Here is a 144,179-nt window from a genome sequence, read left to right as displayed (position 1 = left end):
GCGGAGACGCGATATGGTCTTTGTCGAAGTGGCACACTGGTACCCGTGTGGATGCGATGACAAACAGTTGACGTGCGGCCCAAGGGAGCATGCTGGCAGTCGAAAGATGAGCGGAACTTGTCGAGAAATCATAGAAGGTGGGCGCGTTGAGAAACAGACAATATGTCGGCGATGGAGCTATGTAAAACATAGGGCGAAGTCGGCTCCTGCGCGGGGTTACAGGTCACTCCGGCGACCTCGTGAGTGGCGATGGGACCAGTTGGCATGTCAATAACGGCAGCAGGTTCGACACACTGGGCACGGCCAACGCATTCCCCACGAAGCAAAGTGAGAGGACAGGATAATCGGTTGGCGACGAGCAATCTGCTGACGCCGACATGAATGTCCAAAAGAGCGAAAGGCAGCGGGGAACATTTGCGACGAGCGAAAATTGCAAATGGCGTAAAAAGTGCGCTGGCATCAGTAACAATGTTGCAGGACACTGTGGCAAGGGCAGATGAGTGCGGTGGAATTGTAACGTCTTCGGCAACAAATACTTTATCTTCACGTTCATGAGTCTCAAGGAGTGTGGCATTACACAGCGTCTGAAATTACACTTCAGCACGAGAACAGTCGATGACCGCCTTATTGGCGGAAAGGAAGTCCCAGTCCAAAATAATATCATGGGAACAAGAACACAACACCAAAATTCGACGATGTAGGGGAGGCCGTTGATCACAACGCGAGCAGTACACGCAGCTGTAGGCGTGATGCGGTCTGCGCTGGCAGTACGAAGTGGCACGTTGGACAGTGGCGTCATTGCTTTTGTGAGCGAACGGCAAAGTTTGGCACTAATAACTGAAACCAGTGTCAACGAGGGCGAGTGCAGCGATGCCGTCCCCATATACGTCAATAACATTAGTCGGAGAAGGGAGGGGCCTTGGTCTGTTCGTGGGTGATGCAGTTCTTGCCTCGGGAACTGCGACGATTAGTTTTCCCGTTTCGGTGAAGAAGGACGACGGTGCATCAGCGAAAGCGACCGGCGTCGACGCGATGGCGGACGGCGGTCAACAAGAGGGCGGTAGTCCGAGTAGGAAGACATCTGGCCGGGGTTCTGAGACGCGGAGGATGACGGGTATGGGGAAACGTATGGTGCGGCATCGAAGCTACGGCGGTAGGACGTTGGGCGGCTACGTAAAATTCGTGCAACGTGGCCAGGTACACCACACGCAAAACAGATTGACCGGTTGTCAGGAGTGCGCCATTGTCTACTGCTGTACCGCGGCTGACCGAAGTGATAATAATAATATATGGGGTTTTACGTGCCAAAACCACTTTCTGATTATGAGGCACGCCGTAGTGGGGGACTCCGGAAATTTTGACCACCTGGGGTTCTTTAACGTGCACCTAAATCTAAGTACACGGGTGTTTTCGCATTTCGCCCCCATCGAAATGCGGCCGCCGTGGCCGGGATTCGATCCCGCGACCTCGTGCTCAGCAGCCTAACACCATAGCCACTGAGCAACCGCGGCGGGTGACCGAAGTGAGGAGCTGGACGTAGTGGCACGACCCATGAGGATGGCGCAAAGCTTGGAGGTGGTGGCCGCACGAGAGCCTCGGCATAGCAGAGTTGCAGTCGCCTCGGGAAAAGCAACTGGAGGCGGCACAGGCGGAGTCTCGCGGGAAGAAGGGAGAGCTGCGCACAGTTGCTCTTGGATGACCTGGCGAATGTTGGCCGGCAAAGGCGAAGGTGGTGGCGTGGCTGAGGACAGCAGCAAAAGCTGACGAGCGACCTCAGCATGGACGAACTCTTTTATCTGGCCAAGCAGGGAGTCCATCTCAGGAGCCGCGGTCATGCTCGCGAGGGTTTCATTGGACGTAGGGGGGCGCCGCGTGAGAATGCGCTGTCTGCAGAGCTCGTCGAAACTCTGGCAAAGCTCAATGACCTGCGAGACAGTGCCTGGGTTCTTGGAGAGGAGCATATGAAAGGCATCGTCGGAAATGCCCTTCATTATGTGACGTACCTTGTCTGCCTCCGCCATCGTCGGGCTGACACGCCAGCAGAGGTCGACGATGTCTTCTATGTAGCTGGCGAACGTTTCACCTGTTTGCTAGGATCGGCTTCGTAGGCGTTCTTCAGCGCAAAGTTTGCGCATGCCAGGGTGGCCGAAAACTTCGGCGATGCCGGTTTTGAAGCTAGCCCACGTGCGGAGATCGGCTTCGTTGTTTTTGAACCACAGCTTGGCCACGCCCGATAAATAGAAGTTCGCGTTGCCGAGCTGTAGGGGCTCGTCCCGTTTGTTGGTGTTGCTGGCGCGTTCATACGATTACAGCCAATCTTCAAAGTCTTTCTTATCGGTGCCGCTGAAGATCTCAGGATCCCGCTGACGCTGGGCACCTGACGCAGTTCGATGGCTGCAGAAACCGGTGGGGATGTCGGGCTGGGGTCGTCAGGCATGACGGATGGCAGATGTCTGCAGAATCCGCATAGCCTTCAACAGTAAGAAATGATTTTTCATTATTGAACTGCGAAGACTTAAATCTGTCATTTACTAGTGTCATGTGGAATTGCAAAAAGAACGTCACGCAGGCAGCTACATAAATATGTGTCTGGTCGTGCAAATGGTTCTTCGTTATATCTCAGGAGGTTGCAGTGCTATTTTGTAACAAGTAAAATTTCAGGAAGGAATGAAGTCAGCAGCAGACATCAGATTACCAGGACAATCTTCCCCAAAACTCAAATATGCCGTAAAACATGGGGCATTGGATTAAGAAATAAATATTGAGCACATAAGAACAACCTGAAACCTAAGCGGCTATTTCGAAGCGGTGCTCTTCGCTAGCGGTGTGACCGACGCCCCTCCCCGTGTTTTACGTACTGGAATAGCCGGCCGTTATAGGTGGGCGATGAGGGGCATAGAATTGAGCGGGAAGTATTGCTAGAACATCTCAGTCCTCAATGTGTTACGCAGTGCCCAAACGTATGATTTCAAAAGGTGACATCCTGTTTTTGAAATTATATATATATATATATATATATGTAAGAACAGCCAGCGTCTGACTGAAATGTCTCGATTAAAAAGAAACCCCGTTTTGTAACATCGGCCTATATCTGCCTGGCAATATAGAAGACCAATTCGAGGAGGCACTCCAGAACATAAACAATACTGACAGGTCCTCGAGACGCGCGCCTTCCAACCGAATATGTCAAAAAATTTTCATGCAAGTCTTCTTTATATATTTGCCCAAACGTGTCGCCGACACGTCATTGGACGTCATGTGAAACACGCACTTCTGCGCATTAAAGAAAATGGTTTCGCATGTAAATAAACAAAAAGCCGCATTTCTTTCAAATAAACGTTGTTGAAAGTCAGCGCTCGTGGTGACATATTCTCATCTCGTGTCCCTTCCACGTTTAGCGCTGTAAACACGAGGATGGAAAACCAACAAGCCCAAGCTGCTATTCTAGCGACGATGTACTGTACTTGCGGGATTGTTTATATAACGAGGAATTTCTTGCCAGGAAACTACTGAACAAGCAGTAACTTTCAGCGTACTCAAAACTGTCTGCCTAGTCATTCATAACAACCAGGGCGCGTAGCATGCTTCACAGTAGAATGCAAGTACGCGGTAACATCAGAGGAAGCTTTCGTGAAATTGCGTCCTAAATGTGTACAGCAACATAGACAACCTACGCTCAGAAAACGCTCTGCTCTACTTACGTAAAGTTCATTACACGAACCATAAGCTACAAGAATGCGCACAAGCGCCAACCTTGCTTACCTTTCAAGATGTAATCGGCGACCGCTCCTTCGTCTCACAGGTACCATGACGCCGATGTTTTTCTAGCGCAAACACTGCATAACTTCCGAGGAACTCCTGCTCCACGAAGCACAGAATTCAACAAATTCTTCCATACGCTGTGATTCCTTGCCCCTGTTAAAGATGACGTACCGTTTACTGAAAAGAAGCGAGGTTCAAAGCATCAGGCACTCTTTTTATTCTTTGCCGTTCACGTAGCCCCTGGCTACACAGGCTCCTGAGCACGGGCATCCTCCAAGAAGGAGGCGCTTCTTCTTCTTCGATCCGAGACTGTGCTGAGATTAATTCTACACACTCCCTGCCGCCAAATCACTCGTTCAGCTCGAGGAGGAGGAGGAAAGAACTTTATTGTGTGCCCTGCGAGTTGATGGGGAGGGCCAAAGGCCCCGCATAGGTGACGGCCAGGAGTTCGTGGGTGCTGGTGGCATACTCGGCCCGCTGGATGGCCCATAGTTGATCCTCGAGGGTGGGGCTGAGCAGCGCGGCTTCCCAGCCCGTGCGAAGGCTGCTGCTAGAGGCCGCGTTTTCTTTATCGTTATTTATCCCTCGGCATTCCCATAATATATGCTCCAGAGTGGCTCTGGATTCACATGTTTTGCATTTGTCCGTAGGATATACATCCGGATATATGATGTGCGAGAGCGCAGGATTCGGATACGTCCTAGTTTGTAACTGCCGCGATGCGACAGACTGCTTTTTTGTCAATTTTGCGTGAGGTCGCGGGAATATGCGCCTCTGTAAGCTCGAGCGAATAAAGTTTTTATATTGGTATGGGGGTGATACCTCCTTGCTGTTGTTGTGTCTTGCAAGAGCGGACATGGCCATCAACACCCTTGGAGACTTCAAGAACCCTTGCGAGTTTCCACATTTGTCGAGGTAATTTCTCGGCATGGATTATAGCGATATCACCTGTCTTTATTTCGTTGGAGAGTCTCCCATGTGAAAAGTGCGCTGATCGAAGTTGCAGCAGATATTATTTCGTCCACCTCTTCCAGAAGTTCTCAGTTAGGCCTTTTTCTGTAGGCGTGTCGTCGGACAGCTTCCGTGCACGTACAGTCCACCGACAAGTCGTTGCTGCTCTGTGGTGGCGTTATTAGTCTCCGTCCTATGATGAGGTCTGCTGGTGTTAATGCGCCAGGTTCTTCGCTGTCCGACTCAACGTAGGTGAGAGGCCTGGAGTTCACGACCACTTCCACTTCCGTGAGCACAGTCGTCAGCTCTTCAAAGTTAAGTCGAGCTTTTCCAGTGGAAGCTTCATCGTCCACCAGCCGCCCCGCCATGGTGCACTGGGAAGAATAAACTTCCACGTGATACTCTTCTGGCTCAAGTATGCTGTTACGGGCTCTTGGGAAAGCAACTTGAAAAGCTACTCTAAGTCTTTTGACGCCTTCCTATATGTTCTTCCGTCGTCTGAATAAATTACGCGAGGTAGGCGCCTTCGTGCTACAAAATGTCGTAAAGACATGAGGAATGCTTCTGAGGTTATACTGGAAACCAGTTCCAGCTGCACTGCTCGTGATGTGGCTCATGCGAAGAGCGCTATGTAACATTTTCATTAGCTTCCATGAATGTTCTTGCCTGGCAGATGGAATAGTGCTCTCGCAACTCTGACAGGGTGTCTCTCACGCTTCCGTGTAGTATTTCGCAGTGTACTCGCATTCTCAGTAATGCAGAAAAGTGATGATCGTGCGGGAGGATGACTGGGTGTTTTACCTCCTCAGATGCGTCAAGGTGCAGCAGGCGCCCGCCCACCCGGAGGATGCTGTCGGAATCCAAGAACGGGTTGAGGTCTTTGGTGCGAGAGGTTGTCTTTGCTGGTGTATCTGTTGGAATCGAACTTATAGCTTTGCTGAAGACTTGCTGCTGTACATGTCTCATCCAATATTTTTCTGCTTCATTGATCTCTTCTGCTACTGGAAAACCAGTGTGCGCTTTGTTTTCAAATCGGCAGCGTGTGATGAATCTGAATATCAATGCCGTGACCCTGAGCAGCATTTCGATTTTGCTGTAGCTGTCAATGTCGAGAATCAATGTCGACTGTCGCACTGGAGATCGCAACGTGAACGGCAGTCATTTCACAGATTATCCTATCGTCGGTGCTGAGACGTTGTGGGGGCTGTAGTGGTCATCTATCTTTTGACTGGCCTAGCCAGTGTGGTCCATGCAGCCATGTACGGTTATATAATAACTTATCCATTGAAACTTCACGTGTCAGCTAGCAGGTCAGCAGGATTCGCCTGTCCTGGACAATACTTTCACATATAAGGAGCGCTTTTTCCGCTGATCTCTTTCACTCTGTTCAACACAAATTGGTTCCACTTCATTGCGTCACCTTTTATTCAAGACAACGTAATTCTGGAATCCGAGCGCATTGTACAGTGGATCTCAAAGTCGGTGAGGGCACTTGAGACGTATTTAATTAGCCTTGCTCCGGTCAATGCTCCTAGAAGCTCCAGCCGTGGCAGTGTCGTTGTCTTGATAGGTGCCACACGTGCTTTTGTGATCAACAACTCGGGCCTCGCTGTGCAGCTCGGTACGATGTAGAGCGCTGCGCCGTGTGCGGAAGGGCTTGCGTCGCAAAATACGTGAGCCTGTAGCACTCGGGGTAATTCGGTTCCACTGCCAAGATAACGTGGTATGGAAATATTCTGCAAGACTGGTAGCTGGCCCACCCATTCATGCCATTCTTCTTACAGATCCTGAGGTAGCTGCTCATCCCAGCCGTTTCCACGTGTCCACGATTTCTGGAAGAAGATCTTGATGGCAATGGTGAACGGCGCAACAAATTCCATTGGGTCGAATATCCGTGAAGCAGCTTGAAGAACGAACCGCTTGGTATCATCATTTTCTTTCATAAATTCGAGAAGGCCCCTCAAAGATAAAGTGAAAGTATCCGTGTACGGATTCCATGTGTTTCCAAGTGCCTTCACACTTGTCGCGTGGAGGTCAGCCAGTTATTTGCCTGCTGACTGTTCCTCGTGCTCCAATGCGTTAATCAGACCATCTGAGTTAGTCGTCCATTTCCTTAGCGTCATTTCTGCCTCCTGCATAATCCCTTTGGCTTCGCGGCAGACTTGAAGCGCTTCTTCATCTGATTCTGCTCCAACAATCAAATCATCTACGTAGAATGACTCACTGAGAAGTTTCGCGGTACTGGCTTTGCTTGAAGGCATACTCTTTAGGTGATGGAGTATAGTTGCGGTCAGTAGCAAGGGGCTACATGTTGCTCCGTATGGCACTCGCGTCATCCTCCTCTCTTGAATCTCCTTTTCGGAGAAACGCAGTGCCTTTTTTTTTTCAATCCAGAGGAATCGAAAGGCATTGGTATCCTCCTCTGCGATTGAGATTTCAAAGAAAGCTTTCTCAATGTCGGCTAGCAGAGCTATACGGTGCGCTCTGAAGCGTAATAGTACTTTCACCAGATCCTGTTACAGGTTTTCACCCTTTCCGAGGCATTCATTTATAGAGAAGCACCCTTTGGTGTGCGAAGAAGCGGCGAAAACTATTCTGACTTTTGTGGTTAGTGCGTGCCCTCGGATCACTTCCCTGTGCAGCTTGTAATAAGCCTTTGTCGGATCCAGGGGTGTCCCTTCAACAATCTCCGCATGTCCAGCCCGCAGGTACTCCAGTATGGTGTTGTCATACGTCTCTAAATGTCCTTGCTTGCTCGACAGTCGGGAGATAAGTTTCCAAAGTCTTGTTATTGCGACTTGCTTGTTGTCCGAGAGCTCGACCTCTTGCTTCAAGGGCAACAAGATTTCGTATCTTCCGTCCCTAAGAGTGATGGTTCCTTCGAATTTCATCAATACTGGATTGAGCCTGCCCTCACTGTCAACGGCGTCTGATATTCCCACGCTCTCAAGTTCCCAAAATGAGCGGAGGAATTTGTCGCTCACTCGTACGCTCGTCTTCAGTATGGAGACCTTGATCCGCGAAGCTGTTATATCTGATGCCATGCAGTTAGTATTGCCTTGTAACATCCGCCCTAGCTTAGAGTTGACAGTAATCAGTGTATCATTGTTTTCGTATCGAGTGACTTCCCCCGTCATCACAGTCCACATTTGGTCGGAACCGATGAGAACGCTTATGCCTGCTTCCCCGACAACGAATTCATATAGTCGGTGATCAGCGATGTCCTTTCCAGACTTCTGAATTTCCGCGACGAACGGTGAACTGGTTGTACTTGCCTCGATATCTTGGCATATGTGTGGAATTTCTATCGCTTGCAAGGCGACTTCCATATATGAGAACTGGCTCCACAGAGGGAGTTGCACAACACGCCGCTTCTGCACTGCTCGATTCGACTTGCTTGCAAACGTATTGAGCACGATGATAATAGAGCCCACACATTGCAACTTCAGCTGTCGTGATAGCCGTTCTGTGACGAATGTGCGCTGACTGCCTCCGTCTATGACACCTCTGATATATCGACAGGTGGCGCCTGTTACTGCCCAAGCTCGGAACGTCTGCAGGAGGACGCTCGTCGGTGAACCATCGATGGTACGCCGGTCTTTCCCTAAAGGTGCACACACAGTCGTGTTTGTGCTTCGATTCCTTGTTGGTACTCTGGCAGTTGTTCTGCCGTGTTCCCGTGTCTTGCGCCTTACTTTCTGCGGATCACAGACACACTTTGCATGACGTCCCTGGCAGGCAGAACAGGCAACCTTCCGTCTACGATCACACGCCCTGTGACCTTTAGTTCGTGCATCGAAAGCACCTCATATCTCCTGATAAAATTTGCTTCTTTTGCGATAGTGGGAGATTAAGTGCGCAGTCTTCCGTGGAATGTTGACTCAACTTACAAAACACACAGTTCGCAGGTATTTTCATAGTGTTTTGTGGAGAACTGAAGACGCGGGTTTCGCGTCACGAAAATGGAGAGATTTCCTTGACTCATTGACCCTTCCTCGATTCGCAAACTGGCTTTTCTCTAAGCTCTCCAACTCGATGGACACGAAATTTAATAGGCGTTCCAGCTCCGTGATAGACCCTGCATTACTGCTATCATTTGTCGCCCGAATGGCACAAGACCGGTGGTACTGTACCACTATATCGTGTGGTAAAGCCCGCTGTAATAGGTCGCACAACATTGTGGAAAAGGACACCCTGCGCACCCCTGGGGTCTCCAAACCGCGGATGTTGATGACGATCTGGTCGTACAGCTTGCGAAGAGCTATCGAGTCACTTGAACGGACCGAAGGCAAAGTGCGAAGCCTAGAGAAGTACACCTGTTCGAGACTCGTTCTATCTCCGAAGCGTTTCTTCAGTATATCGATGGCGTCCTTGTAGAAAGCTTCTGTTGCAGGCAGCCGCACAATAGCTGAGGCTGCGTCGCCTCTTAGAAAGAACCTCAGGCAGGTAAACTTGTCCGTCACTGTGAGTCTTCCGTAGCGTTGAATCATCTGATGTAATTGTTCCCAAAAGTGGTTCGATCGGCACCAATCGCCAGCAAATGGGGCGAAGGTAAGCTTGGGTAGCAGACGCCCGCTGTACTGACTGTCGATGACGTGACAACACGGTCTCGCTTGCTAAGCAGCTCACTCATGACGCTGGTAGCGTTGTCCTCGTATTCCACAACGGCACTGTATTTTTGCTCAAACACTTCATCAACCATGTGGCTCTCTAGCTCCTCGTTGATCTTGTTCAGCTCATCGTTATTCATTTTGAGACGTCCATAAATAGTGTTGAGCTGATCTATGGTGGCTGTTTCTTCGCTGACAAGAGCTCTTGACTCGTTGGTAAGCCTGGTGTTCAGAGATCGTCTCGACGTCCGCTTCGATTGCAGCCTCTCCATGATGGTCAGTTCACTCGTAACCTTCCGTGGTCTCCGGTAGTAGATACCGGGTCTTCGGCTCCAAATGTTTAAGGTGGCGTACGGTTTACTGACAAGAAACGAGGTTCAAAGCATCAGGCATTCCTTTTATTCTTTGCCGTTCAGGTAGCCCCTGGCTGCACGTGCTCGTGAGCGCGGGCTTCATCCAGGAAGGAGGCGCTTCTTCTTCTTCGATCCGAGACTGTGCTGAGATTGATTCAACACCCCAATACCAGACTTTTCACGAGGGCGCGGGCAGGCAGCTGGGACGGGCCCTGTAGTAGGGCACGTTTGACACCGATGGGTCGCACAAAACAAAGGGCAAACTAATGCCGTTGCACTAGTCCGGAGGTTTTGCGACGTTTAATGCACACGATAAGGAACACATGGTCTCTTTATGCACTTCCAAAATACAATTCAGCTACCGCCTTACTCCAATGAGCACTCAGAACCTGCCAATGTGCTCCATGGACCAATGGATGGATGGATAGATGCTATAAGCATTCGCTTTAGAACGGGGCGGTGGGTTGCGCCACCAAGCCTTTCTTATTATATTGTTTAATGTCTTACCTATGTTTAAAAAGGAAAAAAGGAAAGGAAAAAAAAACACGATAAATTCCCATAACCAGTCTTTCTGAACCCCTATTGCAAACTTTCCTTTTGCACGTTTTCCCTGCACTGTAATTTCATCATTCTTCCAATCGCCGCTTACTAATCTCCACGGCGGACATGTATACTTTCCTCCTGTTCTCGCTGAACCCAAGGATTTCAAGGAGGCCAGATGTGCCTAAATCAACAGCTGGGCAGATGTCTTCACATTCTAATAAAACATGCTCCATCGTTTCCCTAGCCCTACCATAGCAAGCTCATGCTTCTTCCTGCTTATATCTCGCTTTATTGGTGCGTGTTCTAAGGCATCCGGATCTCACTTTGAGCTTCTCTTTGCGTTATAATAAATTGGTTTTTTTTTCCTGTTTTTGTTTTTCCCTCTCAAGTAGTTACTCATGGCAGGTTTCTTTTCCATTGTCGACACCCATGAGATTATCTCAGCCTACACGGCTTTCTGCTTGGCGTTCCTTGTTGCTGCATTGCTAACCTTACATGTCACACACTTGCTGGTAAGTTTGCTAGTTTTTTTCCTCCACAGTGAATCAATGTTTTTCCTGTATAAATAACTAAAAAGTCTCCCAGCCCAATTACTTTCTGCCATAGTCCTCTGTCGCTCTTCAGAATCAATTTTACTGTAAGCTTCTCTCACTTCGAAGCTTGTCAAGCCCATATCACCCTGCATAGCTTCATTTGTAGCCTTCCGGTGAGCACCCAATGTGAGGCGTCCCACTGACATTTGGTTGCCATCAAGTACTGATTGTACCCCTGATGTCAACCAGACAACCGCATTTCCAAATGCAAGTCCTTGAACTATAACGTCTTTCGACATACCCCGGAGCACCTAGTACCCATATATTGTATCCCCACAGCGCTCTGTGTTTCATTATGGCCATATTTCTCTTCTCCTACGCTTTCATTGTTTTTTACTTTCTTTCCATATATCTATTGCCTCCGTTTATCCATTAACGGAGGTCATTACATTCTTTCACCCGAGGTATTTCTTGGCCCTGTATTGCCACTGTCTGTTCGCTGTTTTCATTGAATACCATAACACCTGATTTTGAACGCTAAATTTCAAACCTAAGTTCGCGCCTTCCTGTCCACAGATATTAGCCAGACAATGCAAATCATTTTGCGTGTTAAAAAAATTTAATTATGGGGTTTTACGTGCCAAAACCACTTTCTGATTATGAGGCACGCCATAGTGGAGGACTCCGAAAATTTTGACCACCTGGGGTACTTTAACACCATAGCCACTGAGCAACCACGGCGGGTATTTTGCTTGTTAGACAGCAACACAATGTCGTCCGTATAAAATGGGCTTAGAAGCTGCTGCTTTATAACTGTACCCTTATGTTTGTCGTCATCATCATCATCATCAGCCTGGTTACGCCCAGTGCAGGGCAAAGGCCCCTCCCATACTTCTCCAACAACCCCGGTCATGTACTAATTGTGGCCATGTCGTCCCTTCAAACTTCTTAATCTCATCCGCGCACCTAACTCTCTGCCGCCCCCTGCTACGCTTCCCTTTCCTTGGAATTCAGTCCGTAACCCTTAATGACCATCGGTTATCTTCCCTCCTCATTACATGACCTGCCCATGCCCCATTTATTTTTCTTGATTTCAACACAGATGTCATTAACTCGCGTTTGTTCCCTCACCCAATCTGCTCTTTTCTTATCCCTTAACGTCACACCCATCATTCTTTCCCTAGCTCGTTGCGTCATCCTCAATTTAAATAGAACCCTTTTCGTAAGCTTCTGCCCCGCGGGTGAGTACTGGTAAGACACAGCTATTATACACTTTTCCCTTGAGGGATAATGCCAACCTGCAGTTCATGATCTGAGAACGCCTGCCAAACGCAACACAGCCCATTCTCATTCTTCTGGTTATTTCCGTCTCATGATCCGGATCAGCCGTCACTTCCTGCCCTAAGTAAATGTATTCCCTTACCACTTCCAGTGCCTCGCTACCTATTGTAAATTGCTGTTCTCTTCCGAGACTGTTAAACATTACTTTAGTTTTCTGCAGAATAATTTTTAGACCCACTCTTCTGCTTTGCCTCTCTAGGTCAGTGAGCATGCATTGCAATTGGTCCCCTGAGTTACTAAGGAAGGTGAATCAGCGAATCGCAAGTTACTAAGGGACTCTCCGTTAACTTTTATCCGCAATTCTTCCCAGTCCAGGTCTCTGAATACCTACTGTAAACACGCTGTGAATAGCATTGGAGAGATCTTATCTCCCTGGCTGACGCCCTTCTTTATTGGGATTTGGTTGCTTTCTTTATGGAGGACTACGGTGGCTGTGGAGCCGCTGTAGCTATCTTTCAGTATTTTTACATACGGCTCGTCTACACCCTGATTCCGTAATGCCTCCATGACTGCTGAGGTTTCGACTGAATCAAACGCTTTCTCGTAATCAATGAAAGCTACATATAAGGGTTGGTTATATTCCGCACATTTCTCTGTCACCTGATTGATAGTGTGAATATGGTCTATTGTTGAGTAGCCTTTACGGAATCCTGCCTGGTCCTTTGCTTGACAGAAGTCTAAGGTGTTCCTGATTCTATTTGCGATTAACTTAGTAAATAGTTTGTAGCCAACTGACAGTCAGCTGATCGGTCTATAATATTTCAAGACTTTGGCGTTTCCTTTCTTATGGATTAGGATTATGTTAGCGTTCTTTGAAGATTCCGGTACGCTCGAGGTCATGAGGCATTGCGTATAAAGGGTGGCCAGGTTTTCTAGAACAATCTGCCCACTATGCTTAAACAAATCTGCTGTTACCTCATCCTCCCCAGCTGCCTTCCCCCTTTGCATACCTCCCAAGGCTTTCTTTACTTCTTCCGGCGTTACCTGTGGGATTTCGAATTTCTCTAGACTATTCTCCCTTCCATTATCGTCGTGGGTGCCACTGGTACTGTATAAATATCCATAGAACTCCTCAGCCACTTGAACTATCTCATCCATATTAGTAATGATATTGTCGGCTTTGTCTCTTAACGCATACATCTGATTCTTCCCAATACCTTGTTTCTTCTTCACTGCTTTTAGGCTTCCTCCGTTCCTGAGAGCATGTTCAATTCTATCCATATTATACTTCCTTGTGTCAGCTGTGTTACGCTTGTTGATTACTCGGAAGTTCTGCTAGTTTTTTCTAGCTGTAAGGTTAGAGGCTTTCATATATTGGAGTTTTTTGATCAGATATTTCGTCTCCTGCGGTAGCTTACTGGTATCCTGTTTAACGGAGTTACCACTGACCTGTATTGCACACTCCTTAATGATGCCCACAAGATTGTCGTTCATTGCTTCAACACTAAGATCCTCTTCCTGAGTTAAAGCCGAATAGCTGTTCTGTACGTTGATCTGGAATTCCTCTATTTTCCCTTTTACCGCTAACTCATTGATCGGCTTCTTATGTTCCAGTTTCTTCCATTCCCTCCTCAGGTCTAGCCTAATTCGAGTTCTTACCATCCTACGGTCACAGCAGCGCACCTTGCTGAGCACGTCTATATCTTGTATGATGCTAGGGTTAGCGCAGAGTATGAAGTCTATTTCATTTCTAGTCTCGCTGTTCGGGCTCTTCCACGTCCACTTTCGGCTATCCCTGTTGCGGAAGAAGGTATTCATTATTCGCATATTATTCCGTTCCGCAAACTCTGCTAATAACTCTCCCCTGCTATTCCTAGTGCCTATACCATATTCCCCCACTGCCTTGTCTCCAGCCTGCTTCTTGCCTACCTTGGCATTGAAGTCGCCATCAGTATAGTGTATTTTGTTTTCACTTTACCCATCGCCGATTCCATGTCTTCATAGAAACTTTCGACTTCTTGGTCATCATGAATGGATGTAGGGGCGTAGACCTGTACAACCTTCATTTTGTGCCTCTTATTATGTTTCACAACAAGACCTGCCACCCTCTCGTTAATGCTATAGAATTCTTGTATGTTACCAACTATATCCTTATTAATCAGGAATCCGACTCCTAGTTCTCGTTCCTCCGCTAAGCACCGGTAGCACAGGACGTGCCCATTTTTGCACTGTATATGCTTCTTTTGGCCCATTAACTTCACTGAGCCCTATTATATCCTATTTATTGCCCTCTGATTCCTCCAATAGCATTGTTAGATTCGCCTCACTAGCTAACGTTCTAGCGTTAAGCGTTGCCAGGTTCATATTCCATTGGCGGCCTGTCCGATGCAGCGGTGGCGTAGAGGTTGAAGAACCGCGTCGCATGCAAGAGGTCCGTGGTTCGAATGCCACTGCCACGCAATTTTCCACCGGATTAAAAAAATCCGCGTCCTAATAAAATTGCATAAACAGGCCTGGCGGATGGCCTGATCCCGGTGACCAGAACCGGTAATGCGCACTCCCTCACCAGAGCAGGATCGGCCACCCTGGTGCAGTACTTGGCCAATATGAACAAAAGTTTTGGCACCCCAAGCTTTATAAAACAGAGCCAGGGCAGTTTTTAGCTTACCCTATATCAAGCCTGTATATGAAGGCGATGACAGTTAAGCGCGGTTCAGAAGAAAACAATAATTAGACTTGAGCTACTCACCACCATATCTGAACCGCGTGCAACTCTTCTGTAGCTAATGACCCCAGGCTTGTGCGAACTTTCTGTGCTGCAGTGGAAACTCACCAAACTTTATGCAATGACAAGGCGGTGCCAGCGACGCATACATGGCCAGAACACCTCGTTTGACTGACACCTACAGGAGAGCTGAGAGCTCTCGACCGGACATGAGCCCTGATAACAGGGAGCTTTAGAAATAGCCTCCCCGAGCGACTTTGCGTACCCCACACTGCTTTTGTACAACCTTTGCATATTTAAGACGATTGATTCATTGAAAACATTATTTTTTCACCGAACTGGGTGCCCGCCTCTTAACCTACACATAGGTAAGGGGGGAGGACGAAGCAGTCCCCGCGCGTTGAGGACGGTAAGTCTTCACGGCCTCAACGGCCAGGTGGATTGCTCGACGCTGGTCGTCTTCAGCTTCGCTCTGGGGCAAGGCACCCCCAGGCTTCTCTGCTGTCAATGTTTTCCTTGGCCCCTGGGGAGCCAGCACACTTCCATATTATATGGTCTAGCGTGCCTTTTTGCTTACAAATTTTGCAGAGGGCGTCGTTATAGTCCCTCGTCTGTGTTAATTAGATCCAATGTGGTGATGTATAATTGCTTCCCTGGAGGCGCCGCCAAGTGTGAGCGTCCTCCAGAGAGAGAGACCGATGCGGAGGCGGAAAGATTCTTCTTTCGGCTTTGTAGTGATCTACAATTTACCTGTACCTGACGATGCTATCTTTGATCCCTGGAACTGGCTGCTCTAGAGTTGCCCGGTGTTAGAGTGCTCGGGCGAGCTCGTGAGCGGCTATTCGTTGCCTGGGACTTCTTCATGGGCCGGTACCCAAATAAATGTTATGTTCCCCATAGGAGAGTTTTCGAATAGAATGTGGAGGGCTTCTTCCGAGATTCTCCCATTGTTAAAATTTCGGATAGCTAATTTCTTTTCGCATATTATTACTCCCGCTTTTGTACCGGCACAAGCGAGCGCTACTGCAACCTCCTCGGCTGTACAGGCGTCCCTCGTGCACGTGGAGCACGCCATCTTAACGCACCCGCCGCCATCAACCACCGTCGATACCGCAGGCCCGTCTCTGCCGCAAGCGGTGTCCACGTACGTTACTTTATGCGCCGGTGTGTTTTTAAAGCGACACTAAAGTGAAAAATGATTTCTTCTGCATCAGTAGATTACCATTCTACAACATGAAAAACACCACTCTTACAACAATAAGACGTTTCGTAAGCCAGAAAAAGCGCAAGAAAGAAATACTGGTGGCGACGCCTACTTAAGTTCTCGCACCTGGGGGCTGTGACGTCTTGGATTTTGATGGCATCTTCTAGGGCCTAATAATTATATATAGCAGTGCAGATTGGCTAAATTGTGTTCTAAAAGAAACAAATATAAAACATGGCAAGTTTCGGAAACCTTTATTCAGCCAACGCGGCCCAAATGCGAAAACATACTTTGGAATCCCTGACGTTACGCTGACGTACCGGCGCTGGGGTTTCGGCGTGAAATTCAGATACTGATACTTGGACCTTCATTTTCTCATCTAATAATAAAACTATCTTTTTGAAATGACTGCCTGCAGGGTTCTCAAACAATGCTTCATTACTCTAAACTGATTTATTGTTTCGCTTTAGTGTCCCTTTAAGTTTAAATACTAGAGCCTTAGCCTTGTGAGCTCTCCTCTCTTTGTTGTAGATAGGATGCATATTTTTAGGTAGGGGGGCGATCCTGAAGCGTTTACGCACGTCCAACGGAATGTCCTTCTTGTCAGTCGGGGCACCCCTGTCGCAATGGATTCCTACCCATTCCATGACTTTTCTCCCTGTTTTAGTCTGGCGTAATCTTTCCAACTCGGACACTCGTGCTGCCTCAGCGAGCTCAACTAGCGCGCTGTGAAGCCCCATACTGAGGAGGAGGTCTGTCGAGGTCGAGTCTGGGAGCCCTATAGGGCTCTCTTAATGCTCTTCCTAATTATCGCATCTACTTTCTACTTTTCTTCGCGTTTAAACACAAGATACTGTGTGGCATACGCTATATGGCTGGTAATGAAGGCTAGCATGAGTCTGAGGAGGCTGTTATCTCTGAAGCCCCTGCCTTTGAGTGAAATTCTCCTAAAGATCCCCGTGACCTGCACCGCATATCCTTCTAGCTTTTTTGTTGTCGTGAGGTTGCATCCATTTCTCTGGATATACATGCCCAGAATTCTGATTTCCTCCACCTTGGGAACCTCATTTCCGTTTACGAAAACATCGATGGGTCTGCTGCTCCTAGCGTGTCCCTTTTGATGTTTTGGCTCAATGATTAACAGCTCCGATTTCTGTGGCGAGCACGCCAAGCCTCTGCTGCCCGCATACTCTTCCACCATATTCGCCGCTATCTGTAGTTTAAGCTCGATGGCTGCGTCACACCCACTGTTAACCCAGATGTTGATGTCCTCCGCGTACATGCTAAATTTAATCGATTTAATCTTATTGAGTTCCGCCGGGAAACCCCTCATCGCTATGTTGAATAGGAAGGATGATAGCAGCGACCCTTGCGGGGTCCCCTTGCTCCCAGTGTGATGGCTAACATTTGACAACGTTAACCATAAGGCTATCTTGCTAGGCCTCGAAGAGGTAGGTGTGGGACACAGGGTATATGCATACGTCAAAGACTTTCTGTCAGAGAGGGAGGCGAATATTTAAGGTGAAAGCCTTTCTACGCTCATGGTGAAGTTTGTGTCAGCAGACCTAACCGCCGGAGTGTCCGCCATCACGCCGTAAGAAAGACAGATTAAATGAAAAGTGATTGATAGTGACAGTCAGTGAATGATAACGTTAGAATAGAGATTGGTAGAGGTTGATAATGACTAGTAATGACTAAAAATAACTACTAATATCTTGTAATGACTACTAGTGACTCCGAAATGACCAATATGTCTAACGGCGGTTTCTAATGACCGTAATTGATTATAAATGACTATATATGAATAGAAATCTCTAGTAATTAGTATTAATGACAAAAATGACTACTAATGACTACGAATAATTATTAAATGACCAATATCTCTAACTACTGCTTGTAATGACCACAATTGATTACCAATGACTAAAGACGCTTACTAGTAAGTTGTAATGACGAATAATGACTGAAATGACTTGTAATGACTAGTAATGACTACTAATGACCAATATGTCTAACGATGAATTGCAAGGAGTAGAATTGATTACAAATTACTAAATATGCTTGCTAATGACGCCAATGATAAGAGAAGGAAGAGCAGGCTTTCGCCGTTCACCTCTTAGGAGAGATCTTAAGCGACCCTGTAATTTTTCTTTTTTCTGCTCTTTGCGTTCTATTGCACATCTGACCGACCGCGCGTCGCTTAGCTTTGAGACCCCGATTTCGAAAACTCCCTAATGATTGTTGCCGTATGCGGCGTACGTGCGAGTAACTGCTACATCACACGTTGGATGTGCTCCCTGTGCATGTTATTTGCTGTTCCCTTCGAAATACGTACGCTGAGGCCAACGTCCTCCACCTCTGCGTCGCGCATACCCCAAACTCGTGCATGAAACCCGTGACAACTCACTGATTAGCGCGTCCGCCTTCTGATGGAAAATGGCCGCGCTGGCATGAGTTCGCTATGCCCAGTGGCAGCGGTATGTAAGCAAACATTTATTTTTATTTCGTCGTAGTGTGGGCGGGGAGATCACATGGCGACGCAGGTGTTAAGGTACACGCGGGTAGATAGAATCCAGTTTCGACCTCGTAATATCTGTGCAGTGTTGCGGCTAGGGTGGCGTTTGGGGCATGTAATCCACCAAGCCCATCGACTACTACGTCAGGTTGTAGAAAATGAATTAAAAGGGGATTATTTAGCTTAGCGACACGGTTCCGTAACGGAAGCCCACTCCATGCAGGAGTGTCTAAAACGTTCAAGTTCACATCAGGACCCTCTCTTCTCACTCTCGAAAAGTCTCAGCTTTTAATACCGTCGTTTTCCCTAGGCGAGTCGAGTAGGGAATCAGAAGACTGTCCAGCAGCAAATCACCCTCGTCGACTCCGTCGCAATACCACGCTCATGCTCGCAATAACCCGCATTAACATCGCCTCCGAAGGGACTGATATAGAATCTGTGGCAAGAAAGCAACCGGCGACACCCTGTTCGTCTTCGTTGTCATCCTTTCTTTTCTTCGCTCAAGCTGCCAGGTAAATGATGGGGTGAGGGCCTTTAGTAGAACCCTGCAACAGTCAGTGTCCACGCTTCATTGACGTCTGGATAAGCGCTGAGGGATGGGTGCTGATTTCACTCGTCGCAGATGTCTAACTGCGCCTCTCAGTTAGTTCTGGTGGTTTTCTCCTTGTCATCCTCTGCTCAGGTTTCCAAGTATTTGTTGGGTGAGCGCCCTTCGTAGGATCCTTCGATGGTAGGTGTCCACGCTGCGTTGACGCCTGAATAGGAAGATTCTGACACGTGGCAAGCGTCCAATTAGCCTTTGTGGTGTTGAGACGTAACAGCAGTAAAATGAAAGTAGCTGTAATAGTAGTTCTACTACTTCTACTACTACTACTACTACTACTACTACTACTACTACTACTACTACTACTACTACTACTACTACTACTACTACTACTACTATAATAATTATGATAGTATTATTAAAATAAAGAAAAAAAACTGTCTCAAGATAACATTGACCGTTACAAGCAGGTTTCCACCGAAAATTTAGGTCACCATCATACCTTGCTGAACTTTGTTGCTTCAAGCCGAGCGGAACATTGTACAGTGACGGATGGCGAAAACGGGGGAAACAAGAAAGGAAGGTCGGAAGGAACGGAGGAAAAAAAAGACTCCAAGAAAACCGTACCTGAGAATTTGAGGAAAATCATACTCCTTCGCTAAGAGGCAACAGAAAAGGAGCGTGAAAGACAATCAATTGCACAAAGCTAAGTGCAAATACTAACGTGTTTAACTTTTGCAGAGACATCACGTATACGCACGATTATCATGCGCAAGTTGGTTAATGAAAAAAAGTAGAGATAATGGACATGAAGGCATGGTAGATTGAAACAGTAACAACCCAAGAATAGCAATGTGAACACGCACAAGCTGACGCCTTCCAAAGTCTTACTGAGAGCGCACATAAGCCGAAACGTCGCACGAGTAATGCATTGGGAAATCTCGTCTAAGTTACATGGCAGTTTCACTCGATCTAACTTTTAAAAAAAAATATGCATTCTAACTTCATTGGAAAGGATGTATAAAGCGGGATCAATATTCAGAACTACACACGTATTCAACAAGCTGTCACGGAGATTTTTCAAGTCACCACGGGGATAGGTCTAATCTGCGAATCTCCGTATTTTGCGGCACGTCCGACGCAATTCGTATTGAACAAATGTAGTTTTACTTTTACTCTACCTTCAGACATTTAATTAGGAGCCAGTGTCATAAAGGCGCGAATAATTTATACTTGTGCTGTTGTTATTACTTCTGTGAAAGTGTTCCCCGATGTGTCAGAATGCCTAGACTAGTACTTTTATGAAAAAAAAAATGAGAAAACCGAAGGCATTTTACGCCCGTCAGATTAGGCTAGGCTAGCGTCTTTGCGTACGTGAAGTAGTTTTCACGCGTAGTAAGATAACTTACGCCTTTTTATACTTAAGCTACTCAGGCATGTTTGTTCGTGCGACATAGGAGTCCTTGCTCAAAACACAGGTGAACATTACACCATCCATATTCCAAGTCGTAACTATAGCGCAGTTCTGCAAGCTTTTATGAAGGTGTTGCAAAGTGTGTAATTTTTTTTTGAATTCCACTTCGCAATGAGGTCCGTTTTCTGAGGTTAATAAGTTAGTTGCTTTTCTTTAATAAGAGCATCACTATGTCCCATTTTCTATTTCTGTAGGCACACCGGCACTACCTTCAACATAATGCTACACTACTAGTCTACGATACCGTATCTCATCGTTAAAACCCGCTCATGCTAATGCCGACACAGTATTACGTCTTAACGCATCTTTAGTGCATTTTCATGGTTCAGTAATAAGCGGGAATGAACAAACAAACAGCAACAAATAAACGGGGGAGGAACGAAAAAAAAATCTTTTGGCAGCTCCAGTCGGTGAAGCATGCCTCGTCACCAAAAGCTGCGAGATTCAAGCCGTACTAAGCGCAATGAATATTCCTTTATTCTTCTTTCTTTTTTCTATCTCCTTATTTTCTTTATACTAAATGGTGCACTTGGTACATGTTATTAATTATGTGTATGGTATTGCGACGCCTTCCAAATGTAGTCTATACGTGCTTGCCCGCGAATATGTACTGTCAAATGCGGCTTTTCCAAAAGAAGAGTCTCCCTTGGAGAAGCCCTATTCTGTCCGCATGCATTAGTTACAGACGATGCCCTGCATACGCGACTTATATATATGCTCGTGTAAGCGACATAATCAGAGTGACAATCATTATTCTGAGGTAAAGCTACATTAAAGAACAATAAGAAAAATTAAATGGAGAATAAAGAGTAAAAATAGGAACAGGAATAAAACTCAACAATACGCAACGTAGAGATATGACCATCGCAGTAGCATTCGTTATAATGAGGAAAAATAAAGCAATGCAGACGAAAAAAAAAAGATGAACGATTAAGAAAAGAAGCGAACTAGAAGAAGACACCTTAGCTCACACAATACATATTAAGAGGGAAAGGAAATCACAGTTAGAGTGGTAGTGGCAATCGACGTTATACAAATATGTCGGTATAAAAAATATACACCAAGCGTTATTAGTACATTAATATTATTGATTCGCTCTGTTGTAATGCTTAAATGATTACGCCGTCAGGACACAGCACACGATCTAGTTCCGAGGAACACAGTCATGGCTTTACAGCGTCTAGTATTCGCATGGTGGTATGACACATGCGGCTTAACAACGACATTACCGGTGGAGCTAACTGATTTGAGATAGTGCGGAAGCGGGCTCGAAAAGTAATCGTTAAGGCGAAGGTGAATGTTAGGCACGCTGAAGGCAACACGGAACGAAGACAGTCGGAGGTGGCGAGAATATGACACTAATATGGAAGGGAGAACTAAGAGTGTAACGGAGGGCGTAACAGCTGCCTGTTTGCGTGACGTCTCTCTTGCGTCTCAAGAGCGTGTTTATGAAGCTGCATCTGCACGTCCAGAGTTTTCGAGTTTGTTTCCCACTGTTGGTGCACTCACGATGCAGGTTTACAATGATGGTGACGAGGATCATTAAGCAAGGTCCGTACGCACTACGGGAGATGCACTAGGAATCGGCCGGATTTAGGAAACGCGCATGTAATAATCCCTACAGAAATTTAGCGAAGAACTTGAAAGGCACAACTGGGAACTAAATAATAGTGTGAAACTGTGTGATCACAACATATGAATGGACGATAGCATTTAAAGTATATAACAGAAAAAAAATTATTAGACTCTCGAGACGGGAAAGAGTTTAGAGAAAATGGAAATAATAAAAGAAACTAGGAATTAACGTGGGTAATTAGACACAGCGCCAAAAACATACCCATGGATAAAACCTCGGGCCAAGGCAACATGAGTGCATAAGACAATAATACTTAACTTCAAACCAAGTTTACTTGAGCGGAGCTTGAAGAAGTATCTTTTTTAATTAATAAACCGAGTGACAGAACTTTGGAAGTATTAATAACGTTATAAATGAGGCTGCATTCTATTTTTTCGCACAAGAACAACAATGGTTTGAGGGCTCTTATCCTTTGGGCCGTTGTTGCCTGTAATCTCTATAGTTATGAAGAATTCGGGCTAAGCAACTCTCCAAATAATCGTACACCATTCCCTCCTAGTATGTGAGTGCAATTATGTGAAAAGACAAAAAAAAACAGGCAAGAAAAATTACGATGGTGGTGTTCACTGCAGAATGCTGCTGTCGCAATATATATGAGCTCAGAGCCGGAGGAATCATTGAGGTACGCTGCGTGTTTTTGTTTCCCACTTGCTGCATATTAAAGGGCACGATTTTTTTCTAACGCACCTGTCTGAATTCCTGCTATCGCATCATATAGATACTGGACAGTGTGTGAGGAAACATGTCGCGCTTTCCGAATCACCCTGCACTCGCGCAGACTGCCACCGTCTGCGACATGACTGTTTTTTCACTGCGTCCCTCTGTCGGTGGACAAGTATGCTGTTACGACTGACCTGTGTGATGAACAGTTTGTGTCACACCGCCAAAGCCACGGCGAAATCCCTGACGTTCGATATATGCCAAGCCGCCCGCAACCATTGAATAAGGTTGCCGTTTCGCCCGAAACGCGAATCATCGATTGCGATAGGAAATTAACAGACAGCTATAGGAAGTAAAGATAGTAGTTTTATTGACCATATAAACTTGTAAACATTCGCTTATCAACTACATTAGCAAGCATGGTGTCAACGCGCACAGGCAAACAGGAACACATCCCACTCAATGACTGCAGACACTCGCTTTCAATACGCTGGCGGGAGGAAGTACGGCAGCTGCAGCGAGCGAAAGGACCTTCGTGCTGTCTATCACTTCAACGCAAACTGAGCGGCCAGAACACAGCATGCACAAAGGTATGGGCCGTCGGCGCAGCTGGACTCTGCCGCCAACGCTGGTCGCTTTCAAGCTACGAACCGGGTGAGCGCGCAATGCGCAATTGCTGCCTCAGTACAACGCCGCCCCCTCCTCCCTCCCCTCCCTCTGCAGTGCCTGGCGCGGGACTGAATACGGCGCGCCACCTCCCCACTTTCCTCACTTGCGCGTGCGAGTTTGAGCCCCGATTGTCGGCTCCCCTCGCACTTTCGCTCGCGCATACAGCATACGGCGCGCGGTGACGTTGTTATCGGCCTTGGACTTTTACGGAACATCACTTCGACGCCGATGGCGACGACGATGCTAAAATACACCTGGAGTGACCATATAATTGCTATCGCGATAAATCTCCTAAAAAATATATGGGCACTTTGCTAAGCTAAGCTGCGGTAGGCGAAAGCCTTCCTATGACTGCCTCTGTTGCTGTTGTGCCTTGTTGTTGTTGCTGCTGTGGCTAGAGCGTATTCCGAAGGCGTTGTTGTCGCTTGCGTTCTGCCTTTTTAGCCTTTGTCCCAGGAGACCAGTTGAGTCGCTTCAGTCGCATCCGTTCACTGGCTTTATCCCTTCTTGTGTTGGTAGATTCTGGAAGACGCTGTTCCTTTCCACTCGAATGTTGTCGCTGAGGCTGCAGCGACTTGGGCTTTCGTTCGGCAGCGCGAGGGCGCTTCGTTGTTGGAGAAACGGGAGCGCGCTTCGAAGAAATCGGACTGAAGGCTGTTTCACGAGCTGTGACTGGAACGACGAAAATCGGTGCAGTCGCACGTGTCGCAATGCGATCTTTAGAGGGTCCATTTCACATGACTGCGATTTGAACAATGCGACTGGTGCGACGCCCAGGGTTACTTAGTGCCAGGTTTCGTGGCACACGCTGCATAATTCTTTAATTGTAATGAATAAAACGTTTACAACATAATGTTGTTGACTTTTCTTTATTAGGAGCAAATAATATGTGTGTTCTGTAATTTAACAACGTGTTGAAGTTAAGATTTGTTTTGGAGTGCGCAACGGCGGTTTCTAGAGTTCAGTACGATGAGACACGGAACACGTAAACAGCTGTTCGCAGCTGGTTCAGCGCTGTGTGTTGTCTCATCTGCATTCTATGACCCTTTCGTTCTGCCTGAGTTACAACAATCTACAGGATGACCTATATACAAGTTCATTTTGTCCCGTGGTGACGACGTTGAAGAACACAGTAGCAATACTGTGAAAGACAAACTAACTTTTATTGGGCGAACCTGAGCCAGCAAAAATAGCCTACACTAAAGGGCCGTTTATAGTCCGACGTAACGCGCGCGCGCGCGCGCGCTCGCGCACGCTACGTTACGTTGGCGAAAACAACTGCTTCTATAGTCCGACGCACTGCAGCGCCGACGTAACCGGCGGCTGCCAGCGCGCCCCGACGTGCCCGGCGCAGATTTGGCTCCTGCTCCATTCGCACGCCGGCGCCGCCGACTGCGTCGAGCCACAATGCATTGCGCGCGAAGAAAAAGGCGCCTACACAACTCCGCAGACGGCTTTTGCGGACGGCGCGCGACTTGGCGAACCTTCTGCGCATGCTCCGAAGATAGCAGCCTACGGCGCGCGCATTGAAGTATAGAGGGGATGGCATCTCGGCTGGCGTAGCGCAACCGACGTAGCGTGACTGACTGGGAACGACGCTCGCCCACGCGCCGATAACGTCGGACTATAAACGGGCCTTTAAGGGCTGTTTATAGTCCGACGTAACGCACGCGCGCGCGCGCGCACGCTACGTCACGTTGGCGAAAACGACACCTCTATAGTCGGGCGCACCGGCGCAGCTAACGTAACCGGCGGCTTCCAACGCGCCCCGACGGGCCCGGCGCCGATTTGGCTCCGGAGCCATTCGCGCGTCGAAGTCGGCGGAACTCTCGCACCACAATGCATTGCGCGCGAAGAAAAAGGCGCCAACACAACTCCGCAGACGGCTTTTGCGGACGGCGCGCGACTTGAGGAGCCTTCTGCGCATGCTCTGAAGATAGCAGCCTACGGCGCGCGCGTTGAAGTATAGAGGGGATGGCATCTCGGCTGGCGCAGCGCAACCAACGCAGCGTGACTGACCGCGAACGACACTCGCCCGCGCGCCGATAACGTTGGACTATAAACGAGCCTTTACAGCACAACGATAGCGGCGAACGCGGTCGGCGATCGTCGGTAATCTGATCAACGGATCAAGCGTGTCGGCTTTTATACATCAATCGTCGAACGTTCCAGTCTAATCGCTGGGACCCGCGTGTCTTCCACAAAGTTGTACATTATTCGCGTCGCGCATACATGCAATCACACTACACAAGGTTCGGTGACAGAGAGCGGATGGAACCACCAATATCATTCCAGAAACTTCCTATACTGCAGGCGCGTCCTCCGCTGCGTGATAACATTTGTTAAAGGCCCGTTTATAGTACGACGTTATCGGCGCGCGGGCGAGCGTCGTTCGCGGTCAGTCACGCTACGTCGGTTGCGCTGCGCCAGCCGAGATGCCATCCCCTCTATACTTCAACGCGCGCGCCGTAGGCTGCTATCTTCGGAGCATGCGCAGAAGGTTCACCAAGTCGCGCGCCGTCCGCAAAAGCCGTCTGCGGAGTTGTGTTGGCGCCTTTTTCTTCGCGCGCAATGCATTGTGGTGCGAGAGTTCCGCCGACTTCGACGCGCGAATGGCTCCGGAGCCAAATCGGCGCCGGGCCCGTCGGGGCGCGTTGAAAGCCGCCGGTTACGTTAGCTGCGCCGGTGCGCCCGACTATAGAGGTGTCGTTTTCGCCGACGTGACGTAGCGTGCGCAAGCGCGCGCACGGTACGTCACGTTGGCGAAAACGACACCTCTATAGTCGGGCGCACCGGCGCAGCTAACGTAACCGGCGGCTGCCAGCGCGCCCCGACGGGCCCGGCGCAAATTTGGCTCCTGCTCCATTCGCGCGCCGGCGCCGCCGACTGCGTCGACCCACAATGCATTGCGCGCGAAGAAAAAGGCGCCAACACAACTCCGCAGACGGCTTTTGCGGACGGCGCGCGACTTGGTGAACCTTCTGCGCATGCCCCGAAGATAGCAGCCTACGGCGCGCACGTTGAAGTATAGAGGGGATGGCATCTCGGCTGGCGCAGCGCAATCGACGCAGCGTGACTGACCGCGAACGACGCTCGCCCGCGCGCCGATAACGTCGGACTATAAACGGGCCTTAAGGAAGTTCGTAAGCTAAAAAACGCTCGTCAGCGTAAAACGGCTTAAGACGCACCACATGGACTACTTGAGATCGTGCACGGCACCGCTGTGAATGCGGAATGCCGTCTGGCACGACCTCACAGTCTAGTGCGCCAATACGTCGGATGACCTTGTAGGGTCCGAAATAGCGTCGCAATAGTTTCTCACTGAGTCCTCGTCGGCGTTTCGGGGTCCAAACCCAATAACAGTCGCGGGCTGGTACTCGACATAGCATCGTCGGAGGTTGTAGTGTTAGCTGTCGGTACGCTGCTGGTTCTTGCTCCGTAGGCGGGTGAGCTGTAGGGTTTCTTCGGTGCGCTGGCGATGGGCAGCGACGTCAACATTCTCTTCGTCAGTGACGAGCGGCAGCATGGCGTCGAGCATCGTCGTCGGGTTCCTGCCGTAAACCGACTTGAACGACGTGATCTGTGTTGTTTCTTGCACCGCCATGTTCTAAGCGAAGGTTACATACGGCACGACTGCATCCCACGTTCTGTGCTCGACGTCGACGTATACATTGCTAGCATGTCGGCGAGGGTCCTGTTCAGGCGCTCCGTGAGACCATTCGTTTGCGGATGGTAGGCAGTTGTCCTCCTGTGGCTTGTCTGGCTGTATTGCAGAATGGCTTGGGTGAGCTTTGCTGTAAAGGCCGTTCCTATGTCGGTGATGAGCACTTCTGGGGTACCATGTCGCAGCAGAATGTTCTCGACGAAAACTTTCGCCACTTCGGCTACGCTGCCTTTTGGCAGAGCTTTAGTTTCAGCGAAGCGGGTGAAATAGCCCGTCGCCACGACGATCCACATTTTCCTGGATGTTGACGTCGGAAACGGCCCCAACAAATCCATCCCAATCTGCTGGAATGGTCCGCGAGGAGGTTCGATCGGCTGTAGTAATCCTGCTGGCCTTGTTGGTTGTGTCTTGCGTCGCTGACAGTCTCGGCATGTCTTGACGTAAGGGGTGACGTCAGTGGCCAGACGAGGCCAGTAATACCTTTCCTGTATCCTCGATAGCTTACGGGAGAAGCCGAGGTGCCAGCGGTTGGATCGTCGTGTAGGGCGTGCAGTACTTCTGGACGCAGCGCTGACGGTACAACATGAAGGTAGCTGGCGCGGACTGGTGAGAGGTTCTTCACGAGCAGGTTGTTTTGTAGCGTGGATGAAGACAACCCGCGCTTAAATGCCCTAGGGACAACGTCGGTGTTCCCCTCCAAATACTCGACGAAAACGCTTAGCTCCGGGTTCGCCCATTGCTGTTTAGTGAAGTCTACCGCGCTTATTATTCCAAGGGATGTGTCGTCGTCCTCGTCGTCTTGCGGCGGGGGATCGATGGGGGGCGTGATAAGGAGTCGGCGTCAGAGTGTTTTTTTCCGAACTTGTATAGTAACGTTATGTCATATTCTTGCAGTCTGAGGCTCCACCGCGCCAGCCATCCTGAAGGGTCCTTTAAGTTAGCTAGCCGCCAACACAACGCGTGATAGTCGCTGACGGCTTTGAATGACCTGCCATAGAGGTAAGGGCGGAATTTCGCTGTAGCCCAAATTGGTGGCGAGGCATTCCTTTTCAGTCGTAGAATAATTGCCTTCCGCTTTTGACAGCGACCGGCTAGCATAAGGTACCACCCGTTCAAGTCCGTTTTTCCTCTGGACTAGGACGGCACTGAGGCCTAGGCTACTGGCGTCAGTGTGGATTTCGGTATCGGCGTCCTCGTCGAAGTGTGCAAGTACCGGCGGCGACTGCATGCGTATTTTGAGTTCTTCAAATGCGACGGCCTGCGGCGTTTCCCACTTGAGCTCGACATCACATTTGGTTAGATGTGTCAGCGGCTTCGCGATGCGTGAAATGTCCTTGACAAACCGCCTATAGTTGGCACACATGCCAAGGAATCTGCGCACTGCCGTCTTGTCAATTGGCTGCGGGTACGTTGCAATGGCAGCTGTCTTCTGCGGGTCGGGGCTGTACTCCAAATTTGCTGATTACGTGGCCTAGGAACAGAAGCTCATCGTTAGCGAAGCGGCACTTTCCGGCTTCGGAGGCAGCCCTGATGACTTGATGGCCTCTAATACTATCGCAAGCCGCCTAAGGTGATCGCCGATATTTCCGACGACGACAACGGCGTCATCCAAGTAAACAAGACACGTCTGCCACTTCAACCCTGCGAACGCCGTGTCCCTGACGCGCTCAAACGTTGCAGGCGCCGAGCACACTCAGAATGGCATGACCTTGAACTCGTAGAGGCCGTCTGACATGATGAAGGCGGTCTTTTCGCGATCTCTCTCGTCGACTTCTATTTGCCAGTAGCCAAACTTGAGGTCCATCGATTAGAAGTACTTAGCGTTGCAGAGCCGATCCAATGCGTCGTCTATCCGTGGGAAGGGGTACACGTCCTTCTTCGTGATCTTGTTCAGTCGACGATAATCGAAGCAGAAGCGTAGGGATCCCTCCTTTTGCTTCACCAGGACTGCAGGAGATGCCCACGGGCTTTTCGACAGCTGGATGATGTCGTCGCGCAGCATTTCGTCGACTTGTTGCCTAATAGCTTCACGTTCTCGCTTCGAAACTCGGTAAGGGCTCTGGCGGAGTGGTCGAGTGCACTCTTCGGTTATTATGCGATGCTTTCGCCACTGGTGTTTGTCGAATCCTTGATGACGTCGAAAAGCAGTCTTTGTATCGTCGGAGAAGACTTCTGATCTGTTGCTGCTTACTCATAGGAAGACTTGGATTTACGTCGAAGTCTGGTTCGGGGACTATGCTCATCGGGGTAGATGCGGCAAAATCCGAGAAGGCAAAGGCATTGCTAGTTTCCACAATTTCCTCGATGTACGCGATTGTCGTGCCCTTGTTGATGTGCTTGAACTCTTGGATGAAATTGGCTAGCATAACTTCCGCTTTCCCTTCGTGGAGTCGAGCGAACCCTCTTGCGACGCAAATTTCACGGTCGAGCAGTACATGTTGGTCGCCCTCGATGACGCCTTCTACGTCAGCCGGTGTTTCGGTGCCGACGGAAATAATAATGCTGGAGCGCGGCGGGATGCACACTTGGTCTTCGAGCACACTCAAGGTGTGGTGACCACGAGAGCTCTCCGGCGGTATCGCTTGATTTTCCGACAGTGTTATCAATTTTGACTTCAGGTCTATGATTGCATCGTGTTGGTTCAGGAAGTCCATGCCGAGAATGACGTCTCGTGAACACTGTTGGAGATAACGAAGGTGGCAGGGTAAGTCCGGTCATGAGCAATAATTCTTGCCGTGCAGATTCCAGTCGGCATAATGAGGTGTCCTCCAGCGGTTCGAATTTGAGGGCCTTCCCATGCAGTTTTAACTGTCAATTGGGCGGCCATGTGCCCGCTCATTACGGAGTAATCGGCCCCTGTGTCCACTAAGGCGCTAACTGCGTGGCCGTCGAGAAGCACGTCGAGATCGGTGGTTTTTTGTCGCACGTTGCATTTGCGTCTTGGCGTCGGATCACGGCTGCGTCGTGCTGAGCTGAAGCTGGAACGTCGAGTCGTCAAGTCGTCTTTCGTCGGTGTAGTCTTGGCTTCCTGACTTTGTCGGGAAGGCGGCGTGTCGTTATTATGTTGTCGAGATGGTCTCTTCGTCGGCGGCGGAGGATCTTCGTCAGTTCGACGAACAGCAACCGCACCTCCAGCAGTTGCTGCTTTGAGTTTTCCGGATAGGGGCTCGCAGAGCGTCCCCGGGCTGGGCCGGTGTATGGTCGGCGTTGCAACGGCAGGTAGCGGCCTGGTGATGGTGAACGGGACGGTCGTCGCGGGCTCCATTGAGTGGCGGCGAGGTAGTCGGCGATATCGCGGGGGCGTTCGCCAATCTGGGGTCGCGGTGCGTTAACGGCGAACCCTCGGAGTCCCATCTCCCGGTATGGGCATCGGCGGTAGATGTGCACGGCTTCTCCGCAGTGATAGCAAAGCGGACGGTGGTCCGGGGCGCGCCAAACGTCAGCCTTCCTTGGAATGCCGCGTGGGGTGACGGGTTGGCGTGCTGGCGGCGGGGGTGGTGGTAGACGACGGAATTGTGTCGTCACTGGGCCCTGCCGTGGGCGCGGAGGGGGAACGTGACGGCGGGCTACAGCGGCGTATATCATCGCGTGCGCCTGAGGCTGCAGCGACTAAGGGGCTACTCCGAGTTGTTGTTGGAGCTCCTCACGCACGGCGTCGGCAGTCGAAGCCACTTGAGGCTGTGATGGCGGGAACAGCTTCTGTAGCTCCTCCCGCGCGACCGCTCGGATAGTCTCGCGCAGGTCGTCGGTGGCCAGTGACTGAACTCCGGCGTAGCTTGTCGAGATCGTGCGGTGGTTGAATTGCCGGTTCCGCGTTTCCAGTGTCTTCTCGTCGCTAGTGGCCTCGCGAAGAAACTCGTTGACAGTCTTCGGTAAGCTTCGTACCATTCCGGCGAAAAGTTCCACCTTTACACCACGCATCACTAGGCGGACTTTCTTCTCCTCGGACATTTCCGGGTCGGCGTGGCGGAATAGGCGGCTTACCTCTTGTGTAAATATTGTGGTGGTCTCATTAGGCAGCTGCGATCGGGTTTCCAGTAGTGATTGGGCTCGTTCTCGGCGTACGACGCTTTTGAATGTCTGCAGGAAGCCGCTTCGGAACAAGTCCCATGTCGTTAAGGTGGCTTCTCGGTTCTCGAACCATGTTCTGGCGGCGTATTCCAATGCAAAAAAGACATGTAGAAGTTTGTCGTCACTGTTCCAGCTGTTAAAAGCAGCGACCCTCTCGTATGTCTCAAGCCAGGTTTCCGGGTCCTCGAATGTTGAACCGCGGAACATCGGAGGCTCCCTGGGCTGCTGCAGCACGATGGGGGACGCTGGGGCTGCCATTGGGGTTGACTGGGCGATGATCTTCCTGGTCATCTCAGGCAAAAGACCGTGCTCCGGCGGCAGTCCTTGCAGCCTACGGCTACCTCGCTGGTTCCTCGCGACGTTGGTGTTGTCTTCCGCGTGCGGGCTTGGGTCACGAATCTGTGGTGGCGTCCGGTACGTGAACGCAAAGCACCTCCACCAGATGTCACGTGGTGGCGACGTTGAAGAACACAGTATCAATACTGTGAAAGACAAAACTAACTTTTATTGGGCGAACCTGTGCCCACAAAAACAGGCTACACTTATAGCACAACGATAGCGGCGAACACGGTCGGCGATCGTCGGTAATCTAATGAACGGCTCAAGCACGTCGGCTTTTATACATCAATCGTCGAATGTTCCAGATTAAGCGCTGGGACCCACGTGTCTTCCGCAATGTTCTACATTATTCGCGTCGCGCATACATGCAAGCAGATTTCACAAGGTTCGGTGACAGACAGCGGATGGAATCATCGATAACATTCCAGAAACATACCCAGGAATTCTGGACAAGCGTTTGGTTTCCTTTTTCGCCGCCACGTGGCGTATCCACCTTAATGATTTGGAATTCGCGCCGTGACGTATGCCATGACGCAAAACAAAAGAAGAAATAATAAAAAGAAGCGCACCCTGAGACTGTTGCTTCACCTCGGTATTTGAAAACGAGTGCGCTCATGTATCGGCCTTATCTGCTACTTGCCCGACTGGCAATGAATCGACTATTTTGCTAGACACCTTGCCAGACAGCTCGTCGGCATTCCGTGTGAGATGTCTGGCCGAGATAACGGCTCCCGCAAAGCTTCCCTTTGGTTTCCTTCGTTGTATTTTCCTATTATTTGTTCACCACTGCAGCCGTGGGCGTCCATATAGTCAGCTTTGTGCTTCGTGGGTTTCCGATAGATCCGGAATTATTGAATAAGAGGAAGCCTTAGCTAGGGCCTATCTTCGATGCCGGCCGCTCAAATACATGTAAAAGGCATGATTTTGTGAGAAAATGGCTCAACGACCTGAATGAGAATTGCTGCATTTAAGAGAGAACGTGTAGCATTTGAGAGCGAACGTTAAGTCACAGTGATTGCACCAAAAATAATTTTGATTTAGGCCATAGAAGTATTGACAAGACGTCGGAAATCAGTAAATCTGAAAAAAGAATAGAAGTACCAAGTTTACAAATCCGCTCGTTAGCATCAAAAACTAATATCACATCTCTATATTGGAGCATCTCAATCGGGTAAGTTTGACGCATGAATTTATGACGTATGTGAGGTTGTTACAATGTTTGTCAAGGTTTTGCGAATACAACATTCAGGAGTTAGTGACGTATTTCGGGGTGGGATATGTTGTATAATTTTCGTCTGCAATAAATGAAATATTAGGTGCAGCTTAGAGAATTGCGACATTATTTTTAGTTGGTGAGGTGCGGGGTTGTATACTTCAGGTAGCGTTTTTTTTTAAATTTCGCATTTTTTCAGAATTTTATAAAAGTCGAAGTTATATAAAAATTCGTCGTTTCTGAAATCTCATTTTAACGGTTTCTTTTGGGTTCAACATAACTAATTAATTTTGGTGCAGCGATTGTCAGAAGAAACAATTGCTCATTTCCCATGTAGGAGCTAAAGCTTCCGGTTAGGTTCAATTTAGAATATTATTGCTGAAAGAAGAAGCAAGACGGGTAGCATATTTACCGTATGGAGGCCGCAATTCGATGGGGGCGAAAATGCGAAAACACCCTTGTACTTAGATTTAGGTGTACGTTGAAGAATCCCAGGTGGTCGAAATTTTCCTGAGTCCTCCACTATGGCGTGCCTCATAATCAGATGGTGGTTTTGGCAGGTAAAGCTCCATAATTTAATTTTTTGTAAGTTCCAGAATCTGCAGTAATTTACAGTAATTATCAAAGACAATTCTACTGCAGTCTAGTTTCTGAAGCATTGTCTTTTTCATTCCCAAGCTCGTGCTCATCTTCCTCAGCGTTGTGCAGAGCTGTGTAACGTATTTCCACCAGGCGTGGAAGCGCCATTCCGCTTATTTTTATGCTGAAACGGACTAGTAGCGTTTTAGGCAGCTGACAAGTACGACGTCATGGGATGTCTGGATGGAGCGAGTAGTAGGTGCGGCCGGAGAGATCTCATAGGTTACGCCGCTTACCTGACAAAGGACCCGGTAAGGCCGGAATAGCGGGACATTAGTTTTTTCGAGCGGCCGAAGCGGCGGCTGGGAGATCGCAGAAGGACAAGATCCCTGGGTACATAATCGGCGTCCCGGTGACTAATCTCACAAATGCTCTTCTGCGTTTTCTAAGAAGCACAAAACCGACGGTGAGCAACTTGGCATGTTTCTTGGGCTCGAGCAATTACATGGCGGGTATACCGAAACACGGGCTGTTGAGTAGTAGACAGTATTGTATAAAAGGCAATACTGGATCTCGGCCGTACAAGGAATAAAATGGCGAGTAACCTATAGTGTCGTAGCGTGACTAATTGTACGCGAATGTGACAAAAATGAGAGCAGTATCTGAATCAAGATGGTTTTCAGAAACACACATGGAGAGCTTGTCCGTTATTGATCGAATAAGCCGCCCCCTAAGATCGTTCGTCTGAGGGTGGGATGCTGTACGAAGTTTATGTTTGGTAGAACAGGAGCGGAGCAAGTAGACCTCAACTGTAGTGAGGAAGGAGCGACCCCTGTCGGTAAGAAGTTGATGAGAAGTGCCGTGGTGAACATGATGTTGTGCAAGAGGAAGTAGGCTACGTCTGTTGGAAGGGCTCTGGTGAACCCGAACCAAGTTGTACAATCAGTTGCGACGGCAATCCATTTGTTGCATCAGCCAGATTTGGGGAAAGGGGCCAACAGGCCTACACCAACACGAAAGAAGGGTTGGGTAGGATCGCCAAGAGGTAGGAGTAAACCATCAGTGAGAACAGATGGCTTCTTCTGTAGTTGACGCAACTCACAAGAAGCGACGTAGCGGCGGGCCGATCGGTACAGACCAGGACGTAAGAATCGTTGCCGGACACGGTCGTACGTACTGATTCCCCGAGGTGACGAAAAGTTGGTAGATCCTACAGCTTGGACAGAAGGATCAACAAGAGAAGGATCACATGATCTAGATGTGAGCTTGTACATGATACCACGTATACCGGATCTCAGCACTGTTCGGTAGCGAGGTCAGCGAAGCACATAGCGAAAATGCAGAAGCAGAAGCATAGCTCACAGGAACATCAGGAGCATCGTCTAGGTGGTAGTACTAGCAGTTGGCATGTTGGTGTAAACTCGTACAAGCAACCGTTTGTACGGCAGACAACTCCACAGTTGGTGCCACTCCCCTCTTACGAGTCATGTTGTATGGTTGTACATACATTTCCTCCTATGCATATGCGGCGATGCCTTCTGCGCGTGAGACCATGTGCGGTTCACAAATGATTCCAGCATGCCCATCGACGGGAAACAATGCATCTTTATTATTATTATTATTATTATTATTATTATTATTATTATTATTACTAGTAGTAGTAGTAGTAGTAGTAGTAGTAGTAGTATTGGCGGAGCACTTGAAGCCTGCTTCACCTCCGCCGCATGACAGCCCGATACTTCGCAACCTCCAGGATCGACCAAAATTCTTGCTCCCTGACACGGCAAATGCATTTCGGGGCAGAGGTACACAGCTCCGCCGCGAAAGCGCCTGTACAGTCAGTATTGCCACCCTGTATTTTGTCTCGATGGCACCATCACCATTGGCACGGTCCCGCTAGGAGCTACTAGCGGTTCGCGTTCGTTATCTTCCTTGCGTCTTGACGGCGATGACGCGCTAAATCTGTACTATCATTGCGTCGTGCACCCCTACTTCGACCAAGCCAGCTTTCGGCGGCACACTTTCGCTGTTGTATTGACATTAAAGGTTTAAACTGCTTCATTTCGAAAAAAAAAACAAATGTACACCAAAAGCGGACTGGCCGCAAGGAACGTACTCACGGAGTGATGCTATTGATCACATTATCACAAAAGACTGGGCTCGCTCAGGTCGCCCTTAAAGACTGTCTTTTTCACCGTCAGTTAAGCTTTCAGAGTTTATCTGTAAAAGATTTGTAAAATAGAAGCATGTGTATTAATTATTCACTCAGCTAGGTAGTCTCGAGGACTGGCTCCAAGCTACTCATGTCCGTTACCCGCCTAAGATCAATTATTGACAATTTAATTATCGTACCTTCGTTTATTACGCGAACAACTGCTCAGCTGACTCCGTATGTAGAGGCTACCAATTTCAACACTGGAATGATAGCAATGATGTCAGCAAGATTTACATTGCTCTATTAAAGTTTGGCGCCGTTAAAAAGTAACCGCCTGGATATTCATGGTGCAGTACGCTTCTGTTAAAGCAGGTGCAAATGCTCCGACGGGTTTTCTTGGCGCAATTCAAGTTCACCAACTTAAGCAAATGCGCCCAACAGTACACTTCTGCTTTTACTACGGACTCTCCTACGTCATACAAGAAGCACTTCAGCGCTACGGTATATCACACAATGTGTGCGAGAACATTGTGCGCACTCCCGATTACATATATGAGTGATGGTGACATCAGGCTCGGTTTCCTGGCGTCATTAAGAATAAGAACAGCTGCCTGGTGGAAATCAATGCAAAATTATTATGGTGCATTGTATCAAATACAGTACCGCGCACGTGTGTTTTTGAACAAGAAGTACTGAAGTATTGGGATGAGTGCTTTGCGCAATATATTTTAACTGGCTATTGTTAACACATAAAGAAAAAAATACCGCTATTTTTTTCTAGAATTATTGCTGATATACGTATGCAGTCAATGCAAACATGAGTTCCGACCTAGTGCCCGTGGTGGAAGCAGCCCCAAATAATAATATTTGGGGTTTTACGTGCCAAAACCACTTTCTGATTATGAGGCACGCCGTAGTGGAGGACTCCGGAAATTTTGACCACCTGGGGTTCTTTAACGTGCACCTAAATCTAAGCACACAGGCGTTTTCGCATTTCGCCCCCATCGAAATGCGGCCGCCGTGGCCGGGATTCGATCCCGCGACCTCGTGCTCAGCAGCCCAACACCATAGCCACTGAGCAACCACGGCGGGTAAGCAGCCCCAAACCGCACGGCTATATTGGCAGACGAAATATTGGTTGATAAGGGCGAAAGTCTAAAGTGGCTCGTTGAAATGGCTCATACCCGAAAAAAGAACGACATAATCAGGAATGGCCCATACCCTCGTGAGCAAGCAAATATGCAATGGCTGAATATGCATATACATTGTTTGACTATGCGTATGACTTGCTGTTGAATTGACACCATGTAATTATTCGTCTTTTCATTAAACATCATAATTCCCGATTTCTCTCTGCTAAACTTAAGGCCTAGGTTTGTCGCTGCGTAGCCACAAACATTCGCTCGTGTATAAATCACATTCATTCTCGATAGTGGCAGAATGTCGTCATCACACATCATTCCGGGAACCTTCTGTTGCGCGATTTGTCAATTACTCATGCAAGATAAATCAGACCCTAATTCACTGTTCTGATTCCTGATAACGCCAGAAAACCAAGCCTGATGCCGCGAACGCTCAGAAATCTATTAGGGAGAGCAAATAATGCTACCGCACACCTTTTGTGATGTACCGTGGCGCTGAGGCGTTTCTTGAACAATGTAGGAGAATACATTGTAAAGACAGAGATGCATGCTTGGATGCATGTGTTCTAAGTTCATCAGCTTGAATTGTGCCAAGAATACCTGTCCGAGCATTCGCACCTGCTTTATTAGATGCCTACTACACTATCAATATACAGGTGGCCTTTTTTAACGGCACCAAATTTTAAGAAATATATCAATGTAAATCTTCCTGACATTATTGTCATTCGAGTGTTCAGACGGTAACCTCCGGATACCGAGCAAGTTGAGCAGTTGTGTGCGTAATTCACGAATGTATGTTGATTATCTTTTAAATAATTGATCTTGGGTGGCTAAAGCGAATGAGTAGTTTGGAGCCTGTCTTCGACATTGTATAGTTGAGCGAGTTTATGCTTATTAAACATGATACTGTAAGGGTAAGAACAAATATCTTGCAATTAAGCGCTCTCTGAAAGCCTAACTGATGCGGAAAAAGGTCGAGGTTAACGTCGACCAGACCGCTTCCAGCCTTTTCAGATATTGTCACGAATGACAAGGCCCCATGAGCATGTTCCTTGCGGCCAGACGACTGTCGATATTTATTCACATTGTTTTTTCCGAAGGCAAGCCGTTTAAAGTTGAAATGTCAATATAGCAACAAACGTGCGCTGTCGAAAGCTCGCTTGGTCACCGAAACGATACACGATTGAATGATAGTGCAGATTTTGCGCGTCATTGCCTTCAAGACATTGCGCTGCCACCGACGGAAGCAAGATAACGAAGTTGAAGTGCTTGGCAGCCTCTTAGGGGCCGTGGCAGCCAAGGGCGGCATTACTGACATCGCAGGCGCTTTCTTTTTGTCGATTTCGCTTTCAGAAAGAGATAATGCTACAAATGCAGTGTCATTCGTACTTGTCTCGTGGATTTAAACACGGGCTTTATTGGTCTCCACATCGCGTTTGTTTCCAAGAGTAGGTGTAAGCAGGAAAATGTTCGCTCACACCCGCACACACGCAAATACCCTCGCACGCACACACACGCACTCTCTCTCCCTCGCACGAGCACACACTCTCTTCCTCACACGCATTCACATGCCCTCTTCATCGCGCGCATCGTACGCACAGTTATGTCCGCAGGCATGCATGCTGAAACACGAACAAGCACGGTCGCACACGTGCACATTGACACGCCGCCATGCATGCGCCGAAAGCAGGCAAGTGCACACACATGCAGATGCACTAACACGCAGATGCAGGCATGCACACACGCCGCGAACGCTCACACACACATACGCGCACTCGCATGCAAGCATATGCACATACGGAGGCACTAACACGCGCACACACTGTCTCCTGGCACACACACACACGCACACTATCTCTCTCCCTCGCGCATACACACGCTCTCTTTCTCTCGCGCGCACACACACGCTGGAAGCAGTGATAGGTGAGCGCGACAGCGATTATACGCCGGCTGTGCGAGATTGATAACACAGAACTTAGTTTAAAGGAAAAAAGAACTTTAAAAGAACTTATATTCTGGTCATACAGTACAGTTTAACAAAGGAAAACATCGCAGCGTAGTACGCAACGTCCGCTTTGTCTGATCTCTAAACAGCGTCTCTCTCTCTTCTCACACACACACACACAAACACACACACAAACACACACACACACACACACACACACAAACACACACTCTGTCTCCCTCGCACACAAACGCACTCTCCCTCACACGCACGTACTCTCTCTCCATCCGTCATACGCATACACACACACGCACGCACAGATATCCATGCGCACACAAACACGCACACATTTTTCGCAATCCTGCATGCTGAAACTCGAAAAGCACACGTTGGCACGCGTACACGTACACACACGCCGCATGCACCGCAAGGGCGCGCACAAGCGCGCACACACGCAGGCACGCACATACGCCGCGAACGCTCACACAAGTCGCGAACGCTGACACACGCATACACGCACTCGCGCGCATGCAAACGCAAATACGGAGGCACACGCCCGCACACTCATACACAGAGCGAACATGCGCATAGAACCATACCCAGGCACGCTTAAGACATGCACATGCATAACCACTCTGTACCCTCTCGGCTGCTTCTGAAAAGCCTGCACGTGCCAACAGGCTGCATAACACTCCCTCTACCAATACCTTCTCAATGCCAACTGTAATAAATCGCTTTATGGTTTAAATTTGGTGCTTTTTCAAGCCAATTTGCCCTCTGGCGGGAGGGTGCAAAACGATTTTCTCCTGTCGTTGGACTTCACCGCCCCTGGTTGACTTTCTTTAACTACTTTAACGTACCACCAATGTTCCGACTAAGTGCCAAAATGCATATGTTGCTAGAAGGGACTACCCTCTTGTTGTAGTCGTTTGAAACTTTTTGACCGTCGCCCTATATTCTGAAATATAAATTAGAAAAAAAAATTTCCCATTGAGTTACACTTGTGCATTGCTGTGAAGTTCCGAAGGAGAATGTCCAGAATTCCTGGACATGGTGAAGCCCTTTGTCGTACAGACGAAGAATATCTCAGTAAACTATATCCACAGTACTTCTTCCAGTGAACCCATGACCGCGACCGCACCGCCGGTGTGACGCCTTCACTATGCGAGAATCCTATAATCTCGGGGCCCTGGTCTTACTTTACGTGATTCAAACGCGTGATGCCCCACAGAAACGGGATGAACTTTCACTGGCCTCATGTGTGCTCGAAAGTGGGCCCTTGCGATAATGAGGCAGTATGCACGAAAACATCAAACAAGGCCAGGTAGTGGGCACTTTCCAAAATGCCAAGGGAACGGGTCTAACTCAATCGGCTACTCAGGCAGGACAAACGTCTTCTAGTCCCGAAAAGTTTTCGTAATCTCTCTGGGGGTTTAATTAAAGAACTTCAACGCGAAACGCACTCGTGCGGTTAACGTATTTGAAATATTGTAACGGTGGTTACGAGCCCTTTCCGAAGAGAGCCTTCGTAGTCGCAATTACTGCTTCTGGTCTTTTCAAAACGAACGATGATTGTATCGCCCGCATATTACAATAAAACCTGGAACAACGCTAGACAGCACTGAGAGATGCCAGTTAACATTTTATCATTTGTTTTCATCGCACTCAGAAACACATTCGAAATGTTTATCTAAAAACATAATGCGAAAGCTCTCACCTTTGAATGTGTAAGAAAAAATTTTATAGGGTAATTAGGACAGCTTTTATAGTATAATGCGCTTCAAGGAAGCGGCGCAGTGTCGCCCAGGCGAGCCTATTTAATCGCACGAAGCGCCGTACCACGGTGGCCGCAAGACGACCTCGCACCTGGCAGAACGAACGTGGCACTAGTTTTTTTAACAAAAGCTGTCACCAAAGGATGCATGAGAGTAAGAGACACGCTACCCTCGCCCTCTTTATCCTCGACGCAAGCGAGCCGCGGCGCGCGCCGGCGGCGGCAGCGCCGCGATAGCGGAGCGCAGCCGCTCCCCGGCAGGGTTGCCAGATTTGGCTACTTTTTGAGGCTGTTGGCGGGGAAGAAAATGCCTTGGCAACTTGGCTACTTTTCTGGCTACTTTTGAAATAGCTTGACTATTGTAAAAATTGGATAGAAACTTGTGTAGCTCATATTATGCAGCAACATTAGCAAATATTTAGGCCAACGCACGACGACGACACTTCAAATCATTTCAAACCGGTCCATCATCATCGTCAATCTGACCTGGGCGCTTTCATTTCATGCAAAGGATTTCGCACTGGTGACCTCACAGCGTGTTACATCTTCGCATTAACGTTCCGCGTCAGGCCTGCCGCACATTGGACTTCTTCGATTTTCGGAGTTCTGGCAGCCCACTGGCAGCCAGACGGCAGCCAGCTAGTGCTGGTCCTGATGGGAAGTCAACGTGAGGTGGGATCCTACGACAACCCGAAGCTGCCCGAAGTTTGTAAAATCGAACACTTGGACAGCTAGCCGCGGGATCAACGTAAACTTGCTATATATGCCAGCATGTCAGTGGCCGGTGTGGCACGCGCGCTCTCGGCGTAGTCGGTCCATTTATATATTCCCAGCTTGAAAATATACAGCTATATTCGGCAATACGATCACTTTTGGAAGATTTCGCGCGACTGGACATCTCACTTTGCAAAGCGTAAAAAAAGGCCTGCGACGCGTCCGATGTCAAGACGCAAAATCGCACGTAAATAATCGCGAAAACGATCGCTCGAGGATTTTATTTTATTTGTTTATTTTATTTATAGATACTGCGATCTTTTACAAGATCTTAGCAGGGTGAGAACATACAAGTACATTCACAAAAACATACAGTTTAAGCAATCATGCCAACGCTTGAATTCGAAAATGGCAAAAGGACAAAATGCATGGAAAAAAGAGCAAATAAAGTATGTGCGGTTGAGTCATGAGTACAGGTGCGCCTGAAAACGGGATAAAGAATTTTCTGTAACGACTTTATCAGGAAGTGTATTCCAATCAACTATTGTTCTTGTAAAATAAGAGTATTTGAAGCAGTTGTTGTGCGGTGTTAACGGGTTACTGCTAGAAAGTGTTTATGACGAGTAGCATAACCAGTTAAAGGTGTTAAGATGTGTGAGGTATCAATATGGTAGTGGCCATTCATTAGTTGAAAAAAGAATTTTAATGTCGAGACACGATTTTGTTCTGTAATCGAAGAGAAGCCACTACGTTTAAGGAGATCTGTTATAGGTGTTCGACCGTAAGAATTGTAGATGAATCGGACAGCTTTCTTTTGAATTCTTTCTAATTTCTCAATATTTGTTTTTGTGTAGGGGTACCAAATGATTATTGCATATTCTAAAGTAGGACGAACTATTGTATTATATGCCATGAGGCGGATAGTTGGTGTGGAGAATTTAAGCGATCGTCTGAGGCTGAACAATTTGCGAAGATGCCTCGAGCTTTGACATTCTTCGAGAAATGTGTGCCAAGATTAACTCAAACATTTGCACCTGAACTGCAGCTGTGATTCTGATTTGTGACATTCTAGTCATATTGCATACTGATCAAAGCGCACTTAGCTGAAGTCATTTATCCACGTTTCATAATATTTTTGTATGTTCCGACATTTACTAAAAGCAGCTATAAGTGTTGGCTGTGATAATGTCTTCATAGTTGCATAATACATGAAAGTGCAACGTTTTTCCATAACGTGGCTACTTTTTTGGCTGCATTTCTGTGTGTGGCCAAAAATGGCTACTTTTCTGGCTACTTTCCGAGATTTTTTGGCTACTTTTCACATTTTGGACCTGGCAACCCTGCTCCCCGGCCGTTCACAGCGGGTTCAAGTTTTTTGACCAAGACTGTACATGCTGCGTGGCGATTTCTTTTTCGGCGTTTAAAGAAAGCCCGCGGAATTCCAGATAAAGCCAGCTGACTGCTCTCGGGCGCTCTCGTATTGCAGCGCCCTCAGCCGTGCGTCGAACCTAGCGCTTATCGGGGACGACGGCGCTTCATATCGGTGCTCCAGCGCCGAAGATGCTGACGCAGTGTCGAGCGGATGCCTATGGAGCCGCGGTCGCTCGCCTCGCCACGGTCCGCGCGCACGGTTCTTTCGCACGAACCGCGATTGAGGGCGCTGCAGCACCATAGCGCCTGAGTCCAGCCCCGTGGTTTTAGGTCATATTTCGCGGCGTTTCTTTAAACGCCGGGAAAAAAAATCACCACGCAGCATGTAGTACGTTGCCACGAAAAGTTGGATCGGTCGTTTTGGAATGCCCTCTACAACGTAACGAAACGAACATGGCCCTCAAGTGAATATTTAACAAATTTAGCGTAATTCGGCTTAGTTAACCAAATTAAACGGTATGTAAAATATACTTTAAGAAGGGCGACATAACGGCAAGCCATATGCCATTGGTTTCATTCAGCTGCGGCTAACCACTGTGTTTTAAATCCTTGGTACAGGTTACGTGAAACACCCTGTATATTCGAAAACACTGCGCGTCCGTGTCGTTTCTGACATCCGCATTAGCTATGTGCTTACTTCGGCAATTATGCTGGACAATTTCTGCAACATTTCTTTGCCCTCGCGTCGCTTTTTTTCTAAATATATTCACCTTGTTAACTGCTGCACATATATCATTAGCGTACTAGACACTGTCACAGCGGGTTTTTCTTTTTTTTTTGCACTATCGCAGCTTTAAAGACACGTTCCATTTCATATCGCACTGGCAGAAGACTGACTCCCTGCGTTCGCAAGCTGATAGTGGTTTGAAATTTCATATGCTACTTCGCCATGACACTGCCCTGTTTTATCTCGCAGCTAAGTGGGAGAAAATGTATACACTCGCATTAGCTCCGCTTGCTTCGGTACTCGTTGCTTTCGCAAGGTGGTGGCCAATATCGCAAGGCATTGCTGGCGCTAAACTATTTTCGCAGTCGCCTGTTCTTTGACTTCGATCAGTCTCGGTATAGATCCGAGAAACGTTGTCTCGTATAGAAGGGGGTATTTTTCTTTTGTTTAACGTTATTGCCGCTTCCTGTCGCATCGACCACAGTGGAAGGTGGGCTCTCTAGGCGTGCACACGGCGCCGTGAATGCCGCAGCGAGCACTTCCAGATAACGCACGGTCGCGCCACCCTTAAGCACACCGATGATCACAGCGTCTGCCGGTGCAACAGCGGCGAAGCATAACAGACAAGAGTGAGCGCAAAAGCAAATAGTATCGTCGCCATGACAACTGGCATGCAGTCCCATCACTTATGGCGCGCAGGACTGGCGGCAATGTTTCTGCCTCGCAAGTGGCAGCGTGCTAATAGTTATTCTTGCGATGCGTTTCAGCAGCGCCCCAGAATTGCCGCTTTAGTGGTTGTTAATAGAGAGTTATTTTTGTGACTTCGCACAAGCAACACAGTCATGCCATTCATTCATTGCATGTGTTGATGCAGTACGCACCCTAACATTGTTGACGAAGCTATAAATTGTAGAACAATTCACAAATTTAAATCTGCAATGAGAAAAATACTATTTTCTGATCACAATATGTTTAACGAATGGTACTGGAGTCTTGAATTGTTCGATGTCATAGGGATGGTATAAGTGTTATATTCTGAATGTATAACTTATGTTAGTAACAGAATGTTCTTATTTTCTGCAGCGCTGTATTTGTTTATCTACTTGTCATTCTGCAAACAGTTGATACTTTGCAATGTGTTTAAAATTTTGCTGTAAATAGTTTTAATTTTTTCAGTCTTATTAGTTGTATTTGGTTTTATTAGGAAACTGCTACTTCTGCTGCTCCAGCGAAGTAAACGCCTTCATCAGGAGGTTTACGCCCTCCTTTCGCCTTACCTTGTAAACCTCGTATTTGGTTTGCCCGAATAAATAAAGAACGTGGAAATATCGCGTTGAAACGATGCCAGAATGCGGGCATTTCCCATTATATATATATATATATATATATATATATATATATATATATATATATATATATATATATATATATATATATATATATACATATATATATTTGCCTCTTACGTGACAGACCTATGGTCGACGAGCCATCTGCTGACGCCATTTTAAAATAGGGGACACTACGAGCCCTATCTGCAAGGCGCGCTGTGCACGTCCAAAGGGTATATCTTGCGCCATGTTCTCGACTTACTCTTAGTTTCGCATTGGCTGTTTATCAGAGCTGGCGCGCAGTGACCAAGCCATGATAGTTCTCGCAGACTGCCTCCAGCGGAAGGACGGGACAAGGAGTTCTGCATCGGCACGATGAGGACGGCTTGCGTGGTTTTGCTGCTGCTTTTCCTCGATCCGACAAGTGAGTGCATGGGCCAGCGAATAAATTTTTAAGCGTTTTTTTTCTTTTGTTATTTGTATCTTCTGTGCAAGTTCAAACCGTAGTGCATATAAAAAAAAAATTGGCAGACTCACCTGTAGTAGACGTCTACGCAATGTGAAGCATTTGTGATTTGTCGACAACTATTGTTTGGATAATGTAACTGTTGTGCATCGAACGGTTATGTGGTGACTATTGGCTGTAGTGTTTACATTTATAATGAGCACGACAAACTGTTTGTAATGGTGCGATATAACATTCAAAGTGAACTAAAACTTAAATTAAATTATGGGTTTTTACGTGCTAAAACCACTTTCTGATTATGAAGCATGCCGTAGTGGAGGGCCCCGGAAATTTCGACCACCTGGGGCTCTTTAACGTGCACCTAAATCTAAGTACACGGGTGTTTTCGCATTTCGCCCCCATCGAAATGCGACCGCCGTGGCCGGGATTCGATCCCGCGACCTCGTGCTCGGCAGCTGAACACCATGGCCACTGAGCAACCACGGCGGGTAAGTGAACTAAAACCAAGCGGCGCATACCCCGTGACACGTATACAGTGTCCCCATGAAGTGCACATACTTTTAAACTGCACTTTCACCGGCATCGGCTCACGAAAACGGCGAGATAGGCTGGCCCACCAAAAAATGCGTTACTCGAAGGACAATTAATAATTCACCAATTAAATGTTGCGCTTTTACGTGTAAAACCACTATCATATTATGAGGCACGCCTGTAGTGGGGGACTACGGATTATTTTTCACCACCTGGGTTTCTCTTTAACGTGCACCAATGAACGTTACACCGGCGTTCTTGCATTCCACCCCCATTGAAACGCGGCAGCCGGGACCGGGATTCGATCCCGTGACCTCGTGCTTAGCAGTGCAACGCCATAGCGCGAAAGCCATCGTGCCTTAGCTCGCAGAAGAATTATACTGTAGAAGGATCGACATTTGGGCGAGTTGGTACTGGTTGAACATCTTGAAGGGGCAGAGGGAGATTATTTAGGCCTTCTATATCAGGAAAAAAAGGGTCGCGTTGTGTAAGCATGCCGTCGATAAACTTGCATGATAGTGAATTTGAATTTTTAAGACGCTTCATAACGTCAAATGGTTTTGCATGTTTTTTTGCCTGCGCACTGATAATGACACCATAGATGGGAGAGCACGTGGCCATGGGTTGTGTACATAAGTGTATGTGTGCCTTCGAATAAAGTTAGTTGTGAGTTCAGCGCTGTCCTGTGTGTTCCTGCCTTCTGTCATCGTCTTTTTGCGCTGCCCCTTCAATATGTTCGCAGAAGAATGCTTCGCATTAAAAATGACGGCTATAGCCACATGACGTCACTATGCCGGACCACTTTCCCCCAATTCACTTTAATTAGCCCGTCACTATGCACGCTAGTTCGCAACTGCACAGGAAAACCAGCAGCAGTAAAAATCAATTTGCCGATTGGCACCGTCTATATGATTGGTTCTGCCCATTGAACTGGTTTTACACACGTTTCTCACAGCATTACTCACTAAAACTGGATGGACACTGCAGTGTTAATAATCATAGCTACCGCACCTAGGGACATTACCGCACATTTCAGAAAATCAGAATGAACGGCTTAAATACATTCGTATACCGAAACGGAACCTGTGGCACGATATACGCCGTAGTTGAAGGCTACCTATTCGCCTGGGTGCTTAAACGTGCACTTAAGTCAAAGTGCACGGGCGCGCTGTTGCATTCCACCCACCGCATTGCATCGGCAACCGCCGGGAATCGAGTGCATGACCTCCTGCTCCGCAAGCTGAACGCCCTCACCGCTGAGTCACATACGCCCCTTGGTGGTGTCAAAATCGATGAGGCGGAGTTCATTAGCGCAGTCCTGTCTCACATACAGCCATCACGCTCTCCGTTCGAATACTTTCTCCTTACTGTTATATACCTCGGCTTGAACGTGTTTGTGGATGATAAATAAGGGAAGGAAAATGATTATTGACATCGGCTTGCTTTCTTTCTTCCTAAAGGTTACGGCTATGAGGAAAAGGATTTCGAATGCCCACATACGAGTGTCCTTGTTCCAACAACATCAGTTTGTGACGGGATTCCGGACTGCACTCTACCGTCTAATGTTAGCAGCGGTGACGGCCTATCCGACGAAAGCACAGATATTTGCGGTAAGCTTCCCCGAAAAACTCGCATGCACATCAAAACCTAGGTACACTCATTCTACAGCTGGCGGTAAGTATTTGTGTGCTAAGGTATTTTGAGTAGGTGTAATATTTTATTCATTTTCTATCGTTCGTCGCAACAGCGCCGCGTTACTTTTCAATCTCCCGCGAGAAAAGAAATTTTTTTCGCTCTGGCGGGATATGCCCCGTTTGTCTAAATACGCAAACTACTCTAAACGATTCACCCTATTAGAGACAACCATTAAGCTGTTCGAAAGGTTGATAGTCGTGGAAAGCAATACAAAATAATTTATGGAAGTCGGTGCTAAATCAGAAATTTCAAACAGAAATATTCTCGTCTGATAGCGGACATAGCGATTGCCTTCTCGGTCTGAGACAGCATGCTGGACACGCGGTGAGCACCCCAGTTGAGGGTCTCACTGACGACAAAAAGTCTGTGTGCGTTACTGGTAGTAAATTTCCTTGGGCGCAAAGTCGAGGAAATGCTCTCATATTGAAAAATAATGTCAGCGCGACCAATCCTACATTCAGGGGTTGCCCTGCTAGAGCGGTCCGTGCATAACGAGTTTATGCTCGACCACATTTGTTCGGAGAAATTCACGGTGCAAACTAAAGGAGCACCAAGAACAACTACTAGACGGGCGCCAATGCAATACCCCGATTTTGCTCGAGACATGCTTGTGTGCGCTGACTTTTGAGTCGGGAATCAACACCGTCCGTGCGCATGGTCCGTGTATCAGTTTGTGACGCTTCTCCCTGCTAGCACAGAATTCTCCTAACTCATCGAGGCATTCGGAGGAAGATAACTGTTGAAGGAGCCGCGCTGTTGTGCATATTGAAGCCCCAAAAAACGCATTCTGTCTAAAGATGCTAAAGCTTCGTTTTGTTTCAAAAAGACCCGTTTTCTAAAGATTCGTCTTGCCAGGCCATAGAATTCAGATTCCTTGCATATTTATCTCTGTAATTGAAATTACCTTCTTGAAAACTCCGCTGTTATAGACGGGACAAGTGTTAAAAAATTTGACGCAGACTGCGCCCGTTCGTGTCACACTTGTAACGCTTGTCCCGTCTTTAGCTGCGCACTTGTCAAGAATGCAACCGCACCAACTTGTCCTGCTGTCCATAGTTTTCATACTTTTGTTTGCCATGAGTATACAGTTATGATTTGCAGTGGGCTCAAAGAGTCAACATTAGTTCTTCGAACTACGCAATGCAACAGACTAACTTTCCGCATGGTTCTGTTTCAGCTCCTGCGGCTTTCTTGGATAAGACCGAGTTCCAAACCCGTGAGGTCACAAGCACGTCCATGCAGCTTATCTGGTCGAAGGCTGCAACTGGTGTCTCAAATCACTCGCTCAAATTGGCCGGCTACTTCCTAACAGGAAAGTCTGAGCCTCATTCGTTTCAAAACACTGTATCTGGACGCTTGCACTCATATCACGTCCAGTGGTTGAAGCCATGGACCGATTACACCGTGATTCTGAGGCCATTTTTCACAGAGAGTGGCAAGCCTCATGTTTCGTACAAGATTGGCAGGGCAGCTTCGGTGAACGTCCGGACAGAAGCTGCTGGTGAGTGTGTCGATAAAACGTTAACATGTGTACCGCCGAACTTTGCGGGGGCTCGCAACCGATACGTCACTCCTGTCATTTTCATACTTGAGCAAACATTAACTTGAGCGCACGTCAAATCATATGTACTAAAGCACAAACAACGAAGACGAAGGAGTCGCACAAAGAGACAGGACCGAGCGCTGAACATACACTGGCGTTTTTCTATTGGGAACGCATGTTTTATAATGACGCCAAGCTTCTTCTCACGCATGCTCGCCATTATTTATCATCATCAGCAGCAGAAATAGCCTATTTTTAGGTCGATTGCAGGACGAAGGCCTCTCCCAGCGATCTCCAATTCCATCTTTCGCGTGCAAATTTCCTAATTTCATCCCTCTACCTAATTTTCTGCCGTCCTTGACAGCGCTTCCCTTCTCTTGGTACCCATTCTGTAACCCTAGTGGTCCAACGGTTATCTGCCCTGGGCATTACATGGCCTGCCGAGCTACATTATTTTTCTCCTTATGTCAACTATAATATTGGCTATCCCCGTTTGGCTTCTGATCCACACCGCTCTCTGCCTGTCTCTTAACGTTAAGCAATAATTACACGCCATCAAATCACTAAGAAAGCCCACGGGCATCAAAATGACGTAACAACCAGATGTCAGTCAAAGCAGGTTCGTTGTCTAAAAGGGACACCAATGGTTGACTCACGCACACGCTTCTGCTTTTTTATGCATACAGTGCCTTCATTAGTTGCCTTGCTATCACACCTTTGTGACGTAACATTACACGTGTTCGATAGAACTGCGCTTGGCAAGCGCAGCTCTTACAATGAGCGTCCAGTAGCGAGTGGTTGTCCCATTCAACATTGTACGGATGCTTGCCGAGAGGCTTGTTCAGACACGTTCTCGTCTGCCCCATATGCACACGCCCACAGGTGAGGGGAATGTGATGCACTACGCAGCTGGTGCATGCCATGTACCTATGCGTGTGCTTAGTGGAACGTTGTTATCGGGTACACTGTGATTGCTTGCGTTTTTGGACAGCGCTGCAAAAATCGGTTAGCTTGTTCTTCGGTGCAAATATTAAGTCAGCGACGTACCTCGACACAACCTTTTGTAGGCGATGTCACAGCCCGTGAATGTACGGAATGACTTCTGTACTCCTGCGAGTAGATTCCTGGCGCGTCAGTAGTCTATCCACACGCTTCTTTTTCATATCTTTGAGCAGCTTGACACTGTTCGCACACATAAGTGACTTTCGGTACCCTGTCTCTTCTACTCTTGTGACCTGCTCCTCAACGCAGATTCCCCTTTCTGGGTGCACAATCTTGTCAACGCCACCCTTAAGCACGAACTGGCAATGGTATTCTTCATTTTTTCTGTGCGCTGACTAACAACTTAATTTCTTCTCGCTTCTGAGGTGATACTTCCAGCACGTGTGGCTCCTTGAGAGATACAGTTCGAGGTCCAAATACTGCAGTTTGCTTTCTTCTGGGAGCTCGTAAGTGAACGTTAGAACCATTCCATATTGACCAAGCATCTTTTCAACCTCACGCATCGTTACTTCGATTTGATCTCGTCAATCGCAACCACGTAGTCATCTGCATACCTCAAGTACTTCATCTTTGCACACATAGCACGTCCGACCTCTTTGCCGGCTTTCGCGAGTAAAATAGTGTTGAGGACTGGGGCGACCCTTCATTCTATCCAAACTCCCTATCACTGTAGAAGCAGTCTGCCATTCCACCCTACGACGGTGTACTCTAGGTAGCAACTCGTGATGCGCGAAAAGCCTTCCACCTTCTCACGAACGCCAATTCATTGTTGTCGTCGCAGATGCGTGCCCACACACTGCGCATAAACACATCCTGGGGAAGGGAATAGTATGAATACTAAGGATGAAGTAAGCCATACATTACATTACCAAGATACCTAAAGCGTCATTCTTACCAAAAGTAAGGCTTTCGCATGCACTATATATATATATATATATATATATATATATATATATATATATATATATATATATATATGTACATAATTCATAGAGAAGTTCTGTAGGTCTGGTGCATAGGTAGCTTTAGAAACGAAGGTGCCCACTTACGAAAATTGCACCTTCAGTGTTTTTCATCTTTGATGTGGTTAAAGTCATCCGAGAAAACGCCTCACGTACAAACTTACGCATCCCCCTGAGACCACCAAAATTTAAGCTGCCGCCACAAACAAAAAAAAAACCTCGCATCGGAACGGCAGTCGAATTCATAAACTGTTTCCGTTCCCGCGAATCTCAAAAAGTTCATTCATGCATTCATCCTGAAGTGTGCGGTATGCTGACCTTGCTCAACGACACTAATGAACAATCCATCGGCACGATGTAATGATTTGCCACTAAAGTCAGCCACGAAGACACCTCACTTCCAAATGTATATCCCTGGGACTATAAAAATTTAATATGCTACCGTCGCAACAAAATACCAACTAACCCACCTCGGACACGGCTTCTCCGCCTTGCCGGCCACGCATCTGTCTGCCAGCTCGATAGGGACAAACGGAGCTAACAACTCTCTTCCCCGTAGTACCTAGGCGAAGAGAAATCTCAAAGACCGAAAGTCCTCACGTTTCTCTCTTGCAACCATTGCTCTTCGCGCATGCGCAGAAAGAGAGGAGAAATCCAATTATGATGTGCTCGTGCATCGGAGCCAGCTATGGATGAAGACGAGGATGAATGCGAGAGCAGTGGCACGAGCGCGTCTCTGCGCAAGGCGAGTTCACATGACTTTCGGTACCGCACGCCGCGTTTTCAAGGCATCCGTCCGATGAGGCATTTAAGACTTTCGCCTTAAAAACCGCATCTCGAACTAGCCGCCCCAGCCACTCATCATCAGCATCATCATCAGTCTGGCCACGCCTACTGCAGGGCAAAGGTCTCTCCCATACTTCTCCAACTACCCCGGTCATGAGCTAATTGCGGCCACGTTATCCCTGCAAACTTTTTAATCTCATCCGTCCACCTAACTTTCTGCCCTCCCCCCCCCCCCCCTGCTACGCTTCCCCTTTCTTGGAATCCAGTCTGTAACCCTTAATGACCATCGATTATCTTCCCTCCTCATTATATGCCCTGCCCATGCCCATTTATTTTTCTTGATTTCCACTAAGATGTCAATAACTCGCGTTTGTTCCTTCACCCAATCTGCTCTCTTCTTATCCCTTAACGTTACACTCACCATTCATCTTTCCACAGCTCCTTGCGTCGTCCTCAATTTAAGTAGAACCCTTTTCGAAAGCCTCCAGGTTTCTGCCCCGTAGGTGAGTACTAGTAATACACAGCTGTTATACCCTTTTCTTTTGAGAGATAATGGCGACCTGCTGTTCATGATCTGAGAATGCCCGCCAAACTCATCCCAGCTCATTCTTGTTTTTCTGATTATTTCAGTCTCATGATCCGGATCCGCAATCCCTACCTGTCCTAAGTAGATGTATCCCCTTACCACGTCCAGTGCCTCGCTACCTATCGTAAACTGCTGTTCTCTTTCGAAACTGTTAAACATTACTTTAGTTTTCTGCAGATTAACTTTTAGACCCACCCTTCTGCTTTGCCTGTCCAGGTCAGTGAGCATGCATTGCAATTGGTCACCTGGGTTATTAAGCAAGGAAATATCATCAGGGAATCGGAAGTTACAAAGGTATTCTTCATTAACTCTTATCCCCAATTGTTCCTAATCCAGGTCTCCCAATACCTCCTGCAAACACGCTGTGAATATCATTGGAGAGATCGTATCTCCCTGTCTGACGCCCTTCTTTATTGGGATTTTGTTGCTTTCTTTATGGAGGACTACGGTGGCTGTGGAGACACCATAGATATCTTTCAGTATTTTTACATACGGCTCGTCTACACTCTGATTCCGTAATGCCTGCATGACTACGGAGGTTTCGAATGAATCAAATGCATTCTCGTAATCAATGAAAGCTATATATAAGGGTTGGTTATATTCCGCACATTTATCTATCACCTAATTGATAGTGTGAATATTGTCTATTGTGAAGTAGCCTTTATGAAATCCTTCGAGCCTTTCTTTGACAGAAGTCTAAGGTGTCCCTGATTCTATTTGCGATTACCTTAGTAAATACTTTGTATGCAACAAACTGTAAGCTGATCAGTCTATTATTTTTCAAGTCTTTGGCGTCCCCTTTCTTATTGATTAGGATTATGTTAGCGTTCTGCCGAGAATCCGGTATGCTAGAGGTCATGAGGCATTGCGTATACAGAGTGGGCAGTTTCTCTAGAACAATCTGCCCACCATCCTTGAACAAATCGGCTGTAACCTGATCCTCCCCAGCTGCCTTACCCCTTTGCATAGCTCCCAAGGCTTTCTTTACTTTTTCCGGCGTTACTTGTGGGATGTCAAATTCCTCTAGACTATTCTCTCTTCCATTATCTTCGTGGGTGCCACTGGTACTGTATAAATCTCTATAGAAATCCTCAGCCACTTGAACTATGTTATCCACATTAGTAATGATATTGCCTGCTTTGTCTCTGAACGCATACATCTGATTCTTGCCTATTCCTAGTTTCTTCACTGCTATTAGGCTTCCTCCGTTTCTGAGAGCATATTTCATTCTATCCACATTATACTTCCTTATGTCAGCTGTCTTACGCTTCTTGATTAACTTGAAAAGTTCTGTCAGTTCTATTCTAGCTGTAGGGTTAGAGGCTTTCATACGTTGGCGCTTCTCGATCAGATATTTCGTCTCCTGCGATAGCTTACCGGTATCCTGTTTAACGAAGTTACCACCGACTTCTATTGCACACTCCTTAATAATGCCCATAAGATTGTCGTTCATTGCTTCAACACTAAGGTGCTCTTCCTGAGTTAAAGCCGAATACCTGTTTTGTAGCTTGATCCGGAATTCCTCTATTTTCCTTCTTACCACTAACTCATTGATCGGCTTCTTATGTACCAGTTTCTTCCGTTCCCTTCTCAAGTCTAGGCTAATTCGACATCTTACCATCCTATGGTCACTGCAGCGCACCTTGCCGAGCACGTGCACATCTTATATGATGCCGGGGTTAGCGCAGAGTATTAAGTCCATTTCATTTGTAGTCGCGCCATTCGGGCTCCTCCACATCCACTTTCTGTTATCTCGCTTGCAGAAGTATTCATTCATTCATTCATTCATTCATTCATTCATTCATTCATTCATTCATTCATTCATTCATTCATTCATTCATTCATTCATTCATTCATTCATTTTATTTATACTGTCATACCTCATCGGGCTATTACAGGAGTGGAGAATAAAAACAACAAAAACAAACATAGAATGCGACCGAGTTACAAGCTTTGACTCACAAAGCTTGTCTTAGAATGGAAAAGACGTATGAAATGCTACAAGGGAAAGTAATAAAGCAACCAGTCACAATTTGGCACTGCATCGTCACAGACACAAGAAGCGTCGCACATGTAAAAGTAAATGCATACATATTGGGTAATTCACTATGTGTTATTACAAAAAGTTGTGCTTTTAAGACTTTCCAAAAAAGGTTAAGGACATCAAGGTTACAAGAGAGTCGGGTAACAAATTCCAGTCTCTCATCACCCTTGGAAAGAAACTGAACTTGAAGCAATCATTGCGGGCGAGTGGAGGAGGAATGTACAAACTATGACGATGCGTCGTTGAAGCGTTCATAGGAAGCTCAAAATAATCATCTGGTTTGATATCTACTTCATTGTGAATAACTTCGAAGAGGAATTTTAGTCTGTCGTATTTGGTTCTGAGCTCAAGTGGTGCTAGATCAGCTAATTGGCATAACTCTGTTGGAGAATGGATGCGACGGTATTTAATAAATATAAACCTGGCAGCTAGCCTCTGTATTCGATCAAGTTTAGAACAGTCAGTTTTGGTGTGTGGGCCCCAAACGATTTTAGCATATTCAATAATTGATCTAACTATAGCTTTGTAAGCAAGACATTTACTTTCAGGGGTTGCCCGATTGAGGTTCCGCCTCAACGACCACAGGGCTCTAAGCGATTTGATGCACACACTTTCTGTGTGTGTATTCCAGCGTAAATCTGATGTAAAAGTTATACGCAAGTATTTGTGTTTTTCAACGTTCTCGAGTTTGTTGTCACCAATGTAGTATAAGTAACTAAGGGTGCGCTTTTTACGTGAAATATACATACACACTGATTTTTGAGGGTTTATGGCCATTTGCCACTCGTCGCACTATTTTTCAATTTTTTTGTAGATTTGAGTTAATTTCTTCTTGGTCTTGTCTCGATTGAATTTAGTTATAAATGACGCAGTCGTCGGCAAACAAGCGCAACAGTACAGTGATGTCATTAGGAATATCATTAATAAATACGAGAAATTAGAGTGGTCCTAGTACCGTGCCCTGAGGTACACCAGACTCTACAAGTGAGGGTACAGACTGGCAGTTACCAATTTGAACATACTGTTCTCTGCAACAAAGGTAACACGTGAACCATTTCGTGATTGCGGGATTTTTAAATATGGCGTCTACTTTGTGTAATAACTTATGATGAGAAACTTTATCAAACGCCTTTGCAAAGTCTAGGTACACAATGTCGGTTTGGCCACGTGAATTAATGGTTTGGGCGAGGTCATGTAGAATTTCTATAAGTTGAGTTGTCGTGGAGAGTTTTCTTCTGAACCCGTGTTGACGGGTGTATAATACCTTATGGTAATCCAGATATTTAATTAAATGTTTTGATACAATATACTCCAGTAATTTTGAATACCGCTGGTAAGGGCAATTGGCCGGTAGTTGTTGACGTCTGCTGTTGCGCCACCTTTGTGTATGGGTACGATTTTGGCACGTTTCCAAGGACTGCGGAAACAGCCGGTAGTAATAGATGAGTGAAATATAATGGGAAGATATTTTGAAACCCACTCCGCATAACAATAAAAATTCGTTGGGTATTTCATCTGGTCCAGGTGATTTCTTTATATTAATGTTGAGGAGCAAGTTAAAAATTCCTTTTTCACTGATTACTATATCCTGTATTGGGACCCTTTCGGAGGTATCTACAAAGTGTGAAACCGTACCGTTATCTCGCGTAAAAACAGACGAGAAAAATCACTAAAGCTGTCAACCTATTTATCGTTATTTTGGCTCGCATCCACGTGTGGTCGCTTTCCTTAAGATTAACGTAGCGCCGAAATTTTCCGGGGTCTTCTGCAACAAATTTTTTCAGTGTGATGCTATAACCTGTCCTTGCTCTTCCGAACAAACATAGTTTAGTAGAACTTGTTGTTGGGCGAGTTGGTAGGTATTAGCGAACATTGTTTAACTGCGCGAGCAAACGAACCACAAAGACAGCGAGGGACAAGGACGGGCGCAGACTTGCAACTAAAGTGGTTTGTGGTTCTTTGTGGTTCGTTTGCTCGCGCAGTTAAACAATGTTCGCTCTTCCGAACAAGTTGTTTTAACTGTTTACTTAGTTGTCGAATGGGTTCCTTTTATTATGAGGTGGGGTTTTGCGAACAGGCTTTTCTGTTCCTCTTGAGTTTCGTTTTAATATGTATAATTTCCCTCGTGATCCAAGGAGTTTTCTTCCTGACAATTGTGCAGCTTTGGGGACAAAACGTTCGATGCACTGTCGTACACTGTTTGAAAAAGTGTTCCACAGCAGGTCTGTACTGGCTCCGGAACGATAATGCATTAAAAACTGGTCGAGGGACTGTTTTAAGAAGTCAAGTGCACCGACGTCATCAGCAGCTTGAAAATCTAGAATGAACTTCTTGGAATGAGTACTAGGTATGTCCGCAGTAAGTTTAAAGATAGCAAAACCATAATATGGTCGGATAGACCCTCTGCAACTTCACAGCAAACAAGAGAAGACATCAAGCCTGGCGATACAAAAACCAAATCAAGAATCAAGGACGTCGTTCCGCATACTCGTGTGTAATCCATTACAACCAGGGTTATCTCGTAACAAAACGCAAGCTCTAGTAGTTGTTCACAACAAGTCACCTAGGATCAGAATGTTATCACCGTGGTGCAGATTCTAATCCATAAAGTTCCTAAGTTGAAACAACGAATCTATGGGGCATCCGGGGGGACGGTCACACCACCTATAAAAACTGTGCGACTGCCTAAGTTAGTTTTAATCCATACTGCTTCAATATCACTCTCAACTGGCAGAATCGGGAATGAAATGTTGCTTTTAATCATAATGGCAACACCACCACCCCTTCTCCCTAGGTCTTTTCTTATTACTATGTACCTGGAAGGTGTTATTTCTGCATCGCATATGTCCGTGTGTAACCAGGTTTCTGTTATGACCAGGATGTCTGGGTCATGTTCCAAAACAGCACATTCCAAAGCTTCAGCCTTGTTCACCAGGCTTCTGGCATTTAAATGTATGATTTTAAAAGCAGAGGGTTCCGGGTGATGAGTTCATGCCGTAGTTTTATCGGGAGAGGCGTGCCACTTGCTCCGCACGTTTGTTACGTCATTCCCAGTGTACATAGTTTTATCAACTCGGAGCTTGTCAAACAATAATTTAACTTTGGCACCCTTAATTCTTTCTTCTTCCGATGATTTCCAATGTATCTTGCGGATTTCAATAACTCGCCTGGAGAAGTCTTCATTAATGCGTACTTCATTATTGTGTACCTTTGAGTTTCCTGCAGTTGCTAAAAATTATAACTTTATCCCTGAAGTCTGTAACTCTAAGAATAATTGGACGACTTTGACCAGGGATTTTCTTTCCTAAGCCATGTTTTCGTTCGATCGAGTTTAGTTTCTGTTTTAGTATACCTCCAAAGATTTCCTCGTTCACCTTTTTCATCAAAATTTCATCTGTTTCAGATTCTTCCTCCTCTACTCCTCTTATGATAAGATTATTGCGCCTAGAGCGTTAGAGTCCTCAGTTTGTCTTCTCAAGGCAGCCACGTGCACATCTAATGTCTCAACACAACTTTCCACTTTGGCAAGCCTGTTCTCAATTTGGTCCATGCTCTGTAACTTCTTTTCGATATCAACAAGTTTACTTTGAATTTGTGATAGGTTTAATTCCGATGATACCTGTTTTGGGTGAATTTCGGTAATTTTTGATATAATTTTTTTTTTTGGTTCTGAAGCATTTCTTTAACCAAATCCTCCAGCGGAGGTCCAGGGTTTTCTGCTACATCTCCCGAAAGCGTAAGTAACAGGCTTGCCATTCAAAACACATCATTCCAACACTCCAGCACTATTCGTGGACATGGCAACACAATAAGACATAAGAAATTGCTAGAAAAGCCTGTTTTTCGACCACCAACCTGCACGAAGAGCGGCACATTAGGTGTCATCGTCACGACAGGGTTGCCGTGTCCACTGAAGAAAGTAAGCGCTGGTAGCCCATTTAAACCCAACGGCGAGGCGATCCACTTATCGGTCGGTGATGTCATCGTTGCTTTGCGCGGTTCTCCGTAGGCATCATGCACATGCGCAGCAGCTGAGATTGTATGGGGCGTAGAAAAGGTACCGAAAGCGTTGCCGAACGAAGCGGCACCGGAGTTCCCAATTCAGCGCCACGCCAGCAGCATCCGTCGCTTGTCGAAATCGTTGTTCCCGAGGCTGAAAAGAGAACAAGGCATGCAGCGGCAATCTGCACGAAGAGCGGCACATTAGGTGTCATTGTCACGACAGGGTTGCCGTGTCCACGTCTCAAGAAGTCCATGTCTCTTAGTTCTTGGTGAAGGCTCAGATGAAATGGGTACAATAGATGTTTCATACGCACTCTGTACACTGTTGTAATGTTCGCGTCACAAGACTCGGCAACTTCTCGCGTGCTTGCTCCGGGCTTTGCCACAAAATATACCGGAATGCGCAAATTATTCCGTTCTGCAAACTCTACTAATAACTGTCCCCTGCTATTGCTAGCACCTGTGTCATATTCCCCCACTGACTTGCCTCTAGCCTGCTTCTCGCCTACCTTGGCATCGAAGTCGCCCATCAGTATAGTGTATTTTGTTTTGATTTTACCCACCACCGATTCCACGTCTTCATAGAAGCTTTCGACTTCCTGGTCATCACGACTGGATGTGGGCGCGTAGACCTGTACAACCTTTAATGTGAACCTCTTATTAGGTTTGCCACCCTCTCGTTACTGCTATAGAATTCCTCTATTTTACCAGCTATATTCTTATTAATCAGGAATCCGACTCCTAGTTCTCGTCTCTCCGCTAAGCTCCGGTAGCACAGGACGTGCCACTCAGCAGACCTCAAACGGCAGCTGGAAAAGGGCCTTGTCTTTCAGTTTCCGCGTAGCCGAAATATGTTTTCTCGTATATCTGAATTACAATCCGAAGCTATCATGTCTTTAGCTTATGTCTAAGTCGTAGTTCCAGAATGCTCTCACGCAATTTACTTTGAACATTGAATTGGTTGAGTAAAGCACTTGCGCTTGGTGGAGCGTCTAGAGGAATGATAATGTGTGCTTCACTTCCGCACACGTGCGTGCGCGCGTGACGTACGTCGCTTGCTGTGGTGGTGCTTGTCTAACGCCGTCTAACGTAATCTAACGTCTAACAGTCCTTCGCGCTGTACGTTATTTTTGATCATGAATTACCAACTAGCCCAAGCAACCACCCTAGTTCACTTCATTTCTAGTACAATCGACCCTTTCCCTTCGTCTTTCCCCTGTTCCTCAGCAAGTCCTAGTGTTTTGGTCAGCGCTGTGTATGTCGTCTATCACTGTCCTTGTCCTTCGCGCTGTAAGTTACTTTTGATCATGAATTACCAAGTATCCCAAGCAACCACCCTAGTTCGATCCCGCGACCTCGTGCTCAGCAGCCCAACACCACAGCCACTGAGCAACCTCGGCGGGCGTGCTGAGCTGTTCTGTGTTATTCCTCACACCTAATTATTCCCACTATCACAACTTGAATACTTTAAGCGTGCAGTGAATAGCACTGCAAATACCAGGCCACATATCCGGACCCCTCGCCTAATCAGTACTTTCACGTTTTCCTCTTCAGGAATTATTGTAACTTTGCAATCCTTGTATATAATGCCCACACACATTCCCGCATACTTCGTATATTTGCTGCGCAACGTAGACCTGCGCAACCTTCAATGTGTACCTCTGATTAAGTTTCACAACAAGACCTGCCACCCTCATGTTATTGCTATAGAATTCCTGTATGTTACCAGATATATCCTTATTAATCAGGAATCCGACTCCTAGTTATCGTCTCTCCGCTAATCCCCGGTAGCACAGGACGTGCCACTCAGCAGACCTCAAACGGCAGCTGGAAAAGGGCCTTGTCTTTCAGTTTCCGCGCAGCCGAAATATGTTTTCTCGTATATCTGAATTACAATCCGTCAGACCTACTGAAGGTTGTTCATCACTACTGGATTTTATAGTGAATGAGACGTCTCGTCGTAACATACGAAAGTCATACAGAGACGTTGGTTATATTGCGCTAATTTATCAATTATCGGACTGAAAACATGGACGTGATCCATTCTTGGAGAGCGCCCCCCCCCCCCCCCCCTATGACAGCCTGTTCTGAGGCTTGATTTAAGTCAAGTGTTGTGTTGAAAATAACCTTAGTGAATTTTTTTTTTACAATATAGAAAGCGATGTAATGCGCACGTAATTCTGTTGGAAATAGTGCTTAGCAAATTTTTGATTTGTCTATTTAGTTCATAGAAAAAAAATCGCAGCACAAGTTGACGAGGGCAGGAAGACATTACACGGGACAACGGCTACATTGCCAACTGATGGTTTATTTTAAAAACACTGTACGTCATTCCAACTACAGCCCCAGGAACTGGACATCACACTAGTCATGCCTTGTTTCAAAAAGACCATTGAAAAATGCTGCTTCACGGACAGGCTACCATCTATTTAGAAAAACACTATCCCAAACTATTATGTTTCTATGACGTCCCCCAGGACTGCAGAGAGAGCGAACGACTGAAAGTGTATGCAGCTGCCAAGAGACCCATACTGCAACAGGAAGCACGTATTTGCAAAGGGGATTGTATGTTGTACAGTATAAGCATGCTACAGAACGGACATAGTATTTTTCACTTTTGACATGTGTTTCAACTGTGAACAGTGTTTCTGCTATGTAAATAGAGGGTTCCACACTAATATTCAGCAGTTTCCTTCTTGTGTTCACATTGTGTAAAATAATAAAACCGATGCGCTGAACTAAAAAGCACTCTCACACCTCTAAAAGAAGTCAGAGCACCGCCCAATGATTAACTTTCTATAGAAAGGTTCACTTCTGTTTCCATGGTTTTCTGACAATATACAAATGGCCTGCATATAGTCAATACGATCAGCCGAAAAGCAATCCTATAGAACCAGATCAGAAACGGGTCTACCACTCTTTTGCGTGCCAGCGTGGCTCTTGAGATCGGGCGCAGCCTTTCTCAGCTTTATTCTAGAGAAATTGCAAGCGTTGAACGTACGCAGCGTTCAGGTTTGATTATGAGAAAAGGTACTTGAGAGCTTGTGAAAAGAGGTTCCACATACCTGCCTCCTGCAGAGAGATTCCGGAAGGGTAAAGCACAGTTCAAAATGGCGTCTCACCGCTCCACACCTTCGCATATAGAGTTTCCTCGAAGCTTCCTGGCGTGTAAGCCCCATCAGAAAGTGTATCCGGCATGAAACTATAAAACAAATGGTTCATGCATATAATAGATGTATACGTGGAGTATACCATTAACGTTTATGGACGATGGGATCTGAGAACAAACCAAATATCTCCACAGCCTCACAACGAAATCTGGTATTCGCATTTGCAACCTCTACATGTATATGCGAACGACACTGCGGTACACGCTTTTATTTGCGATGCTGTTACACGCTGCTCTGAAATTAAACGTTTTCCAATATCCCATGGTCTGCAAACGCTGTGGTTAAATGTGCGTACGGCACACGCCTTCGGCACACTTATGCCATTGTTGAGACGCAGGCCGTGTGCCGAGACCGCACAAGGATAATCATCATCGGACCTCATTGTCGATGTACTTGACGACGAGGCTGGCAGATTTAGTATAGCATGAACAATTCTGTTGTGTGAGACTTATTTATTTCGCCAAGAAAAGAATAATAATTACTATCAGTAAGAACTATCGGAATTTACAGGCTAGGTCAGACGTTAATGAGTGCTAGTAATAGATAATTTGTGCTACCAAGTGGCATCAGCCTTGTTTACAGCAGCTTTAAGCGGTAAAATTCCTGCGCCTACAGGGCAGTGGTACACGGGAACAAATTGAAGAGACGGGACAGGTTCTCTCTGTTCTTTCTGCTATAAAATAACAAAAATTATCAATAGTATTACAAGCAGGCCAAACTCATTACTGGCAACCATTACCAACTCCACAGCTAAAGATGTGAGCACCGTAGTAAAGAAGTGTCCTAGCCTTGTACTCTGTGCCGAGAGAAGGAAAGTAGTGGAATATTTCTGTTTCGCCCAGCGACGCAATCGCTCACGCAGTATTGTACAGAACAATTGGTCTTGCGCATTTTTCGTCTACCACCGGATGGAGTAAGCATTCACATATCTAGGCGAGCAATTCGCTTTCGAAAGAGATTTATATGTAAACAAACCAATCAGGTGCGTTTAGGTTAACAGCAGAGGGATACCACTCATGCATCTAAGAAAAAGAAAATAAGATAAAAATGGGAATGAAGGCGGGTGCACAATAACACAAGCAGTATAGCCTGGGACAGCCGCAGGACCACCACAGACTATCACAACACGCCAATAAGCCCAGCCAATTTCAGAAGACAAGCATGGATTGTAGTGTGGAATAGTATACGGATTGAAGTATGAATTAAAGCAAAGTATGGATTAAAGTGCAGAGCGCCTGTCAATAATGCCTCGCCGGAAAAGTATCTATTGGGTATCCTGAAGCAGCAAGCCGAAGTGATGAAACGTTATTTTTTTATTGCTATCTCTAGTCGGCGTGTTTGGAGCAGCACTCTCACAGTGAGTGCGATTGGTCTTCTTTAACGTGGCATTTAACGTGACAGTTTTAGGGCGGAAGGTGCCCCATCCTATGTAGCCGGGTGGGTTTAAAATCACTGTTATGCGGGTGCGCAGCCAAGAAAATGTCGATCTTTCCACGTAGTTGAAACCTCTTGGGACCAATGCAGGCTTCCCCGCTGAGCAGGCCCGTGCGATGGACGCGTAATGGCAGCGAACAGCGCCGTTGAGCGTCCAGGGTTGTCAGGTGGAGTTGGTGTCAGTGGATGAGAATGTGCTAGCCAGTGTGGCGGCCCTCTCGCTGCTTACAATTCCAACGTGGGACGGCACCCATTGAATGGCCCCTTTTGTGGAGTGCCTGTTTGAGTCACTTTAGTTTCATTTGAAGAGAACGTTCCTCAGTATCGAATCTAGCTTACAGCGTCTTCCTGTTTTGAGGCTGGCACCCTCCGATGGTGAGCTAGTACTTCGTTCGCTTTCTTGTCCTGCATCTTGCGCCGTAACCGCAAATGGTTGCTTACGTTTTAACCCAACTCGGTGCTGGTTTATAGATCTTCTCCAAAGCCTCGCGTCAGCCGATCACCACTCTCCATATGTATTATTCATTTCTGTTGTAGCATATCGGCACATGTGCATTATCAGGCGCAATAAGTCTTGCATTGTTCCGCACTGCTATGATCGAGCTAAGTTTTCCAAGAAGCCATCAACTACCACACCTGGCGGGGGAAGGATGCCCCAGCAGCAACACGCAACTGTCACGGCTGGTGTTCACGCCTGATCGTTCTCTTCGCTTCAAGAAAGCAACGTCGCCCTCCTGACCATCTCGAAGTGGCCAATTTTCGATGAACGGGTCCTTCCCGGGGGAAAGCACAGACGACAGGTGGATGCCTCCTATTGTGACCCGTCTGAGACAGGTGCACCACGTGCACGAGTAGCTGACAGAGGAGATTAGCTCCCCGAGCAGCTCATAGAGGACAACACTGGAGCAGCACGCTGATAACTAGTGAGGGGTGATGGAGGTGGGGAACGATTCGGCGTTTTGATTGGCTAATCGATTCCCTAAATGAAAGAAAGATTGGTTATGTGAGGTCGTCGTGACCCCCGTGCTAGATGAGAACCACTGCAGACTCGGATGCGTGTCACAACCATGTACCAATGAAGTAATACAATCTTTTCTATTCTTTTTTTTCATCATCATCTCGATGCCCGGCTTCGTCGTCGTTTCCTAATTCTTGTGGTGAAGACCCCCTTCACCCGGCCGAGATCGTATTAGCACCGCATCACTTGGGCTATCCATTCCCAGGAGAGTGCGGTGCAATCTCCTCTCAAGAAGAAAACTTCATGTGTGGAGGCAGCGTTGCCCCGTACCTCCGACTTCTGGCCTCCACTCGGAGCACTAAGTATTTTTTTTAATTTCTTCATAAACTTATCTCAGAGCACTTAGGTATTCCTGCAACGGGCGCTGTCGTACACCGGTGCCAGCAGCGGACATGAAACCCACTATGCGAGCGCGCCCAAGCAGGTATCGCCGTAAGAAAAACGAAGAGAAAAGAAAGAGAAAATCTTTTTTGACGTAAGTGGCGTCAGAGATTGATCATCACAGCCTTGTATCTGACCCTTTTGTGAGTCGCGGGACCCGAATGCCGGCCAGTAAAGAAAGTGCCTTAAGTAAGAGACTTCTGAGTAGGGGTCGTGTTTACGCTTTACGTCGTGCTTATATAATATGTAGGACTGCACACTAACAACTGCCCCGCACGCTGGAGGCGTCCTTATTAGACATCTTCAATCCTGCCTCTTATCTCTCCGCGCCTCTGTGCAGCACCGGTAGAGCCCGGCTTGGTGTCCGTGCTCTCGGCCCAGCAGCGCCGCATTGTGCTCAACATCATAGGCCCACCGACCTGGAACAGCGACCCGGTCGGGTTCAACGTGGCGTGGCAGGCAGTGGATGATCGCCGCGGACCACACGGAGAGCTGAAAGTGCCGCTGCCGCCCAACTGGTCACCTGTGGAAAACACGCTAAACGCCACGATACCGCTTCCAGGTGGTCACGACTACCGTCTTTCTGTGAGTGCCCTAGGGTCGGATGGTGCCGGCAACGATATCTGGAGCCCCGCAGCAGACGTCAACGTAAGCCTGCCACTCGGTAAGCCAAAAATTTAGCGGACATATACAGAGGGTTCAAAATGAAGCTTTATGGTTTTCCTAAAAGTGGGCACTACGATGCACCCGAATACCACCTGCGCAAATAAGTTATGTGGCCAGGGGGACACACAGTGAGAATATAATTATCGCTGTGAACAGCCCAATGAACTAAAATTGAATAATTACTTTTTTTGTTGATTGCAGTAAGTGGGTATGTTTGTATCGAAAAGTTAGCGGCAGCCATGTTTCTACACAGTATCAGTTGGAATAATTATTCGAGGATGTGTGTGCTTCGAGATATCCGACTCCAAATTTTAATTGTGTTTTGCATGATTAGCGTGCAAGAGATGAATGGCGCAAAGCTCCTCCCTGATCTGAGAACGAGAACGAGATCTGAGTCTGAGAACGGGGCGGAGGCATTGTCAAAGATGATAACTGTCCACTTTCCCCTCTCGGCTGGCGAAATAAAAAATCGTAGAGCCCAGAACTACCGTCGTAACATGCGACCGCTCAGCCTGTAACGTTGGCGACAGCTGCCATGCCGAGATAATGGCGCGAGCCGAGAAGCCGGAGGGCAGTTCGCATGCGTAATGGTGACTGGACGAGCCAGCATGGTCCTTGCCTGGGCAGCGCAAATAGAGTGACTGCTGATTTCCATGTATTGTAAGTTTTAATGAAATCAAGAGTAACAACGGCACGGCACACCGCGCTGTCATATCTTGATTTCGCCAGCCGAAAGGGGAAGGGGAGCAGTTATGATCGTTTCCTTTGCCTCCGCCCTGTTGTCGGGCTAAACGCCGCACGCAACAGCCACGTCACACCAGAGAAGAGATTTGCGCCGATCCTCCCTCTCATGCATCCGTAATCAGGCGAACGACAACTAAAATTTGGAGTCGGAAATGTCGGAGCACAGACACGCTAGAATTCTTCCAACTGATACTGTGTAGAAACATGAGTGCCTCTAACTTTTCAGTACAAACATACCCGCTTACTGCAGTCAATAAAACGGCAATTATTCAATTTTAGGTAACTGGCCTGCTGACAGCGATAATTATCATCTCACTTTGTGTGCCCCTCGCCGCATAAGTTATTTTGAGATATCTGTGCCTGATATCCGTGCTAAACCTGCATTGGCGCTCCAATTCAGATCGGCCCGAAATCGCTTTGCTCACGCTTTTATGAAGTTGTCAAGTGGAACGTCAATGTATTTCGTAGCACATTTTAAGGCAGGACATCTCGCAAGTGGAGCTAGTCTTGCACTTTCTTCAAAGCAAGCTTGAATGCACTGCAGCTTGGCGTCAATATCCTAATTGTAACATGTACCTTGAAATAAAACTGAACAAATTAGTAACTGAATCTTTTTAATTAGTCACGAAAACGATTAGTTTTATAGTGGTGGTAATTTTTGTCGGTCGCGAAAATTCATGTGAAAAAGCGGAACAGCAATGTCGCAATCTATTTCCTTAATCAGATGGTTCGAGCTGGCGATATAGCTTATGTGTAGCCATTCGTAATGCTGCAGATAACGTCGATTCCACGTAGTGTAAGATCCACGTGACGTTTACAGCACAGCTGCTAGGCGCCTGTTCCTGAGGCGAGCGTCGGCGTAACCGAGCGAACGGATGCAGCGAAGGATGAAATAGTGAACGTCGAGCGCAGCAGAGGATGAAAAATTACCGACGATTACGTTACTTCCTAATGCGAAATTTGAGCGCAGCAAATAAGCTGTTTCACCTTTTCGATAGATTGAGGCAAAGAAATCGAGCAACACATGTATGCGCTATCACAGAATTTTTTTTTATTTTTCACACGTATTCCTTTAACAAAGACTCCACTAACAGTTCTTGACAGTCATGAAGGAAGCTTTGTGGTCGGAGAAATAGATTGATATATGTTCAACTTGGTACACCAATGCTTGATTCTCAAAGACGAGATCTATACAAGTGCCTCGCGAGGTTGTCACAGCCGTGGGAGGCGTTACGAGCGAGAGGAATGGGATGTTCTCCCGCATAAGTGTTAGGAAATTGCTGTTTGTCTTTACGTCAACATTAAAGTCCCCCACTACTAACATCGGTGTGGATCGATGGACGGTTAATGCGAGTTGCAGGAAGTGCACGACGTCTTTCGTGAGTGCGGTAGGGGCGAAGTAGGCAGCTACTACCAGCAAGCCGTTGGGCAACTTTGCGGCGCACAGTGGGGGGGGGGGGGGGGGGTCCCCGCCCCCCTTTCATCCCTCCACACCTAGCAGCGACCGCTAGCAGCGGTCGACTGATACCGCTGCTAGCAGCGACCGACTGATACCGCTGGATGCCGCTGACGCCGCTAGAGAGTCAAGATAACGTGACTGCATAGAACACCCCTCTCTCCCCCCCCTCTCCCTTCGATAAACTCTCCCGATCTGTCGATTGAAGGTTTCCTACTGCTCGCCGCCAAGGGCGTGTTAGCGATTCACGTCGAGATAGTGCGTCCTGCGCTTTCGAAAGGAGATCCACGCACAGCAACAGGGGGGGGGGGACCCTTTCCTCCTCTTTCTGCATGGCGGCGACGGTGTTCTATGCAGTCACGTTATCTTGACTCTCTAGCGGCGTCAGCGGCATCCAGCGGTATCAGTCGGTCGCTGCTAGCGCTGAGGGGATGAAAGGGGGGCGGAGCTGGTTACGAGGCCGACGCCGACGACGACGCGAAACCCAGGAACGGACGCCAAAGAGCTGCGCTCTAAAAAATTGGAGGACGCTTAAGCTTCGCATTCAAGAGTGGGACGCGACAGCGTTCCCGTCGACCCGCCAAGGGGTATAAGACAATGCGCTACGGCACAGCGATCACTTACGATGCGCCCCGCATCGGACTTAGCGCCCACCTATCACGCGGTGAGCGTCGAGCAACGCAGCGTTCGGCGCGGCAACGAAACGTGCGCCTGAGCGAACGGAACGAACCAAAGAACTCGGTGTCTCGGAGGGGAAACGATCTACGCCAGCCAAACGTCGTGATCGGCACGGGCAGAGAGATAGATAGTAATCTAAACCGGGAGCACGGCGAAGCGTCGTCAGGGGAGAGGGAGTCCCGCGACGCGCCTGGCAGTGGTCCCAATGCGGGCGCGGCGCGCCTCCTGTCGGGGCAGCGCCGTACATTGAGGGGAGGGAGTCTTCTGTGTTTGCCGCAAGATGGCTCTGCGTGTGCGGAAAGCGCAGAAGAAATGCAGCGGAAATTCACTTCGCAACTCGTGTAATTGCGACTTCTGTACGTTACATGTTCATAATTACCGATATACAACGCATTATAACTTTCCACGGCTCGTTTCGAAGGCAACACCGCATTCACTAGAGGCGCGTTTGCACCGCTTGGAAGCATCGAACTCGTGGCTGAGTGGTAGCGTCTCCGTCTCACACTCCGGAGACCCTGGTTCGATTCCCACCGGGCCAATCTTGGAAGTTGCTTTTTATTTATGAAGCGCCTGCCGTGATTTATCGTTCACGGTCAACGCCGCAGACGCCGACACCCGACGCCGACGACACCGGCTTTTCTGCGACACGAGCTCCTTAACGCTATCGCGTTAATACGCTAGGAGGAGAGCGGAGGGGGAAGGTATGGCGAAAGCGTGCGAAGACAAGCGTAGTGCGGCGACGTTGGCTGCGAAATGGAGCCAGAGTAGCGCGCCAGCGTAGTTCGCCTGCGAGGTAGTACATCAGCGGCGGCTGCTGCGAATCGCGCCCACGCGTCACCCACGCGCTCTCCACATTAGCGAGGCAGTCGCGCCACACTTCGCTCCGTTTGCAACGCGCCGCGCGAGACCGATTGTACGCGCCAGCCAATATATCGCGAAATGAAAACACGTATAGAGCTGCGCTGAAATATCGCATTACGGAGTATCGTAACTGTTGGTTAATTTTTCTTACCACCAATTCAAGTGCGCTATGTGCCACCGTAAATCGACGTCTGATCGGCAGCATTGTTACTTCATAACCTCGCTTGTCAGAACGGAAAAGGCCATTTTCTTATAAAACGCATTGTGAAAGTTTTTAAACATGCTTGCATGCTAATAGGCTCGCTTTCGTTTTTTTAGACTATTACGAGATTTCAGCGCACGTCATTGGCCCATCCAAGGCAGTCATTTCGTGGCGAGCCTCCGAAATAGTTGAAGTCTTCAAGGTAAGCTCGACAAACAATGCTTGCGAGCATTTTTTTATTTTAATCATTCATATTTACGTGTAGGCCTTTGTGGTATTGTGTAGTTCATTATTTTGTTCATGGTGACGGCTGGTGGTGCCCAAGGAGACCTAAAATGGAAGTTTAAGGAATGGGATGTAACAGAATGAGCTCAGTATTGCTATAAAATAGACATGTGCATAGACGGTAACATATTTCTAACCTTATAGTCAAGTACATATACAGATTTCCTTGGTACGCGTACGACAACGTAAGCACTCAAATTTTCAGGCACGTCCTCAAGAACTAACGTCAAGGGCGAGAGAATGTGATACAGCTAAACAAATATACGAGAATATAAAGTACAAATAGCATGAGAAAGGCTAACAGCCACCAAGTTTACGCCAGGTTTCCTGTTATTGCTTCCTGTGAAAGACATGGCAAGGATCTTAGAGTCAAATAAGTTCGTTTTATCTCTTGTAGAAAAAAAAAAACAGTGCAGGAATGGCACAATTTCTCTCAATTTCGATACGCCCACGTAATATTGTGCTGTTTGCGAACATTCCGGAACACTCATTTGTGGAGAGTAGGTTGAGGGCGCTAGGTTTTAGATTCGGTCAAAATAAATATTACCCTATGATGCTGAACGGTGTCTGTGATCAGAAAATCACAATACAGGGATATTAAATTTCCAGAGTTTAAGAATACTAGCACTTATAAACATGGACTCAATACATAAAAATTTTCACAGAAAAACAGGAAGGTGTACTCAAAATTAAGAGGGCGAGGTAGTGCAACTGGTGTAAAAAAAGAGTTATGTTTCCCGAATTTGCACATGGAAACACGACGTTGTCTTTCAAATACAAAGGTTTTACTGAACTAGAGATTAAAGCGCTGCGTGAAGAGTACCTTTGGGTACGCACTGACAAACCACAAACGAGGCAGTGCAGGTTGACGTAGGCTAGGCATTCTAAGAATTGTGGCAGGTTCCGAGAAAAATCTGCTTCGGCAGATGAATGAGAAATAAGAGGAAAAATAGATAGGCAGCTAGAGTAATGCCGGACTTGTATAGAATAAAACGTCGCATTGCAGCGCAGGAACAGAACCAGGAAAATAACCATAAATAATGGCGCCAACCACGGCATGCAAAAGCTGGTAAACGTATAATTAGAGATGCAGAAAAGAATACTTAATAGGCGCGATGGGGAAGAACCCAGCTACTGCTGTATCTCAACCCGCAAGGAATTAGCTCTGAAGAGCAAACGTTAAGATAATTCAAAGAACAAAGTACTACTGTTGGTAGCTGTTCTATCAGGTAGTCGTAGAACACGGCATCACAGTAGAAAAAATGCCGATGAGAACTGTGCACGCGTAGAGCGAAAATATCATGGCAGTAATTCAGACTATTTAGTTTCAGACTATTCAGACTATTTATGTCGCAGAATTCATCTAGAAGTAAATAAGGACCTAGTTACCCTGTTCTAGGCCTTGGGCGTTTAGGATAACAGCGAAAACGAGAATGAATCTGCGGTAGACTGTACTCAAAGACAGCCCGACTATGGGTAGCGTAGGCGTAGGAGGAACGCATAATGAGAATACTTTTTGGGACAATGAACATCTCAACTAGGATGGTTTGCTAATACGAACCAAGGATTTTCATGCCACCTTTGAATGCAGAAAAAAAGGTAAAAATAACGTGTTTGGTGGCGTCAGCTGCCTACCCGCCTGCACTTTTCAAGGGGGGCGCTTACAATATTGCCACCTGGTGTCACGAAGAAACCCATATGAGACGAACAAGTAGGAAACCTACGCTTCGTTTTCCGAGGCTCCACGTGCCAGCGCCCAGATAACAATGCTGTTTAAAAACGTTTCATTTTACCGACGAATTACATGAGAAGTCTGGTGTAGGCGCTGCGTAACGCGTAGTCAGTGACTCCAACGTCGCACAGGAGCTGCAACATGAGCCCTGTGCCTGTGGACATTCCAGTGCATCGTGCCAGTTAACGACTGCAATGCCGGCCCCCCGAGTCGGAACAACATCCTAACGAGGCAGCAATACGACCTGAAGCACTCATGGACGTCCCTAGCTCTGTCCATTATAACCTACACAACTCGCGGGTGCGAAATTCTTTCCACGACGAGTTTTTTGCAGACGTGGAGGACCGGTTAGTCCAGTATAAACGTGTTTCTGCATTCCATGAGTGGGACGACGCCAGAACACTGCGCGATGTCTATTTCAGCCTGGAAGCCGGTGCCCACGCCTGGTTTCAAAACCGACAACACGTCTTAAAGTCCTGGCGCGAATTCCCCGTCGGCTCCTAGATACACCAGTGCTGATCGTCAAGACCGAGCCAATCACGCTCTCCAGTCGCACGTTCATCTGCCAAATGAGTCGGCCACAATGTATGTGGAACGCATGACGCGCCTTTTCCGATGAGCGACCCTGTCACGACGGAGCACAAGCTGTACCATTTGGTGCGTGGCGTGAAAGAGCAGCCGTTTGCGGATCTGGTGCGGAGCCCCAAAAAGACCGTCGCTGAGTTGCTTACTGAAACCATTATGATGGAGGCGGCCAGTAAGGACTGCATCTGCGCCTCTTAGATTGTTCACACGCTTCGCATGCAACACCGACTGGGTTCGCGAATTAGTATATTCCGCCATGCGCGAACAGATCCAAAAGCCTACGGTGAGCCCAAGTATGTGATTACTTCCATCATCAGTGTCATCCGCGAGGAAGTGCAACAAGCACTCATGGTTTCACCCAACCCCGATGTTGATCCACAACTTTCGTGACCATACATTCACGCCCAACTTACGCGGATGTTTTGTGACAAACCATACCTGGGCCATCTCCCGCAGCCGCAGAGCACGCCTTCTCTTCATCCCCAGTACCATCAGAAACAGTCGGTCCATGCATTGCTGGTTACCAATCACCCGCACGGAATTCCCATGTCTAGCACACTTCTGACCGACGACCCTTTTGCCTTCACTACGGTGAGGCCGCTCACATCTATCGCGGATGTCGGTACTGACAACTTGGGCTGACTGGATTTTGCGTCAGCTTGCCTCATCCCGAATTTGGCCAGAGAAATTGCAGAATTAATAGCCCAGCAGCCCATGCCGTCATGTCTGAAACTTCAGTCTATTTTACCATCTCCCAGGGGATTCTCACCGAAGCGTACATGCTTCGCGACCATGGAACAGAGGTGATAATAACAATAACAAGCCCGCTTCAGCAACCCTGAAGGCAGTGACCTTCGGAGGCAAGGTCGCTGGGCCTCGATGTGCAGACGACCTCACTTCGCGGCGCTCACGAGAAAACGTGCATCAACCGCAGATATCTGGACCTTGACGTAATCATGGCACATGTCGCCCCTTGTGTGAAAAGACAGAATCCGACAACCAAATCTGACAACGGTCACCGCATTTGGCTAGACATACCTGTGACGGTTGGCGGCCGTAAAGTTAGTGCATTAGCAGCCACGGGTGCAGATTTTTCTATTCTGGGCGGAAAAATGGCGACGGCTGTCCGAAATGTTACGATTCCTTACATTCGCACAACCGACGGCCCCGTTGTTATTCATCTGGGCTGTTGCACGGCCACAATCAAAATTTGAGCGACCACATTCGTAGCCACGTGTCTCGTTTTCCGCGACTATTCTCGCAATCCGATTCTCGGCGTGCATTTTTTCTGCACGCTTAAGGAGCAGCAATTAATCTTCGCCAACGCACCGGCCCCTTTCGGAAAGAACGAGCTAAAGGGTGAAAGAAAGACAGCAAATGCAATATTGCGCTGCGTGTTTCTGACGACACCGTGACTTTGCCTCCACAAGCGACAGTTCTGGGCGAGGTCACATGCCAAGGATTGCCGGATGGAGACGCGGTCGCAGAAAGCAGCGCGTCACTTTTGTTGCGTGCGTGCGTGCGGCCAATAACAAGCCCGCTTCAGCAACCCTGAAGGCAGCGATCACCAAGTTCATGAATCACGCAGACAGATACCTGCCAGAAATTTTTACGAACATTCGCACCTTTTATGAGGCACCGCCGTTGCCTACGGAGACACTGCTGCCGACATTGCCGAGTGCTTCGCATACGAGAAAGTGCCCGTTGACGCCGCTTTCTTTGGTAGCATGGATGTCAAGCCGAAACATTCTGCCTCAAGCAAGACCACACTTCACGAGCTTCTCGTGGAATTCCGGTCGTGCTTTGAGTCTTCGTCTAAGGTACGCCAAACGCATCTCACTAAACACCAAGACACTACCGATGCAGATACACGCTCTTTCCGACAATATCCCTATCGTGTTTCGGCTGAAGAACGCGAGGCTGAGTAGACGTAAATAAACGATGTCCTTGAAAATAGTGTCAACAAATCATGCTGCAATCCATGGTCCTTCCCGGTCCGTTGAATTGTTGAAGAAAAAAGGCGAAACCCTGTGTGTGTGCGAGGAATATAGAAAAATCAATAACGCCCCAAAAAAAAGACGTTTTGCCGTTGCCGCAGGCCGGCAACTGTCACGACCGTAGAGGCATGCTAAGTATTTTTCATCTGAGGTTAGATGAGTGAGACCACAAAACAACTGCGTTTCTAACTCCGGGCTGTCCGTACAAATTTCCTGTGCTCCATTTCGGCCTCTGTTCTGCTTCCGTCACATAACAGTGAAGGATGGATGTCGTTCTCCCTGGCTTGAAATGGCAAAGCTTCCTCATATACCTTGATGATGTCGTTGTCTTCGTTAAGAATTTCAGCTAATACCTGACGCGTCAAAAAAACAAAAAATGTTCTTAGACGCCATCCGCACTGCTGACCTCCCACTCAAGCCCCAGAAGTGTCATAGTAAGATGGCGGTCGCTGCCGGTGGGGGGAGCTTCGAGCTTGTCATTCAAGCCGCCGATTTTGGATTATTTAGAGCCTGCATGCACAGCTTTGCAATTTCTTTATTAAGTGAACGTGCTCCGCCACAACTCTTTGCAATGCAAAATTTCAATTTGACTGTCGAAAATTCCCTGGTCCCTTTAACGCGAGAAGGCTGGCGTATTGGTGCGCAATAGGGAGTTTTAGAATAGGGGCCCCAATAGTTTGGGGCCCCAAAGAGCTTTGCGGGTGTTAGCGTTATGGCACGTAGGAGTGAAGAGTTTTAGAATAGGGTTTTACGTTTGCGGATAGCGTCTTGCGCTGACAGCGCCACTACGGCGTCAAAGAAAAGCTATTAGAAATAATAAATAAAATATATACCATTTTATGATAGGAATAATAATTTTGGCTTTCGTGTATTCGCATTTAATTACAATTTAGAAGTTATTCTGTAAGCAGCAAACAGTTAGTTGCGCTTAGTTTTGAGCAAACCAACATTACTAGCCTTCACCAGCCAAGCTTAGCCGCGTTAGGCCTACGAGCCATAAAATCCACAAATGAATTCAAAATCAGCGGCGTCTAATGAGTCAATATTCATAACACACGCTAGTTGAGGGAAAGCGATAACCGCAGTCACTTCTCCTAGCTTGCGAACTTCACGCGTTACCGCGAATCGAACCCAGTTTGGTGCTAGGTTAGAGCCGTCGCTTCGATGGGCGCCGCCATGTTTGCCGACGCAAAACTTTTGGGGCCGCTATTTGGGCTCCCGCTAAATCGGTGAAATAGCGTTCCCAACGCAAAACCCAAAGGCAGTTTGCGTCTTGCGCATGCGCAGTGGCTTCGACGCTATTTCTTTGGGGCCCCAAAACGTTTGGGGCCCCTATTCTAAAACTCTCTAATGTGTTGGAGCTCACGTTGTGTGCGAAGGTTTGGAGGCACGGCTCGGCGAAATGCTAAAAGGAGCTGGAGTGCGGAATGTCCACTTGCGAAGTGTGGTTGCGTAATGTCCTACGAGGCGCTGCTTGGGGTCATCTCGTGAACTCCATTCAAGTGAGTTTTAGCGCAGGTGGTACCACGCGTCTATAGGCAATGAGCGAATGTTTGCTGCAATTTACACTACCCATAAAAATGGGAGCCTTGCTTTGTGTGAGATCGTAATACTTTGCTATCACGGCCATCGCTTCGCCCATAGAACGATATTATCAATATCTTTGAAATCAACGAGGGATGAAATCGTACAGTTTTAAGAGCGAATAATGCGTTGCCGGAAAAAATTACTTCTTTATAACTGCTCCAATAATATGAATAATTAGAATCCTGGCTGAAAGGATTGCTATGATATATTTTCAAATATATGTTGAGTGATTTTACTAATTTTTATACATTCTTTCTTTTTTGCAGGTGGCTGTGTACATTGATTATGTGAGTATCGAATTTTTGTTGCAAACAGTACACCGAGAAATATGTAAAAAAAGATCAGTTGGATCCTTAGCCCAAGGTTAGCTGGGATCCAAATGCATTCCTAATTTTTCAGCTTTCCGTCATCCGAATGTCGTAAGCTTTACAGCAACACAATAATCTGTGTACGCTCTATGTGACATACATTTTCGCGTAATTCTTAAGCGCATTTTCTCCAAACCAAGCAAGCACCTCTCTTATCAGAACGAATGACAACTTAAAATGTGTATGCAATACGAAAGGAAACACCTAAATTTATTCAAGTTGTCATAGTGTCATACCGCACGTACCCTACGGAAAAGTATACAATAATAGTGAATGTTCAATAGGTGAGGTACTTCTTACTCATTACAATGTCAGGCTCAATTTCAGATACCACGAGTATAACCTTTTGCTTGTTCTAAACTTTAAATGGCAAATACGGTGTTCCATCTCATAGTGCTCAGGAATGTACACGGTCGTCCACTTCCAATTTGAACACGGCTCCGGGCGGCCGGCGAGGGCGGCGCTCCGCGGAGCGCCGCTCGTGGGCGCCGGGGTAACTAACGCGCCGGCGCACTGGCCGCCACAAGCGTGGCCGCAGCCGCGTCGTCTGCTACAGCGCGTCTGCACTACGGCTGCGGCTGCCAGTGCGCGCCGGCGCACTGGCAGCCACAGGCGTGGCCTCAGCCGTCAGCACACACTAGTGCAGACGCGCTGTAGCAGACGACGCGGCTGCGGCCACGCTTGTGGCGGCCAGTGCGCCGGCGCGTTAGTTACCCCGGCGCCCACGAGCGGCGCTCCGCGGAGCGCCGCCCTCGCCGGCCGCCCGGAGCCGTGTTCAAATTGGAAGTGGACGACCGTGTACACTAATGTTTTATTTGCCTTAAATATTCGCACCATATTATTTGATTTCTTTAGCACGTAGAAAAAGAGAATAAAGTGTTGCGGGGGCTGCTCTGATTCGAGTAAGGCAGGTCAAACTAAAACTTCGTATATTGCAGTGTAAGAGCGCGAGGAAAGCACCCATTCGATGGGCAATGAAGAAAAGAATGTTACGTAACGAATTACATGTAAGTAATTACTAGTCACTAATTAATTTCTTCTCAGTATTGTAATGAACGGAATATTTTATTTGCTCGGTAACGCTCAGTGTAATTCAATTACTTTATTTCGCTGTCTATCAACAAGTGGTTCAAGGAAGGTGGGTAGCTGGAGGGGGTATTAGCAAAACGTTCTATCTACATGCATGTCAATAATTAAAAACCGATGGCAATTGTATTTCTGCGAAAAAACATAAAAAATTATTCGACGATTACAACACTGCCTAATGCGAAATTTCAGCGCAGCTGTATACGTGTTCAGCTGCACGTTCCAAACGGAGTGATGAGTGGCGCGACTGCCTCAATAATCGGGAGATTGCGAGAGGCAGCGCGTGGGTGACGCGCGAGCGCGATTCATAGCAGCCGTCGCAGGCAGACCTCCGCTCAGACAGACCTTTGTGTGCATGCAGATGACGCGCGCTACTCTGGCGACATCTCGTAGCCAACGTCACCGCAACGCGAGTCTTGCACGGCACTACGCTTCTCACGTTTTCGCCATACCCTCCTCCTCCGCTTTTTGCCTCGTGGTTCCGCTGCACCCTGCACCTCCGCTTTGGTCCTCGCACTCTCTTCGCTACCGCAGTCTTTTATCTCCCGCTGCGCTCCGCCTTCGCTTTCATCCTTCGCCGCGTTCGTTCGCTTGGTTACGAGGGACAACGATGACGCTTGCCGTAGGGGCGGGTGCCTGAGATCAGCGCTCTGAAACCTTTTCAACCTGGCCCTGTGATGAAGGCAGTGCAACGCCACAAAGCTGCTGCGTAGCGTTATCTGCTGCGAGGAAAGTACTAGGAAATATGGACCGGTCCCGAAGGCAGCGCAGTACAACAAAGTGCCTAAAAGGGCTAGCTCAGCGAGGAAAGAATGGGGACAACTGGCTCGCGACGCTCTTTGCCAACCGTTTCAATGAAATTGTTGGCTTTGGCGCGAGAGGAGTATGTGTCCAATCGTAGCTTCTGTCTTCGAGCACAGCAGCTCGATAATGTTGTACATGCTGGAATCTAGTGAAAACGGGGAGACATGGTTCCCCGGGACTGCGCGTGGTCGGTGATCTGGCAGCGCGTGCTCTTCTTGACATAGAACACGTCTGGGAGACCATTAAACGTGTGCGTATGTGACTCCTCGTCTGGCCGTGTCGCTCTTCCTTCCTGGCTACAACTTGGTTTCAGAAGAAGAGGTTCTACCAGCGGACATCGGCTCCTAGACCTCCTCCGTGAGACCTGCTCCGTGCCAGCAACGAAACGCCGGTGAGCTGCTCCCTATGCGCACATCTCGGTACTCAAGCAACGCGACCCCTTAACATTCGAGGCCATGGCGTCATTCGCAATTCAACCGCCGGACGCCTCCAAATTTTCATCGCCGAATGAGTGGCCGAAGTGGAAACAAAGATTTGAACGTTTCCGAACCTCTTCAGGGTTGTGCGTTAAGCCCGAGAAGCATCAAGTAGACGCGCTACTCTACATCGTGGGCGAGCGAGCTGAGGAAATGTATGCCATTTTTGCTCGCTCTGAAGAGAACTCCAAGAAATTCAACGCAGTCGTGGAGCAGTTCGACAAATACTTTATCCCGCGACGCAACGTAATCTTTGAACGAGCCAGATTCAACACCAGAGCGCAACAACACGGTGAGTTGGCCGAAGATTTCTTTACTGCGCTTCACACATTTTCGAAAGACTGCGAGTTAGGCGCTCTTTGAGAAGAGTTCCTGCGCGACCGCCTCGTAGTTCGGATAAAAGATAAGCAGCTATGCGCCAGGGCTACAGCTCGACGCAGACCTCACTCTTCAGAAGACTTTCGAGTCCGTCCGCCAGATCGAGAGCGTCCTTCAGCAATAAGTCAACCTCCGCCGGGAAGTGCCATGTGCGAACAAAGTTGCATCCGCTCTCCAATCCACCTGGAGTACTTCGAAACAGGACAAAAGCGGCAGCTATTCACGCTAGGCAAACAAGTCATCTTCATCCTCCGGTAAAAACAGCATGCAGAAACCATGCCGTTGGTGCGGTCAAGAGCGTCACCCTCGTACTCTGCGCCCAGCAAGCTCGGAAGTGTCCATGAATTGCCGGAAAAAGGGTCATTACGCCTCCGTATGCATGCCGCGGAGCCTCGATTGTGTCGAAACGCAACAAGTCAATTTAGAAGCACGATTCTTCGAAGTAATCAAGACGTCTAATACAGGAACGTGGGAGGCAACAGTCTTGGTTCAAGGTGAGCCAGTAAATTTCAAGATTGACACTGGCGCCGACGAAACAGTCGTCCCGAAGCAAGTATTCCAGACGCTTAAGGACAGACCTTATCTCTCGATCAGCTCCTCCTCGCCAACTATATGGCAGCTCATCCAGAGCTCCTCTACCGCGACCATACGACTACTCAGGATGTCTACGTCTTAGATGAAGTTTGCACTCCGTTGCCAGGAAAGCCAGCGATGAAAGAACTCCGAACGTTGACACTTTGTCATATGTAAGAGGCATGGGACACTAAAAGAAAAGAAGAGGACGATGTGCGCCGACCGGTCCGAACCGCACGGGCCCTCGAGGCGCGTGACCTGAGGTGTGATCGGAGGAGAAGCGGCGCTGAGCTGGGATTATCGACGTGGCTCTGGGCCAAAAAGGTTGGAGCGCCAGCTTCGTACTGGCGACGGGACCCATGGAGGTTCGGACAGGTCCGTGACGCTGGCGACCCAGGGTGTGGCCGTCGACCTCGGCGACGTCCGAACGAGGCTCCCTGGACCTGCTGCAGCCTCCCACGGCAGTGCCGCGCACTCCAGGAATTGGATCCCCCTTCTTCGGCAGACCAGCACGGACGATAGTCCCCGGGGCTTCTTATCGGCACTCGGAGAAGAAGCGGTGGAGCCCGGTGTTAGGTCTAGCCAGGCAGGCCTGAGTGCAGGGTCACCAACATCATTCGGGACGCCGGCATCCGAGACGGAGTAGCTGGCCGGCCGATACCAAGGAAGCAAAACTTGCGGAATCGGCAGGAGCACTGACGGTGACCAAGAGCCCAAACACATCGGACTTGGAGTGACGTGCACCAAAAGAACCTTGTAAGAGCGTTCTTTTTTTTTGTTAGCGTGCAGCCATAGGCCAGGGTTGCCGCAGGTTCGCGCGAAACGCGCTAAGGATGCAGGTGGGCGAAAATAAGGACGTTGTTTTGGCTAAGCAAGTGTGGAGTTTTATCTTTGTCAGTTGAGTTTTGAGTTCTGTGTTTTATTTTGGGTTTGTTATTAGTAAAGTATGTTTGCTGTGCTCGCCTGCGTCTCCCGACTCCATCTCTCCCAACGTCCCCACGGCCCCGAGATCCGTGTGACACAAATTGGCGAGCCTACCAGGATAGAATCAGTACCAGGATACGTCCCAGGATAGAATCCGTACCAGAATACGTCCCAGGATAGAATCCGTACCAGGATACGTCCCAGGATAGAATCCTTACTAGGATACGTCCCAGGATAGAATCCGTCCCAGGATATTTCCAGGATTCTATTTCGGCCCTGTCACTGATCTTGCTGGTTTAGAGATGGAGTGGGAACGTTTGGCGGCGATAGCCAAAGATTTAAATATGTCGAAGGAAGAGACGATGAAGTTCTTCGAGTGTGCTCAAGAAGAAAAAGAAAAGGAACACGAACGAGCGCGCGTAGAACACGAACGAATGTGTGAAGAGCAGAAACGAGAAAAAGGAACTTTACAATTGAAGATAAGGTTAGCAGAGATGGGCATGGGCTCTCGTGAAGGCACGAGTACTCCCGGATCGGCGTCGTCCGACTCACCTGCTTCCAGGCCAAAACAGATTTGCCCTAGGAAATTAATGGCACCTTTCGATGAGTGGAGGGATGACCTAGATGCGTATTTGCATCGGTTCGAAAGAATAGCAATTGGGCAAGGCTGGGAGAGGAGCGAGTGGGCTAACGCCTTGAGTCTATGTTTGGTGGGCGAGGCTCTGAGTGTCTTTGGGCGTATTCCAGCCGAAGAGTCCTTAGACTATGACAATGTCAAGAAAACTTTATGGCAAAGATTCAGGTTGACAGCAGAAGGATTCCGAGAGCAGTTTAGGTCTTGCAAACCTGAAGATTCAGAAACAGGCAAGCAGTTCGCGTGTCGGCTCACAAATTATTTTGAGAGGTGGACAGAGCTGTCCTAAACGGACAAAACATATGAAGGGGTTCGCGACAAGGTCGTGGATGAGCAGTTTCTTGCCAGGTGTAGCAGCATGCAATTTGGCGATATTCCTTAAAGGGACACTAAAGGAAAAAATTATTTCTTTTGCATCAGTAAATTACCGTTCTACAACACCAAAAACACCACTCTTACAACCATAAGACGTTTGGTAAGGCAGAAAAAGCGCAAGAACGAAATACGGGTGGTGACGCCTACTTAAGTTCCCGCACCTGGGGGCTGTGACGTCTTGGATTTTGATGGCATCTTCTAGGACCTACTAATTATATATAGTGGTACAGATTAACTACATTGTGTTCTAAAGGAACGAAATATTAAACATGGCCAATTTCGGGAACCTTTACTCATCCAACGGGGCCCAAATGCGAAAACATACTTTGGAATCCCTGACGTCGCGCTGACGTACCGGCGCTGGGATTTCGGCACAAAATTCAAATACTGATACTTGGACCTTAGTTTTTTCATCTAATAATCAAACTATTTTTTTAAATGACTGCCTGCAGGGTTCTCAAACAATGCTTCATTAGTCTAAACTGATTTATTGTTTCGCTTTAGTGTCCCTTTAAGGAAAGAAAATTACAAACTTTCGAACAGATGGCAGAACAAACGGATCAGATCGTAGAGACACAGGGATGGAAAATTTAGGAGAGAGCGACAATGATACTTACACGACAGCAGATGGAGAGATGAAGAATCAGGGACAAATCAGTAGACGTAGGGAACCCCAGAGATGTTTTCTATGCAACCGGTTAGGTCATGTAGCGATGAACTGCCGAGTGAGAGATAATCGTCCCGAAACACTGGTGGTTTGCCAGTTGTGCCAAAAGAAAGGTCACAAGGCAGACGAATGCAGGACTAGGTCCATGGATAAGACGGCATGCTTCGTGAGGTCAAGAGAGGACGGACAGAGAGAGCAGGACATGCCTGTATTGGAAGGCGAGGTACAAGGGTGCAAAGTTACAGTCTTGAGAAACACGGGAACAAATACCTTTTTAGTGAGGAGGAGTCTAGTGCCACCAGAAAGTATGACCGGGCACCTCAAACCAGTGATCTTGGTAGATACGTCCGTTAAATATCTGCCAGAGGCACGGATTCAAATATCGACACCCTTTTTTACCGGGCTAGCCACAGCTAGATTTGTGGAGGACCCTCTTTGTATTTTGATTGTGGGAAATGTACCTGGGGTGAGGAAGACAGACGACCCAGACCCAAGTTGGAGGAGGAAAGGGAAGGACGTTGAAGAGAAAGTACACTCAGAAGCGCCAAAAGGGGAGATGAAAGAGGCAGATGTAGAAGCTGCAGTACAAAGACGAGTGAGCAATAGTAGCACCAAACCTCTGGCAACAGTGCAGGTTTCAGCCATTAAGGGACTAAATGTAACGGCTGTAGAATTTAAAAAGGTACAGATGAAGGACAAATCAATACGAAAGTGTAAGCTAAAGAGAACCGATGCGTAGGAAAAGGATTAGAACAGTAGTAGAGTTTGTAAAGAAGAGTAACCTATTATACCAGAAGTGTACGTTTAGTTCAGGGCGGGAGGTACAACAGTTGATGATCCTGCAGGAGCTGAAGGACACAGTACGGAAGATAGGGCATGGTAGTGTAACCGCAGGTCACAAAGGAGTAAAGGATACATTAGAAAGGATCACGGAAGAGTTCTTTTGGACCAGGGTGCAGAGTGACGTGAAACGGTATGTGAAAGCATGCGACTTATGCCAAAATACCGTGGCTAAGGGACGTGTAAAAAAGTATGAACAGAAGAAGGAGATAGGAAGGGGGAAGAACGAGCAGAAGGCTAGAGTTTTATTATTATTATTATTATTATTATTATTATTATTATTACTTTCCTGTTCCCTTGCTGGTACTACATTTCTGACCAATGAAGGCAAAGCTATTCGTCCTGCTCGGGCAAAGACTAAGAGGGAGCGGCGTCAGCACTACACCACGGATCAGAACGAAGGGGTTTATGCAGCTAGAATGTCCGATGGGCTGTCATCGTACGACAGAAGCCCCAAATGCAATCGAATTACGTCTGTCTGATGAAGAGTCCGTTAATTTTATGACAGAGTGTTGTGAAGCAGACTTGTACGCGCTACTTAAAACGAAAGTAGCCCGTTACAATTACAATTACTTCACTGAAAAATGTAATTGATTACAGTTACCAATTACTTGATTAAGTTACTTGAGAACCAGATAGTTCATTTTGAACAGTGTTCTAGGAATGCCCATCTTGAAATCCAGGGAATCGTTAAGACAGTAAATGAAAGTGTTGTTGCCATATTGTCCACTATCGGACATGCTATTGAAGAACCAATCAGTGAGTGCGATATCGAGACTTGCCATTGCGTCACCACGCGTAATCCAGATAAAACTAACATTATCGTGCGATTCAAGTCCCGGTCGAAGCGCAACGTGGCATTAAAGAAAGCGAGAAAAGCCCGGCTTACTAATGACAACCTAGGACTTGGCAGCTCGAATCCTATGTATATGAAGAGCTTTGTCCTACACTAAAGAGACTTCTCAGTATGGCTGTCAGGCGTAAGAAGGACTGCCAGTGGATATCCGTATGGACCTGTAATGGAAGGATTTTTGCGAGTCAGTCAAACACTTCTAGCGCCATATCCATAACTTGTGAAGACGACCTCAATAAGATAACATCGGTGTAATTAGTCCCCCTCTTTCTGCATACAGTTTCAGCTTTCAAAATGCGCTACCACGATTTCGCGTTGCCCCATAAAATTCTTCCAGGTTCTTCTTCCAGGTTCTGTTTTGCATATTAACACACGCTCTGCTCTCGCTAAGCATGACCAGATTGCCTATCTCCTAGACGAATTCTCTTTTCAGTATAGTGTTTTGATGCTTACTGAAACATGGTATTGTAACGGGTGTGCAATGCTCCATCTTAATGGATACTGCAATGATCCATCTTTATGGATACAAAAGCTTTTTTTATCAATCGCAGTAGTCGTAGGGGCAGTGGCGTCGCTATTTATGTTAAAGCTTCTAAAGAATATGAGGTAATATCATATTATACATGCATTACAAACGATTACGAAGTACTAATACTGAAACGAAACGCTGACGTCATTACCGTCGTTTATCGCCCACCAAAGGGGAATTTTGGGCACTTTATCAACTTTTTTGAAAACTTCTTGCAATTTGCTTCCACAAATAGTTTGAAACTCGTTTATGGTGGATACATTATTATAGATACCCTTGAAGCTAGCACCTGCGCTCAAGATTTAAACAACGCCGTTTCTTCCACAGGCTTTGTGAATATAATCACTACGCCGACACGCATCACTGTACTAACTTTATCGACAGTTGATTTGTTTATTACCAACGCGCAAACTAGAGTCACTGATGCAGGAACAATGGCCTCTGACATAAGTGACCAGTTCCCAATCTTCATTATTTTCTTCCCCCCCCCCCAAAGTTCATAAAGATAGTCGAAGGGACGCAGTTACAGTGCAGTATGTATCAGACGATGCTTTACTTTTATTTAGGCGTGACATCAGTGCTCAGGATTGGTCTTTTATATTCGCAATAAAAAGCGCGAACGATGCATATTCGAAGTACATTGAAATTTTTCAGCGAATATACGCTACACATTTTCCTTCTACAACTTTCAAACCGTCAAAAAGGATAAGAAAACCTTGGGTCACTCCTGCCCATATGAATGCTATTAATAAGAAAAATCGATTATTTCACACCTTTTCACGTACAAGAGCACCATCTGACTTGAAAGATTTTAAAACTTTCAGAAATAAGCTGAACGCCGAGCTTAGGTCGGCAAAGTAAGGATATTATCAGCGGTTGTTTTCTTATATAAAGAAACAGCAACCTGACGCCGCATGGAAAGTGCTAAACAGGGTTCTCGGTCGCGAAGGTAAAACGGAAACGCCCTCAAAGTTAACTCACAAGAACCATAAAATAGTCGGCCAGGCGCTTGTTGATCATTTCAACCAAGCATTTCTAGAACGCGCACTTCCAGATAGTAACCTACAGGTTATCAGACCGTCAAGCAATTGCCCTGCTGAGAGCTTTGCTCTGCATGATTTAAGCGAAGCTGAAGTTTATCGAACATTTCTAGGTCTAAAGAACAACAAGGCTTTAGATATAGGCAACCTACAAATAAAGCTCATAAAATATGTTATCGAATGCATTACACCGGCGCTCGCTCACATATTCAATCTCGCTATCCAATCAGGTCAAATTCCTGACGCACTGAAACGATCCAAGGTAACACTCATTTACAAAGGGCTTAATAAAAATGAGACAAAAAATTATAGGCCAATATCTGTGAGAACAATTTTTTCTAAAGGCTTAGAAAATATATTGTTTTCTCGACTGACTAACTTCTTTGACAAAATAAATCTTCTTTCCGACTCGCAGTTTGGTTTTAGAAAAGGACGCCCTACTAAAACAGCTTTATTAACACTTAAAGAAAGTGTGCTACAAAACATTGAAAATCAACATATAACTCTCGGTCTTTTCATAGATTAGAGTAGGGCATTCGATGCACTCAACCATAACATACTTATACTAAAACTCTCGGACTACGGGGTTCGAGGTAAGCAGCTCGAACTATTCCGTTCGTACTTAGCCAACAAGAACACAGTGTGTGTGCATTGGTAATTACCGTTCCTCTCCCCTTCATATAATATGTGGTGTGCCCCAAGGCAGTATTTTAGGTCCTCTTTTGTTTAACGTATATATAAAGTATATGGTCCGTATTGACACAAACTCAAAATTTATCATATATCCCGATGATAGCACTATCCTACTCTCCGGAACTGATGAAGCCGATCTAGCGTTAAGATGTAATCACATCCTTCAGAAGCTCCTATTTTGGTCGGATTCTAACTGCCTCAAAATTAACCTAACTAAAACCGAGGTACTTTTCTTCCATGCAAAAAAATAAAGTAATTAATTTAGACCAGGATATATACTGCGACGGGCACAGGACTGAAATAGTCAAGGAATATAAAATTCTCGGAGTAACATTTAGCTCAAATCTCACATGGGATTCGCATGTTGACAACTTATGCAAAAAACTTTCAATGACCACCGGAGCTCTATCGCGTTGCCATGTAATTCTCCCAGTGGAAGCAAAAAACCAAATATATTTTGCATTGTTTGCTTCCCATATTAATTACTGTAGTCCCGTATGGTTGACCACTACACAAAAGAATATTACGATGATTTGTTTATTACCAAAGAAAGTTGTTCACAATATCCCAAATATTGATTATTTAGCTTCCACAGAAAAGTATTTTAGGTTGTACAACCTTATAAAGATGCCAAATATGTGTGGATTTCATGTTTTGCGTTCATTCTTTGTGTCTTCACCCACTTTTAAAAACTTTGTTAACACAATAGCACTGCTTCAGCAATATACCTATGTTCGTACACGTTGTCTTGACTTTTGGATAATACCACGTTTCCGCACTTTTTACAAACTGCAGTCCTTGAAATATCCTTGAAATAAAATATTCCGTTAATCCTCAATAAATACAAAGATATACCGAAGCGCACACTAGCATTACTTCATCAGCTCTTTGTTTTTAAAAAATATCTTACCTACGACTATTGTCGTGAAGCTACATACATTAATAATTCTTTTTTTTAACAGAAGCTAAATCCTCCTGTGTCTCCTTGTATTTCACATTGTAGTGTTTTAGAATGTAATATCTTTTCCTGATGTATTATGTGTTTGTGTGTATGCATATGTGAATTCATGTATATATATGTATATATATACATGTGTTATTTTCCCCTTTCTTTCATTATATTCGACATTCTTATATATTTTTTCTTCTGTATATAAGCACTTTTTTCATTTATAGCAATATATCTAGTATGGCGTATTCTTATAATGTATTCTTATTCTGATGAACTGTTATGTTTATGTTTAGCGCTTCGACATGCACGTTGAGGTCACGCCCTGCCTTGAATATGATGTCCGGGCCTCTGTCAAGCTGCAGACAGCAGCTTTTAGCCCTGTCAACGATAAAACTTGCTTCTGAAATATAAAGAATTTGAATTTGAATCACCACCCCACGTAGGTAACTCAGGAGTTACTCGAATGCAATAGATTATTTTTACGTTACTTTCCTCCGAAACTGTTATTAACTAAGCACCGATAGATGAAAGAGAACCAGTGGGCTCGGCACTCTCAGGGAGTCCACTGCTGCTCTTCACACATTGCTTATGTTGACTGACAACTGCTTTCCAAAGAAATGTCATCGGTGTTCTGTCGTTTTTGTTGCGAAGACATCAGCAACGGCACTAAAAGCTCGCTTGGTGCGCGCGCTGGAGGGAAGCGCGGGGTTCTAACCTATACGGATCTTGCTAACATATACGGTTACTCAGCATCTGGACCCTCCGTGAAGCACAGCGCTTCACTGTTGCTGCTAATTGGAGAAGACGCCCTCGCTTGGGCTAGCGAAAAGTTGAGAAAATCGTCCGCATTTGACTTCCCAGCATTAATGCGGTCATCGCCAATCGAGACGTACCAGCACTTGCTCCATTCGCCGGCCATCATCTTGCACAGCATTGAGTTGAGAAAATAATTATTGAGCTCCAGGGCTCGCCTGTCTGAAAATCCGCGAGGATGCTTCTTGGCACGATCTCGGGCGTTCTACTGCAGTTGCCGACGAATTCAGGTTCTCAAAGCTGCGTCACCTCTTACAGCTTGCCTCGTCAACAACGTAACTAGTTGCATGTAATTTGTTCCTGAAAAAAATACTTGACTTGTAGTGAGTGTTGCCGAGCTAACAATCTAATCGCAAAATTACAATATTACCAAAAATGTTAACGGATTACATGTAATTCGTTATGTGCAAGTCTGTTGTGAACATGTAGTACATTACGCACGAGCATATGTAGAACGCCTATCTTGTTAGCTTTTCTTTGCTGTCTTTATTTTTAGATTTAGCGTTTTCATCAGGACCAGTATGTTTGAATCGCTGCGGTGTGTGTAGGCGTCTAACATGGCGAAAGGGGTAGTCTTGATTTCTTAAATATGTATTGGAGTAGCCCTCTCTAACGTCGCCTATCTTCAAATTTGTCTACAGCTATGAAACATCTACAGCAAAACCGTACGGTGCATATATCGCTAAAAAGGTAATTAAGAACTAAGCCTCCGAGATGCTAAATTCTCGCACTTTCGGCATTGCACAATGACCGATTGTTATAATGTCAAGACAACTATCACAGCTTTCGAAAACACGTTTGCTTCTTTACAGGGCGAAGGAAACCTTGATTTCTTCTCTATGTGGGAATTTGAAGGTACCGACACGACATCCTCGAGGCCTACTGTTCTTGTTACCGATCTGGAGCCTTGGATGTACTACATGGCAAGCCTCGAAGGTTGCCTTGGAAAAAACTGTAGCGCTGCAGTGAACACTACATTCAGAACACCACCAAAGCGTAAGCACACAAATCTTAAAACACACCTCAAGTGGACATATACATTGCGGAAAAGCACACATGTACGAATGTGTTATGCATGGTGCATGTATGCTAAGAAAGCTGTTTATAGTAGGAAAAAATTGGAGGACGCTTAAGCTTCGCCTTCAAGAGTGGGACGCGACAGCGTTCCCGTCGACCCGCCAAGGGGTATAAGACAATGCGCTACGGCACAGCAATCACTTACGATGCGCCCCGCATCGGACTTAGCGCCCACCTATCACGCGGTGAACGTCGAGCAACGCAGCGTTCGGCGCGACAACGAAACGTGCGCCTGAGCGAACGAAACGAACCAAAGAACTCGGTGTCTCGGAGGGGAAACGATCTGCGCCATCCAAACGTCGTGATCGGCACGGGCAGAGAGATAGATAGTAATCTAAACCGGAAGCACGGCGAAGCGTCGTCAGGGGAGAGGGAGTCCCGCGACGCGCCTGGCAGCGGTCCCAATGCGCGCGCGGCGCGCCTCCTGTCGGGGCAGCGCCGTACATTGAGAGGAGGGGGTCTTCTGTGTTTGCCGCAAGATGGCTCTGCGTGTGCGGAAAGCGCAAAAGAAATGCGGCGGAAACGCACTTCGCAACTCGTGTAATTGTGACTTCTGTACGTTACATGTTCATAATTACCGATATACACCGCAGTATAACTTTCCACGGCTGGTTTCGAAGGCAACACCGCATTCACTAGAGGCGCGTTTGCACCGCTTGGAAGCATCGAACTCGTGGCTGAGTGGTAGCGTCTCTGTCTCACACTCCGGGGACCCGGGTTCGATTCCCACCGGGCCAATCTTGGAAGTTGCTTTTTATTTATGAAGCGCCTGCCGTGATTTATCGCTCACGGTCAACGCCGCCGACGCCGACACCCGACGCCGACGACACCGGCTTTTCTGCGACACGAGCTCCTTAACGCTATCGCGTTAAAATTCCGAGAATTGTTATGAACCAGTGCATTGTAGCTAGCTACTAAGTGTCGGCTTAAGGCTGCGGGTAAAAAGACTGAAAAGAAAATGCTTGGTCAAAATGATTCCGTTAGAATCTGTCTTCAAGCCGTTTACATTGTAAACGTTCAATTGCATTTAACGCGAACGCGTGTGACAATGACAAGACAGCGACGAAGATGAAGCTGGCGTGACGATGACGGTGATGAAATGGGCGGATGGACGGCCACGCCATCTGAGAGCCTAGCGCAACGCCCCATGGCCCGTTCGCCAATCCAAGAAAACCGTGGAAAGCTCTGAAAAAGAAAAAAAAAGAAAGCATTCGCTTAAAAAGATCTGGCAGCACTTTTTTTAGAGTTTATCATCGAGTTCGCTGTCTCACAGAAAAGCCCCAGTGTACTCCATGGCCTGACGAGCAGAGTATTTCCCCCATTGGACCCAAACCAGCTATTGCATTAAATCGCCAGTGGCACGAATGTGACACTAAAGGTGGCATAATGCTACTTCTTGCGTGCCGCGATGAAAATATACGGGATGAAAGCTACAATGCGTGCCGACTACAATTTATACACTGACAGTTGTGATAATAAATGCGGCGTATCGTTTCGTACATAAGGAAAGAACCCTTTGGGGGCATGTTCCTAAAACGATACTTTCGCATGGAAGATATAACTAGGACCGTGAAAAAAAAAGGTACTATTGCTTATGTCGCTGCTTCCTACACGCTGACTGCCATTGTCCGAAGCGGTCATCCAATGTTAGATAAGCAGAATCTCGGTAACCCTAAACCACTTCAACGGAATTGCCACCTAAACGGAACAACAACCTTTAGATTTGTTAGTTTTGTATTTGGCTAACGCAAGAAAACATTCCCTATTCAGAATGAAAATGTTTGAATTTCTCTCTAAACGCAACAGAAGCAAGCTGTAAAGAATTTTTTTTAGAAAGAGGCAGGATCTGAAATCATTTTTCTTGGCGTCACCTTTCTTTTTTTGTATTCACAAAGCCCTTCTTAAAAAGGGTGGCAAAGACTCAAAGAGGCACAAATCTGACAGATGTTTAATGCACGTCCTGTACTACGTGGAACTCCTCGTAACGCCACCACTCGCCTCATAGGCGACCGAAATAAGGACAACCGAAATTTTTCGGACGCCTCATAGCGCACGGCTCGACAATTTGGACTGTGTCTGCACCAGCACTTGTTATTCTGCCGCAGACAAGAGCAGTAAGAGCCATGCTTTTGCTTTGTCATGGCGCCAGCGCTTCCTCGAAAGTCTCGTCAATCCAGCAGCCGCCGCCGACGACCAGAACACGAGACAGATTGGCTGCTGCATTTTATTCCTTACGCTTAACACATCTAACAGTGGTACGAGGGTGCATGTCATATAGTGGTACACCTCTGCACATTTCTCTCATAAACGGCACTCCCGCTAATCGGAAAACATTTGCCTGGTCCGTCGAGGTACCGTTTGACGAGGGTCTACTGTATTTTATTCAATGCCAGTTTATGCACTCCTTTAATTGCCGGAATGTGGACAAACGAATTCGACGACGTGCATCTGTCACTTGCCTCTTTCCCTCCCGCTACCCTTCAGCTTAACCCGAAGGGATCTGCTGGTGAACGCCAAGTGCCGCCAAATGTAACTGCATGATAACGCGCTAACACAGAGCGAACCCTACATGCTGGGACCTAGGGTGGTAAACAACTGACATTGTGTTTTGCACAGAGCAGAGTATTCAAAATAATTTTCTTTTTTGCCTCCCCTCTCTCTCTCTCTCCCTTCCACCCTTCAAAGTCCTACCAAAGCCCGTTCTAGTCAGAGCTGTGTCTACAAGCAACAGCTCGTTCGAGCTCGCCTGGTCCTTCGAGAAAGACGATGTTCGCCTCTACAACGGCTTCCGTGTGCGCTACTGTCGCACGAGCGCTGCCTCGTGTCTCCAGGTTTACACAGAGAAGCAAGAACTGACTGTGCGCGGGCTCGATTCGGGCACGACTTACGATGTTGACGTGCGCGCACAGTTCACAATCACTGGCGGACGGCTGATGATCGGGTCACCTGCTTCGGCGTCCGTGACTACGTGGAAAGACCGTAAGTGCTACGTTCGCCTTCTCTATGCAGACCGGTCAGTGTTGTTGTGCGACGCCTGCGTGAGCCTCCTCCTTCGGATTAGCCCACAGCGATAGTAACGCCCGTGGCTCACGAGCGCTTGTGCAGACGCCATTTTTTCTATTGCGAGTGCCGTTTCATCCTTGCAGTGATCGCGAGAAGGAAAGCAGCGAGTCGTCTGCACACGACGCACCATCCTCGGCACTGGCCACTCCTGGATTTCATGCTGGAGAACAGAAGCCCCTATTTTTTTTATTTATGCCGTAGGCCATACTAGTGCCAGTAAATAAAAGAAAAAAAAAGGAGAGAGAGGGAAGAAGAAGTAAGCAGCCAGTACCTAAAGGTCCGCCTCGGGTTACACAAAACATTTTGACGAAGTGTGAGAGGTTCAGAATGTGTCATTAAGTAATCGCTACATAGTGACTTTCCGTACAGAAGCCATAAAGTCCCGTTTGGAAGAAAACAAGAGCGTAAAAAAGCACAGGCACAGGCAGCCGAGTAAACTTTAATTTTACTTTTTTTTATGTTCATGGAAACATATGCCTTTCACCTAGCTTTGAAGATCACTCACTGAAATGTTAAAATGCTGATCGCAATTTCACACGCCGACCAGAGAAGAAAAGTATAGAAGTAGTGCACCTCACCGGCACTAGCCTATTAGTGCGTGCTGAAAACTTGAAGCATAACGCATAAGCTACGGAATCAGCTCGCGCAGCGAGTGGTTGAAAGCAAAAAAAAAAAAAAAATGGTTCCAAGGCACATTTTGGCATCCATGTGAAGTGAAGCTTTTGTGAAGTAGTTAAGCATATGGCATAAACTGGCCCGTTTCATTCGTGTGTCTTTGGCGTAAAAGAAACAGGTGCACGCGCGTGTGTTGTCACGCACCCGTGCTATGCGCAATGTCACAAACTTCCATGTATTGCCTCGTAAAAAAAAAATGTTGGGTTTTACGTACCAAAGCGTGCTAAGATTATCAGGCACGCCCTAGTGGGGAACTCGGGACTAACTTCGACCACCTGGGGTTCTTGCACAGTGCACCCCAATGCGCGGTACACGGCCGTTTTTTTTTTTTTTCGTCCCCCGCATCGAAATGCGGCTTTCGCAGGCCGGGATTTATATCCCGCGGCATCGGGCTGAGCAGCGCAACACTATAGCCGCTACACCACCACGGCGGGTCGTGTATTACCTCGTATTTCTCTCTTTTCTTTTTTTTCTTACGTGTGTTAAATGTGCGGCCGCTTCTCGGACAATTCCCAATTGTACGTATGTGCCATAGTGCAGGGTGATGAGTAAAACGAGAACAAGGTAAGGCGTTTTGCTCACCGTCTTGAATTTCCATCTCCCGCATTCCCCGTGTTTTCCCTGGATAGTGCAGGGTTACAAATTTTAAATTTTATAGCAAAATTCTTGTCCTTGAGCTGAATTATTCGAAGAGGCGAACATTACTAACACGAGAAATCTAAACACATATTCACCTAATTAAGGAAAATTCACTAATCATGGTCTTAATTATATTATCTCACAGCCCATATTGCAACTTGGCAATTCTATCCGGTGAGCTTGCAAGACGTATCCACTTGAAATGAATTTCGCAGATGGCATCGCTTTCGAGATATTATTTCCCAATGTGTGGAACGAGATACATGGGCGGCTGCAGTTACTTTTGCGCTCTAAGGGATAAAAGAGCGTTTTGTTTTAAAAAAAAGTCAGTCGAACAACAGTGCATTTTTAGGGCTAGTTTGATGGGGCATATCTCCAAGCTGGCGTCACTCTGGAAATTTATTCCAAGTGGATAGGTCTTGCAAACTGCCCGGCTACAATCCCTTAATTGCAATACGTGCGGTAAAGAAATTCATTCAAAAGATAATTAATATAACTTTGTTAATTAGTTGAATATGTGTTTCGATTTCTCGTGCAAGTGCTGCCCTCCTCTCTGATTAATCCCGCTCAAGTACTAGCATTATCTTATCTACAACAGCTTATGTTTCCTGAATTTCACAAAACTCAAAAATGATCACTCTGTATAAAAATAATCGTCATGAACACGCGGCTATAAACTGAAAGCGCTATAGTTCACATTGGCACGATAGATGTATACGTGAAAGAGAAGCTTAATGTTTCGAACATGGTGCTGCTGGGCTGGCAGACCGAGGTTGGGCAAGGTAACAGCACCCAGCCAGCAGCCAATGGTAAGGAAACTCCGCCAGGGTCCGCAAAGCAAAACAACGCTTTAAAACTAGGAGGACGCTTAAGCTTCGCCTTTAAGAGTGGAACGCCCGATAGCATTCAAAGGTCCCTGACTGCTTCTCACGCTTCCCGTCAACTGGAGATTATGTAACCGTAATGTTTACCTCGAAACGGTCGCTGCGAATGCTATGCACGAAGACGGGCTTTGTGGTAGAAAAAAAAATTATGTAGATTCCACACATTGTGGTAATCGATGTAAGCGAAGCTTTCCGTGCTGGATGCTTTGATTCACGATAATTTAGTGGTGATGTTGATGGCTAAAGCTTAATTTCGTCACCACTTAGGCTAACACGATGGTGGTGAGTTGATGTTAAACGTTACCTTGCGTGCACCACTGCTGTTTGTCTGCGCAGTACACAAAACACACAGGGAGAGGTGTTTGCTTGAGGCGTTGTTGTGCGCCATATTTCATAACCTCTGAGAGGGTTGAGCGTTGTCATTTCATCACATGGCACATCGCATTGCGGCAGAAATATTAAACTTGAATTGCATTAGAGGGCTTTACATTCCAAAACCACACTTATTAGGTTTTGAGGTTTTTTGATTATGAGGCAAGCTGTAGTGACGGCCACCGGATTAATTTTGACGCCGTGACGTTCTGTAACGTGTCCCAAAATCTAAGTGCACGTGCGTTGTCTATTTCGCCCCCGTCGAAATGCGGCTGCCGTGATTGGAATAAAATCCACGACCTCTAGCAATGCCATGGTATGGTAAAACTTTAATAACTAAAGTCCTGCAGATCGTGAGTCTTCACGAAGCGGGCCGCTCCCACGTGGGAACCGGAAGGCCGTGCCTTTCGGCCGCATCGTGGGCCTGCTGGACAGCCCAGAGCGCTATAGCCGCAAAGCTAACTCCGCGGCCACACAACTGTTGATTTGACGGTCGACCGCTTCCGTAGTGTCTCCCGGACCCTGCGGTGCGCTTTAATGAATGCGGCTCTGCTTCTGCAAGCCCTGCGTAAGTCGCCCGCTTGACATATTTGCATGGCGTTTATTTTTCAAAAATAGCAGCAACGTACTGCACCGTAACTTGAACTTAAGCTTATCCGGTTTCCCCGCTACCGCTGTCGTATAGTAGTGGGGTTTCCTTGCCTTCTCACGTCACCTCCCCCCTCTCTTACATCGGCACTGCCTCTTCTTCCTCTCCTTCTTATCCTCTCGACAGTTCTATCTGCGTCCCCTCTGACCTCGCACGCTAGTAGAAAGGGAAGCGCTGCAGTTTCTGCAATGCTAATGAGTGGAGCCACGGATAATTACAGCCATCAAGCGGCTAACGTGGCGACGGCCAGGGAGCTCCAGAGGGCATTGTGCACATTCGACGTGGTGCGCTGAAAACGAGTTTCTCCCGTCGCCTTTCGTCTCCTCGACCTATAATCTGTATACACGCTCTGAACCGTCCCCAGACGAGCGTGCGCGACGGCAGCAGCCCGCAGCAGCAGTGGGAAAGTCCAAGGCAGAAGCAAAGAAAGCTTCGCTTTAAAAAAACACGGCCTCTTGCGGGGGCCGCGATGCTGCAGAGGCGAATGCCAGCTGGAAGAAACGGAGCTGGAGCAAGGAACCGGAGGCGCCGCTCCGTGGCCCCGAGACACCCACGCTTCGTCGTGCGCAAATGGGGGGCGTGAATCGTAGAAGCGCTGGAAAAGGAAGGACTTTCTTTGAGTTTTCGCGTAATAGAATTATGTTTTTTCGTATTGTCAAATTACAAGCCGAGAGCTATCATGTCGATAGGTTGTGTTTCTGTCGTAGTTTACGATTTTTCCGTGTATTTTAGCTTGAGAAATTAGTTAGTTCAGTCAATTCCTTGCATCGCATGGATGGCCTGGGAATGGGTGGTTCGAAAATCACCTTTTTTTTCCTGTAAACACGTACGACGCCGGACGCCGACGCGGCATACCGGACGCCGAGACAGGATTTTCGGCGACACAGGCTTAGCGCTATCGCGTTAACAGGTCAACCAATCCCGAAGAGACAGGAAGAAAAAAGGTGGTCCGCATTGGAGAGCAAATGCCGGTAGCCGGTGTTAGAGCTGAGATGAAATAGAAGCAGTGGCGTTACGCAAGCCAATTATTGGGGATTCCGGCCGTGGCGGCCGCATTTCGTTGTGGGCGAAATGCAAAAACAAAAAAAAACCAAAAAACTATGTCCCGTGCATTGAGGGCACGTCAAAGAAACCTGGGTGGTCAAAGTCTTCCGGACTACCCCACTATGGCGTGTCTCATAATCACATCGTGGTTTCGGCACGTAAAACCCTAGGATTGCATTATTAGAATGGAACAGAAATGCAGTTAAAGACGGCAGTAGAATAGGTGGCCTGATGAGATGAAGAAATAAGCCGGTACCGATGGTAGTCGGGGGCTCACGCAAGGACAGGGATTATTGGAGATCGCTGGGGGAGACCTTAATCGGGCAAGTAGACATATATCGATGTTCACGATGACGACCAGACAGCCACCATGTATAAGGCACTTTTTTTTCAGTGCACGCTTGAAGGGCGTTTGCACAGTACAGTGGTGCCTCAAAACGTTCTTCTAATGAATCTACAAAGGTAACAGTTGGCCACGATAGACATTAAAAGGGCGTTTGCCCCTCCCCCCCCCCAAAAAAAAAAAGAAAACGCCAGCATATATTATTTGAAATTATTATATATTATTATGGTGTCTATTCATCTTTATCCCCCATTGATATCCACTTACACGGCAAAAGATTGGTCCCCGATGCACGTGAGCACAACGTTAACCGCGAAGCTAACTCCGCTATTTCATCCCTGTTTGCAAAGCGTTTACCAACGCACTTTTTCTTTCGAGCCATTTTGCCACTTCGAGTTCGCTGTAAACTTATTGAAGATTCATCTTTTCTTACGAAGTAATGTAAAGACGCACATATCTATTTAATACGCGAATCGCTTAATTACCAAGCCGCTCAACGTATTGAGCTACATTTAAAGTGATCAACCGATAATAGCAAATACAATGATATATGCATATTATTACACCGAACACTTCCTATATAACGTCAGACAGCTCGGGTGGACCCACTAAATTCGCTTTTTTTATTTTTAGATGTGTGTCGCACTTATTTGGCAGGTTTCGCGAACAATGCCTTGGACATGCCTACGGGCACTTCTTGACACAGCCACTTTAGGCCAAGTTCTGCACAACCACGTCAGTGCAATGAATCACCCGCACTCAAGTGGGCCCGACTGCACCACGTAACACCCGCCGTGGTTGCTTAGTGGCTACGGTGTTGGGCTGCTAAGCCCGAGGTCGCGGTATCGAACCCCGGCCATGGCGGCTGCATTTAGATGGCGGTAAAATGCGAAAACACCCGTGTGCTTAGATTTAGGTACACGTTAAAGAACCCCAGGTGGTCCAAATTTCCGGGGCCCCCCACTACGGCGTGCCTCATAATCAGATCGTGGTTAGATCGTAATATGCGCTGCTCGTTGGCCTTCGCCTTGTGCATGTGGAATGACAGTGGCGGAAAATGCTTTTTGTAACGAAAGACAACTTGTACGAGCATTTAGTAACACAGTATGTGATTTTAAGTTTGGCTTTTTTTTTCCTTTGTTGTTATCGTGCGCTGCGCCGAATGGCCGATAACGGCGGCGCCGCGGTGTCTGAGCCAATAACAAATATTTAATGGGCCCTTAGAGTGCACTATACCCAACCCTAGCTTTCTAAAGCCGCGTGGCGGCTGAAATGCGCCATACGACCATCTATTTCTTATACTACGTGCGGGCTCTATACCACGTGCAGGCTATATGTGTGCAGGGCCCTATGAGGTAAAACTATTCCAATATGTTTTTATTCCGATCTCCTGACGTCAAATTGGCGTAACCGCCGACGGAAGCATCGGGTGGTGACCCGCAGGGTTGTCTGAACAGACCAACCTAACGCTGTCCTCGTTTATAGGAGGTCACATTTGTTTGCTCGAAAAACGCATAATACCGCCTACACTGAGCGGCTTGTTTGATCTTGTAGCGGCAGCAGCATCGGCGTCGCACGAGAGTTGACGCAAACGCTCGCGTCTACACGAGGCTCGAGCGGCTGGCGCGTTCCGGCGCGAGCTAGCGTTCCGAAGATCATTAAAAAAAATGCTACGCTAAGCGACGGAGTGTTGGTTTTTCCTCTCCTGCGAGAGCCCGATACTTTGACGGTCTACGTGGTCGCTCGTCGCCACAGTTTGGTGACCCCGGACGTGATATTGCCATACGCTCCTGTGGTAGAGACGACCATGGACCAGACTGACGCTACGAGAGCTCAAGGCCAGAACCCTTCCGAGGAACGTGGTGAGCCCTCCTGTTCCGCCATCGCTGTTCGCCTCCCACAGTACTGGGACCAGCATACTTCGGCGTGGTTTCTTCAGGCCGAAGCGCAATTTCAAGTCGCTGGTATCCGCTCTCAAGCCTCGAAGTTCCATTACGCCGTCGCAGCGCTCTCGCCCGCCGCCATTGACGAGGTAGCAGATTTGTTGAACTCCCCATTGTCTGCCGCCGCCTATGACGATCTCAAGGCAGCACTGCTACAGCGCACAGCAGCTTCACAGCGTTCTCGCATCCAGCAGCTTCTGTCCGCTGAAGAACTCGGCGACCGACGCCCTAGTCAACTTCTTCGCCGAATGAGCCAGCTGCTCGGAAACAACGCGAGATCCATCGACGACACGCTGTTGCGCGAACTGTTTTTGCAACGACTCCCGGCTAACGTGCAGATGGTCCTGGCGACAGCCTCTACCATGGACCTTACCGGACTTGCCGCTTTGGCCGACAAAGTCATGGAAGTAGCCACCCCAACCATCGCAGCCACGTCACCGTCTCCGGGTGACAATACAACCGCTCTGCAAACTCTTCCCTGCTCTTCCGCAGTGCACTCTCCGCTCGACTCCTTGTGTGAGCGCCTGGAACGCATCATCAGTGGAGCGGAGCATCGCCGCACGTCTCGTCGCCCACGCAGCCGTAGTTCCAGCAGATCAAGACGCACGGGCACTCGCAATGAAGCCTCAACTACAACGCCTGGCGTTTGCTACTACCACCGCCGTTTTGGAAACGACGCTCGTCACTGTCGGCGTCCCTGCGCTTGGCAGGGAAACAGGCCGGCCGACCTCTAACGGCGACGAGTGGTCCGGCCCAGCACACAAGTCGCCTTTTCTACGTGATGGACAGAGTTACGGGACAACGATTCTTAGTCGATACAGGTGCTGACGTCAGCATTCTCCCCGCCCAGCGCTCCGACCGAAAAGCGACTCCTGTGTCGTTTTTGCAAGCCGTCAACGGCACCAGGATTCCAGTTTTCTCGTCACGCTCCGTCATGCTAAACCTTGGCCTTCGACGAGCGTTCCGCTGGATCTTCCTGGTTGCAGACGTCCGTCATGCATTCATTGGAGCAGACTTCTTGCATAACTTCGGACTCCTTGTCGACATCCAACGACGCCGTCTCATCGACTCCGTGACCCAGCTATCCGTTCCCGGCGTCCCATCATCAGGCACATCGCCCATAGCGCCTATTTCTGCCATGTTGGACGAACCTTTCGCCGCACTCCTACGCGAGTTTCCCACTTTGACACGCCTACCGGACTGGACGCAACCGGTGCAACATGACGTGTGCCATCACATCGTCACCTCCGGCCCACCGGTCTACTTCCGACCCCGGCGTTTGTCCCCGGAGAAACTCAAGATCGCTCGCGTGGAGTTCAAACACATGCTGCAACTTGGCATCATCCGCCCTTCTTCCAGTAACTGGGCATCACCACTTCACATGGTGCCTAAGAAGACGGGCGACTGGCGCCCCTGCGGCGATTACCGGGCACTAAACAACGTCACAGTTCCTGATCGCTACCCTCTACCGAACATTCAGGACTTCACGGTAGCGTTGCACGGTGCGACGATCTTTTCTAAGATCGATCTCGTTCGCGCCTACCATCAACTACCGGTCGCTGAAGAAGACATTCCCAAGACCGCCATCACCACGCCCTTCGGTCTTTTCGAATTTCTCCGCATGCCTTTCGGTTTACGGAACGCGGGCCAATCCTTTCAGCGTTTCATCGATTCCGTCACCCGAGGTCTGCCTTTCGTTTTTGCATACATTGACGACCTCCTCGTGGCAAGCTCTTCGGCCGAAGAACATCTTCACCACTTGCGGTTGTTGTTTTCACGCCTTGCCAGTAAAGGAATTGTCATCAACGCCGCCAAGAGTGAATTCGGTCAAACCGAACTCGAGTTCCTCGGTCATATCGTCGACGCTAACGGCATTCGACCTCTGCCGTCCAAGATTCGCGTCATCGAAAACTTTCCCCGACCGACCACACTCACCAAGCTTCGCCAATTTCTCGGATTTGTCAATTTCTACCGCCGATTCATTCCCGAGTGCGCACGACTTATGGCTCCGCTAGACGCTCTCCTGGTAAACAAACGCAAACAAGTGCTTCAGTGGACTGAAGAGGCCGCAGACGCTTTTACAAGAGTCAAGTCTGCCCTCGCCGACGCCACGCTGCTTAGACACCCAAAGCCAGACGCACCCACTGCCATCATGACCGACGCTTCAAATACCGCCGTTGGTGCCGTTCTGCAGCAATTCATCGACAATGAGTGGCATCCACTCGCTTTTTTCTCCAAGAAACTGAAGCCTGCGCAGTCCCGCTACAGCGTTTTCGGCCGTGAATTACTCGCTGTTTACCTGTCTATCAAGCATTTTCGCCATTTCCTCGAAGGCCGTGCATTCACTGTCTTGACTGACCACAAGCCCCTTGTGCACGCAACAAATCGTTCGGCGTCCTGTTACTCGCCCCGCGAGATTCGACAGCTTTCCTACATCTCCGAGTTTACAACAACGTTCCGCCACATCAAGGGCACCGACAACATTCCAGCTGACGTTCTGAGTCGTGTCAATGTCGTTTCCACGTTGACATCGGAACCTTTCATCATCGAGGCCGACTTACTCGTCAGTCAACAGCGTGACGACACTGAACTTCGTACCCTCCGGAATTCGTCAACGTCCCTGAAATTGGAAGACGTCGTTGTGACTCCAGATGGTACGTCCATCGTCTGCGACACTTCTAACGACACACCTAGACCATACATTCCGGCATCCCTTCGCAGACGCCTATTCGAAACCGTGCACAACCTGTCGCACCCTGGCATACGCGCGACACAGAAGCTTCTTTCCAGTCGTTTCGTTTGGCCTCGGCTAAACGCGCAAGTTCGCGATTGGGTTCGCTGCTGTTTGTCATGTCAACGTTCGAAGATCCAGCGTCACCCCATTCCGCCTGCCAAGTCTTTTCTTCCACCGGATGCTCGTTTTGACACCGTACACCTGGACCTCGTCGGCCCTCTTCCACCTTCGAAAGGATACTGCTACATACTGACATGCATCGACCGTTACACACGGTGGCCAGAAGCTACACCTATATCTGATATCTCAGCGCCCACTGTTGCAGCAGCGTTCGTGTCTACGTGGATAGCAAGGTTCGGCTGCCCATCCACAATAATCACAGATCGCGGTCGACAGTTTGACTCAGCGCTCTTCAACGAGCTACTCAAACTACTCGGAACGACACGTTTTCGCACAACTGCTTACCACCCGCAGTCCAACGGACTAGTTGAACGTTTTCACCGGCATCTCAAGGCCTCCCTTATGGCACATGAATCGCCGGAGAAGTGGGTCCTGCATTTGCCTCTCGTCTTACTTGGCATTAGAGCCGCACTCAAGAGCGACCTAGGTTGCTCCTGTGCTGAGGTAGTCTACGGCACCCACCTACGCCTTCCGTGCGATTTCTTTGTCGCCACCCCCCAAACGCCTCTGCCATCACCTGCCGACTACGTAGCCGAACTGCAAGCTTTCTTCAGCCAGATGCGCCCCGTGCCTACACGTTCACAAGAAGCAAGGTCCCCGTACGTTTCTCCCGCACTCAGCTCTGCTACCCACGTTTTCGTGCGTAACTGTGCCGTGCGGAAGCCTCTACAACCACACTACTCCGGGCCATATTGTGTTCTAGAGCGTCGTCCGACTACGTTTGTTGTGAATGTCAACGGCCGATCAGACACAATTGCCCTGGAACGTCTCAAACCCGCCTACATCGAAGCACCCGCGCCATCAGCTCCACCTGTATGCGACGCGACCCTGCTGCATCCTTCGTCGCCGCCTGCGCACGTGACACCCAAAACCAACGCGAAGACACGCCGCGTCACGTGGACTTTCCATCGTTCGTCGAACTTTCCTCCTCTCTAGGGGGGGAGCCCTCTGTAGCGGCAGCAGCATCGGCGTCGCACGAGAGTTGACGCAAACGCTCGCGTCTACACGAGGCTCGAGCGGCTGGCGCGTTCCGGCGCGAGCTAGCGTTCCGAAGATCATTAAAAAAAATGCTACGCTAAGCGACGGAGTGTTGGTTTTTCCTCTCCTGCGAGAGCCCGATACTTTGACGGTCTACGTGGTCGCTCGTCGCCACAATCTAATTGGCTGACGAGAGGCGAGGAGCACGCTCAAGTAGAGAGGGACTCGATGGGGCCGAGCCAGTGCACTAAAAATTGATAACCGGATGGAGAGGGTGGTGCCGGCGTCTGCGATTGGTCCGCTTTCCCTTACTGAGCTTGCGGTGGCTGTTCGAAAATCACGGCGGCATGCAACGAAAGCTTAAGAATGCCGCTAAAACTGATTCTCAGCTAAGAAGACTTGTCAAAACGAGGATCTAGACGTGCTGAAAGTGCTCGAAAACATTACACGGCCACGGAAAAAGTTTTATTTATTACACGTACATAAACCGATGCTCTCCGGCAGGTGCGAGTAGCCAGTGCCTGATCGATCAGCGGCTGCCATCTTTTATTCCTTTCGGAAGGGGGCAGCCGGCGCCTATTCAGAAGAAAAAAATTCAGTTTTGTTCGGCATAATAATGCATCTATAACGCGTACCCGTCACTTTGACGTGGTGAGTTTTCGCGGTTTTGTGACGTCGAGTGAGAGGCAGGTGAAGTGGGAGTAGCCCGAAAACGTTTGACCAATGGCCGAGGACTAATGGCAAAAATAGTTATCAGAAATAACTATTTTATGCGAAGCATATTACGAGAGCTCAACCCAGCTCCTCAGGCGCGGCGGTGTCGCCTTGAAACCACGTGACACTGTGACGTCACGACAGAAAAGAAACGGGGCTCCAACTAGCGCCGTCGCTCGCGGCGTCGCCCCCCGCATCGGACGCGGTGAGCGTCGAGCAACGCAGCGTTCGGCGCGACAACGAAATGTGCGCCTGAGCAAGCGCCGCACGCCTGAGCCGACGCCGACGACACCGGCTTTTCTGCGACACGAGCTCCTTAACGCTGTCGCGTTAAAATAAAGGCTAGTATGCTTCGCATCCTCGGCTTAACCTTAGCTAAGCCACAGCCATTTTTTCTTTTGCTCGATGCAATCATGCATAATCAGTGTGGTCACGTCATATCAGATGGGGAGCTGTCATGGTTTTCGTGACGTCGCGTGACAGACAGGCAAAGTGGGGGGGGGGGGGGTTCCAACAAATGTTTTTGACCAATCGCGGAGGGCTGATTGCAGAATTGGAATAGAAAAGTTTGGAATAGCTTTACGTTATAGCGCCCCAGGCTCATTTATGCAAAGCCATGTCAAGACTGCATATGGAGTATAACCACGGCCCACTACACGCCCTATTATGCGCCTTGCTGTGTTTGATCTTGTACAGCCGAATGCTTTCACTTCAATGCGCCACGGATGAAGATTGGGGAGATAGGCAGGAGCGCCGAGTTCACTATCTCGCATAACGCCGATGGTGCCGCGTAGATTCCAGGGGCGGAATCTTAAAACGGTTCGGAAAACGAATCGTTCACTTCGCCGCTTACGTCACTAAATGTTCCACTCCCAATCGTTGGTGGAAGAAGGGGAGCACGCGACCACTAGGTGAGAGCGTGCCACCTATGAAGTGTACGTCATTATATGACGAGCTAATCGAGGAACTGCAGAATGTTTCTGCTTGCTAAATAAATATAAAATATAAATTAAATATTATACGGCAAGTTCTATAGTATAAAGGTGTGATGGCGGGCGTTTACACAATGCAGACGCAATTTATTAATGTCATTCTTTTTCATTCTCAGCCGACAGGTGGTATCGCAAGCGTAAATGAGTTGGCAGAGCGCAGCGCTGTCGTCTGCTACCAGGAGCTCGCACGATGCACGCAACAGGAACGCACTGCCAGCACTTCTTAAGTAGCGAGCGCGACAAAACCCTGAACATGTTCTTAGGGCCACCTTTACAAGCCAACCATATCAATTTTACTTCTTTTTTCGCCCTTCGTCATTGGCTCGGAAAGATTCGCTCACCATCGCTGCTGCCGCTATCCCTGCTATCTGTCCCACGGCGCGTCGCGTGATAGAAGCAATGGAACTAGAAATCGAACATTACGATATACGGGCCCTGCATTGCGTGCGCGAAGTAAAATCGAAGAGCGTGGTGCTGAAGGTGCGCGCTGTGCCGTGAAATTGAGGAACAAAGTGTGACACTCCCGAACTAGAGAAAAAAGGGAAGCCAAATAAGAGATCTCCTAATAATCTTCCCATCCTGACTGTAGTTTTATCAGCCGAACGAAGGAAGCGCTGAAACAGCCTAGGTTGAACCCTTATTATTGCTGAACGGCGATCTGCGAGCTATTCACGCTGGCTATAGCACTGAGAATTCGATCTCACCGCGCAAATATCTCCCTGGCATTGGCTTTGAAGCGGAGGTCATGGGAAATCTGACCCAGCCCTTCTACCAGCCAACACAGTAATTCCGAGGTCAACTTCGTGGACAGTGTCGGCAGCAGGGATTTCGGCCATTCCGATGAATGCTTCGCTTCCAACCGAGCTCTGGGAGCTGCAGGTCGGTGGCGATGAACCGCAGCGCGCAATTCCGTCTTCTGCGTGGAATGGCCGCTGGTACGCTTGCACCCGAGTCTCCTCGAATTCGTAGCGTAGCCTGGAAAATGTCTACTTAGAAAGCCGGCGGCGGCGGTGCAAATAATTATCCGTCATCTCTCCGAACGCGTATCGCACTTCCAGCCGTGGTCGACACCGAAAGAGCAACGCCAAGTAGACGATCAAGGCAAGTGATAGCCTCGGAGTCATCCAACGCACGCGCCCGGTTCCCCTCTCAGCCAACGACGGGCTCGCTTTGAAAATTATTGACAGATGCGTGACGTGATTCTAATTTGCGGTGCCGCACCGCTGTCTCTGACGGCTTCTGACGCAAGCAAAATTTTGACCAATCAGGTGAGGCCAAGTGAGCGGTTCCCCTTCCGAACCGCTATAAGATTCGGCCCCTGGATAAAGGCCGATCCACACGACGGACAAAATTGCTCTTTTGGACCGCGGTCCGCGCATCACGTGACAGGACGTCACCAGTTCGTGCGTACCGCCGTTGGCCCGCGCAAGACCGCGGCCCTCGCGGTCCAACAAATCGCCGAGGCTTTTCCCGTTTCCGTATTGGCGGCGGACCGCATGCAAACCGCAGCGATTTTGGCTTAGCCAACTAATGTTGTCCAGCAACAGAGTGTCTTCAGCCAAATCCAATATAGTTTTCGGCTCAGCAAAAGCCAGTCGTTTCATGTCCGCCGTTCCGCCTACACGTGCGTGCAGCAGATATATTTTTTAAACACCGTGTCCTCTGGGAGTGACGAGGAGGTTTTTTTCATCTTGTATGCCTCGTTGAGCAGTTCCCGGCTTTGTGGGACTCGAGCCGGAATGATAACAATGATAACACTCTGGCCGAGAGTGTAGCTGGTTGGTCCGCTCTGCCGTCTGCTATGGCGGTCCGCCGTGTGGATGTGCTCTGCGCCGGACCGGACCGCGGCGGGCCGTGACGTCGTATCACGTGACCGATCGGCCCGCGGACTTGGTCCGTCGTGTGGATCGGCCTTAAAGGTTCAATAGGCCCATCGCTGCGCCGATAGCTCGCAGTGTTGTTGGCGTTGCGAGAGGAAACAACCGCAGAGTAGTGCGGTTGTTGCTAGGGTTCCTTGTATAGTTCCTCATACATGGCTCCCAACCGAAGTCCTATGCCGGGATACTTGTTCCTAAATCCACCCTAATCCGCCTTATTCCACCTGAAGCAATGTTAATACACCTTAATACACTTCATTCCACCCTAAGCCACCTAATTACACCTTAATCAATGTTGATCCCCGTTAATTCACCTTAATCCAACTTATTCTTCTTTAATCCACGCTGATGACGATCTTTCCTGCCACTCGTTGTGGACAACGCGGCTTTTCTGCCCCAGGGGGCGTATAATTATTTCCAATTAATTCGAACATTCACTGCCACCTGTGTTTTGCTGTACGAAACTTTAATCGGCGGACATGGGTCGAATCCAGCGCGCCGGCGTTCCTCTCTATCTTCCACCGTAAATATACACTGCAGGGATTCACGAGATCCGTACCGCGAATGTTTTTTTTTCTCAAGACCAAATGGGGCATGTCAGTCGTTCTTACTTTGAAAATAGACTTACTCTTTTGACGTACCTCTGACTAATATGATTTGAGCGTGTACGTCCAATGCATCTTAAGAAGAAAATTTTCAAAGTGAATCAGGTGTGTTCGAAGGACTTTCAGAAATACTGCGTGGTTCGTTTAAAGAATTGAAGGGGTACTTCGGGCGTACCTTTGGCCACAACCTAAAGGTAAAGCTCAAGTGACCATGATAATATATGCATTGACTCAATGACTGGATAACAATTTTGCTATGCAAATGTTTATAAACAAAAATGAGCAGAAACCATGCTCTTACGTATTTATGTCCTTGTTCTCAGTCCTTTGCCGTAGTTGTTGTTGTCTCCAATGATGCTATTTTAATCGTCTCCCACACGCGTCTAGAGTGATGGTAAAAGAGATACATTGAAGGAAAGATTGTTTTCTCTAGGTTACGTTTCCCAGTGACACAAAAAAGAACAAAATAAAGAGCTCGGAACTTCAGAAGAAGAAGAAACCCAGAGCCTAGAATCCCATATTTTTTTTTTCCTTATAGCCTAACTTCATCGTTTTAAAATAAGCTCTACATTTGTTTTGTGTGGCGACAATTTTGTGTGTACCACACGTACGCAGTCCCCGACATAAAGGTCACCGATGAAGCAACAATTCCAGACCACGCTGGAACCTATTTGCTACGCTGGGAGTGCGTCAACAGCGACGTCGATTACTTCCAGGTATGATTCACTAAAGCAAGGAAAGCAAGTAGGAGACGTTTAGGATTCCAAAATATGACGTCGAGTGAATTTAAAGCCGTTCGGCTATGCTGAAGCCACATGGGGTCATGATGGTGTCGGCTATTCTTCCATATGCTCATCATGGAAATGTCTGTGGTGGATCGTTATTGTGAGAAGTGGATGACAGTGACAAGGCTTGTCTGCGATCACTCGTAACGCAAAAGAATTTTCCCGCAACACTAAGCGGTGGTATGTCCTCTTGCTGTACAGCGAAAAAAAAAATTTCTTCGCGAAGAAGTAGCGTGATCTTTTCACTCGCTGGCTACAATCTTCTGCCTGAAACTCGCAGTTGTTGCAGACAGTAACTTACATTTTTTTACTAGGATTATTATAGCAGCTTACATATATTTTTTTATTTTTTTCTCATTCAGTGGTAGTGCGTACCCAGAGGCACACACCCTGCGACCCGAGTTGGTGTCAAACAGGTTCACCTAATACCAAAACATGCCCAACGGCCCACATCTAGTGACCCAAGTTAGCGTGAAAAAGGGTCATTGAATAGCGGCACATACACATTGCCACATACCGGGTGACGCAAGTTAGTCCCACGGCTGGTTTGTAACCCGGTTCCTTCACCACCGCAGCCCGATGCTCTAGAAATCATCCCACGGAAAAACATCGACCCAATATGGCGAGGAAACGGTTAGACAGACAGACCGACGGACACATAGACATCCGAAAGTGCATGAAGTGTCGCAAGAATGCAACTCGCATTAAAACCGAAACCCACGGGACAGAAAGCGTTGGTGTTGTTTCATGCTACTCTCAATCATTCACATTCGTCTATTTTAACCTTGGCAATGTTTAACTTTCATGCGCTCCCAGAAAGACCGTAAATGAACACAAGAAGTTCGGCTGCGTCACATCCGTTGACTCATCTAGCGTAAGAACGAGTCCCCCTTCCCCTGTCATCGGAAGCCTCAGCGCCGGCCGCGAGTCATTGCGAGACCTACGCGGGCCGAATCCGGCCCGCGGGCCGTAGTTTGAAAATCCTTGTATATTAGATTCACAGAATGGCTGCCAAGGGAATGGAAGCGCAATCGAGTACGGCAGAGAATTAGGTGGTTTGATAAAGCTACGAAATTTTCCTGCACAGCTACGGTTCAGCCATTGCAACACAGGGGTAATTAGATATCGTTAGGAGAGGCCTTTTCTCCTGCATTGCACCTAAAATTATGATGATTATGATGACGATATTGATGATAAAATGATTCTAAAAATCGAGATTGACAGGAACTATAACCACAGTATTAACAATGTGTCTTATTGCGGATTTCGTTTGCATCTCATATGTTGTCGCTCTCAGACATTCAGTGTTGCGCACTTGGTGAAAGGTATCTGCATAGCGTAGGGGCTGGATTCAGCAACATTTTCGTTCGTATGTGCTGTTTGTCATTGGCTGGCCCCCTTTACTAATAAAATGCCCGGCATCAGAATTTGCTCGCACAGTTATGGGACGCTACAGCGTAAACCTATTCCAAACTTTTCTATTCCTAATCTGCAATCATCCCTCAACGATTGGCAAAAAAAATTGTCCAGCCACCACCACTTCGCGTGTCTGTCACACGACGTCACGAAAACCACGAAAATGTCGCATCTGACACGATGTGTGTGCACTCATTATGCGTAATTATACCAAACGAAAGAAAAATAACTATTTCTGATTCGACGCCTTTTTCGCCATTAACCCTCTGCAATTGGTCAAACGCTTGCAGGTCACGCCCACTTTGTCTGTCTTTCACGTGACGTCCCAAAACCGCGAAAACGCACCGCGTTGAAGTGACGTGTACGCGTTAAAAACGCATAGTATACCGAACAGTATACCGAACAAAACTGAATTTATTCCTGAATAGCCGCAGACTGCCCCGTTCCGAAAGGAATAGAAGATGGCTGACCGCCGATAGCTCTGGCACTGGATAATGGGAGCTGCCATGGAGCATCGATTGCTTTGCGTATAATAAACACTTTTGCATGGCAGTATGACCCTATCGAGCCCTTTCGGCACGTATACGACGTCGCTGTGCCAACTATTCTTTGCTGAGCATTCATTCTGGCGACAATTTTAACCTTCCGTTGCACGCCGCCGCGATTTTAGACCAGCCACCGCAAGCCAAGAGGAAACGGACCAATCACAGACGCCAGCACTGCACTCTTTATCCGGTTATCTACTTTCGCTCTGCTGGCTCGGCCCCCTCGAAATTATCTCCACTTGAGCGCGCTCCTCGCCTCTTGTCAGTTAATTAGATAAGAAAAACTGCTCAATGTTTGCACTGATATTCGCTTTCAAAGCAAAAAAGTGACCTTCTTTGAACGAGGAGTGCCGTTGATTGGTCTTTTCAAACGACGCTGCTGGTCACCGCCCGTTGCTTGCGTCGGTGTTTACGTAAATTTGACCGACAGGAGATTGGGATAGAAACAGATTGGAATATTTTTACGTTATGCGGCCCCCGGCGTAAGAGATTTTTGTGAATGCGGGCACTGACCTGAAAATTCGGACATTGGTGAAAGTTAACGCCGTCTGTTTTCTTCTATCTCCGCGTGCGTGTGCGTCGATTGCGCTAATTTAAGGCCGCCGCTAAGCACGGTTTCTCTGCTTTCCTCAGTACAAAACAGCGGAGGGAACACCTTGGATCCGGTGCACTCATTCGGCTGACTGCGCTGTCACGGTTGATAAGGGACGGAGCACCGCGTTCTCAAGTGGATACCTGCGGCTGACTAACCAAGTGACGGACTTCGAGTTCAATCTTTGGGTCCGCGGCTGTAATGACCATGGATGCGGAGAAGAACACTCGCTGTCAGTGAGGTCGTACGTTACAGGTATAACTTTAAACCCTTTTCGTACTTATAGTTTCATATCTATCCAAATTACATAACACTTCAGACGATTCTTTGCCCACATGGTAAGCAACAACGCAGCTAAGGTGGTCACTGCTTGATGCGCTGCTCACGCATGGTTCTGTCTGAATAGAGTGACTCAGAATGTGCGCTGAAACTTACTCAAAAATACGGCCGATGAAATACCTTAGCTATTTCTTTGGGACTCCCTCTACCGCAGCTACAGGTATTTCGAAATGTCTCGAGGTAATAAAAGGAGAAGTTGTTATCAAACTAATGACCTTTTTAACTAAAACAGTTTTAAGATGGATCCGGCTGCGAGTCTTGAAGCACTTCACATCATTCGAAGAGTTTACAAGTGCTTTTAGATTTGCAAAAAGCTAACGCTGCTCATTTCGATGTGCAGCCGTAGTGCACGCGTGGTCATTAGTAGTTGTAGTGCATGGTGGCCGTCTTTCCCTCAATCTTGAACTCAAGCAACACGTTGAAGAGCTTGTAGGCTATTGTTCTGTTTGCTATGCTGCCTGTCATACGGCCGCAGCAACTACCGCTTTAGTGTCCGATTCTCAAACTAGGGCGCAGTAATACCATGGATGGAGCTGGGAAAAAGCATGGGTCACTAAGAGAGGGTCAAGAACTAATCATGAAGTGTTGCCTATTGACTGCATGTATGGCTTTCAATATACCTAGATGACAGCCACAGCACTGGCCTGACTGGGTGCTTCTAAAAGTTCTCCTTAGTTTTGACATAGGTTTCCATCATGAAACAAGTATTCTTCTAGTCAAGGGTGTCTTGGTTGGTGCTAAACATTTAAGAATTTGTACAAAATCTTCGTGATCAACTACGAAGAAGCATTACATTGCCCAAATAAATATTTTCTACGCGCTGCTTGAAGAACGTCTGAATTAGAGTGCACACGGCTGTGAATTCTTTCACTTTCATTTGCTCTTGTATGTGTCCATAAGTGCGTGGTACGGGATCGCTTGTTCCATTTCTTTTAGCCTCCTCCTTCCTTTTTATGACACGCTCCTGCATTTGATTTTGGTACACCGACTGTAGATGTAAATTGAAAATACAATTCACAATGGGAAAGACGTAAGCTTAACTGTTTTGGCAGTACACGGGCATCAGCCAAAACTTGCGGGTTGAGTTAATTTTTATCGTCCGAGTCTTTACGTCGAATACAGGATGGCTGACCTACTATATATAAAAGAGACATGATGGCGCAAAAAACAGGATTAGGCATGAGAGATGGTAGCTAGCTTTTCTGTGACACGAACCTAGTTAAACCACCGATCAGCATATTTGTGTTTGCGCTTACCCATACCCCGTCCTGTGTTCTGTGCTTTAGTGGTCTGTATGATGTCGCCCTGTAGAGTAGCCCACTTACATAACTTGTAACCAGCACAGTGCGTTCGCGCGTTACATCCGAAGCAATGTTAGTGACAATAGTACATTATACAGTGAAACCGTCAGTTCCATTATACGGCAATACATTTCATGAATTACGAAAAGCACAAGATATAAAATAGCAAAAAATAAACAGGAGGTAGAAAGCAGAGGTAATCGCCTATCTTAGTGTGGCTGTGCGATGATAGTTGCGAAGCATGAGATAATTATTGTTTCGATATTGGCATTTTGTGTCCAGTCTATTTGAACATACGTATAAATCTGTTATAATTCATTGACTGACGTTGTTCTTGGTTTGCTTTCAATTATTACCTAACGAAAAACGTAAGAGAACTCAAAAATTGATATGCTTGAAAGAACATCGTATATAAAGAAAACTGCGCACCCCCCTGTAATGTTTAAAACGGTGCAAGTCTACGAATCTGAAGCCTTAAACTTATTTTCTCGTGCTTGTGCGGATTGCAATGAGAGCTCTTGGCAGGTGAGAGTACCTTAGCCCTTGGTGGTTATAACCTGCATTTCACTTAGCTGTTACTACCACGTTTGCCAAAGCATTAAGGTAGCATCAAGGATCATTGTGCTGGTATTTTGTTAAAGACCAGTAACCTAATAAACACGTATATGGTGGGCTTGTGTGTGTGTAAGCAGACTTTCTGCGAGAGTGTGCTGCCCATCCGCTCGCCCGCTGCATTAGGTGTCCAACAGGATTTCCAGTTAGGTTTTTATTGCCCATTGGTAGAGCTACCGTCTTAGTGGTTGTGGTTGTTGGGAAAGAAAAAGAACGACGTAAAAAGCACGTTTCTAGCTTCTGGCATGCCATGCTCCCATGCCACACCCAAGAACTTATACAAAGCACGACACGAAGTAAGGGAAATGCCAGCCTAGTGTGTGTCATGTTAGAATGTTAGCTATGATGACTTAATCGCAGCAAAGCAAAATAAATGCCGGTAAGTAACATTGATGCAGTTGACAGTATTCCGCATATCCTAAAGCGTCTCGAAATCTCTGTTATAAACAGGATTTTTGGGAACGTCGTTCCACTCATGTCAAGTTGGAAGTATTATATATGCAAGAAAAAAACCAGCGTTGCATGCAAACAGTTGCTGCTTAGTAATATTTTTAAAATTAAATTACATTATCGGGGGTTGCGCGCCAAAACGACGATCTGATTATGAGGCACGCCGTAGTGGAGGACTTCGGAAATTTGGACCACCTGTAGTTCTTTAAAGTGCACTTAAATATAAGTTCACGGGTGTTTTCGCATTTCGCGACCATCGAAATGCGGGCGCCGTGGCCGGGATTCGATGCCGTGACCTCGTTCTTAGCAGCCCAACACCACAGCCACTAAGCAACCATGGCGGGTCGACGATAATACTATTGTCGATATATTGGGAGATGCATTGCGGTCGATGGATAACATTGTGTAGAATTTGGAACGCCACTGCACTTTCATAAAGGGACACTAAAGCGATCAGTTGAGACTAATAAAGCATTGTTTGAGAACCCTGCAGGCCGTCATTTCAAACTAATAGATTCCTTATTAGAGTAGGAAAGTCTCCAACTCTCTGCGCCATATGTCAGCACCGGTAAAATGCACTGATTGTATACTTTCCCTTTCAATGATAACGGTAAGCCCCCAGTCAGGAGCTCACGATGTCTGCCGTATGCGATCCAAACCATTTTTGCTCTTCCGTGAATTTCATTCTCATGGTCAGGGTTCCCTGTGATTAGTTGACCCAGGTAAACGTACTTCTTCAGACTCTAGAGGCTGACTTGCCATCCTGAACTCTTGTTCCCTTGCCCGCTTGTTCATGAATATCTTTGTCTTCTGCATATTAATATTCAACCCCACTCTTACACTCTCCCCGTTAAGGTCCTCAATCATTTATTTATTGTAACTCGTCTATAGTGCTGCTGAATAGAACATGTCATCGGCAAACCGAAGGTGGCCGAGGTATTCACCGTCGATCCTTACTCCTAAACCTTACCAGTTTAATAGCTTGAATACCTCTTCCAAACAAGCAGTGAATAGCATTGGAGAGATTGTGTCCCCTTGTGTGACCCCTTTCTTTATAGGTATATTCCTACTTTTCTTGTGCATAATTAATGTGGCTGTAGAATCTCTGTAGCTATTTTCCAGGGCATTTACGTAAGTGGTCTGTACTCCTTGATTACGCAGTGCCTCTGTGACTGCTGGTCTCTCTACTGAATCATATGCTTTTTTTGTAGTTTATGAAAGCCATATAGAGAGGCTTATTGTACTCTGCGGATTTCTCGATAACCTGATTAATGACATGGATGTGATCCATACTAGAGCAACCCTTCCAGAAGCCAGCCTGTTCCCTTGGCTGACTAAAGTCCAGTGTTGGCCTTATTTTATTGGGGATTATTTTGGCAAATATTTCATATATTACTGGCAGTAAGCTAACGGGCCTATAATTTTTCAGTTCTTTAACGTCTCCCTTTTTGTGGGTCAGTATAATGTTTGCATTCTTCCAGTTTTCTGTGACCCTTGCAGTCGATAGACACTTTGTATAGAGAGTCGCCAGTTTTTCTGGCATTATGTCTCCTCCATCTTTGATTAAACCGACAGTTAATTTCCTTTGCCTTTGTCCTCTCGTAACTTCAACGGTAGTTAAGGAGGGAAGGTGTTGAAGGTCCGAAGTCGGCGCCCCTCGATGATTCGAATGCACGGCGGCAGCGCGAAGGAAGAGCCGTTGTCCGACGAAGTGACTTTTTATTCAAACGCCGAAGCGTCTGTCTGGGTCCAATCCCGAAGCTCCGCTCTCCTCCACACAACCAAACATGACTTTTTAAGCCCTCAGTTGTATCAAGGATTCGCAAACCAGCCAATCACACATGCAAGTTCACATCATTGTAACCAATAGCACAACCACTTGCGTGCCGCACACGACATTGGTGGAAACAGTGGCACTCTTTAGAACACGCCAGGGGATAGGATTTCTCAAAGACACGTGCCACCTCCCTCTCCCCTACGTTAGGCTGCGAGTATCAACCCCTGATGTAGGGTGGCTAGAATGGGGAGGTGTGAAGACCGGCCTCCGGAAGCTGGCCCCAAAACGCGTTCCTGCCGCGTGACGGCGCTGCCGGCCGGGGCGCCGTAGTTTCTCGCGGCGGCGGCATACCTCCGGGCGGGAAAATGATTTGGTAGCGCTTAGTTTTAGCGTTTGAATGTGTTAGAATCTGACCAGACTTCTTTCTCTACATTGTAGATGCTGAGAGAATTTAATGTTTCGCTGCTCTCATTCCACATGGAAACAGCGAGCACCGACTATGCAGCCCACACAGCAACGGTTTTTGCGACCACCTCTTGCCGAGATTAGCGCGCTTATTCCTTGCCGAAAGTATAGTTCATAGGAATCACCGAGCAAGGCCAGCGCATTGGAATAACCTTGAATGTGTCGCCCGCATATAAGTCACATATCTGGGATTGTAACATAACTTTAAATGGAGGAAGTTCATGCAATATATCAGCATTGTGGTGAAGAAATTCTAGAAAGTACAACGCGCTTGCGATTTAATACATGTTTATTGGAGATAACACAGTTATTGCATAAAATCACATTTTTACAAAACACAGGGCTTAACCTTCTTGGCTTTGTTGTGTATGGCACACTGATTTAAGCCTTTGAGGAAAAAGTGAATACGTGTTATACAATAAAACCTAGACACCGATCCTGTTAGATCAGCGTAATGCTTCCTGCAGCCAATCTGTGGCACATTGGCTGCTAGAAGCAAGAAATTTTTGACAACTTTTGCTTGCAGTCGCGTAGGGTTAAATGCACGGGTGAACCTGTCTTCGAGTGTCTGAATGAGGTTGTATAGACAGACTGAGGGATACAGAAGCCCCCCATGTCCCCACGCACCCCCAGACTGAAATGCATAAGCTTGCATACTTCATTATAATGATGAACTGCGCAGGAGTGGGGTGATCATTGGCTCCGTTGGACTGTCTCACAATACCAAATGAACGCTCCAAGCAGTCCTGACTGAGGCGGGAAGTCATCAAGAACCTGAACCCAACCTTCTCAGTTAGATACGTCAAGAGGTCTTTAGTGGAATGTATGGTCACACGCAGACCTTCTGATGTGCCCTTGCTTAAGAAGCCGAGCCCTTTTGCATGGGCCTCCCACTGATCCAGAAATGCTAGCATGCTGTTAAGTGCAGTTTCTTGAGCACTGCCACGTCTGAAACACAAAAAGCATTTACCACCGGCACACGAAAATGAGCACAGTTGCTGTGGGCATATCTCAGAGCTTCAGTTGGAAACCGTGATGTCATGGCTTCAATTGCTTGAGCCATCACGTCGATGAACACCCTTGTTGGCTCCAGATTTGAGTACTGTTGCTCAATATTTTCTTTGTGCAAGTCCATGGCGTGCACAACTGCACTGTTGAAAACATTCAAGGCCAGATTTACCCGCATCTTTTCGAATCCACTAGAATATGTGTGTGAATATGTCAACTTGGGTGCAACTTTCAATGTCAAGGCACTGCTGTCGACCTTCCATGTCGTTGTAACATGTTCACAGGGTGTCAAGGGATAGCGACAGCAGCTCACACCAACTACTTTGAAGAAAAACTGAGGAAACATTAGAAAAACACAGCTGCACTACACCGACCACGAGAGATCACTTTGCAATGCACCGTGGCCTACGAGACTGACAAGCTCACGGCGCCCCCGACGGAAGCGCCAAATTTTCCCCCAGTGGGAGGAACGCGCAGCGGGGCCTCCCTAGGCAATGGCGGCGGCGGCGCGGTCTTCACACCTCCCAATTCTAGCCACCCTACCTGATGTCTTCCCTCTTTTCACCTGCAACCGGCCGCCATGCAAGCTGCCGAGAATGTTGTGTGACATCGCGGATTATTAACTACATATCCGCCGGACAGCGGGCTACCCTGCCAGTACTCAGGAATCTGTCTCCCGTGCAGCTGTGTGCCGGTTCGCTTGAAATACAAACACCATAATTGGGACGCGATGGCAATTGCACACAAAAGCATTCCTCGGCCGTAGCCGGCTAAGTGGTAAAGCTACCGCCATTTTCACGGGAATCCTGAGCAGGCTCACGCAGATGCCAAACATCAAACCGGCTGGGCAGCGTCGCGTCGCCCAAATTCCGTGACCGAGACGGTCGACGGGACATTTGGGGAGCGCATGGGCATTAGTGGTGGCGGTGACCTCATGCACCCCCCTTCTTTCATCTTCACGCTCGTCTCCCCGAACGCTCCCCTTCAGCTCGGGCCTTCTACCCTTTTGTTCTGAGCGGGGGTGCAGTTCTAGTGCCTTTTCTACGGTGCAGCCACTAATGCGCTTTCTCTTCACGCGTGAGTGTTGCCCGCGTCCCCTCTTCGCGGAACCAATATGTGTGCCTCATTTCCGGTTATTGGCCGATACAGCAGGTGTGGGCTCGTCCTACGCTTTGCTGTAGTCGCCTAAACTGGGCCACAAAATAACAGCGAGGTCAAGTCCCTAATCTCAAACTGACTCCGGCTGTTATTCCATCTTCTGCTGCCGCTTTTCCCCGTTTCACGTCTTGCAAGGCCCTTCTGATCTCACCTCTAGTTATAGGAGGAGTTTCTGTATCCTGTTCATTATTGTTTCCAATGGAGTACTCTTGAGTCTTGTGGGTACTGTGCAGGTCAGTACGGAATTCCTCCGCTGCTTTTATTATACCTTCGAGATTGCTTATGATATCACCCTGTTTATCTTTCAGTGCATACATCTTGGTTAGTCCGATGCCTAGTTACCTACTTACTAATTTCAGTTGGGCTGCTGAGCACGAGGTCGCGGGATCGAATCCCGGCCACGGCGGCCGCATTTTGATGGGGGCGAAATGCGAAAACACCCGTGTACTTAGATTTAGGTGCACGTTAAAGAACCCCAGGTGGTCAAAATTTCCGGAGTCCCCCACTACGGCGTGACTCATAATCAGGAAGTGGTTTTGGCACGTAAAACCCCATATATTATTATATTACTAATTTCAGGCCGCGTCCATATTTTACGGCTTCTTGAGTCTTTCTCACGTTATAATTTCGAATATCACTTATTTTCGCCTTGTTGATCAGTTTTGACGAAGTATTAACTATTTTATTTTATTTAGTGAACTTTTTAATTATTGCTTGAATCGCAAATATGTAAATCACAAAGTTGTACGTCACCTTAAATAACCTCCGAATCAAGCATTTATTTTGGGCTTAAGTGTGCCTGGTTTTTTATCGAAGAAAAAACAAAAGCGAGATATGAAATACATGCGTGCTCCTACTCAAGCGCCTCCCCGCAACCTTTGAAAGATATACGGCTGCATTCGTTTATCGCCGCATCATGTAAAGCTTCGTCATGTAGGATAGCTCGAGACCTAACTAGCGTGGTGCGATAAGCGTCAGAAACTGCGGACACAAGAATATGTGCTCGATCATGAGGCACACGCGATAGCTTTAACTTTCGCGTATCATGAAACGAAGCTAGAAAAGAAATTAAAAATTATGAGGCTTAACGTGCCAAAATCACTTTCTGATTATGAGGCACGCCGCAGTGGAGGAGTCCGGAAATTTCGACCGCCTGGGGTTCTTTAATGTGCACCTAAATCTATGTACACGGGTGTTTTCGCATTTCGCCCCCATCGAAATGCGGCCTCCGTGGCCGGGATTAAATCCCGCGACCTCGTGCTCAGCAGCCTAACACCATAGCCACTGAGCAACCGCGGCGGGTAAAAGAATCAAAGAAATTCAACCAACGGTGAAAAAAAAAACAGGGCGCGAAAGAGCACGAAAAATGAAAAAAAAATGGCAGCTCTCGAAGAACAGAAAAGAGCTACTCAGGCGTTTATTTCAATAAAAAATAAACTAAAAGCAGGTAAGGCGTCTCAGCTGCCCACAAAAAATCATCCAAAGGCGCAACTGCTTTCGCCATTTACCCTTTCTGCCTCTTGATATCCGGAAACGAGGCAAAACAAAGCAGTTTTTTACCTATTTCTATCTTTGTCGCAAGTTTTCTTTTATGTCAGAATAGGGTGACATGAAGGTGAGCTAAACAATCAGGTTTAAACTGGTTTTGAGCGGTTATTTTCCACTGCCACTTATAGGACGTGCTGAAACAAGTCACTGTCTGAAGCCAATATACTACTTGCCTCTTTCAAACACTTGTGCTGTTGCAGCTTTGGCCAACGACGATGGAACCTCACGGCAGACTCTACTAATTTTGGTATTGGGGCGTCCGGTGTGGTAGTTTCGCTGCTATACCCGCGATCTTTCACGTACACCCCCCCCCCCCCCCCCCCATAGAAGAAGCCCAGCGGTGGCATGTCCGGCGACCTTGCAGGTCAAAGCACAGGTCCGTGTCGGCCAATCCACTTTCCAGGGCAGAGCTTGTCCAGCCACGCTCGAGACTGAGTACTACTATGCGCAGGAGCACCATCGTGTTAAAACCAGATGTTCCGAAGGTGCACAAGTGGAACGCTGCAACACACGTCATTCACGGGGCCCTTGAGAATGTCGTTGACGTAGCGTTGCGTCGGTAGCGTGTTGTCAAAAAAGATAGTTTGGAAGGTGTTGTCATCAAAAATACCGCACCGTGAATTCAACCACCACTGGTACTGGTGTCGTGTTTGTGCCAGCCAGTGGGGATTCTTATCACTCCAGTAGTGCGCGTTGTGCGTTTCTGGAGAAATTAACCTCATCCGTCCAAAGCACGCGAGTAAGTGAGTGAGTACGGGGGTTCACATTTCGTGAAAATCCAACTGGCAAAGTGAAGTCTGTTTTCAAAATCTGAGTCTTCAAGTTTTCGTTGAAGATATACATGGTACGGGTGCGTATGACCTTTTTTTTATATTCCTCCACACTAATGACCTTGAGGTTCCGGCCTCCGCACTGGCGTCGCGCGCACTACCGTGAGGTTTAGAAGCAAAGAATGCCAAAACGCCCGTTTCCGCTTCCTGAACTACCGTCGCGGTCCTGTGTCGCTTTCTTGTAAAGCTACCCGTCTCGCAAAGAAGTTCGTACTTTCTAAGTATTATTGACGGAGTAGGACGTCTTCCACAAAGCCACATCCGGAATAGGTTGGCTGCCACCCTCTTTTCGCTGTGCGCCGCCCCCAGAGCCCGGATCAATTTATCCTTCTGATCATTGGTGAAGGGCATGGCTGTCTTCTTCAAGATCTGGTCAGTGGCGTGGTACCTTTGAGATCTCCCGTTATTATCTACACACTTGGACTTCAAACAAAAATGGGTTACGTAATCGACAACAAACCAAAAGGTCCGCCAAAACGCATTAGATGGACATAGACTGCGCAAGGTTTGTTTCAACTGCTAAAGGGAACAAAAGGAACATACTTTCTGGGCGCGCCTATCTGCAGAAGATGATGAGTGCGCAAAATTACAGACCCATGTGCGCCGTCACGGTTTCCAGGCTTCGAAATCGATTTAATTAATTCTTTTACTGCGCAAAGAAGGCGGGCCCTCGCGTGACGCGTGCGCGCGATAAGAGCGCTGTCAAAAGAGGTTTCGAAGAATCAGCACTACTCAATGACTCACTTGGTGACTGCAAAAAAGTGACAAGGCGAGGGCGTAGCTGTTGGCTGCTGCTAGGAGCAAGTAGCTGCATAACGCTCCTTTCTAGAGCTTTGCCCACCGGCTTAGGGCGGCCATAAGAAATAATACTGAGCAGAAGCAAAAAAAAAAAAAAGAAGCGCAAGCCTCAGCAGCCTACAGATACCTGTCGCCTTGCCACTTTTTCGTGGTCACCAAGTGAGCTATTGAGTGATACTGATTCTTCCGAAACCCCTTTGAGAGCGCTGCTAGCGCGCGCGCGAAACGCGTGGGCTCGTCTTCGATTGGCATTCTTTTGCGCGTTTTGCACCCCAACATTGAAATACAGGAAACGCTGGAAAATCTAGCGAGTTGCCACCTGTTGAATACGCTATTTTCGAATGCATTGCAGAATTTGACATTGGAGCTTAGGCAAATATGCAAGTAATTATAAATTCGGGAAACCCCGCACGGGCGTCTGCTCAATGGCGCTGGAAAGAAAGAAAAATCCCGTATCACGGGGCTGGCAAGGCCTCGTAAGCTAACTTTATCTTTCTTACACACACCCCACAAAACACACATTACATGGGTACACAGATACTACAGTGGAATGTTAGGGGTTTACTTCATAATCGAGATGACGTTAAAGAACTCCTACATAAGTTCCATCCAAGGGTGTTGTGTGCCCAAGAAACAGATCTTAAGTCTTCGCACACGCACTTTCTCCGGCAGTATGTCATTTACCGCAAAGACCGAAACGAGGCCCTTGCCTCGTCGGATGGTGCGGCAAAAGTAGTAGATAAGGGTGGGGTTGCTTGCCGGCAGTTGCAGCGTAAAACTCTCCTAGAGGCAGTTGCAGTCTGCGTGGTGCTCCTTAACGAGTTTGTCACAATTACCTCTCTATACATCGCCCCAAACCTGCATTATCGATGATTATCATCGATCATTATCACAGCTTTATCGATGAATTGCCCGAGCCTGATCTTGTCGTAGGAGATCTTAATGCACACAACGCTGTATTGGGAGATAGTCGGTGTGATGCCAGAGTACACTGAGTAGGAGACTTCCTCTTCTCTGCAAGTGCAAACTTGCTGAATCGGAAAGAGCCTACATATTACAGCGTGAAGAACAAAACATTCTCATCTATCCATTTAGGCATTGCATCTAATACACTAGTACTGTACCTAGAGAAGAACGTGATTAAATGTTCACATGGGAGTGACCATTTGCCCATTGTGATAAAATTAACAAAATGTGATTAGTGCTCTCCACATGTGCCCCGTTGGAAAGTCGAATGTGGCCACTGGAAATGATAGAGGAAGCTCACACATTTCGCCTGAGATTACATATGTACACTTTCTATTGAAGATGCAGTGACATCTCTGCGGCGTTTATAGCTGATGGTGCGTCAATATGTATCCCCGAAACGAATAGATTGCCCTCTAAACGACTTGTTCCCTGGTCGAATAATCAGTGTAAGAATGCTCGCAGAGAGCAAGATAAGGCGTGGGCTCACCTTCGCGACTCTGTAATTACCGAGAACATGACCAGCTTCCAGAAAAAGTTCTAAGGTAGTAGAACGCGCTGCCGCGCCAAAAGGGAAAGCTGTTAAAATTCCTCTCCAGCATAAGTTTTTAAACAGATGGACGAAAAGCTTGGAACAGCGTAAACAAAGTAAAAGGCATGAAACTCATCCTCTACCATTAGTACATACACGAGAAAACACACTTGAGGACCAAGCTGATTGTCTAGGCTCACACTTCGAGCATATTTCCAGTACATCCCATTACACAGATGCATTATAGAGATATCAGAGACAAGTGGAGCGACTGCCTGTGGATCGGAAAGGAAATAGAAATTAATCTTACAACTGTCCATTTAATATGGCGGAATTTCAGAATGTACTAAATTGTTTAAAAGGTCCGCTTAAGGAAGTGACAGAATACTGCATGAAACGATAAAAACTTACGCCCTGAAAACCACAAAACACTAATATCACTCTTTTTCTCCGCCGGCTACATTGCGTCCACCTAGAAGGAAGTAATAATAATTCCAATACTCAATGACAGCAAGGACCTGACTTCAGCCAGCAGTCATAGGCCTATAGCCTTGACAAGTTATCTGTGTGAACTGTTTGAGAAAATGGTTAAACGACGCCTCCTTCATTTTCTTGGAAGTAACGAATTATTAGACCCTTTACATTGTGGTTTCAGGGAAGGTAGATCGGCAACTGATCACCTTGTTCGCATCAAGACGAATATTGGCGATGCCTTTGTGCATAAACAGTTCTTTTTGTCAGTATTTATTGATATGGAGAAGGCATAGGACACCGCGTGGCGTTTTGGAATTATTCGTGATTTGGCTGGAATGGGAATCCGGGGCGATTTGCTGAATGTAATCCAAAGTTACTTGTCGAACCACATGTTCCGTGTTAAATTTGGTGATGTCTTATCTCGTCCATTTGTACAGGTGTACCACAAGTTGCTATGCTAAGCTGCATGGTTTTGGTTGTAAAAATGAATTTTCTGCATACTGTCACACCGAGTACAATGTTTTAGCATATTTATGTGGATCATGCGCAAATCGGTTACAGGTATTCTAATCTTACTATCTGCAAACGACAAGTACAGCTTGGGCTGAAAAGTTGTACAAGTGGGCAGACAAGAATGGATTCATGCCAGATCCCCTGAAAACGATGTGTGTCCTTTTCTCAAATAAGAGAGGTATGCAGCCAAACCCCGTTATTTATGTTAATGTAGAACGACTATCTGTGAGCCCCGAACATAAATTCTTAAGTATTATCTTAGACCATAAACAAACCTTTATCTCCCATATTTGAAGTATCTTAAAGCAAAGTGCCTCAAGACAATGGATCTGTTGAAGCTATAGTCCCGCACATCTTGGGCAAGTGAAAGAAGGTGCCTCTTGAGCTTGTACAAAAGTCTCATATGGTCACGCCTTCACTACAAAGTCACAGTCTTTAACTCTTCTGCGCCTTGTGCCATGAAAATGCTAGATCCCGTTCACCACTTGATGCTCCGTCTTACTACAGGTAGTACCTTCAGGACTAGCCCTATAGAAATCCTGTACGTTGAATCCAATGAATGGTCCCTACATCTGCAAAATACATATTTAGGTTTCTCCTACGCCCTGAAGGTTAAATCAAATATGCATCATCCATGTCATTCCACTATTCACGACATATCCAGAGTCAGGCTCTTCCTTAAACTCTGTCCCTCCAGTTCGAAGCACTGTCCGAAGAAACAGGCGTCCTTCATCTAGAGAATTTCCTGATGGCTTCTACTCGGTTTCCACCGCCTTGGGAGTGCCAGATAATTCAGTGCGACATCTCTTGCGTAGAAATAGCGAAACGAACTCCTGAGGCGCATATACAACAGCATTTTCTTGAACTTAAGGCGAAGTATTCCGTTGATGAATTTTACTCAGATCCTTTGCAGTCTCCTGCTTGTGTTGCTTAAGCAGCTCTCGAACCCTCATTTTCAACATCTGGGGCCCTAAATCCATACACCAGTACCTTTAAAGCGGAAGCATACGCTATACTTTCCGCTATTCAGTACATAAGGCTCACGACTTTCGCTAGGGCTATTGTCTTCACAGACTCATTAAGTGTAGTGAGAGCCCTAATTAGTCTTCCAAAATACTACAACTCCATTTTGAATTAATTGTACAGCTTGTGCTCCGCATATATGTGCAAGCAAGTGATTGTCTTATGCTGGGTACTTGGCCACGAAGGTACGGAAGGCAACGTAGCTGCTGACGAAAACGCTACATCAGTAACGTTTAGTGACGCAGATGTAAATGTTTCCATCGCTGCCACAAACCTAAAATTTTTTGTACGCTGTAAGCAGAGGAATCATTGGCGATAAGAGTGGAATAACCAAGTATTGAATGAGCTACACATTATAAAACCAAAACTATGGAACTGGATAACTGAGAAAACAGCATGATACAATGGAGTACTTGTTTGGCTATAAAGAATAGGAAACACTTATGGTACTTACTCTTACCTCTTGTCTGGGAGGGATCTTTCCATTTTAGTAAGCGCGGCAATGACCTCACAGTTTTCCATGTCCTCATTCAATATCCTGTGTTAGAAGTACAGATAAAAATTATTTCCCTTCTGCGTATCGCGAAAACATACCTCCCCACCCGTCATTCTTTCTTAGCAATGAACCGTTTTTTAATCTGAAAAATATTCTAGAGTTCTCAGCTGAGACAGACACCCTGATAATCATCTGGCCAGGTAATTTTTAGCATGTGAACAGCCCTTGTATTCAAGGGCTCTCTTGAAGCTCTAGTGTAACTGTTATATTTTTGTTGTGTCATATGTTTTTATTAAAACCCAACTGCAATAGCCCACATCACTAATTAGTCACAGCCATTATTTTAGTACCAATATGTTTTACACCATTTAATGTAACAATTTTTAAGGCCCTTTTACAGCCCTGTCGCATCTTCCATTAGGAATTCGTTGACTGCGCCATCCACATTTTAAAGATAACATTAGCATTTTTCATGGCACTACTTCGCCATACCTGGACCTTGCGCCATAAAAGACCACACATGAACATAAATTGAGGAAAATAATGTTTAACAGGTAGCTGATCAATGATAAAAAGATCATGAGCTTGCGCAACGTGAGGGCTAACAAAATACCTTGGTTCCTATCGTCGTGCCTGGTATGGTATGGTATGCAAAACTTTAATCAGCTCCTTCACGTCGCGCTAGATTCCTAGCCCAAAGCGGGCCGCTCCCACTTCGGGACCGAAAGGCCTAGCCTCTCGGCCGCATCGCGGGCCCGATGAACGACCCGTGTCTGTTCTTCCAGTTCGGGGCTATGGAGAGCCGTGTCTCAACGCTCTTTGGTAGTATCCTTGTCGCTGCGTAACGCAGAGCACTGCCAGAGCATATGTTCTAAGTTTGTTAAGCTACCCCATCCAGGGCAAGTGTATGAAGCCACGGCTTCGGGAAACATCTTGCTTATTAATAAGGGATTGGGATAGGTTCCCGTCTGCTAAGCCTCAGGGTGAGAGCTTGGGGTCTGTTTAGCTTTATGTGCGGAGGCGGATATGATCTGCGCGCCAAGTAAAAGTGTTTTGTGAGTTCGTTGTATGCGAAAAGATGGTCCCTGCAGCACGGAACCTCCAAGCATGGCTGCCCTAGCGCCACGCGGTCTTTAAGCCCTCGCGCAGCGTCGTGAGCCGACTCGTTGAGATTAGTCGGCGCTCCGTCAATTTCTCCATTGTGTGCGGAAAACCAAATGATCGTGTGTGAGTTAGAGTCCTTGCCGCGGAGGATCGCCAGGGCCTGCCTAAAAACGGCGCCCTTGCCAAAGGCTCTCATTGCCGCCCTCGAGTCACTGTGTATTCTGGTTCTCTTGCCATCCAGGAGTGCCAGGGTGATGCCTACCTTTTCCGCCGTCTCTGGATCCGTTGTATATAGGGACGCGGAATTCGTGACATTTCCTCTATCATGCAGGCAGACCGCAGTGAACGTTCGCCTGTTACGTTCGAACGCCGCATCGAAGAAAGTGCTTTCTTCTACTCGTTCCCTGGCTTTCTCGGCTTTAGCTTGCCTTCTGCGCACGTTATGTACTGGATGTACGTTCCTCGGAACGGGCATGACCGTGATGCAGTCCCTCAGCTTCCTCTGCAATTGACAGTACTAATCTTCAACTGTGGCGGGCGAGATGCCTACCCTCTTCAATATTTGTCTTCTGGACTGAGCGGGGAGAGTCTGATGTATTGAGCTCTCTCTTGCACCTCGGCAATCTCTTGTAGAGTGTTGTGCATGCCCAACTGCACGAGCCTCTTGGTCTTCGCATATAAGGGTAAACCCAGGCCTCTCTTAATCACCTTTCTCAGGAGCGCGTTGAGTTTGTCCCTCTCCACCCTCTGCCATTCGTGCATTGCAGCGACGTAGGCAAAGTGACAGAGAACGAAGGCGTGCACCAACCCGACGACGTTGTCTATGTAGCTGTTTTTTTTTTGCATAGCTTTTTCCAAACAGTGATGTGCGTGGAGCTTCATAGAATGAAATACATTTTAGTGCAAACAAAGAAAGCTTCCCTATATGCGAAAGTTTCCCACATTTGCGTGATATCCGCCGATATTTTGCTTTCGTAATAAAGCTTAAAAATTCAGCCTTAAGAATGATACGGTTGCGAGCCATATCTTCTCTGACGCTTAGGTAGGTAGAAGTCCCACACAGCAATTGGAGCACCTGAGTGCTGTAGGCGATTGTAGACACGAGATCTAAAACGCGTGGCCTGTAGCCTACTGCCTGCGTGAGATTATGACCGTCCCGAAAGCCTTTGATGGTGTTAGCTCCTGCGCCGAATCTCGTAAGGACGATGTCCCCATCTAACCGGTTCTTTATGATGATTAATAATCACTGCTTCTATTTTAAACTATCACCTGTTTGTCTTCATAATTAGCATCTAAACAATGAAAAGATTACCTGTAGAAAATAGTGTGATTGCACAACTGTTTGTGGATGCCTTGCAGACACTAACATTACCGCACAAGAAATCACAATGTTCAGTTTACTAACGAGATTTTCATATTAAACATTTATATAGGCTTCAAGCAACAAGCTGCAATCGCACTAATGATCCCCAATATAATGGAGACATGTCCTCTCGACAGAAACACTGTGACTTGCACCAGGCTTTCGATATCGGTATCCGAATTCTGCCAAAAAAAAAATGCGTGGTCGTTAATTTTCTTCCGGTAATCCGCGAAGGATGATTTCAGAAAAATAATAACTGCCATTAATAAAAATAAAATAGACATTCCGTTTATTTGGTTTCTTTCTTTGCGTGCCTGTATTGTTCAAGTTTACGCTGCTAATATGAATAAAATCACCAGCAACCAATTAGCACACCTCACCGCCTTCACAACTAGAAAACCAATGTATTTCGTGGTACATTCTGGCAACTGATATCTCAAAATGAATGGTTTCCTGAAGTATTTGATGGGTGGGCATAACTTTATTGTTATACGGCTTCATTATGCAATTAGAATTTGCATCCTAAGGCTTATAATTAAAAATTTATTTATTGAAGCGTCGTTATATAGGAAACAAACTAAACTCTGCGGATTGCTGGAGAAATTATATTCGCTTCTTCTTGTGAACCCGATCAGCAGGCTCAGAGAGAGAGAATAAACATTTTTATTAGGTAAATGCAGCTAGGGAGAGGCGTCCTCATTCCAGGATGCCTTGAGCTCGGGCCGCGTCCTGGGCCCTCGCAATCAGCCGTTGCTGATCCTCGAGGTCGGAGCTGGCCAAGGCTCTCTCCCAAAGCTCGTTAGTGGGGTAAGGGTTCGGATGATTTAATGGTGCCGCTCTGCAACCCCCTACTATGTGCCTGAGGGACCCGGGCTCTGCGCAGAAGCGGCATTGCGGAGAGAATTTTGTAGGGTCTATGAGGTGATTTCTGGTTGGGTGGGGGAATGTATTGACCTGTAGAGCTCGGAGGAATCGCTCCTGCTCTCTAGGTAGTGACTTGTGTGGGGGTGCATATGTTCTGCGGGTTAGCTTGTAGTGTTGCGTGATGTCTTGGTAAGAGACTAGAGAGTGCATGCGCTCGGGTTCAGATTCCTCGGCGTCGGCTCGGTGGGTCAGATCTCGAGCCACGTGGTTGGCGACCTCGTTGCCAGGAATGCCTTGATGAGCTGGCGCCCAGATGATCATGACTGATCTCGTTGGCGGCTTTTGCTTGATGATCCGGAGTGTAGTGGCATGAATTCTGCCGCTAGCAAAGTTGCGGCACGCCTGTTGGGAGTCGGTCACTATGACTTCAACCTCTGTTTGGGAGAGAGCGAGGGCTATGGCCGCTTCCTCGGCTTGGAGGGGATTGTGTCGTGTGAGCGAAATGCTGCTCCGATGTTCTGTGTTGACGACTACGGTGGCTGTTGTGGCTGCGCGTCTGGAGTAAGAAGCCGCGTCAGTGTAGGCTGTAGAGGATAAAGTTCCGTATCGCTTGTGTATGGCCAGGGCGCGGGCCTCCCTTCGCTCTGCGTGGTGCACTGGGTGCATATTGCGAGGTAGAGGACGTACGGTGATGTTTCTCCGGATGGCATGGGGTAAGCTCACAGTCTGAGGCGGCGGATGGCTCAGAGGGGCAGAGAGCCCCAGGCGTAAGAGAATAGATCTCCCTGCTTCCGTAATCGCCAGCCTTGTTCGCTGACTGGATAAATGTGCCTCGATCAGCTCCTCGGCCGTGTTGTGCACACCTAGTCGTAGTAGGCGTTCTGTGGACGTACTGATTGGCAGGCCCATCGCCTGCTTATATGCCTTTCTGATCATTGTGTTGATTTTCTTGAGTTCCGTCTCGTTGAGTAGTGCGTACGGAATAGCGTAAGTTATTCGAGACACGACGAAGGCTTGGACAAGCCGAAGCGTGTCCGCCTCCCCCATGCCTCTTGTCTTGGTTGTTATTCGCCGGATCATGTGCGTAACTTGGGCTGTTGTATTCTTAAGCTTTTGAATTAATATTGCCGCCAGCATTGCGAGAAGACAAAGACGACCGACATAACCCAACTGCGTAGCCGCCACACCGCGAGCGTCAAGCAAAGCACCGCAAGGCAACGCTCGGCCGGTGCTGACAAGCCGGCGGCTCGTGCGCGAGAATCGGACGATTGGCACGCGACAGCAGGCGAGAAAGAGGAAGACGACGTTCGAAGGAGCGAAGCTCGGGGGACGTTTTTGTTGTTGTTGAGTGCTCAGTCGGTTTTTGTTGACGGGCACAGGTTCGCCCAGCATAAATCAGCTTTCGCAGAAACGGCTGTTGTAACTGTTGGTTACATATCTGGTGGAGGTGCTGGGTATGATTCCAAGCCCCACACACGCAAGGGAAGGTAGCCCGGATCCCCGAAGTTTGGAACCAACAGAATTAACGCCTGTCCACCAACGCACGAGTCGCCGCATACGAGGTGAGGCCCCCGAGTTTGGTCCTCTCGCCGATTCACCAAGGGCAGCGGCGGCAGCCAGCCGAGATACTAGTGCGATGGCTACTCAAATAACCCCTTCTCACGTCGTCGTTGACTCACCCCGGACGCCAGAATCCTTCCACGGAGACACATTTGAGGATGCCGAGGACTGGCTCGAAAACTTCGAGCGTGTCGCCAGGTGTAACGGTTGGGACGAGACAAAGAAACTCCGGTATGTGTACTTCGCGCTGGAGGAATCTGCACGCACGTGGTTTCAGAACCACGAAGCGTCGCTATCATCGTGGAACGACTTCCGACGAGAGCTGCTAGCTACATACCCGAGCACGGACCGCCGAGAGAGGGCAGAAGCCGCTCTTCAGGCGAGGAACCAGCGGAACAACGAAAGTGTGACCATGTACATTGAAGACATGACCCACCTCTTCCGCCGAGCCGACCCAAACATGGCTGAGGACAAGAAATTGCGGCACCTAATGCGCGGTGTTAAACAGGAACTCTTTGCCGGCCTGGTTCGTAATCCGCCCCGCTCTGTAGCCGAATTTCGATCAGAGGCGACGACGATGGAGAAGACGCTGCAGCAGCGTGCGCGGCAGTATAACAGAGATGTATGCGTCGCATCATTTGACGTTGGGTCAGGAGCCCTCCCCAACAACATGGACATCCTACGCGAAATGGTGAGGTCCGTCGTACGAGAAGAGCTGCAGAAACTGCAGCTGGCCCAAAGCCCTCCTACGGTGTCCTCACTTGCTGATGTTATACGTGAAGAAGTCCGGCAAGTAATTTGTGAGCCAGAGCCTCAGGTACGGCCCCACGCACAGCCAGAGCGTCAGCCGCGGATGTCGTACGCCCAAGCTTTACGTCAGGACCTAGGACGCGCCGACTTTGGACGAACGGCCACAATACCCCAGGTACTTCCTCGCAATGTGCAGCCCATGCCAGAAGGAAGCCCACGTAAAAGCGATGTGTGGCGCACTGCAGACCGGCGTCCCCTCTGCTATCACTGTGGAGAGGCTGGTCACCTATACCGGGAATGCCAGTATCGCCGAGTAGGACTGCGTGGCTTTTCTGTGAATGCACCTTGCCCCCGAAACGGTGAGCGCCCTTATGAGATTGAGGCATTTTTATCTACGCGCCAAACTGTTCGGAACACCCAGCAACATGAACCTCGATCAGCAGCGCCTATGCGTTATAGATCGCCCAGTCCGCGTCCCGCTTCCATTTCACCGAGGCGACGCTCCCAAAGTCCGCGACGGGAAAACTAGAGCCAGCGACCTGTGGAGGCAAGGCCGCTGACGCCCGGAACACCGAAGGCCCTCCATCGCCAATCCGACAAGACGACGGCAGTGACGAAACGACGGACAAGTGCAGTGATGACACCGTTACTTCCGAGTTGCGCGTCATCATCGACGACTTCGAAGTGACTGCATTGATAGACACTGGTGCGGACTATTCAGTTATTAGCAGTGTACTCGCCAGAAAATTGAAAAAGGTATTGACCCATTGGACCGGATCTCCAATACGTACAGCGGGGGGACACTTAGTCGACCCCGTTGGAATGTGCACAGCAAGAATCGGCATTAGAGGCTTTACATACGTCAGCAGCTTTATTGTTCTCCCTGAGTGTTCCCGTGATCTGATACTGGGCATGGACTTTTTGCGAACGAATGGCGCAATTATCGACTTGCAAGAATCACGCGTGTTGTTTTCCACAGAAAATGCTGTTACCATTTCTGATACAGAAGAGCCACATATTTCCTCTCTCCGTATTGTGGATGAAGACGTGACGGTGCCGGCACGGTGCAGTATGACTGTCGTTGTAAGGAGCGACATATTTCGTGACTATGAGGGACTTGCAGACGGAAATATCGGGCTGCTACTGGAAAAGCAAATATGCGTGGCAAGAGGCCTAGTTCACCTGCGTAATGGATATGCGGACGTCCTTTTGACTAACTTTGGCAATGAGGCACAACAAGTGGCGAAGGGAACAGCCATAGCGTCTCTTCATGACTATGCACAATTTGCAGATGTGTCAACCCTCGATGCAGCATCACCAGCTTCTGCCACCTTAGACAGTGTCCTTACCTCTATCGACATTGACCGAGAGCTGTCATCACTACAAAGAGATGAGATTGTGAACTTGGTCACAGAGTTTGCGGAATGCTTTTCGACTTCATCGAAAGTCCGTCGTACTCCCGTCGCAAAACACCGCATTGTGGTCGAAGAACCTGCAAGACCAGTCCGCCAACACCCGTACCGAGTAGCTCCAAAGGAAAGAGAAGCGATAAGAAGTCAAGTACAGGAAATGCTCAAGGACGATGTAATACAACCATCCAATAGTCCATGGGCATCTCCGGTAGTCCTAGTCAAAAAGAAGGATAACACCCTACGGTTTTGTGTTGACTACAGGAAACTCAACCTCGTCACGAAGCGGGATGTTTATCCACTCCCCCGCATCGACGACACCTTGGACAAACTACGCAATGCTTACTTCTTCTCTTCTCTGGATCTCAAAAGCGGATACTGGCAGATAGAAGTGGACGAGCGAGATCGCGAAAAAACGGCATTTGTGACACCGGATGGTTTATACGAGTTTAAGGTGCTTCCATTTGGTCTGTGTTCTGCGCCAGCCACATTCCAACGGATGATGGACACTGTTCTCGCCGGACTGAAATGGCAGTCGTGCCTCGTCTACCTTGATGATGTAGTGGTCTTTTCCACTACATTCGAGCAGCACGTGCAGCGACTGAGAGCAGTTCTGGATGCTATTTGCACGGCGGGACTGACCATAAAACCTGAAAAATGCCACTTCGGCTTTCGCGAGCTCCGCTTCCTCGGACACATTGTCAGTGCTGAAGGCGTCCGTCCCGATCCTGAGAAGATCACTGCAGTAGAAATGTTTCCGAAACCAAGAGACAAAAAAGCTATTAGACGTTTCCTGGGACTGTGTGCCTACTACAGGCGTTTCGTAGAAAATTTTTCTAAAATTGCCGAACCACTCACGCGACTGACAAAAGAAGATGTCCCTTTTTCGTGGGAGAAAGAACAAGAAGACGCCTTCTCTGAACTACGACAGCGTTTGCAGAGTCCTCCTATACTTGCCCATTTTGATGAAAATGCCGAAACGGACATCCACACCGACGCGAGTAACGTTGGTCTCGGTGCCATACTTATTCAGTGGCAGAATGGAGAAGAAAAAGTAATTGCGTATGCAAGCCGTACCTTATCGAAAGCCGAGACAAATTACTCAGCTACAGAAAAGGAATGCCTGGCGGTTATATGGGCCATCAGTAAGTTCCGGCCTTACTTATATGGCAGACCGTTTCGAGCCATAAGCGACCATCACTCATTGTGCTGGCTGGCGAACCTCAAGGACCCTTCTGGAAGACTCGCTAGATGGAGTTTGCGTCTCCAGGAGTATGACATCACGGTCGTTTACAAGTCTGGTCTCAAGCACAATGATGCTGACTGCTTATCACGCGCACCAATCGAAACTACGTCACCTGAATACGAGCAAGATTTCCCATTTCTTGGGGCTGTGAACACGACGGAAATGGCTCATCATCAGCGTACTGATCCGGAATTACTCCTGCTCATCGAGTACCTGGAGGGTCGACAAGTGCAAGTGCCTCGAGTTTTCGTTCGCGGATTGTGTTCGTATGTCCTCCGGAACAACGTCCTCTACAAACGAAACTTCGAGCACAGTGGTGAGACGTTTCTACTTCTCGTACCATCATCGCTGCGAGCTGAAATCTTAGAAGCTTGCCATGATGACCCTGCAGCTGGCCACTTAGGCGTTAGTAGGACTCTGGCGAGAATCCGCCAGAAATATTACTGGCCGAAGTTGATGAATTCAGTGCAGCACTATGTCAAATCGTGCCGAGATTGTCAAAGACGCAAAACACCGCCACTCAAACCAGCCGGTTTTCTGCAACCGATACAGCCACCAACAGCGCCATTTGAACAAATAGGAGTGGATTTACTTGGACCATTTCCAGTTTCAACCTCAGGAAAGCGGTGGATTGTGGTAGCAACCGATTATTTGACCCGGTATGCTGAGACCTGTTCTCTTACAAAAGGAACCGCCGTTGAAGTGGCTCAGTTTTTTGTCACACACATAGTATTACGACATGGCGCACCTAAGGTACTCATAACAGACAAAGGAACAGCTTTTGTGGCCCGTTTGATGCAGTCTGTTATGAAACTAACACATACTGCTCATAGAAAAACCACAGCGTACCATCCACAAACAAATGGCCTGACTGAACGGCTCAATAGAACGCTCGCTGACATGATCTCAATGTACGTGGACGTCGAGCATCGGACATGGGACAGTATTCTACCATATGCCACCTTTGCGTATAATACTGCAGTACAAGAAACGACACATTTCACGCCATTTGAACTTGTTCACGGTCGGACAGTAACAACGACACTGGACGCGATGTTACCTGTAGACAACAGCACCGAAGACGACCCTGACGTTAGCGAGTACATAGAAAGGGCAGAAGAAGCTCGGCAGTTGGCAAGGCACCGTATCATACAACAGCAACGCGTGGACGCAAACCGGTACAACCTAGGGCGAAGAGAGGTACAGTACAACCCCGGAGACAAAGTGTGGATATGGACGCCTATACGTACACCCGGTCTTTCGGAGAAGTTACTGCGCCGTTACTTTGGCCCCTACAAAGTACTTCGCCGGTTAAGTCCCTTAAACTACGAGGTAACTCCTGAAGGCCAAGTCTGCGCCACACGACGCAGGACTCGCCCAGAGGTCGTACACGTAGTACGAATGAAGCCATACTACGAAAGACATTGATTAACAGAAGTTGCACATACGATCAAGCCTAGCACCGGCCATCCTCTGACCACTGTCCTTCCAAAGCAGTTGGCCTCTCTAGGCCTTTCCTACGCATCGGGACGATGCTTCTTCGGAGGGGGCTAATGCCGCCAGCATTGCGAGAAGACAAAGACGACCGACATAACCCAACTGCGTAGCCGCCACACCGCGAGCGTCAAGCAAAGCACCGCAAGGCAACGCTCGGCCGGTGCTGACAAGCCGGCGGCTCGTGCGCGAGAATCGGACGATTGGCACGCGACAGCAGGCGAGAAAGAGGAAGACGACGTTCGAAGGAGCGAAGCTCGGGGGACGTTTTTGTTGTTGTTGAGTGCTCAGTCGGTTTTTGTTGACGGGCACAGGTTCGCCCAGCATAAATCAGCTTTCGCAGAAACGGCTGTTGTAACTGTTGGTTACAATATTGTATTGGTGCGATCCGACTGGAAAACCATTCCCAATATCTTTACGCTCTGAGACGGAACGATGGTGTGTCCCTCCAGTCGTATGTTGATAGTGGGCGAGTCGCTTCTGTGCTTCTTTCGCGGTGAGACCAGGAGTAGCTCCGACTTTTGGGGGGCGCAGCTGAGCCCGCATGACTTAGCATAGTCGCTCACCACGTCTGCAGCTTCCTGCAAGCGGCTCTCCATTTCCCCGATGGACCCTGTGGACGACCAGATGGTAATGTCGTCGGCATATAGGCCATGCCGGATCCCTGGGATGTTATCGAGGAGCGGCGGTAGGCCTATTAGGGCGATATTGAAAAGGAGAGGGGATAACACTGCGCCCTGTGGTGTGCCGCGCCCGCCCAGTAGGAAGGGGTTTGTGGCTTTGTCCCCGACCTTTGGGATGGCTTTTCTATCGGAGAGGAAATCTCTGATATAGGAGTACGTCCTGGCCCCACAGCCCAGAGCGTTTAGCCTCTGTAAGATTGCTGTGTGCTTGACGTTATCGAACGCCCCTTTAAGATCTAAGGCGAGGATAGCCGTGGGGGAGTTGCGTGTCGCTGGTACAATCACCTCCTCTTTCAGCTGAAGTAGGATGTCTTGAGTTGAGAGGTGTGGACGGAATCCTATCATCGTTGTTGGAAGTTCCCCGAGTCTTCCAGGAATGGTTGTAACCGATTGAGAACGATGTGCTCTAGGAGCTTTCCTACACACGAAGTGAGGGAGATCGGTCGTAGGTTCTCAATGGCTTGTGGCTTGCCTGGCTTCGGTATCAGACGAACCTCGGCTATTTTCCAGTCCTCGGGAAGGTTTCCTTTCCTCCATACTTCATTAAGATGAGCGGTAAGCTCTAGTAGCGAGGGGCTGTCAAGATTTACGAGTGCCTTATTGGTAATTTGGTCCATTCCCGGGGCTGTGTGGCGTCTCAAGCCCATTATCACCGCTGTTACCTCATGTAGATGAATGTCCTCATCTAGGAGCTCGTTAGGGGTGCTGGTGTAGGGTGGCAGAGGCTCCGATGGCTGTGTGGGAAAGTACTGGGCTTTGAGAGCCAAAAGGAGGTCCGCCTCATTTCCAGGAAATTGGTGAATTACTCGGGCCATTGCACCTTATGTAACATGTCATTTTTCAGATATCTCTTTGAAAAACACTATGCACATACAACGCACATGTTGGTATCTAGATGAAGCGAAGCTTTACCGAAGGGTTATATTGAATGCTGTAAAACACATTATGGGCGATATGCCAAGATTAGGCACATACCTAGCGGCACATGTTCATTGGCCCAAGAATGGGGCGGCTGCAATCAAAATTTTACAAAATTAAGGAAGCAGCCGGATAGGATGCGCTCTTTCATTAGAAGGACTGTGTCCTATTGAGATACCACTGAGCCGACACAATATGGACGTACTTTATGTCATACCTTATTGCTATTTAAGGCAGTGTGCAAAGGTCTCTTGACTCGCACTACCTTGTCGTTGAATATTCAGCGTTATACGAGAAGTATACCGTTCCCTCGAACTCGGCAAGAAGCACAGCGACGACACGTAGTACCGAATCAATGCGGCAAAGAAGGCTTTGCTTTAAAGGCACGGCATGAAGGATGTAAGCACTAAGAAGAAAACTTTGAAATTCCTTGTCTTCTCACTTTTCAATTGCCTAAAAGACATGTTTTTTTGCAGCAATTGAACACTCACAAAAGGAAGAATTTCATACACCATCTACATGCGTGGTGTATGAAATTCCCTTTGAGTGCAGCAAGTCCTATATAGGACAGACTGGACGCTGCATGAATGAACGAGCCAGGGAACATGAACTAAATCTAATGAAAGATGGCGTGGTACACTTGCCTGCGCACTGCAAGGCCTGCATGTGCAAACCACGGTTTTCTGAGATTAGGATTCTTGGCAGAAGTAGATTTCAAACAGCACGTGAGCCTACTACTATCAGGAAGCCTACTATATAAAAAAGAAAGGTACAAATTGCATTAGTGATGCATCTATCGTGCTCAAAAATCGGAAACTAGATTGTTTGACCGCTGGGTTATGTGGATCTGTGAAAAGCCAGCACATGCATATATATATATATATATATATATAAATATATATATATATATATATATATATATATATAATATATATATATATATATATATATATATATATATATATATATATATATATATATATATATATATATATATATATATATATATATATATATATATATTCTTGGGTCACAGCCCAAAATAAATCAGTTGGAAGTGCCGCCCGTGTTGTCTTTATGTATCTTCCTTTTGTGAGTGTTCGATTGCGGCAAAAAACTTGTCTTTTAGCAAGCACCAACTAGGCCAACAAGCAGTTCTGTTGCAACATATTTCAATTGCCTAATAGCCCCCAATTTATTGGGGGCTATGTCTCCGGGGAGGCATTCCTACCAGGTGAGAAGCAGCAGCTGGTATTTGTACTTTGTCCAAATGGAAATGTGCTGCATTCAATGCATGCACAAAACTTGCGATTTCTGCGCGGTTCGAATCTAACAAGAAACCAACTTGGTTATGAAATGACTAACATAAATCATCGATTGGACGTTTCTCTAAACAATATTTTTGTCCAGTATTTCTTCACTTCGCCAACATGGTTTCGGAGCTTATTTATGCGCTTCGACGATATGCTAATCGTCTGATCGAGTGGCACTTGATGTCATCGGATTTGCTCACTCATTCGACAGTTCAGAGCGGAGTTTCTCTGCCACCCAAAAATGGGAAATGGAGGCAAGATTAGTTTCCTGGACCTCCTTTCTTCTCTTTTGATGAAGCTTCACCGCTATGCTACACAGTTGCACTTCGCATACCCGTTGCCTAAGCTATCTTGGTACCACGATTTATGACACTTCTCTGTTAAAAACTAAAGGCGTAAACGACGTGCAAGTGGTGTCGTGGGGCCGATTCATTGACGAAAAAAAATTATCCCGTGCTGCTGGCTCAGAGCAATCTTATATTTCAATCGTGGCTATCCTGAAATTTCGGCATTTAAGTTATCTTAACCACAGTCCCAATTCGCTTATCCTTAAATCCCAAAGTTTATTCGTTAAAAATTGAGACATCGGTAAGCATAGGCATTTGGAAGTTGCACATTGCATGTAGATAAAGCAATCAAATATCCATAAGGATAAGCATTTACAAGTTGCGCATTCCATGTAAGCGCACAGTATTTCTGCGCACGGGGATCCCCGTTGCGCCTCATAATGTATTTATTGCAATTCAATTGAATTCACAGCACCCTCACACATGTCGTAATTGCAGGTCCACCACCACTCAGTGTGGTCACTATCACGAGAAGTCAACATGATGCAACACTGCGATGGAGCGTGCCGCATCCAGTTGCGTTCAACGGCGTCGAAGTTACATGGAACTGTAATGGCAACACGAGTATCGTCCAATCCGCCAAAATAAATCAAATTCTCTGGAACCCTTTTGTCTCCGGGGAGGCATTCCTACCAGGTGAGAAGCAGCAGCTGGTATTTGTACTTTGTCCAAATGGAAATGTGCTGCATTCAATGCATGCACAAAACTTGCGATTTCTGCGCGGTTCGAATCTAACAAGAAACCAACTTGGTTATGAAATGACTAACATAAATCATCGATTGGACGTTTCTCTAAACAATATTTTTGTCCAGTATTTCTTCACTTCGCCAACATGGTTTCGGAGCTTATTTATGCGCTTCGACGATATGCTAAATACATTTTGCAACAAAATACTCAGTCTATGCTTATGCATATTATTAACAGAGCATGAAAAATTTAGAAGAGCTTTGCAGAATGTCGTGTAAACATCCTGCAGATTGCAGTAGCGAAGACGTGATTTCTGCTTCGCGCAGCAGGCTAACACGTATTATAGCACGTTCCTTCAACATCGATTTGGTTGCCCCAGCTCTAATTAAGCTAGGAGTATTGCACTTTCCCTTTCTCTTCTACAAATAATTTAATTTCCCAATTCAATCCGTTTATTTGCACAATATTGTTACGAGTCACTTATTCTGCGGATGAAGTGGACGTTTTGCCTCGTTTACAAACGCTGGCGCATAGCCGCGAATGCGTTGCATAGAAGCCGAGAAAGAGGACGAGCTGTGCCCCGTCCCGCCATCGTTGTTGTTGTGGTGCCGCTCGCTGCCACTGTATATATATTGTAGATAAACCCTTTTTAACATCTCCGCATAACATCTTTGCTGGAGGTATTAGGTATGTCCGAAAGACAGCACGGAACTTCGCAGTGGACATCTTCTGGGCTGCGCGACCATGTCGACCGAGTGGCCCGCTGACTCTGCCTCGACTACCACAACATCGGTTTTCCTGGCCCAACTCCGAGACCGTGATATCTTCTCCGGTACTGACGCCATCCACGCCGAAGACAAGTTAACCGAATACGAGCGAGCCAGCAAGAGCAGACGGTGCGACCCAACCATTATGCTGGCTAACGATATCCACTACCTCAAGGTAGCCTTTTCGATGGAGAAGCCTTTTCGATGGAGAAGTGGATGGCGTGCCTGTATCGGCGCTCATAAACACTGGGGCGCAACTATCTTTCATGAGTGCTCGCCTTTCTCGTCGTCTTCGCAAGGTTTTTACGCCAGCCTCGTCACCTGTCGTTCGCGTTGCCGATGGCGGTAGTCCTTGCACCGTTGGCATGTGTTCTGCGCGGGTGAGCTTCGCTAGCCACCAGATCTCAGTTGTATTCGCCGTTCTAGAACAGTGTCCCCATGACGTCATCCTTGGTCATGGCATCCTGAGCACCCATTCTGCCCTCATTCTCCCGTAACAATATAGAGAAATCTATTCCAGAAGTTCTAAGGGCAAAGTTTGTAACGGTGACAATATTTTAATTCTATTGATGACTTTGCAGGTATCCCTGAAGACGGAGAATATTGCAACGCATCTGTTTCAATGTACGAAGACCGAGGCGGAGATATCTATTATGGTCCAGTGATGCCAGTCATTCTTCAGTAGCGTAGCGACGGTGATACCATTGCGGTGGTATTCCACCACACTCGGCAATACAGGTACCTTCATCCTTGAGGTCACCACTGAAAATAAATAGGACGCATTCAATCTACCTGGCGTAATCAATTGAAGATAATAGTTTAATTAGAGAGTGTTGCTCAGCATGAAACGTGAGGTGTGGAAGCTCAATGATAGTGCCACGACACTTTGGTATCGCATAATCGCCACGTGCACAATAGAAAAAAAATATAAGCTTTCACATACAGAAACTGTACATTGGGTTATGAAAGACGTTGAAGAGAAGGCTCCGTTTTTTTTTGCCACATCAGATTCCTTAATTTGCATCCAAAGTTCGGCTCACGAGGCTGCACACGCCGCCATGCACTGAGGCAGACGCCGCCATACGCCAGCTTCAGAAGCTGCTCTAGCCAACTCAGCGCTTGCCTTCATGCAAAGCAATCTTGAAAAAAGTCGCAGTTTCGCCGGAAAGGCCAAGCATCGATTGCGATAGCAAATTCGTAGAAAGCCACCATCGTCGGCTCACCATCGCACGCTTTCACTCGCACATACAGCATACGGCGCGTGGCGAAGATATTATCGCACTTAGATTTTATACGGAACATCGCTGTAAATGTGCATGGTGTCCATGTAATTGCTATCGCAATAAAACGAGCTCTCGTGAGCACGGGAGAATACGCGACAAAGTCACGCAGAGTCCGCAGTGGCCGCTACGCAGTGCCTGGAAAGCTGCGGCCGCGCACGAGACGCCGGGCGTGCTCCCGCGTCAAGCGCATGCGCACTGCCGCCTCCGAGGATTCCCTGCGTGCGCAGAGCTTTCACGGACGCACAACTAAAACTGCCCAATAGAACATTTCCCTCGTGCGAGCCCGCGACGCTTGGCGCATTCGGCGCATCGCATGGCAGCAATTTACATCTTCCAGTTGAAGATGAAGTAAGAAGCCTATACGTCGTCAACACTGTTGTCGGCTCTGGCGAAATCGTCCTATGAGGCATCGCTCAGGACAAAGCATATGCCGTCGTCATCGTTGCAGGAAAGGCTATCGCCGTCACTGCCGTCGTCCAGGGAAGTAGTTGCGCTGTCGAATGAGGGGGCGCCAATGGGGAGAGAAATTGACCGAACCGACATGCTTTCGCATTCTATATAAACGGTTTTTTTAATATAGCATTGGATTGCTTCTTACCTGGACTTTGCAGTGTGTTCGAATCAAACAAAAAGTAAAATGAACCAAGGTTGAATCAACACGACTCGTCTGTCAAGTTTAAAAATATGCAGGTTCAACGCACATGTTGGGATCTGTCTGAAGCGACGCTTTAGTAAAGCGGTTCACTAAATGCTTGAGAACTAACGGTGATACGCAGAATTGTGCTTACTTGCATCCTATGCAACTAGTAATCTCATGGAATGTTTTTTTCGTTATCAACCACAAAGGTCACGACTTAATTGTATTGTTCACACGCTCTGCCAAAATACCAACTCCTTCAGGCAGATGCACAGTGTGAGACATATGCACCGTCTCACAGCGCATATCAGTAATATCAGCACTCTCAGTAATTCACCTCTCACCGTAATGTCAGGCGCATACGCAGAAATGTACGACACGCATCGAGCAACATTTGGCGATTGTAGTATTGTAGTAGGCGATGGTACCTCTTATAGTAATCTAGTGGGCGTGGCCATTCTGGAAGATCGTTCACGATCGGAAACCCACGCAGTGACACCTACTGAGTGCCCTAATAAAAGAAAAAAAAATACAGTGAATCAAAGAATCCGGTAAATATAATTCACTCCATTAACAGCTCGATGTGTTTTAGAGATTCTTGTGAGCCGACATTATATGTTTAGGTTTTACGCAGGCAGTTAATCTTTACGCGCAACAAAGCTGGACATACTTGGTCAGCATACATGGGTTGTACAAGCCTCTTCGTTAGTACGTTCATATAACGTCTTTCAGAAGTATATTCTACAAATATGTCCGCAAATATATTTCCGCAAATATATAAACCACAAGTACATTCGCTCAGAAAGCGAGCGACCCAGAAACACCCACCAGCCAGGCAGCCACGTCAAACCCGGCAAAATACAACAGAAAAAGCTTCGCTGCAGTAAGTAAAAAATGCGCAATAACGAAACGAAACATAGTCAAGTGAACCCCTTTGTGTGACGTATACATTGCGGCACGCCAGCGAGCAGTCTGCAGGTGTCCCCAGAGCTGTGCTATAGAGCGGAGAACGAAAACGGCGGACTGCAGACGCTCGGCTGATTCGTAACCGCGCGGGAACATTGGGGAAAGCTTTAACTGCGCCAGTTATTCCGAGTTGCCAAACAGTCACGGCTGCAATTCCGACAAATACAATAGCCAACAGTCGCAGTTCGCATTAGACCCACCACCGCGAAATCGAGTTGCTAAGAACGCCGGTGCCCAAGCGCAGTACTTGGCGCAGCAACATGGAGAAGACCAAGGGTAACCCTAACCACTGGCACACGTCAATGTAGACTTATTAAGTTTCACAACAAGACCCGCAACCCTCTCGTTAATCCTATAGAGTTCCTGTATGTTATTAGCTATATTTTTATTATTCAGGAATCCGACCCCTAGTTCTCTTCTCTCCGCTAAGCCCCGGTAGCACAGGACGTGCCCGCTTTTAAGCACTGTATATGCTTCTTTTGGCCTCCTAACTTCACTGAGCCCTATTATATCCCATTTACTGCCCTCTAATTCCTCCAATAACACTGCTAGACTCGCCTCAATAGATAACGTTCTAGCATTAAACGTTGCCAGGTTAATATTCCAATGGCGGCCTGTCCGGAGCCAGTGATTCTTAGCACCCTCTGCTGCGTCGCAGGTCTGACCGCCGCCATAGTCAGTTGCTTCGCAGCTGCTGGGGACTGAGGGCCAGGGTTTGATTGTTGTGTTCATATAGGAGGTTGTGGCCAAGTACTGCACCAGGATGGCCAATCCTGCTCTGGTGAGGGAGTGCGTTACCGGTTGTAGTCACCGGGATCAGGCTACACTCCAGGCCTGTTTGTGCAATTTTATCAACACGCGGATTTTTTTTTATCCGGTGGAAAATTGCCGGCACCGGGATTCGAACCACGGACCTCTTGCACGCGAGGCGGGTGTTCTACCTCTACGCCACCGCTCTAATAAGAGGTACAAAATAAAGATTGTCCAGGTCTACGCCCCTACATCCAGTCATGATGACCAGGAAGTCGAAAGCTTCTATGAAGACGTGGAATCGCCGATGGATAGAGTGAAAACTAAATACACTATACTAATGGGCGACTTTAATGCCAAGGTAGGCAAGAAGCAGGCTGGAGACAAGGCAGTGGGGGAATATGGCATAGGCACTAGGAATAACAGGGGAGAGTTATTAGTAGAGTTTGCGGAGCAGAATAATATGAGGATAATGAATACCTTCTTCCGCAAGCGGGATAGCCGAAAGTGGACGTGGAGAAGCCCGAACGGCGAGACTAGAACTGAAATAGACTTCATACTCTGCGCTAACGCTGGCATCATACAAGATGTGGACGTGCCCGGCAAGGTGCGCTGCAGTGACCACAGGATGGTAAGAACTCGAATTAGCCTAGACCTGAGGAGGGAACGGAAGAAACTGGTACATAAGAAGCCGATTAATGAGTTAGCGGTAAGAGGGAAAATAGAGGAATTCCAGATCAAGCTACAGAACAGGTATTCGGCCTTAACTCAGGAAGAGGATCTTAGTGTTGAAGCAATGAACGACAGTCATGTGGGCATCATTAAGGAGTGTGCAATGGAAGTCAGTGGTAACTCCGTTAGGGAAGATACCAGCAAACTATCGCAGGAGATGAAAGATCTGATCAAGAAACGCCAATGTATGAAAGCCTCTAACCCTACAGCTAGAATAGAACTGGCATAACTTTCGAAGTTAATCAACAAGCGTAAGACAGCTGACTTAAGGAAGTATAATATGGATAGAATTGAACATGCTCTCAGGAACGGAGGAAGCCTAAAAACAGTGAAGAAGAAACTAGCAATTGGCAAGAATCAGATGTTTGCGCTAAGAGACAAAGCCGGTAATATCATTACTAATATGGATGAGATAGTTCAAGTGGCTGAGGAGTTCTATAGAGATTTATACAGTACCAGTGGCACCCACGACGATAATGGAAGAGAAAATAGTCTAGAGGAATTCGATATCCCAAAGGTAACGCCGGAAGAAGTAAAGAAAGCCTTGGGAGATATGCAAAGGGGGAAGGCAGCTCGGGAGGATCAGGTAACAGCAGAGTTGTTGAAGGATGGTGGGCAGATTGTTCTAGAGAAACTGGCCACCCTGTATATGCAATGACTCATGACATCGATCGTACCGGAATCTTGGAAAACGCTAACATATTCCTAATCCATAAGAAAGGGGACGCCAAAGACTTGAAAAATTATAGACCAATCAGCTTGCTGTCCGTTGCCTACAAACTATTTACTAAGGTAATCGCAAATAGAATCAGGAACACCTTAGACTTCTGTCAAGCAAAGGACCAGGCAGGATTCCGTAAAGGCTACTCAACGATAGATCATATTCACACTATCAATCAGGTGATAGAGAAATGTGCGGAATATAACCAACCCTTATATATAGCTTTCATTGATTACGAGAAAGCGTTTGATTCTGTCGAAACCTCAGTAGTCATGGAGACATTACGGAATCAGGGTGTAGACGAGCCGTATGTAAAAATACTGAAAGATATCTATAGCGGCTCCACAGCCACCGTAGTCCTCCATAAAGCAAGCAACAAAATCTCAATAAAGAAAGGCGTCAGGCAGGGAGATACGATCTCTCCAATGCTATTCACAGCGTTTTTACAGGAGGTATTCAGAGACCTGGATTGGGAAGAAATGGGGATAAAAGTTAATGGAGAATACCTGAGTAACTTGCGATTCGCTGATAATATTGCCTTGCTTAGTAACTCAGGGGACCAACTGCAATGCATGCTCACTTACCTGGAGAGGCAAAGCAGAAGAGCGGGTCTAAAAATTAATCTGCAGAAAACTAAAGTAATGTTTAACAGTCTCGGAAGGGAACAGCAGTTTACGATAGGTAGCGAGGCACTGGAAGTGGTAAGGGAATACATCTACTTAGGACAGGTAGTGACTGTTGATCTGGATGATGAGAGTGAAATAATCAGAAGAATAATAATGGGCTGGGGTGCCTTTGGCAGGCATTCGCAGATCATGAACAGCAGGTTGCCATTATCCCTCAAGAGAAAAGTGTATAACAGCTGTGTCTTACCAGTACTCACCTACGGGGCAGAAATCTGGAGGCTTACGAAAAGGGTTCTACTTAAATTGAGGACGACGCCTTCATAAAGTCGGCCACGTACGCTCGCCAGCGCGCGCAAGCTAGCTCGTGTACGCGCCGTGCGCCTGCCGCGCCTCGCGAGGTTAGTATGTACAATGAAAGCGCTCCGGTCTCCCGCACTCCTGTGTAGACGTCTTCGCAGACATCGCTTCATATTGAGCAACTGATAGCGTTTCATAGCGCCCAATGTAGATTTGACAACTATCCGACCGAAGCCCGTGCAAGACAAAGATATGCCGCTCCATGCAGCATGGCCAGGCTGTAGTGCGGCCAGGGCGCGCACATAGCAATCGTCCGCGTAGCTTTGTGTGCTGCTTAGCCTGGATACTGCGGTCGCAGATGT

At 47.5% G+C, this 144,179-nt stretch overlaps 2 protein-coding genes across 2 annotated transcripts; one reads left to right on the top strand and one right to left on the bottom strand.

Annotated features, from left to right (window-relative positions):
• Nucleotides 1-4,146: 4,146 nt before the first annotated feature.
• Nucleotides 4,147-5,081, bottom strand: LOC139053048 (uncharacterized). Its single transcript, XM_070530182.1, has 2 exons — nt 4,856-5,081; nt 4,147-4,286 (listed from the first exon to the last, which is right to left on the bottom strand). Exons 1-2 carry the CDS (start codon nt 5,079-5,081, stop codon nt 4,147-4,149), a joined length of 366 nt encoding a protein of 121 aa, XP_070386283.1.
• A 39,696-nt stretch (nt 5,082-44,777) lies between these two features.
• Nucleotides 44,778-138,596, top strand: LOC135917079 (uncharacterized). Its single transcript, XM_070530178.1, has 12 exons — nt 44,778-44,909; nt 46,943-47,092; nt 48,355-48,678; nt 64,446-64,769; nt 68,829-68,914; nt 75,165-75,185; nt 87,716-87,899; nt 90,666-90,959; nt 106,288-106,388; nt 109,052-109,265; nt 136,790-136,987; nt 138,387-138,596. Exons 1-12 carry the CDS (start codon nt 44,861-44,863, stop codon nt 138,488-138,490), a joined length of 2,049 nt encoding a protein of 682 aa, XP_070386279.1. The 5' UTR covers nt 44,778-44,860; the 3' UTR covers nt 138,491-138,596.
• Nucleotides 138,597-144,179: the final 5,583 nt, after the last annotated feature.

The sequence above is a fragment of the Dermacentor albipictus genome, unplaced genomic scaffold (assembly GCF_038994185.2).
Source record: "Dermacentor albipictus isolate Rhodes 1998 colony unplaced genomic scaffold, USDA_Dalb.pri_finalv2 scaffold_60, whole genome shotgun sequence".
Lineage (NCBI taxonomy): Eukaryota > Metazoa > Arthropoda > Arachnida > Ixodida > Ixodidae > Dermacentor > Dermacentor albipictus.
This window is presented reverse-complemented; position numbering and strand designations above follow the sequence as displayed.

Excerpts from the sequence above, each read along its gene's own strand:
- LOC139053048 (XM_070530182.1), bottom strand. The coding sequence starts at position 5,081 with ATGGCGGGGCGGCTGGTGGACGATGAAGCTTCCACTGGAAAAGCTCGA. Across the intron at positions 4,287-4,855 it reads CAACGACTTGTCGGTGGACT|CCGCGCTGCTCAGCCCCACC; the intron begins GTACGTGCACGG and ends CGGGCTGGGAAG.
- LOC135917079 (XM_070530178.1), top strand. The coding sequence starts at position 44,861 with ATGAGGACGGCTTGCGTGGTTTTGCTGCTGCTTTTCCTCGATCCGACA. Across the intron at positions 48,679-64,445 it reads CGTCCGGACAGAAGCTGCTG|CACCGGTAGAGCCCGGCTTG; the intron begins GTGAGTGTGTCG and ends GCCTCTGTGCAG. Across the intron at positions 136,988-138,386 it reads CGGGGAGGCATTCCTACCAG|GTATCCCTGAAGACGGAGAA; the intron begins GTGAGAAGCAGC and ends ATGACTTTGCAG.